The sequence below is a fragment of the Sciurus carolinensis genome (assembly GCF_902686445.1).
Source record: "Sciurus carolinensis chromosome 14 unlocalized genomic scaffold, mSciCar1.2 SUPER_4_x, whole genome shotgun sequence".
Lineage (NCBI taxonomy): Eukaryota > Metazoa > Chordata > Mammalia > Rodentia > Sciuridae > Sciurus > Sciurus carolinensis.
The window spans coordinates 3,969,228-4,113,406 of NW_025920103.1; the positions used below are offsets into that span (position 1 = coordinate 3,969,228).

General features: G+C 38.3%; 2 pseudogenes; both read right to left on the reverse strand.

Annotated features, from left to right (window-relative positions):
• Positions 1 to 49,857: 49,857 nt before the first annotated feature.
• Positions 49,858 to 102,224, reverse strand: LOC124973079 (ankyrin repeat, SAM and basic leucine zipper domain-containing protein 1-like; annotated as a pseudogene).
• LOC124973053 (3-oxoacyl-[acyl-carrier-protein] reductase-like) lies at positions 83,212 to 83,908 on the reverse strand (annotated as a pseudogene).
• Positions 102,225 to 144,179: the final 41,955 nt, after the last annotated feature.

Consider the following 144,179-nt stretch of genomic DNA (forward strand, 5'->3'; position numbering starts at 1 on the left):
CACACTTGTACATACACATGCACACATATACACACACATATAGATTTCATTTTTAAGTCCTTATTCATCAGCACTGTTGCAAGGAAACTACATCCAGCCAACCTGACATTTTTATTTATTTATTTATTTTGTCAAGAGCTGAGGCTCAGTTCCAGACAGAGAGAACAGTCACCAGAGGCATGTTCAATGGGGGAAGCCCATGTGAGGAGAACTGGACATTCTGGTCACACCGTCACTTCAGTGCTAACTCAGATTCTCTGTGGGTCTGAAACCTCAAATGCTCTGTGTGGTGCTTGGTGACACTGTTGTTGTTAGTGCTGACTTAGAAGTGTGTTTCTACAAAATGTGAGTGCAGAGTGTCAGCACACTCTCCCCAGTGTCAAGGGGAGAAAGGCTTTGCTCTGCTCCTCAGTGAGTACTAAAGAACACCTGTCTAGCCTGCCTCCAGGCTGATCCTGCTGCAACCCACGTGCCAGGCACCCTCTGGCCTGCAGTGTGCATGTATCTGAGCTCCAGAATGGTCCAGTGCCTGAACACCAGCAGTGCCCACCCTAGGAATCCTGCCTGGGCTGCCAGTTGGGCAGGGCTTAACAAACTGAAAGTCACCGTCGCTTGTTTATGAATTCATGTTCAAGCCATATGCATGATCCTAAGTGTAATAGGCAGATTATCACATGGAACTGTGGAAGAGAAGACCCAACTTGACCAGCCATAGCTATGGATTTTAAACCTGGACTGCTCCTTCGAGGTGGTGACAACAGGTAAAAAGCAGTCACGCCATGGCCCAGCTTTCCACATGAATATGTTGAGATCCTTGCAGCTGGTACTTGTCCAGAGCAAACTGGTCATCAGCCCTTTGTCCCATGCCATGGTGTCCCCCAGTGCTATAGGTTCTTGATGATGTGTGCTCAGGGCCTGGGATTCCAGTGTGGAATTCATTGCTATCTAAACCTCACAGGAAGTGAAACATTGGCATGGCTGACCCTTCAGGGAGGTGAACACCAGCGTGCTGGACTGAGCTGACACATAGTAGCTCAGGCAGCATGACCCACCAGTTCTACTGCCTGTGCTGTGGGGGCTGTGCTCGCTCTTGCCTTCCACATAACACAGCAAGGGATGCAGAGGGAAGTCGCGGTGTTTCCACTAGTTGCTTGTGGTGCCAGCCCCAGGTGGAGTAGCAGACTTGATGCTTCATTCTATAAACAGAGCCAAGGACTCTTTGAAAACTGCCCATATTGTTCAAAGGATAGGAGGTCAGTAGCTACAGAATCCTAGCCTGGTTGCTACCATTTTCTGAAAAGGTTTGGAGCTTGGGTGAGTAGTGTTTTCAAAATCAAGCATGCCTGCATGGAACTCCAGTGCTTACAGAATCTTACTCATCTCAACAGTGTGACCCTGGGCAAGTCAGTGCCCCACTGAGACTCAGTTCCTGCTTTATGAACCATGGGAGTGAGCCAGTTGAGCTCCATTCTGCCTGGAAACTCTACCACCAGTAATTCCAGTTAAAACAAGCATGGGTGGCTGCTCTGAAAGCAGTGGGCCCCGTGTGCTGCCCAGGACCATCCCCTTCTGCTTCTCACCTGATGCCCGAGGACTTCCACTTCAGTTCTTATGACCACGTGACTGTGCTCCGTGCACTTCCCACAACAGTTCTCCCAAGATGGAGAACTCTGGATTTTCAAGACATCCTGCAGAGCCTGTTGCAAGGCGAGTGCACAGCTGAGGTCAACCTGGTCATGCTCTGGGCTTCCTGATGGCACCTCCAGGCAGCCCCAGCCCCACAGCTGCTTTCCTTCTTCTGATTTTCTTCACACAGGTTCATTTTCAGAACCCACCTGCTCCCCAAGGTAAGGTGATGTTGCTGCTATCCCATGGCCCTTGCCATTTTGAGGTCTTCAGTTTGGACCCTCTCCCACCTAGTCAACTGTGAATGGAAGACTTATCTACAGCCTTTCTGCCAGTTCTGGGCCTCAGTCAAAGGGGTCTCCTTCCCTGATGCTCAGAGCTCAGGAGAACATGCCCAGCCCTGGGCACTGCCTCAGAGATTCTGAACTGGGAGACCAGAGGATAGGGCCCAAGAATCTGCACTTCTCAAAAGCTGGTGTGGCTAGTCCCAGATGACAGCAGAATGTCTCCATGTCCCCAAGAAGAGAGGGAACCTCCAAAGAAGGGAGCCCCTGCCAATTGGCTGCTGTGCCCCCCACACCCTGCCTTGCTACAGGCAGGTTCATTCTGTCAGAACATCTCTGAGGCACTACTGGGTGGGTCAGGATGAGGAGGTGAAGTGAGCCATCCTGTGTTCCCATCCACACTACACACTTGTTCCCCAGAGGTGTGGTGTGCCCTCCTGTCAGGTCACATGGAGGCAGCACCTCCACGCTGAAGACACACTTTCCCTGCTGAGGTGACCTCCTGTATTGTGACAGAACACATCTGGCCTCATGCACCCCTCAGGCCACATCACTGCTCACTGACCAATGAATCCTCTATGCAGGGGCACGCCCACCACTGGAGTGTGAAACCTCAAGGTAAGAGCAAGCATGTGGCTGAGTCCCGCCATCAGACCTGGAGTCCCTGACAGACCCCTCAGCATCTAGGACCTGTCCAGCCCAACAGGAAAATCACTTTTCAGGAAGATGTAAGAGAAACAAGAACTTTTTTCCTCCTCCTCCAGGAAGAATTTGCAGAAACAACAGAAAGTTCTCTGATAATTTATGTTTGGTCAGACTTTTGTTTTTGGTGCCCAGCATGAGACCCTGGGCTGCAGAGCAGGAGCTCTACCCGCAAGCTGCACCCTGGCCCTGTCGAAATTTGTGTAAAAGCATATAGTTCTAGGAGATTTGAGAATAAACAAACTTTCTAAGTCATGTGCAAGGTGGCACCCAGACTCTAGAGTGGTTGTGGATTAGAGTACACATCCAAGCATGCTCCACCAGGGTAGAGTACATGACCTGGGGATCTTCAAATGGTGCCTCTAGATGCAGACTATGTCCACCCACAGACACACAGTCAAAGACCAAGGGACTGGGCACGTTTTAAAGGCCAGTCACCTGGTGCTGCCCCAAACCTAGGCATTACATGTGGCTTGGATTTTGGAAAAATAAACAGCAAGCAGTTTATATTTTCCTTGAAATGAAAAATTTCCCTGAAGTTTATGTTTTTTCCTCCAGGAAATTAAGAATGGGCACATAGAAAGCACACACACACACACACATGCACACACTTCTCTTTATCCTCTGAGCAATGCACAGCTGCTCCTGTGAAGATTGTGTTGGAGTTCAGGTATTAAACCCCTGGCATTTTCCTGAGAGCCCTGACAGCTGGGCTCCCCTGTGAAAAGTGGGCCTTAGCCTTGCTGTTGAGTTTGAGCTTGGCATTCAGCTTGCTTCACTGTGTACCTCACTGGCTCCACAGCAACTGTCTTAAAGAGCAGCTGCTCTTCAGGAAGCTCCTGGGTTGACCTAAAGGTGAGTGTTCACAGTATTCACCTGCTTCATGTGGCTCTTCAGACCTGAGGGAGGAAGGAAGAAAGGAGGAAAGAAGAAGAGGATAGAAAGATGTGCTGTGCTCCCACTGCCTGTTGTAGCTTCTCATTTCTCTTTGCCTTGCCCTCTGTGGGAGCAGGGGTCCCACAGCCTCCCAGCCAGGTGGGGCTGAAGGCTGCAGGTGTGGTGTGGAGCTGCAGTTGTGCCCTGTGCATACCCCCTGGCTGGGGCCACATGGTGTGACCCAAGCAGGACTGTGCCCTTCCACAGGGAGTGCTGGCCTCAGCTCCCAGGACTGCCTGGTACCTTGTTAGGATGCCGAGTTTCACATTCATAATGCTCCTTCTTCAGTGTGAGAGCATTTGTTTCCTTTAAAAACTTATTCTCTTTCTTCAATTCTTGTAATTCTTCATTTCAGTTTTCACTTTCCTTTGGAAGGAAAGAGCAAGAACATCAGAACATAATCAAAGTCCACAGGGACCCTGTACCTGGACTGTGAGTGGCAGAGAGAGGAGTCCCCCTCCTCTAATCACACAAGAGAATCTGTAGTATTGTCTCTCTGAGCTTCATTTGAACAGCATCCTCTGAGGTGAGGACAAGGTTAGGACTGAAGATAGTTTTTCTTTATCAAGACTTAATGCGACTTCTTAGAAGTGTGGTGGCCCCTGAAAAAGACACCAAAATCCCCAATCTTCACTGTTCTTGGTCAGATAAGTGGGTCTGCAGAATAATTCAGTTCCCATTACTAGGTGATGGACAAGGGACTCAGTGAAAACATTTGCAAATTCTACAAAAAAGAACTGCAACAAAACAATATCTAGTAACTCAGAGCTCCATCCTGAACTAAGGTGTAGGAGAGAGAAGAAAAAGCAAGTGAATTTAGGCAAATAGGACCCTTGGTACCCATCACTACTCAGAGCATCTATTTCCATTGTTGGTTTAAGAGGCAGAGATCAAGAAGTCTGACTGCCACCACAAGTCACATACAGATCATCACCTGGGAGCCCAGTGTTAGAAAAAACTGAAAATTCACTCCTCAGATGTTAATGGACTGTGGACTCAAGCGATGACTCCCACTTCTTAATTTTCCACAGTAGGTAGTAAACCTACTATGAAGGAAATTGGATTCTTGCTGAGAATAAATAAACACTGCACAATATGGGTATCTCAGGATGAGAAAATAGCTAATAAAATGTGTCAAATTGCATAATTTTAGTCATTAGTGTTTCCCAATGCAATTCTTGTTTAAGAAGTCTACTTAGGTAATTCATTTTCTTTAAAAGGGGTAATATTTCTACTTGCTTTTGTTTAAATAGAATGGGATGTGCCATTTTCACTTGGAAAATGAGCCAATCATTTTCAAATTTAGCACAATTTAAGAGAAAATTATTTTAACTAGAAAATGATCCAAACTGCAGAGGGTTGCTAAGGTTCCTGCTCAGGTGTCATTGGCAAAGGAATCCACTGTGAAAGGGCAGAGAGAGAGCTGCCAGCCTGCTTCATGAGGCACTGTGTCAGACAGCCTAAGCAAGGCAGGTAAACTGGACAGGACTTGATGTCTGTGCCTGGTTTAAAACATGGCCAGGGCAGCGTGGGATCAGTGGTGAGTTCCCTGCAATGTTGTCACCACTCTGTTTTCTTACTATACCTAAAAAGAGAGGCCTTAGAGATTAAGGTTCTCTTCTCTTCCCCTGCTGTACCCTTGCAGTTCATCCAGTAACTGTAAGTAAAACCAGGAAGAAACAGAATTTGCTCTAGAGGAAATGCCCTCCCAACTGATGGTGGCATCCTGCTCTGGAGGGACCCAGGGGGCCTCAGAGTCCCAGCCTGGTGAGATGGCTTGGTGCAGGGCTTGGGGCACAGGGCTCCAGACAAGCCATCTCTCCTCTTGTCTCTGCTCACATCTATCTTTCTTTCTTTTCTTGTGGTGCTGGGAATGGAACTCATGCCTCCCCCAGGTTGGGTCCCTGGCCAGCACTCTACCACTGAGCTGCACTCTGGCCCTAGCCTTGTCATCATTAGCATGGCAAAAGCTTGGGCCAAGAATGTTCAAGGAGATAATGAGGGTGATGTGCTTTTATTAAAAATGTATTTTTATGGCTGCAAGAGTAGTGCCCATTTGCAAAACTGAGAAGCAACTCCACAACTACAAGGCATTGCCTTAGTATTCTTCTTATAGTCAGGAAGAGGAGCTCTACACAAGGAGAAAGGCAAAGGGAACCAACTCCACCTGGGTGGACCACGTGCAAAGTTGTGAGCACAACAGGGCCAGTTCTCTGCCGCCAAGCTCAGTCCACTACAGCTGCCTGTGCTTGGGACACCGGGCAAGCAGCCTTGTACTCTTTGCTTGTGCCTCATGTGCTGCCTTGGAGATGCACAACCCCGCCCCACAGGCCGCAGTGCTGCAGTGCTTGGTCCACCCGACTGCAGTCCCAGCAGGGACCCAACTCTTCCTGCTGCAGGTCCTGGGCAGCGCTACCTGCACTCTGGCTCCGCAGCCTCTCGCACTTCAGAGCGACCAGGGCGCCCTCCACTATGCTCAGCTTGGTCCTCAGCTCCGCCACCTGCAGAATGGAACTGGGCAGACAGTTGCAGACCCCTCTCCTGCACCCACACCCAGCACCTGTGCCCAGACTGTGCTCCTGGGGACTTCATACCACTCTCCTGCACATCGGTCAGCACACAGCAGGATGTCTGGATTTTAAAAGGAACTAGGCCAACCCAAAAAGCACAGGCCTGACACCTGCAGCCTCCCGCTCTTCCCTCCTTCCTCCTGCTTCAGAGGGCATGACGCCTGACCACATGCAGGGGAAGTGGATGCCCTCCAGGCCGCAGGTCTCCAGATGCACCTTGCTTGCTGTGGAAGAGGCAGCCATGCCCACACCAGAGCCTTCAACCTGTTGGCCATCTTCAGACTTCAGGGCAACACCAGGTCCATTGGGAGAACCTAGATATGGATGCGTCTTCCCAGGGGGGATCATACCCATTGCTAGCACATTCAGCACTCCTGCAAGTGGTTGAGGGCAGCAGTTTATACGTTCTCTCTGAGATCAAGATCTCTAAAGTTTGGAGGCCCAGGCTCCTCCAAAAGTGGGCTTAGCAAGGTGTCATACCACTGCCGGGTGTCATGGGAGCATTACCTTGCACCTTCTAAATTTAACAGCATTACCTATCAAAAGGGGGAAGAAACTAGCAATGTGGTTGTATTACTCACTTGTGGTTGGGTTTCCTTAATTCTGAATTATTTAGGGGATTTACTTTCCATTTTTTCTTTCAGGAGATAGAGTGCTTTCAAATTACACATTGATTTTAAGAAGATTTTTTCTCCAAAAATTTGCTTTCTTGCCAAAGCCAAAGCTGCTTAGAGGGAACGGGCAGGGCCTGTTTGTCTCCCTATCTAAAGAACTAGAGGCTGCTCTTGCAGGAAACAGTGGGGACTTTATATTGTCCCTAATGGACCCCGCAGCCTGTAGGTGCATTTATGGCTGCTAGTGACCACGCTGGAAGGCAGGACAGATAAGCACACTCTGGGGACAGCAGTGGAGGCTGTTTGTAGCACATTTTTTAATGCTGCACAAGGTAATCCACCAGCAGGGCTCATTCCTCTTCAGTACCAAGAGGCCAGTGATGCACCCATGCCCTCAGCCCATCCCCTCTACTCCTGCTCCCACTATTGGCCTTCTGCAGATCCTTCTGCAACTGCAATCCTGAGCTTCCACATGGCTACCCAGGCAGATCAAAGAAACCTGAATAGAGAAAGGTGCTTACCTTTCTTTCATAAAGTTCTTTCATGCTTCTAATTTGCTGGTCCCAATGCTGATTAACTTCCAGGAGCTGAAATTATTAAAATCTGGTGAATCAACAAGGGATTTTTGCCCATTTGGAAATCTGGGCAACCTAGAATCCCTTTTTGAGGCTGCTGAGAGAGGAAAGCCAGGATTAAAGATAGTAACTCCTTCCAGCAAGTTCTGGGTGGGCTTGAAAAATCTGCTGACTCACTCTCACCTGTTCATAACTGGTTCACATATGAAAATCTTTAAATCTGGGTGTATCTTAACCAGACAGCTAAGTAATATATTAGCTGGCTTCAACTTCCTTATTGTGTGACTGTTAACCTTTGTTTAATTCAATCAGAATCTGGTAAAAAATTGTAATGTTGATGGCTTTTTGTAAGATTTACTAATGTGTGAAGGGTCTTTTCACATTTTTCTATGTGTATACACTGATTATTATAGTGAATTATTTCTGTAGTTTTAAAAAGTTTATATCAAATTCTACCCTATTAACTGACAATTTGTTTGCAATATTATGCTTTAAAGCATTGACACATTATTGGGATATATACTCATTGAATGGAATCTATTACAGTTCCAAAAATATAGATTTTTCAAGGAATAAATTTTGCTATAAGACAATATTTAGAAATGCTTTATGCTTCAAACACTTTGAAGTTTTTAAAGCTACATGTTAATTAAGAGACAACACTATGACCTGTGTTTTAGTTTCCTTGCAGAAAAATTTGCAGTTTCTTACATTAAAAGAAATTCCAGCACTTATCAATATAAGAAGATAGTCACATGGAGTTTGTGGAGGAAGTATGCTGAAAAATAGGATTGTAAATGCCAAGTAAGTTTGTGACCTTGTCATTTGTTCATTTGGCATTTCATAAATACTGAAAAAACAGTGTTTTCTTTCAATATAATTCAATTCAGTATCAGAGAGATGAATACTGTCACTTAGAAAAAATAAGACACAATGCTTATTCACAGCACTGATCCATGACACATGGCTTTAACCAATACTTCTAAGTTACTTCTTTTCTCTGTTTCTATAATCACCTTATCTTTTGTTCAAGAGGATGTGTCACATTCTTTCTTCTTGATGATTGAGAACACTTGGAAGAAAAAAAGGATTGAGGTAAAACAATTTGCAAAAGAAACAGGAGATGGAATCTTAGGGTGGTTTTGATTTGCATTTCTCTTATTACTAGAGATGTTGAACATTTTTCCATATGTTTGTTGATTGCTTGTATATCTTCTTCTGTGAAGTATCTATTCATTTCCTTAGCCCATTTGTTGATTGGATTATTTGCATTCTTGGTGTAGAGTTTTTTGAGTTCTTCATAGATTCTGGAGATTAGTGCTCTATCTGCAGTATGATTGGCAAAGATTTTCTCCCACTCTGTAGGCTCTTTCTTCACATTGCTGATAGTTTCCTTTGCTCAGAGAAAGATTTTTAGTTTGAATCTATCCCAGTTATTGATTCTTGCTTTTATTTCTTGTGCTATGGGAGTCCTGTTGAGGAACTCTGGTCCTAAGCTGACATGTTGAAGATCTGGACCTACTTTTTCTTCTGTAAGATGCAAGGTCTCTGGTCTGATACTGAGGTCCTTAATCCATTTTGAGTTTAGTTTCGTGCATGGTGAGAGATATGGGTTTAGTTTCATTCTGTTGCATATGGATTTCCAATTCTCCCAGCACCATTTGTTGAAGAGGCTATCTTTTCTCCATTGCATATTTTTGGCCCCTTTGTCTAGTAAGAGAAAATTGTATTTATTTGGGTTTGTGTCCGGTCCTCTATTCTGTACCATTGATCTACCTTTCTATTTTGGTACCAATACCATGCCGTTTTTGTTACTATTGCTTTGTAGTAGAGTTGAGGATCTGGTATTGCTATACCCCCTGCTTTGCTCTTTCTGCTAAGGATTGCTTTAGCTATTCTGTGTTTCTTATTCTTCCAGATGAATTTTATAATTGCTTGCTCTATTTCTGTAAGGTACGTCATTGGGATTTTAATTGGAATTGCATTGAATCTGTATAGCACTTTAGGTAGTATGGCCATTTTGACAATATTAATTCTTCCTATCCAAGAACATGGGAGAACTTTCCATCTTCTAAGGTTTTCTTTAATTTCTTTCTTTAGTGTTCTGTAGTTCTCATTGCAGAGGTCTTTCACCTCTTTTGTGAGATTGATTCCCAAGTATTTTATTTTTTTTGATGCTATTGTGAATGGGGTAGTTTTCCTAATTTCTCTTTCTGAAGATTCATCACTTATGTATAAAAATGCCTTAGATTTATGTGCATTGATCTTATATCCCACTACTTTACTGAATTCACTTATGAGTTCTAAAAGTGTTCTGGTGGAATTTCCTTGTTCCTCTAAGTATATAATCATATCAACAGCAAATAGGGATAGTTTGAGTTCTTCTTTTCCTATTCATATCCCTTTAATTTCTTTGGTCTGTCTAATTGCTCTGGCTAGAGTTTCAAGGATGATATTGAATAGAAGTGGTGAAAGAGGGCATTCCTGCCTTGTTCCAGTTTTTAGGGGGAATGCTTTCAGTTTTTCACCATTTAGAATGATATTAGCCATGGGCTTAGCATAGATGGCCTCACTCCTTGGCCTATACCCAAAGGACTTAAAATCAGCATACTACAGAGATACAGCCACATCAATGTTCATTGCTGCTCAATTCACAATAGCCAGATTGTGGAACCAACCTAGATGTCCTTCAATTGATGAATGGATAAAGAAACTGTGGTATATATATACAATGGAATATTACTCAGTCATAAAGAATGATAAATTTATGGCATTTGCAGGCAAATGGATGAAATTGGAGAATATCATGCTAAGTGAGATAAGCCAATCTCAAAAAACCAAAGGACGAATGATATTGCTGATAAGTGGATGATGACACATAATGGGGGGTGGGAGGGGTTAGTTTTAAGGTTAGAGTTAGGGTTAGGGAGGGGGGCAAGAATGGAGGAAGGATGGACTGTATAGAGGGAAAAGAGGGGTGGGAGGGGTGGGGGGAAGGGAAAAAATAACAGAATGAATCAAACAACATTACCCTATGTAAATTTATGATTACACAAATGGTATGCCTTTACACCATGTACAAACAGAGAAACAACATGTATCCCATTTGTTTACAATAAAAAAAAGAAACAGGAGAAATGATGTCCTTCACAAACACCATGCATTTAGCCAACTCTTACATTGTGATTTATAAAAACATTTGATTCTGGAGCTGGAGAGGTGGCTCGGTGGTAGAATGTGTGATGAGCATCCACAGGGCCCTGGGTTGGATTCCCAGACCCACAAACAGAAACAAAAACCCTGGTCCATCATTCCTTCATGGTGACTTGTCACTGCACAACTTCATATTATAAATGAGACCCCTTTATAAGAATTAGTCACCAAGATAATCCTAACAAATCAAAAATATATCTATATAATGAACAAATCAGAAGTTAGAACTTCTTGAATTTAAATTTTAATCCCTTTCCAAAAAATTATAGAAAGGCCTATAGAAATTGTATCAGTTCCTAGATACATTTTAGACATTTGTGTAGTAAACATTTCTAAAGAGTCATTTTCACAGTAGTGTCCATGAACACATTACCCGCAAATTCTAAAGAGAGACTCTGGCAAAAGTCAGAGGATGACAGAATCACCAAGAATGAAGACCAATGTGTGCCACTAAATCATAGCAAACCACAGGAAATCAACCCTAGTGACTGTGGACTCCAGCATGTCAGAGGGGGGTGTGGACAGAGATTGTCTGGCACTATGTAATGTTAAACAGCTCTTGGAATAAAGTCTTTAGAGTACAAATTATTGGCTCAATGGAAATGTTTATCATCTTTCTTTTTGGCTATTTTTGTCAAATATGTGAATATTCATTTAAAGAAAGCATAGAAGTTCTAGAAGAGCTGCCTGCCATCAAACTAAACTGTCACTTGCTTAAAGGACCTCTTCTGTGTTGTACCAAGTGTCATAGGAAATAGAAACAGCTGCATTCAGTCCCTTATGAGTGTTAATCTGGACCATGGAACTGTTCAGGGATATGCATGAACAATTAAGAATATTTTCAACACAGGTTAGTCTTTGACAGAAGTGTTTAGAGGAAACAGCTCTTCTGTAATCATCATGGGAATTCAAGGTCTCTTTCCTTAGAAATGATTTATAAAACTGCATTTCTCTATCTTTATTTATTATGTCTTGTATTTTAGGGTCTGAGGGTAGTACACCTGTATAGCTGCTTCTCTTTATTTTATCAACTTTATACTCATGTTGTGACTAAGACCACACTTTAACAGTGACTTCTGTGTAAACTCAGAATGGTTCTCTTGCTATTAACCTCAAGAAGCTTGTTTGGCTGATCACTAAGAGGGATGTGGAAATCCAGGTGACAAGAATCTTGGTTCCTGTGAATGACCTTCTCCTTTTGGGTAAGACTTCTAAGAAACGAGATTAGAACTGAATTACAATGAAGCATTTTGAATTTGACTGGGAGCCAGCCATACCTGGTGTGTACTGAGCTGAACACCCAGTGGCACAGTGAGACTGGGCTCTAGACCACAGGAGCACACCTGGGTCCCCCAGCTTGCTGAACACAGAGATCCCTAAACACTGGATGGAGACTTTGAAATGGCATCTCCACGTCTAACCAGTCATCCTGGGCTCCTAACAATGCATTATCCTGGCAATCCTAGCTTATGCTGGAAATGTCAGTCTGGGGTCCTCAGAAAGCCCTCCTTCTATTCATGAGTTAGACAAAACTCTGTAACCATAAAACATTGCCTTCTGGGAGTGCTGATGTGGGAAGCTCGGCAGTGGGCTGGTTGGTTTCCATAAATAATTTTCTGTGGAAAAAATTATAAAGCACTTTGATTTTGATTTCATCAATAAGATTCAGATACTATATCTTCAAAAGAGTCTATTTGAAGCAGAAGTCACTGAGGATGGTGTCTTGTCAGCCACAGTTGTATCTGAAGGACTTTCTCTGGATATTAGTCCTGTGTATCAAAATAGAGTAAAGTCAACCAAATGCAGAGGGTTGGGGAAGTTTTTACTAGTATTTGCTTTGCTTTTCAGTTGATAAAAAGGCATCTGATATTGCAGTAAGTGCAAAGATTTCTAATGCCTGAGTTCTAGTACAGAAAAATGTTCCCATACATAATTCCCTGTATTTTCTACAAAGCATGATCCATATTCACAGTGTCTGGGCATTTCTTTCTCTACCACAATACCCATGCCAACTTTGTGATATTTAAATTATGATGCTACCTACTTATATTTCTAAATGGAACATGTGGTGCAGTTTCTCATTATACCTTGGTTATCTTTTAAAGAAATTAAGAAAGCACTTCATTCATTCATTTGTTCCTTCACCCACGTGGCCTGTCCATTCCTAGAAGTGTGTTCTTACCTCTGCTTGCTCCACAGAACTGTGTACAGCACTCATTCCAGATGTGCCCTGAGCAGAATGTGCCATGAAAGCTGTTTTCTTGGGAGTCTTGAGAAGCAGAATGAAGAGGAGAAAAAGTTTCTTATGGTGCATGTAGGGCAAGACCAAATATGCAAAATTGGAAAAACACACACCACCACTAACTCGTGATAGAAAAATTACAATAATTATTTTTCATTAGAAACAGAGATGACACATATAAACACACACACATAGACCCAACACACACAGAAATACATATACACACAGAAACAGGCATACACAGACACAAACACATGGATGGACTTGGACACAAACACATAGACATCCAGACACACATAAACACACACAGACCCAACACACACAGACATACAGACACAAACACATGGACAACAACATATGGACACACAGACACAAAGACATACACACATACATAGACAGAATACGCACAGATAAACATATGGAGAGAGACACACACAGACACACTGACATACACACACATACACACATAGACCCAACACAGTCACACAGATAAACACACAGAGAAAGACACACACACGGGCCCACACAGACTAAACACAGAGACCACATGGACCCACAAGCACACAGAGGACCCACATGGACACACAAGCACACAGAGGAGTGTATAAATTTCCAGGTTCCCTTCCACCTTTTTCTCTATGGGGTTCACAGGGCACTTTGCTGCAGGGAACTGTCACTTGCTTGGGCACCTCAGGTCCCTCACTTGCCCTCCACTAGGTGGTGGACTCTGAGCACAAACCCACACTTGCACATCACCATTAGTCTGCTGCAAGGTAACAGCCAGCAGGTTCCTGCAAGCTCTGCATGGCTCATGAAATGCTCTGGGGAACCTCGAGCCTGGCTAGGTGCAGGGGGCTCTCCACAGACCTGCCAGGGGTGATGACCCCGGATGCCCTCCGATTGCCCCGCCCCCACAGGTTCTCCCTGCCTCAGGAGAGCCCCAGTTGAAAGCTCAGAGAAACAGGTTCCCCAGTCCAAGACTGTTCTGAGACCCCTCACTTCCCAAGTGACTAGAACATTACATAGAGGAAGAAAATCAACCAACAGAAACACAAAGGACAGGAAGAAGGGGCAACAGCCTCCCTTCTGCAGCTTCACCTGAGTGCACTCTGCTATTGGTGACCTCTGACCTGGGTGAGTCAAGCCAGGGGCCTGGGGCTCAGCCTCCACCCTGCCATGGGGCAGTGGGGTATCCTACTCCAGGACTGCTCTCCATGACCACACAGGTAAGAGCTTAGGGACAGCAAGTTGACCTTGCCATGGATCACTACCCAAATCACATGACAAAAGGAAGTGACTGGCCAAAATTGATATATCAATCACTGGTTGGCACAGAGTGCATCCCACCCTAAGCAGAGGCCCCGCATCCAGTGAATATATGCAGGGGTGCAAGGAGCACAAAACCATGTTCACCAACACACACACGTTAAATACACACACGTGTCCATATGCACATGTGTTTATGTGTACACATACAGCATTTCATACACCCATGCATACAGATGTGTACTGTGTGTACATGTGTGTGTGTACATACATGCATGAATGGAAAGCTGGCCTGCAATGAAAGTCAGAGGGTAAGTGGAAACCCAAGCCCTCAGAGCCCCAGGAAGCCCCCTCAGTCCTTCATGGCACTAGCGGGTGCTGCGCTGGGCCTCCAAGGAGGTGGGTCTCTAATGGCTGCACTGTGGGACCCGTCACTGCAGGGTGACCTAGCCAAGAGCCAAGATGGCAGAGCTAAGGCCAAGGGTTCTGAGGTGCCCATGTAACTGGGCAAGTTGACTGGCATCTGAGGATGGTTTTCAGGAAGTTACTAGAAGCTCAGTTTCCTGATTAAATAACTCTGGACAGCACCCTTGGGAGGATGCTGAGTCCCCCTGAGCCAAGGAGACTTGTGACCTAAGGGGCTTGTCAATACCAGCAGGCCTGAGATGCACAGTGCACATGAGATAGGAGAGATCAGCAAGAATATCCAGTCAATAGATTCTGGCAAAAGTTATACTGTGGCAATGAAAATGTCTGCCAAGCAGTCTACCTGGCACTCAGGTGGACCACACCCAACTCCAGAGCCCCCTGCATTTGCCTACTGTCCTCTCTGTGGGATGCTTCACACTCCTCCTTCTCCAGCTGGCTGAAGGCTTTTTCCCGATTTCCCTCCAAACCTGTCTTCCCCATAAGATTTAGTAACTTTCATTTTCTAGAACACAAATCTCAAACTTACCTTTCAGGTCTCATTTTATATCAAAGCCTGTAGTCCATTTATCTGCACACTCTGCAGGCTCTATGAAAACATATCCAGAAAGAACAGCCACCATGGCCTTAAGAGCCCCACATGTCCCAGTTTGCTGACTGTGGGACCTTTCAACTCTCGTTCAGAGTAAGGGCTTTACTGTTGGCTTCCTGGTTTCATGCAACAGGAGCATTTGTAGGAGCACATACTCCAGTGACTGATGTCTAGTTGTGTCAAATTATGACCTCGTGGCTTGCCAGTTATGTGACCTGGGAGGATACTGTCCTCTCTGGATGGCCACCAAGTCTCCTTTTCCAGCTGAACCTTGCAGTACCTCAGGGCTTTCCTGCCCAGCCACTAACAATGCAGGGTGAGGCTTTCAAATGTCCTTTCGTGTCCCTCCTGTGCTCAGACCTATGGGTGCCTTCCCGTCTCACCTGGAGTGAAGGCAGTCTTCCCAGTGATCAAGGAACTCACACTGTCTGGCCCAAGTCTATCTCACCCCATCCAACCTCCTTCCCATGGCTCACTCCACTTCACATCCCAGCTGCACTGCTGGCCTTGAGCTTGGTCTCCTACCCAGAAAGCTATGCCCAGGTATCCACCCATCTCATCCCCTTGCCTTCAGTGTGGACCTTGCCTGGATGTCCTGTGGAAACTGTTCCCCACCTCAGGGCTGTGCCCCCCTGTCCTCGTTATTTCCCCAGTGCTGCAAATGACAGACCACAGACTTCTCTGTTCCTGTTCTCCCACTACTTGTTCTCCCACCACTGACATGTGAACACCACCATGACAGCTCTGTGTGCCTACTGTGCCTTGCTGCTCAGGTCCACACAGGACTGGGACACACCAAACCCTCCCACCCTACAGGAGTGCCAGCATGATGTCCGAGGAAGACAGCTGCTCTCAAGTTTTTATTTTGATGAATAATAGTTAATTTAGGTTTCAAAGGAGGAAAAGTGAAAAGAGAAACTAGATAAGTCTTTCCCACAATATGGTTACAGCAAAGCATGCTGCCTTCCTGTAGTCTGCCAGCTTCCCTGGTGGTCCTGAGGTGTGCCAAGGTCACATCACTCCCAGGGACTGAAAGCACTTCCTCTAGGTCTGGGAGATGGGAGGACCATCCATGTGAGGCTTTGCATCCACCTGAAGTCCTCTCTTAGCTTGTATCCAGATTTATTCAAGGCTGATATCTGGGGTTGCCTTGAAGTTAAAACACAAAAGTAGAAACAAAGAAAGAGGGGAAGGAGGGAGGGAGGGAAGAAGGAAGGAAAGAAGAGGGAGAGAGGGAGAGGGAGAGAGAGAGAGAAGCAGGGCTGGCTGCAGCGCTGAGTTGCACAGCAGAGGGGTGTCCTCTGGTGACCTCAGAGGCAGACCCATAGCTGGCACGTCCTGGGTTGATGTCATCCTGAGACTCCCTTCAAGAGAAAAGGATAACATGTATGAATGGAAATTAGCTCTAGGAGCAGATATTTGCTCAGGGAGACCGAGTCCCTCCAGCACCACAGCAAAATTCCCTGTGTGATTCATGCAGTCTTGCCACGAGCACACATTATTTGAGAAAGTGAGTCATTTTTAAGCTGAAGAATAAACTAACGCTTATGCCAGATATACTCTGTAATGACCACCAGGCATGGTTTCTGACTGGAGGACCATCAGGGGGCCCAAAATTTCAGGGGAACCTTTATGGCATGTTTCTAGAAAGTGGTCCACCAAATTCCTAGCTCAAGCTTAGTCTTGAATTTCATTTGCTTAAACAAAGTGCCATAGATACATATCTTCAAATGAGGAAATTCTACCACCTTTGAATTTCAAGTAAAGTAAAATGAAGCAATAACTATAAGACAAACCAGGACAGGAGTGGTGCTGACTGAGTAGGCCCGGGTGCTGCCTCCAGGAATGCCTGCTCATGAGGATCCCTCCTCACTGTCCTGCACCACCTGGAGGGGCCTCAGCCAGGACTCTATAGCAGCAGGATGTGGTCATAGGAAAGCCCTGCACTGGCACTGCATCCTCAGCCCTACAGGAAGGGTGTGACTGCTGTGAAGGGTGGGGATTCCCAGGAGTTCCTCCTCATGAGCAGGCGGCCCTAAGAGGAGAAAGGAGAGACTTCTTACCATTGGAGGGCATGCATTTCTGTGACTCAGCATGGCCTCTGCAGGAACCTCTTTTGGATCAGGAGAAGCATTTCTCTCAATCAGATCCCAAATTTTATTGTCCTGTTCCATGCTCTTGCACCTGCCCCAGGGACATGGGAATGCCACATGTGACAAAGATCATTAAGAACTTTCAAGGTCATGTGAGTTCATGAATGCCATGGAGGTGGTGCCTTGTGTGATCCTTCTCCAGGGTTTAGGAGAAGCGAATCTGGGCTTAGGAAATTCACAAACAGAGGCGCACTCAAAGGGTGAGAGCCTGGCAGAGCTGGGGTCACAGGATCTGAGCACAGCCTGCCTTGTAAGCGTTTCTGAACACCTACGACTGACTTGAGAACAATTCCTAGGCAATTGCCTGCTGCCAAATAGAAGCATAGTGGCATGACCCAGGAGCACCTGGGAGCTGCCTGCAGGAAGACCTAGTCCCACTGCCTCAACCAGTGAGAGCAGAGGGGAGGTGCAGAGGCACAGGACCTCACTGAGATACAAGTCACACCTCTGACTCCAGTTCATTTCCTTTCCTTCCATACTAGGTGGGAGTGAGCAGAAGCCTTCTCATTCAGAGCACAACCAATAACAATGCCTCAGTCCTGTAGGTTTCACTTACACATGTTGTTACCTGCCTAGCTATTTTTCTGTGAAGGTGACCCTCTTGGATGGCAGCATGTTCCTGCAGGATTATTTCTCATTCTCTCTCAAAACATGCTTGGAGATGGAAGTCTGATGGGTGGCATGGCTGCTTGACTGTGGGAGGCTCTGCGGCCAGGCCATCCATGCTATTGGCCTCTCTTCTCCTTAAGCTCCTGGGTCACACATAAGCATCTGGCCCCAGCGAGGTCCTCTCCCATGAGCAGAGGGAGCCAGGAATGAATCAGGAGAGAAGTGGGCAGACTGGGAGGCCCAGGGAGTCTCTGCAAAGTCCAGTTCATGATCAGCCCTTTGAGGCATGGCTGTTCCCCACCCTCCAGCTCTGTGGAGCACCTCAGATCTTTATATGAATTATCTTTGTCTCTTTCGTAATAAAGCTAGTTTTGCTTGATTTTATTTGTAATTAAAAAAATTTCTAAATAATGTCACTTTCCCCTCACATGTGCGCTCATTGTCTCTTGCAAGCTGTGAGATACCTGTGCCCCACATCCTGAATTTCGTCCTGCCACAAATCTCTGGCTTCTGGTTCTACCGTCCATCTCCTGTGGCTCGAATGCTCCATATGCACAGCGTGGGGCTTGGGTCAGCACATGAGCTTTCCCACACCCCTTTGAGGAGGGTCCTGAAATCCCTGGAGTAAGCACCCATTTCGTCCAGATTAATTGAATTCTGAAGTCCACAGAACTGGACTAGAGTGGATGTCAGGCCTTGAGGCAGCTTGTTGGTTGCTTCTGAACCAGACTTCCCTGCCAAGGGGTCATGATGCTCCTGGTACCTCCCACCTCTGTGGGGAACTGTGGGGGTTTCCGGGACCCCCAGCCTTGGGCATGGTCAAGATGGCGCCTGACGCTGAGCCAAAAGCGGCCAGCTATACAGTAAACAACCAGCGAATTCCAATGATTGGCTAGTTAACGATGTGACTAGAGCATGCTCCCCTCGTGTACCCATCCTGTGCCTGCAGCTGTCCGCGTTTATCTCGTGTACTCTCCCCTGATTGGTTGAAGTGTATATAAGCCTGGTGGGCAGAAGCTGAGGGGGCAGAAGCTGAGGGGGGAACGAAACGGAACGGAGCGGAAGAGGCGGCGGCGGCGGCGGCGGCGGCAGCAGCAGCAGCAGCAGCAGCGGCTGGAGCTGAGCTGGAAGCAGGGAGTACGCGGGAGTGGAAGAAGCTGGGAAAAGGGAAGCTGGGAGTGCGCAGAAGCTAGGGGTAAGAGAAGTGTAGGAAAGGAACTGTGCACAATAAACTTCCAAAGCTTCAGACATTTGTCGTGTCTCTCTCTGCGGCCAGAGGGGACCCGATAACTGGTGCCGAAACCCGGGAGGATGAAGGCCTTATAAAAGAAAACAAGGTAAGATATTTGAAAGAATTTTTTTTGTATACAAGTTGAACCGGTTATAAAAAAGTTAAAGGGTGTCAGGATGCGCCATTGGCGGTCCTGGGGACACGCGGAGTGCGGTCCGGTTGAAAGGTATCAGGAGTCCTGACGCGTAGAACGCGGGTTGAAAGGTATTGGGGTCCTGACGCGTGGAACGCGGGTTGAAGGGTACCGGGATCCTAACGCGTAGAACGCAGGTCGGGGGGGTATCGGGACACGCCATCAGCGGTCCTGGCGCGTGGAACGCGGTCTAATTAAAGTGAAAGTAGAAACACGTTTGAAGCGGTCCAATTAGGTAGTACGTGAAAAGCCGCTATAAAAATTTTAATGCGCACTTGATAGTTTTCCCTTCAGCAATCTCGTTGCTCCTGGCAGCTAGGCCACTGTTTGTTATTGTAACTACCATAACTAAAGCTATTCAAATTAGTAACAATAGGGTCTGAATGCAGCAACCCCTCAGGGAACTATTAAAAAACAATGGGACGCCATTGAGGAAAAAAAAAACAGCAAAGTAAAAAAAGCTGCTCAGTGTGCCACAAGGGGGATCTTCATGAACAGGATCTAATAGTAACAGAAAAGAACGCTTAAAGAGAATAAAGTGAGGAAAAATTGAGTGGTGGTGACCTAGAAAATAATTGCTCAAAAAATCTAAGAACAAGGGAAAAAAGGGAACTAAGTCTAACACAAAGAACCCCCAAAAGGAATAACCAAGTGGTAGTGAAAACTTAAGAACAAGGGAAAAAGGTAGGAGAAACCTAAGCCTAATAAAAAGAGCTTCAAGATTTGTAGAACCTGCCCGTATTTGAGGAGCAAATGGAGATACCATCAACCATTAGAAAACTTTAAAGAGGCAGTTAAGACTATTTGGAGACAGGTATGCAGAGCAGTGTTATCTGGAGAACAATGGCTAATTGGGGAAGCTCAGTGGCAAGAAATAGCTGTTGAAACTGCTTGCAGAAACACAGTGGCAAGGTTTCCCGATAGAAATGTTAATAGGAGAAGACCAATACGCTTCAATAGATGCACAAAATCAGCAGCAAGGAGATAATGCCCTAACAAAAGATAAGAGATAACTATAGTAAAATCTGTTACACCTTATGCCCCAGGGCTATGTCCAAGATGCAGAAGAGGAAGTCATTGGAATAGTGCTTGTCAGCCTATTAGAGATAGGGAGGATAATTTCCTAGGGTCGAATCCTGAACTTCAAAAAAACGGGAGACAGGGCCCTCCCCGGGGCCCGCAACAAATATACGGGGTAATTCAACAAGTTCTCCGACGGTGGTATCCTCCCACAGAGAAGGGGAGCGCAGGGCCACCTCAGGAAGTGCCGGATTGGACATCTGTGCCACCTCCAGACTCATACTAACCCCAGATATGGGGGTGCAGATGATTGATACTGATTGGCATGAAAAAATCCCACAGAACAGTGTAGGACTATTACTAGGTAGAGGTTCCTCAACACTAAAAGGACTTATAGTACACCCAGGGGTTATTGATCCTGATTTCACTGGACAAATAAAAGCCTTGGTCTCTTCACCAAAAGGAATTATGGTCATCTCTCCAGGGGATCGCATTGCACAAATGCTTATATTGCCCAGTCGACATTCCTTGTGGCCCAGTGAAAATACAAATAAAAGACAAGGAGGTTTTGGATCAACAGGAACCACTTTAATAAACCTTACTATGGATATGGAACAGAGGCCCCTCCTAAAATTAAAAGTGGGAAATATGGAATTTACAGGTCTATTAGATACGGGAGCAGACAAAAGCATTATTAGCACAATGGTCTGGCCAAAGCACTGGCCATTGATCACAGCAGCTCAGAGCTTGAGAAGCTTAGGAGTAGCAGAGAGCCCCAATCAAAGTGCTTCCTCATTATCGTGGAAAGATACAGAGGGACACACAGGAATATTTCAGCCATATGTCTGTAATGTTCCTATTAGCCTATGGAGACGAGACGTCCTGCAGCAAATGGATATGAAACTCACCACTGACCAGATTTACCAAGGGACTCCTGTAAGAAATATGTTACAAAATATGAACTATGATGATAAAAAAGGATTAGGAAGACATAGCCAAGGATCTACCCAACCACTGCTTTTACTTCCACCAAAAAATGATTCTCATGGATTGGGTTTTTCCTAGGGGCCACTGATAAACCATCAATCCCTATAATATGGAAAGATGATAAGCCTCGCTGGATTCCACAGTGGCCCCTAACAAAAGAAAAGCTAGAGGCAGCTCATAAGTTAGTACAAGAGCAGGTACAAGCAGGTCATTTACAACATTCTACCTCTCCTTGGAATACTCCAATATTCTTAACAAAGAAAAAATCAGGAAAATGGAGGTTATTACATGATTTAAGAGCCATAAACGAACAAATGTACCCTACGGGACCAGTCCAATGTGGACTCCCTCTTGTTACTGCACTACCAAAAAATTGGCCTACTATTATTCTGGATTTAAAAGATTGCTTTTTCTCTATACCCTTACACAAAATGATTGTTGGAGATTTGCCTTTACTTTGCCCTCTCTTAATCACACTCAGCCTGACCAGAGATTCGAATGGACTGTGTTGCCTCAAGGTATGGCTAACAGTCCTACTATATGTCAAATATATGTAGATAAAGCGTTAACAACTACTAGACAAAAGTTTAAGAGATTGTTGATTTATCATTATATGGACGACATACTTATTTGCCATCCAGAAAAAGAAGTTTTGTTAGAAGCATTACAATTTATAACTCAAGCATTAGAAAAAAGAGGACTAACGATAGCCCCTGAAAAATTACAATTAGAGGAGATCCAAGAATATCTGGGTACAAGGCTCACTGCTACTACAGTCAGACCAATAAGGTTGACCATCAGGACAGATCAATTGAATACCTTGAACGATTTTCAGAAACTCTTAGGTGACATTAACTGGATCAGATCCTATTTAAAATTATCCACAGGGGAATTAAAACCTTTATTCGATATATTAAAAGGTAATCCTGACTTGAATTCCCCTAGGAAACTTACTCCCGAAGCACGGATATCCTTACAACTAGTAGAGAATAGACTTCAGCAGTGTTATGTTGATCGTTGTGATCCTACTCAACCATTAAGTTTAATCATAATCTCAGAGAAGCATACCCCTTTTGGCATAGTTTGGCAAGGAGGACCTCTGCAAAGTATAAATCTCCCTAGCTCTCTGGCTAAAACATTGCAATCATATCCCCAAGCTATTGCTCAGGTAATATTCAAGGGAATAGAATCTTGCATTACTGTTTTTGGAATCCATCCGTCTATTATTATAACTCCTTATTCCACTCAGCAAATTAAATGGCTAATTAATAATGATGATGATTGGTCAGTATTATATTGTTCCACTTCAGCTCAGTTTGATAACCATTATCCCCAACATCCCTGGATTCAATTCTGTAAAAATACTCCCATAGTTTTTCCAAAAGTGACTAGTGTCCAGCCTCTTAAAGACTGTGTAACCATTTTTACTGATGGCTCCAAAAATGGAGTAGGTGCAGTACTTATCGGTAAACAACTTCACACCATAATAGTTCCACCCAACTCCGCACAGGTTACTGAACTTGCAGCTGTAATATTAGCCTTTAAATTAGCAGATAATCAGCCATTCAATCTTCTATCTGATAGCTTATATATCGTTAACGCTTTACAGGTTCTTGAAACGGTACCCCATATTTCTTCCATGTCCACGGTAGCTTCTTACTTTACTACGCTACAAAACCTTATCCTACAGCGTAAACATCTATTCTATGTAGGACATATTAGAGCTCATTCTAATTTACCAGGACCTTTGGCCAATGCTAATGACTTGGTAGATATGGCCACCAAATCAATTTTTGTTTTTTCCATGGAGGAACAAGCAAAACTCTTTCATGAAAAATTTCATGTAAATTCCACTACTTTGAGCAGAAAATTTCCTATATCTAAATGTATGGCTCGACAAATAGTAAAAAATTGTCAACATTGTGCTCCTTTAATCCCAGTACAATCCTTTGGAGTTAACCCTAGGGGACTGCTGCCTGGTCATATTTGGCAGATGGATGTAACCCATATTTCTGAATTTGGTACTGTTAAGTATGTACATGTGTCAGTAGACACTGCTTCAGGGGTCATTATGGCTTCTGCTCATTCTGGAGAAAAGGTAAAAGATGTCATTCAACATTGCCTACAAGCATTTGCTGGCTGGGGCATACCTAAAGTTATTAAAACAGATAATGGTCCTGCTTATACTTCCAAAAGCTTCCGGTTGTTTTTACAAACATTTAACATCCAATCAGTCACTGGCATCCCCTATAATCCTCATTGTGGGCATTGTGGAAAGAGCACATCTTACTTTAAAAAATTGTCTAAATAAACAAAAAGGGGGAATAGGAGCCTCCTACAAGTCTCCTAAAGATAAACTTAATTTAGTTCTTTTCATTCTAAATTTCTTAACTCTGGATAGGGACGGCCATTCTGCAGCTGATCGACATTATAATCCCCATAATACTCCTCAAGTATGGGCAAAATGGAAAGATATCCTGACAGGTTGTTGGAAAGGACCGGATCCAGTCCTTCGTTGGGTCCGAGGGTCTGTTTGTATTTTCCCACAGGATCAACAGACTCCAGTCTGGATTCCAGAAAGGCTAATCAGAGTTTTACAGCATGCAAGTGATGCTGCTCCTCCTCGCAATGGCGAGCCTGAGCCTTCCTTCAAAAACTAAGACGGAAAGGCAAACCTGGAACCTATGGGCCATTGTTAGCCTGGCCATATTTTTCATTTCTAACTAACACATTTTTTATCCTTCCTTTTCTTGCTTTTCACCAATTTCTCTACAAGTCTGTCAATTCTACTGATGATTTTTCAGGTCGTGCTGTTTTTGGTGACAAGGATATTTCTAGCCTTTCTTTGCTTTAACAGGAGGAATTTCTGCACTTTGCCGTTGGAATCATACTACAAATCAGACCCAGAGTAGAGCAACTTGTTCTGCTGACCCTAGCTGTGATAGTGCTTTTCCTCCTACGTCAGCTTGTGTATTTCCTCCCTTTTATGTTTCTACCAACTAACATTTCTAATAATACCTCTTAACTGTTCACTAACTGTGTGCTATCTCTCACAATACTGGAATGGTTCTTTTGCCACCCGTGCAATTTGCACATTTCTATCTTCCTACCAGTCCTAGCTTCTGTTGCAGATATAGAATTGCCAGTGCTATTATCAAGAAGCAGGAGAGGCTTTGACATTGCAACAGCCGTGATCATTGTCATCACAGTCCTTGCAGTAGCAGCATTGACACAACCATAACGACGATCATTTGGCCGAGAATGCAGCTGCAGCCTTACAGACCATAGAGACTCTATCAGAGAATGGACTCATTATAAGAACAAGTGGATACCTTGCAAGAACTTTTGGGACTGGGATGCATTTATTCCCTGAGAGCTGCTTTGTGTTACCCGTATTGTAACTCCATTGGGATGTATATTGTTTCTGTATTTAATATGGCTATATGGTTTTTCTTCTGTTTATAGATTTGTCAAACAGCGGGCAAGCTCAGGAGCTATGGTGGTACTCCTCTGCCTTGGCCTTCTTCTCTTCATTCGTTTTGGCATGCATCTACGAGCTAGCCGATAGAAAGATCAGATTATCTTTCATCAGGCCATGACCGCCCTAAAGGCCGACAGCCCCCCATTAGTATGGCTCTTGATGCTGGATCGGTAGTCAAAGACGGGTAATGAAGGAGGTGGCTGTGTACCAACCTAAGACAGGAGCTGCAGCATGCTCTGCAGGCTCTGATGACGGGTAAGGACATATGCTGACCACTCAGCCTAAGACAGACATGGTCCCGAGCCTTAGTTTAATATTAAAGAAGGGGGATCTGTGGGGGTTTCCGGGACCCCCAGCCTTGGGCATGGTCAAGATGGCGCCTGACGCTGAGCCAAAAGCGGCCAGCTATACAGTAAACAACCAGCGAATTCCAATGATTGGCTAGTTAACGATGTGACTAGAGCATGCTCCCCTCGTGTACCCATCCTGTGCCTGCAGCTGTCCGCGTTTATCTCATGTACTCTCCCCTGATTGGTTGAAGTGTATATAAGCCTGGTGGGCAGAAGCTGAGGGGGCAGAAGCTGAGGGGGGAACGAAACGGAACGGAGCGGAAGAGGCGGCGGCGGCGGTGGCGGCGGCAGCAGCAGCAGCAGCAGCAGCAGCGGCTGGAGCTGAGCTGGAAGCAGGGAGTACGCGGGAGTGGAAGAAGCTGGGAAAAGGGAAGCTGGGAGTGCGCAGAAGCTAGGGGTAAGAGAAGTGTAGGAAAGGAACTGTGCACAATAAACTTCCAAAGCTTCAGACATTTGTCGTGTCTCTCTCTGCGGCCAGAGGGGACCTGATAGGGAACATGTTATGGAGCCCCTTCAGGCCCTGGAGGGATCATTTTGAGATGATTTGTTGTTATCGCCAAGTCCAAATGCCCTGGGTCCCTGCCTCTCTGTGATCCCACCTCTCCTCCAGCTGGGTTTGCCCATCATGGTTCAGGGGAGGTGTCACCTTTCCCCCGCCGTGCTCAGCCTCTGCTGCTGCCTCTGAAGGACTTGCCCCAGTCCTGCCGATCCTGGCTCAAATGTCCCTTTGTCAGGAAAGCCCTGCTGAGCACCTGAAATGGCATCCTGAGCCATGCCACAACTGTCCCTCAATTCCATTTTGCTTTCTTCATAGAAGTTATTGTTTTAATTTCCCATTTACTTTTCACCTCAGAGCTGGGCCCTGCCCCTCTGTGTCTAATGTGGTTCAGCAGGTGTCCCTCAGACCCACCAGTAAGAGGCCCTCAGGAGAGGTTCTATCTTGGGCTTGGCACAGTGCGAGGCTCTGGGTGGTGACCACTGAGTCCCTGACCATGACCACTACAGGAAGAGGAACAGGGATAGTGAGGAGAAAGAGCCCCATATGTGGTTATGGTATGGGGTGTGGAAAGCAGTCTCAGTGTCGACCCATGGTGGGAATGGGACCTTGGGTTCAGGAAGTTCTCTGGGGACCAAAAGGGTGGAAGGCAGGAGGGCATGGCCCAGGGCTCAAGCCTGCACTGCTCTCCTGCCTCATGGCACTGCCATGGCCAGCATTATTGTCACCTGAAGGCTGAGCTGCATTTGCATTTCATCCTCTGAAAGCAGCTTGGTGATGCAGCAGAAGGCCATTCTCCCTCAGTGCTCAGTGTGGGACATGGAATAGGTCCTCTATTGACTTGTTTTACCCAATGAGTGACACCTGAGGGGTCAGGAAGACTAGGGACAGCCCACTCCGCACCAGCCAGGTGCACAGCCTGATGATAGAGATAACTGCTCTTTGACCAAGAGCTCCACCCAGCTCCAAACACTCTCCCAGAGACTTGGGGAAGAAGGGGCCAAATGTCTGGCATACTGCTGGATAGTGGGTTGAGGTGCTTTGACAATGAAACTTTAAAGAAAGTAGTTTCCCTGAATTTACATATGGTTATCAACTGCCTTTTCACTTGACTCACATCAGAACTAACAAGCTACCTGGTAAGCCCAAGGGGCAGCCAGGGAGTCCTGGGAAGGAGGGCAGAGGTCTCCAGGTGCACAGATAGCCCTCCCACTTGAGTTTATCCACAGGTGGACACTAGAGATGTCTCCAAAAGATTGTCCACAATGCTGCATGCCTTCGAATGCCATTGCTACTGGGGTCATCCAAGTGTTATTTAGTGACTTAATTCTACCTAGATAGGGTTAACCTGTAGAATCCCATCTGGTCAAAAAGATAATCACATTGCTGAGGAAACAATCACATTCAACAGAAAAGTTTGCCACATCTTGGCGCAGCTTGCAGACTTGCAATACATCCTGAGTCCAGATGAGGAGGAAGGAGGCTCCCCTGGCAAAGATGCAGGTGAAGCCAGGTGGGGCCACTGATGGCCATGCTCCCTCTGCCCCTGCCAGAGCCACAGTTATGCTTTGATCTTATGTCCTAAGCCATGATTTTTTAAAAGAGGCAGAACAGAGTGTATTTTCAAATATGAAACAAGAAAAATTTGAATTTCTCTAATGGAAATATTTACAGATGCTCAAAGACCAGGGATTGCAACCAACTCCTGTGGCCCAGAACTAAAAGTATTGTCTAAAAGAGTAGTGGAAGTTTTGTTGATATGATTTTTACTCCAAGTATGCTTCTGGCTAGTTCAGGGAGAAACAAATAGCTTGATGAGGAAATTGTGTGTGTGTGTCTAGATGAGTGAGTTCTGAGGTTTTAAGTACATTAGTAATTAGAAACATTAATGGCCACGGCCTGGGAAGGGAGAAGAAAGAGGGGTCTCTCAGAGAATTATTTAACTGCATTGCCCCCAAGCAATAAGATGTGTTTACTTCATTTTACGTGGTTTGGTAATTTAAATGAGTGTTTGAAAGTTGTATTTGCATGTCTGATGGGAGACCCAGAGGCTGGGCGGAGAGGCCTAGGGAGCATGGACTCTACTGCCCTCTGCCCACCTTCTTGGCTGCTTATTTTCTCTGTGTCTGTGACATGCCAGGTCCCTGTACTGATGCTGCATGCACAAGCAAAAGCCCCAGGAGGACGGTGGGGACAGAGGAACCAGAAGCTGCAGGGGTCTTAGGTTCCTCTACAGTTGGAAATACTGCGCTGACTCAGTGCTGCCTCTAAGTGGCACTCTGTATTCAGTTCAGGAGGAAAGAGTTCTGATCCTTAAGAATTTCGTTTTGAATTCTGAGTTCAGGAGGGTAGAGGTGCCCTAGGTGGGAGGAAGGCAAGGAGAGGATAATTACAGATAATTTATTTATTTAAAAACTTTTAATAAGTAGATTTTGTTTTCTTCTTTAAAAATATAGAATGCTTCACAAATTTGTGCTTTTCTCCTTGTGCAGAGACTATGCTAAGCTAATGATTAGTTAATTTAGTTGTTCTAACTTTAGTAAATATGCTGCTGAAGAGAGAACAATTACTATTATTATTTATTCTTTAGTAAAGGTCTTAAAAATATGCAATCATTGCCTGGTACATTGGCACATGACTGTAACCCCAGGGAATTGGGAGGCTGAGGCAGAAAGATCACAAGTTCAAGATTAACCTCAGCAACTTAGCAAAGCCCTTAGAGAGACCCTGTCTAAAAGTAAAAAAAAAAAAAAAAAAGGGCTGGGGATGTAGCTCAGTGGTAAAATGACCCTGGGTTCAATCCTTCTTACCAAAATGAAAAAAAAATTACAATAGTTGAACTTTTTTATAGCAGACTTACAACTAATAGCTTTGCTCCCCTGGGTGCCATGGAAATGGTTCAGAAGTGGTTCTCAATGCAGAGTGACTGCACAGAAGAGTAGCTGGTCATTACTGAGTCAGCATGCTTTGCACCTGCTGTAGCCAAATAAACGCTGTCAGGAAAAATGACTTGCACCATCTCAATGGATGGCGAACTGGGACCATACCATTAGGGACTAGACAAGACATCAAGGTGCCAAATGACTCCATCAAAGGCTGTGCTGATCCACATCAACTCTCTTGCTGTGCCACATGGATGTGAAATAAATGAGCCTGTAGTATTTTTGTGCCAGAATTAGGACATATGCAAGGAACTGATCAAACATGAGATAGTTTCATCATGAAAATGGACAATGAAAATAATTCATTGTAATTCATTAAATAAGATACAAATATTTAATCTATACTTATAAAAAGTTTAAACACAAAGGGAAGAAAGGAAAAGTATTTCTTTATGTTGGGATGCTTGGAGTAAATGTAGAAGAAATCGTGAAACTAGAAAAATCACTACTCAGCAACCATCATAGCAATGATTCAAAGAAGAAATGGAGAGTAAAATTTGTGACTGAAATTTGAATGAGATTTGGGATATTTACACAACTTCATAGTACTACACCCAAATCTTCCATGAATAGTAAAGGAAATACTAAAGACAATACTAAAGAATTACTTTAAATTGGCAGACACCACCTTGATAAATGACCAAGGTCAGAATCACCTGCCTGAGAAAAATCCTAACTGTAACCCTGTGGTAGTATGTGTCAAAACCCTAAGCTCCACAGCTGCAGCCTTTCTGCTCAAATGCAAGACTTGACTCCAATACTGAGGAAGCACCAGCCAGCCCAAAACAAGCTGACAGTCCAGAGGGGCAGGCCTGTGACCTTCTGAAGTGTCAGCTCATGAGGTCAGACAGACTCAGGGATGTTCCAGACTGCAGGACACTGAAAATCCTAACAGTGGATGTATGATCCTGGGCTGGAATGAAAGACATTCACAGGATATGGGACTGGGACCTGGGTTGCACTGACAAGTCTATGTTCATCCCTGATGTTGATGGTTATCTTGTGGCTGGATTGAGGACACTCTTTTTTTGTAGAAAAAACACACATAATAATCCCATAGTAACCTATGTCCAAACGACTGAAGAAAAGTCTCCTTGAACACTTTTTAAAAATTTCTGGTAAGTATGAATTTATTTTAAAAGTGAAAGTAACAGTATTTTCTTAAAAAATACTAAACTTGAAAAATGAGGTCTGAGTTGATACTCAGATTGTCTTACACTCAATGTAGGAATCATTTTACAAACAAAGCAAAATCAATATTTCGTTATGATTATGTCGAGGATGCCGGATATTCCCTGGATTTGTGAAGTTGTTGTGAGAGAAGCTACTAAGATGATTTAGTGACTTTTTCCCTAAAAACACGGTGTGACCAAATTATTTCAGTGTGAATTATATGAGTTGTTTACACTGAATATGGTCTTTTATATAACTAGGTTTGTGAGATTTATCAATATATTTACATAAACAAAACTGACATTATCACAGAGGAAAAATTATGTTGTCACTCATCCTCAATATGCTTAAGGTTTTCCATATGTATAGTCAATATCCTTCTAGGAAGTTTGTACCAGTTTCAACTAAGCAGTGTGAGCTGCATAAGACAGGCTGTGTACATTTTCTAGCATACTTTCTAAAAATCCGCTTTCTCTCAATAAAAAGGAAGCATGTAGCCAGGCACAGTAACACATGACTATAATCCCAGTTACTCTAGAGTCTGAAGCAGAAGGATCACAAGTTCAGTTTGGGATTCTTATCCAAACCCTGTCTCGAAATAAAACATAAAAAGGGTTGAGGATATGTTTCCTTGGTAGAACAAAGCTTCGTTTAATCCAGAGGGCCGCCAAAATGCAGGGGGAGTGGTGGTAACTGGAATAAGAAATCATCTCATTGTTCTTATATTAGTCTTATCAGCAGTTCCTACTCAATTTTTTTCCCTCATTGTAAAAAATTTCTTGCACATATAATACACTACATCAAGAAAAGCACTTGCATATAAAATACACTACATCAAGAAATTTGCTACTCTCAGTGAGGACCAGATATCTACGGCCAGGCAAGTGCTGCTGCCCTGGAGTAAGCAGCATCTAAACACAATCAGGATCCTTTGATTTTCCTTGTGTTCATTTTCAGAAACGTTTTGATTTTAGAAAGTCTCAGATAATGACATGGCTTCCTTTTTTTCTAGTGGGGTGGGCAGAAGCAAATCAGAAAAGAATGTCCTCAAACTCTCACCACCATGTATGCGCACCAGTCTCCTTCTATGTTCCTACACTCTGCCTTCTCCTATACTGCTACAGATGCACTTTACATGCTTCTAAAAAGGTTGATCCTCCCAATGTGTCTATCAGACTGTGTGCCCTGTCACCTACTAATGTCCCTGGTTCCTGCTATGTTCCCCTCTCTACTGGATTTTTCCATTCACATCAAAACATACTTTAATATTTCCCATTTTAACAAAGTAAACTCTCATGGTTCCACTTTCTACACCACCCTCACTGCTATCTGTATCAGAAGTCTTCTGAAAGATGGCCCATAGGATCTTTCCGCAGTTCTATTCTTGCTGTTCTCCTGGCACCCCATTCCAATCAAGTTTATGTTCCCTCCACTGCACCGAGCCAGCTCTCCTCAGTCATGGCCTTCCAATTACTATATCTTAGTTCTCATCTTAGAAATAAATAAGCATCTTAATAGCCTTACCCAAACATGCTTTTCCCACAGGCTGCCCCATTTCAGTGATGGCAACCATTCTACCAGTCAGTGAAACTATGGTATTACCATTGCTGCTTTGGTTTTTATAGTCTACATCTAATGGTCACAAATCCCATCAGCTATATATTCAAAATATGCCCCACACCTCACCAGTTCTCACCAGCTCTACAGCTACCACACTTGGTCTAATTTCTTCTCTGACTACTCTAATAGTGTCTCAGCTATTCTTGTTTCAACCTCCCCCTCTCCTACTCCCTGCCACCACACACATATACAATCTATTCACAGGACAGAAGCCAGTGCAATTCTTTACAACCACAAGTCAGATCATATCATTGAATGCTCAAAATACTCCTGTGGTACTCCAGCTCACTTAAAAGCCAAGATGACAATATTTTACAAATCTCTACAGAGTCTTGTCCTAGACCTGATCTAATTCTCTCTCCCTTGCTCATGGCACTTGAGTGATGGTGGCCTCCCTACTTTTTAATTTTTTTTCATTTATTTTAATTGGTTGTACATGACAGTGGAATGCATTTGACACATTAACACCTTCATACCTTGGAGCCCTTGCACACATTGTTCCTCATACAAACAATAATCTTCCCCAAATACCCACAAGATTCATTCTGTCCCTCAGATCAATAACCTCATGTGTAATATTAGCAAAATGTTACCCTACTATGCCATTTAAGCTTGCAAATTCATATTTTTTTCTTTTTTCCTAAACAGTTATGTCCAAAAGTTCAGCAAGATAGTCATTCATGCAAAGTGGGGGTTGGGGGTGACAATCCTGTGCATCGTGTCATGAAGTAAGGAGGCCAGCAGCACAGGGAGCACTGGCAAGGAAACTGAAACAGATGTTGGATTCTAAACAGGCAAATGCAGCAGATAGAGAAGAGCTCAGACTTCCGGGAGAATAAGGCTGACAGCAGAAACAGAACAGTGATTCATTCAGATGGGATTCCTCTAATGTGTAAATATGTTAAGGGTAATGGCAGCCAAACTTCTCACTGTAGGAAAGGGGGGTCACAAATATGGAAAGTAAAAACTAGAATGACATTGTGGTGCTGGATTGGAATGGGATGCTACAACTCTTAACTCATGCTTTTGGTATATATAATTATAAAAATGGATATGTATTGGAATAGGCATGTATTCATACACATTACTGTTATGGGGTGCAACTTAAGAACAGACTGATCACCACTGAGAATTCCAAATTTGAGAGTCTTTATTAAGCTGGCCAACTGACTGTCTCACACAATGCCCCCCCAAAAATGTCTATTGGGATAACAGCCCCGACCACAGGGTTGTAGGGGTTCTTATACCAAAAATTACATTAATCCTAAGTGTCTGTTGCTATGATTTGAAATTACACATTAACATCATGAGATCATAGAAAGAGGGAGAAGTGGGTCAAAATGACCCTTACCTAGGTACAAACTAAAAAATGGTTACTAACATCCACACAATCACTGTTCACATGGTATATTGTTTAGGAGCAATAGGAATCAAAAGAGAGCAATTCTTTACTACATAGGAGTTGCCATTGTATATTATTAAACATGTCACACCAAGTAACTAATGATGGGCACAAAGGTGGGGTGCTCCCATGGGAGAAGCTTATTTCCTACATAACATGGATTCTCAGAGCAAAATGGAGTCTGTTTAGTCATTTCCCTTATAGTCTGGCCTATAACATTCTCATGGAGTCAGATCTGTTAGCCCATCACAGTTACCCCAGCTCCATCCACCAGGAAGATATGGAAACACATGTGGAATCTCATTTTGTGTAACTTATATTAATATATCATTGAAAAATGAAATCATAGCTTCATATAAAGAGGTACCTTTTATTTGAGTTGTTAATGTTTATATGAAGCTCATATTGTGTATAAAATTATTACGTCAGCCTGAAATTCATTTGTCCAATATAACATTTCATTTTTGTTTGTACACATTTTGTCTGATTTGTCCAATATGATATTTCATTGTACACATTTTATCTCTCTCTGATTAAATAATTTCCTAAATCAGCTTGAATTTGTCATCTCTGTTTGTAACTGAGGGTAACAACCAAATTGCTTTCGACTAATTTACATAGCAAGCATAGTAGAATTTTTATTCTAAAGTATCAAGTATATACATTCACTCAATAAATGCTAAACTATTTAACAATGAAAATTACTTATATGATCTTATGCATTTGGATTTAAATCTCATTATATGTTAAAATAACAAAAAAAAAGTAATTGTTAAATTTGCTGCTCTTTTCTTATTTTCAGTTCACCTGATAACTTATCCCTAGTCTCATACTGAATCTGGTTTTATAAAACTAATTCCAGTTGTGACTAATTTGTTTCACTCTAAAGTTAGCTGGTAAAATGTTTCCAATTCCCAAGCATTTTCCTGACATGCCAAAGGCAGCAAAAGCAGGAAAGCTTACATTGATTATGAAGTAATTAAGGAGGTTCAGCCAGTACCTCAGAAGCAACATCCCAGAGGTCCAAGACAATGTTATTTCAGCTCTGTCTAGGTTTTACACTAGAGTATAAACATTTTTAAAGTAGTGGCTAAGTGTAAAGAGGAATGAGATCAACTTAATTTATATATGCAGATTTTTTTTTAAGTTTCCAAGACCCACTAAACCAAAAACTACTGTTGTCAGTCATGCTAGGTTAATAAGAATGATACTCTAACTGTGATTCCTAGATGGTCAGCAGGGGATGGCCCACAAGACCTGAGCTCTACGTTCTAAGTTAGGAAGAAGGGCAAATTACAAGGTACACATTAACTCTCAAAATTTTATCCAGAAGTGACATATTGCCACTTACATTTTATAAACCAATATAAGATAAATAGCCCCATCTAATTTCAAAGGTACATGAAAATGCAATTCTAACTTGTACCCAAAATGGAGTGAACTGCAATGATTTGGTGAACATTAATGATGACTACTATAACATACCCTACATTTCACAAATATCCCTCTCAGTTTTCCTCCACAAGCAACATATACTACCACCTTCCCACAGGGATAATCCTATAGTCATGGCTTTGAAACTCAAAGTTCAGGACCTTTGGATGATAGGAGTGGTATGGTCATAACCTGGATGTGATCTTTAAAAGATCTAAGGGTTTAGTAGCCACAAATGTGAATTATCTGTCCCACAAACCCAATTTACAAGTGAAGCAGAATAGGATCACCCAAATAAATACATTCCAAAAGTGAAAAAATGGAAGACATAATGTAGAAGATGCTGGCAATGAATAAAATCTGCAAAGCAGATCACCTCTTACATGAGGTAAAAAGTTATTGTTGATTAGGCCCTCATTTTACTTCCTGAGAGTAACACTCTCCCATTTTTATTCATGGTCCCTGGCTCTACCTTCTAGAATAGACTTCCTTCCCATAGTTTCTTCAGTCACATATAAATTCAGCACCCAAGATGCACACAACCTTCTTGAAAATTCTGAGTTACTTTCTTCTGACCTTATATGGCATTCTTTCAAGACTTAGTGAATTATCAGTGATTTTTACTCCAGGCTAATTGTTTTTCAGTACTACTTTGTTAAAAACAGCAAAAAATTTAATCCATTGATTGCAATTATTTCCGTGTGACAATAGCCATAGCCATAGTTAATTTCTAGACATACTTTGATTTCTCATTTATTTTATCTGTTTTGCTTTCATGCCACAATGCCACATCTTCTCCGATATAATCATGTATCTATGAGCCCATCAATACAAGTAGATAACCACTTTAGTCTTTTTCCTGATCTGCACTGTTCAATTAAAAGTATTTACTGAATTTTCCCTTAAGGAATTCACAAGTTTTTGCAATTACTATAATGAGCAAATACTTAATTTCATACTTATCCTGTGGTTGAATTTTAATAGGCTTGTCATTTTGTGTTTACTAGCTGAGATTGTGAATCAGTTATCTTGAGATTGCAAATCAGTCATCTTGTCCAATCCTACAGGTTTCTGAATTTCAGGGACTTACTCTATTCCTTTTAAATCCCTTCTTTTAAGTAGACCAACTCTTCTCTGAGCATGCCTCTATCATGTAATACCTTGTCAAGTGCAATCAATAGAAGCTATCTTACATCTCTAATACTTTGCTTAAAACTGCTTCCCTAAGAGTTACAAATTCATTTGGTTCATGATTTTCTTCTAAATCACTGCAATCACTGCATGCAAGATTTCTCAAATTTTACCACAACAATACACAGATTGTTATACTTCTAACCTCCAATAAGCATTTTACCAGGCTATCATCAAGTTTCTACATCAATACCACACAGTTTAGATTTCTATATTATGACAGCCATACTTTGGTAATAATTTTATAGGAAATACTCAATTATGCTTTGGTAACAACTATGCAGTGTCTTAGAGCAACAGTGGTATATTTCTCAGATATGCTACACAGCAGCTATGAATAAGCTTGGATAGAGGACAGGGAGTGATGTCTGCCCAAATTGTCCTCACTCAGAAACCCCAGACAGGAAAGCCCACTTGCATTTTTCCAAGTTCAAATATCATTTTCTGATTCAAGTCACCTCAAAGCACAAAACAGTACACTCCTTCCTGTGTCTAGAAATATTCAGGGGATAAAACTTACTACTCTCTCAAATAAATTTACTGTACAAGGATGTAAGTGATACATCATTTGGATACCTCCAACTTCATACCAACTCATTAGCCAGGGCTAATTCTGCTTTACAGGACTCTCCCTTCTTATTCAACATATCTCCTTTTTCAAGTTGATGCTTTCTCTTATAAACATTTATAAGATAGGAGCAAATCCTTAGTCTGTGATAGCTTCTAAATAACACCTATTTGTATAAGATTACAATGTGACCTCAGAAAAGTATTGGCTACTTAATCAAAATAATTCTGAAAAGTTAAGAACAAAGTAGGAGGACTCACATACTGATCTCCAAATTATTTCAAACCAATGACGTGTAAATGACATGTAAATCAAGACATTTAGTATTGCAACAAAGATTGACATACAGATCAGTGGAATAAAATTGAATGTAGAAGTAAACTCAACATCATTGGGGTAATGGATTTTCAACAAGACTGCCAAGATCACTCAGTGGTCTTGGCAACAAATGTGCTGGGACAACTAGATGACAACACAGAGAAGAATGAAGTTGGACCCTATGTATCAACTTTATGTATGTACGTGACAACTTTAAACCTAAAGCCCCAAAGACCTAACCATGGAAACCCTTGCTTTAGCAATATGGTTCTTTCACTAAGCAGGAAATTCTCCCCAACCTGGCTATTTCTTCTATCACCTGGGTCAGCTTCATCCCACCCAGTCTTCAGCCTAAGGGGTTTTCCCTCTCTGCCAGTACATGAAATTCAAGGAAGTCATTCATACTCATGGGTACCAGGGATCCCCTCATCCTCCAGTGATCACAAAGCCTGACTCCCATGCCCCTGCTTGTTCTTTCTGTTCCTAGGTTCTGTTCCTATGTGCCCTGCAGGGCATGCTGTGTTATCCTTTAGGTCTCTAAATGTAGTTAATACTTCTATTATATTTTACTACCTAATGTCAGGTATCACATATTTATTCATCTCATAATATTCAGGGTAAGAGATCCCTAGCCCAACAACAGGATAAATAAGAGCAATCAAAATATCCTTACCTCAAGATAGATACTAAAATTAACTCAAAATGAATCTGAAACCTAAATGTAAGAGATGAAACAATAAAAATTAACAAACAAGCAGACAAAAAACCCAAAGGGGGTAAACATCTATGACCTTGGACTTGGCAAAGAATTCCTAGATATGACACCAGAGTCATGAACAATGAAAGAAAAAATACAAATTGAATTTCTTCAAGGTTACGATCTTTTGTGCTTCAAAGCAAACCACCAAAAAGTGAAAATACACCTCCCACAATGGAAGAAAATATTTGTATATCTGATAATGAACTCATAGTTTAGTCAACTTTTTGTTGCTGTGACTGAAAGACCCAACCAGAACAATTTTAGAGGATGAAAATTTTATTAGAGCACTCACAGTTTCAGAGGTCTTAGTCCATAGAAAGCTGGCTCCATTCCTCAGAGCTCAAGATGAGGCAGAACATCAAAGAGTATGACCGAGGGAAGCAGCTCATATGATGATAAGGAAGCAGAGAGAGACTCCACTCTTCAGATACAAAATATATAACCCAGAGACATGCCCCAAAGAATCATTTCCTACAGCCACACCCCACCTGCCTCCAGTTACCACTCAGTTAATCCAATCAGGGATTAATTCATTGACTGGGTAAAGACTCTCTCCTCTGAATCTTCTTGCATTGTCTCACATGTGAGCTTTTGGGGGACACCTCACAGCCAAACCATAACAACTTACATCGAAAATACACAAAAATTTCTCAGAAATTAAAAATGAAAAGACAACCCAATCAAAAATGAAGAGATGATCTGAAGAGACATTTCTCTAAGGAAGATATACACATGGACATAAAACTAGAGAAATCAGAAATCAATTGTCCCTTAGTATCTGGAACACCCAGGAATAACCAACATCCATGAATGCTCAGCTGCCTTACAAATACAAATGCAAAGTGATGAAGTATTTCCACATAATCTATGCACATCCTCTTGTGTACTTTAAATCATCTCTAGATTACTCAGAATACCTTCTTCAATGTAAATTCTACATATTGTTTTAATGTATTGTTCAGGGAATGATGACAAGGAAAAATGTCTGTATATGTTCACCAAAGTACAATTTTTTCCCAAATACATTTTCCAGTACTTGGTTGAATCTAAACATATCCAAAACACACAGACATAGAGAGCCAACTGTACTCTCACTGCTGGTAGGAATGTAAAATGGTAGAGCCACCTTTGTAAACAGATTGACAATTCATCCAAAGTTTAAACATAAAGTTACTTTATGACCCAGCAGTTCTACTTCTAGATACATACTGAGGGAAGTGAAAATGTATACCAACACAAAAATATGTAGCCAAAGGATGGAAACAATACAAATGTCCATCAATGGATCAATGCATAGCAAAATAGGGTACACTCATACAATGAAATATTAGTTGGACAGAAACAGAAATAAAGTACTACCACATGATACAGTTTAGATCAATCTCAAAAATATAGTAGATAAAAAGAGTTGATAACAGAAATTTATGCATTAATATGATTTCATCCATACAAAAGATTAGAACAGGCAATCTACAGGTACAGAAAGTAAGTCAGTGGTCGCTAAGGGCTACAGAGTTAAAGAGAGTATGACTGAGAGGTACAGGGTACAGATTTTTTTTGAGGTAATAATGTTTTAAAGTTGACTATGGTGATGACTGAACATATTCTGATGGACTGACAGATCTGGCTCCATGAGAATGTTATAGGCCAGACTATAAGGGAAATAACTAACAGACTCCATTTTGCTCTGAGACTCCATGTTATGTAGGAAATAAGCTTCTCCCATGGGAACACCACCTCTGTACCCATCATCAGTTACTTAATGTGACATGCTTAACAATACAAAATGACAATTCCTATGTAAAGAAAAATTGCTCTCTTTTGATTCCTATTGCTCCTAAACAATTTACCATGTGAACAGTGACTATGTGGATGTTAGTAACCATTTTTTAGTTTGTACCTAGGTAAGGGTCATTTTGACCCACTTCTTCCTCTGTTGATGATCTCATAATGTTAGTTTGTAATTTTGAATCATAGCAACAGACACTTATGATTGATGTGATTTTTGGTATAAAAAACCCTACAAACCTATGGTCGGGGCTGTTCTCCCAATAGCAATTTTTTGGGGCATTGTGTGAGACAGTCAGTCAGTCGGCTTAATAAAGACTCTCAAATTTGGAATTCTCAGTGGTGATCAGTCTGTTCTTAAGTTGCGCCCCATAACAATATCTATAAATACAAAAAACACCATTGAGTCCTACCCAAGTGGATGAATTGTATGACATGGAAAGCAAATCTCAGTGAAGCTGTCTAAAAACTACAGTGACTATTACTAAGATAAGGATCAAAGTATATTTAAGAAAATTGACATGAATGCACAGACGACTGCTCTGTAATAGATTGTTTTCCCTTTGTTTTGTTTTGTGCTAGGGATTGAACCCAGCTGCACTTTACCATTGAGCTACATCACAGTCCTTTTTGGTTTTTATTTTAAGACAGAGTCTTGCTAAATTTCTGGGACTGGCTCTGAACTTGAGATCCTCCTGCCTCATCCTCCCGAGCTGCTGGGATTATAGGCATGTGCCACCATGCCCCACTGATCTGTAATAGATAAGATAAATTAACAAATTTGGGTTTTAATTCTTGCTTTAAGAAAATTATATAAAAATATTTCTATGTCCTATAAAAATATTTCTTTGTACTAGTATCCAAAGAAATTAGAGTTAGATGATCCACTGACCAAATAAATATGACCTTGTAATTTTTATGTGATAAAAAAGAGAAAAAAGGGATTTTTTTTCAAAATTTAAGATTGGAATTAACAAATTTGCTCCTATTCCTTATCACAACTACTTCTAGGTCTTTGAAACTGGCATCCTCCTTTTAATTTTACTGCCTCTTTACAAAACTTAAGCAGAACTTCCAGAAATTATACATTTTTAAGCTTAGGACAACATACTATCTCCTGAACCTCCTAGGGTATCTTACTGTCAATTACCACAAATTTTGCTGAGTCTGGTAACATATTATTTTCATTTACTTGCCTCTTTGAGGGAAAAAAACAGAAACAAAAAACAAAAGCCTTTTTATCTCCAAAGTAATTATTTGGATTTGAAATCTGCAACACTTCTGCTACCACTTTCCATCAAAAATCCTTTCTGCTTCTTCCTCTCTTCCTCCCATTCTCTCTGGATATCAAGTCACTTTAGAACACTGATTTGTAGGTAAGAAGCTTGTTTAGTAGGCAGGAAGTCAAAGTGAAGAGAGATGGATAGTCTTGGGGAAGTTTGCACAGGCAACAGTGAAATCTGAAGTATTCTCCTTGTCCTTCACCTGTCAGCTCTCATTGATGGAAAGAGCTCTCCCTCTGAGTCTAATGGACTAATAGCACTAGATTCCTGGACTTTGGCCTCCCTTTTCTATGTTCTATGCTATCATCTTCTGTTAATTAATTTTCATCTAGATATAAGTAATGAAATTTTGAACTTGTAAATTTTCCATTTACTCTGATATATTAGGTTTAAATTTAATTATGTTACAACTATTTACTTTCTAATATGATTAATTTATGCCCTGAGGCCCCTACTTACTGTCTTCCTTCTCTTGTTTTCCACTCGTTCTTCAACCCACAGCACAGAAAATGCTATTGCCCTGGTTTGTATGTCGCAAGGTTCAGCAGTTATTTTGCAATTTTTTTCTTATTGAACCTTTCAGCAGCAATAGCACAATTATCTACCATCAATGACTGTACCAGTGAATCAATGAATCAATGAATGAATGCTATTTGGAGAGCACACCCTAGTAATTGACAGACTTAAAAATTCTTAAATTCATCCCCAAATTTGCTGAGTTCAGAGAAAGTAATTTCTATGGGTAACTAATTTGCATTCATTACCTTTATGTTGTTCAGAATTGTGGTCTCAAAGTCACTGATCTTACGTGTGACTACCCCCACACACCCATGTATCTACACTGACTAGAACCAAGAAGGCTTTCGTTGCTAAGGGGATAGTTTAAAAATAGATTCTGTTTTCCTTTGGACCTGATTTATTTTCTGGATCTCCTAACCATCCACTTTTATGATTTTCATACTGATTTTATATGTTCATTTTTTATGTTTTAGTATCTTAAGCCACTGCAATTTATTTTACGATGGTCTAATGCATGGCTTGTCAAACCATTTTATCACCATCCTGGACACATGGCTAGGGTGTTAGCAATAGTTATCATTTGTGGTATTCACTAAATATTTCACCTCATCATCTTACAGACATATGGTTTATTGCTCTTCTCATTTTGACTAAAGGGCATGGCCATTTGACTTCCATTGGCTAATGAGATAAAGGGGAGTGGCAGATGTCATTATTGGATAGATTCTTTAGGAGTCAAATTTCCTTCCACTGCTGCAGTGTTTGCATAGAACTAATTACTATAATTGACCTAACCATAGAATGTTCTCTATCCCTAAGGAGAGGAAATTTTATAACATGCAAAGATTTTATGATCCAGAGATGACTATGTGTTTCCATTCTTTCTCTTTCTGAATGGTAGCACTTATTTGGGTTATCTTGTCCCTATTTTACCATTATGTGTATTGAGTATGTGAAATATAGACAGATTGTCCTATAATTTTTAAGTCTTTGGATCAAAAGAAGCTGAACTGAGACCTAATTTAAATTCTGTTTGTTTGTTTAATTTACAGTACTGGAGATCAAATCCAAGACCTCTACCATGCTAGGCAAATGCTCTACCACTAAGCTACATACCTAGCTCTCTAATTAGAAATTATAACATATCACTCTCTGCATTTGTATAAACCATTATGCATGACCCAGGAATTGAACTCAAATTTGAAGTTAATTCAATAGCTACACACAAATTAGGAGGTGATCACTTTTCTTGAGATGATAATGAAGCAACCCAGAAAGTGTTTTTGGAAATAAGATAGCCATCTGACTCTGGAGCAGTGACTATATGATAATTAGAGGTTCCCTGATGACCTGGTTTGGAAATGTTCTGTAAGTGAGAATAAACTTAAGTTTGTGAACATAATGAAATTTTGCTGTTGCTTTTTACCATAACATAACCTAGCTTATCTTGACTACTATGACCAAAATAAATATTCCACTCTCCCTTGGAATTAGCTTTGGATTTGTGAATGAATTATTGTGAATGAATTACTTTCAGACATAGCCTATAAAACCTCACATGTATGATCTTCCTTTCTTTTTACCCAGTTACCAAATGAACACAGAGAACTCTAAGGTTTTCTTAAAGGTAGAATGATAAAACCAAAAGATATATTAGTTCCTGCTAATTAGGAACTCTTTTTTTGGCCTTCAATATATTTTTTAGGTTTAACCATGGAGATTTGCAATTACTATGGATTTAATGTCTATGTTCCTCCAAATGTTATATGTTGAAACCCTAACTACCATGTGATGAAATTTGAGATAAAACATTTCAAAAGTAATGTGTGTAAGATGAAATCAAGAAGATCAAGTTTTAATGATGGGATTACTGTCCTTTTAAGAGGGGACACCAGAGAGCACTCCTTTGCATGCACATGTGCTCTTGCAAGTGCTTGTGTTTTTGCTCACTTGCTTTCTCTCTTTGCCATGTGATAGCACGGAGAAGGCAGCCATCTACAATCCAGGAAGAGACCCCCTTCACCAGAAATCACATCATCCATGTACCTTGATCTTGGACTTCCAATCTTGAGAAGAGTGTGAAAATAAATTTCTGTTGTTTAAACCACCTAGTCTATGGTAATTTTTATGGCAGTTCAAGTTAAGAGAGGGATTTGTCTCTTAACAATTAGTATTTCCCTAATAAATATGTATTGTGTGAGTTATTTTTAAAATAGCACTTCAATTGTATTTTCCATTTCTAATTCACCTTGTACAATTATGGCAGATTAATCCCCATAAAGTGAATCTCTAATTATGTTCATCATAAATATTCTTCTTCAATTATCACATAAAATCCATTCCTGCTTTCTCTTCCTTTCCTGGACTGTCCTCAACATATATCTCCAGTCTTACCTCTTATTATAAGTTTATATACCTTATACTATAAATCATATACTTTGTATACCTCATATTCTTTTTACTACTAGTAAAACAAAAACATATGTGGACCATGAAGCAATCAGCATAGTAATGATTAAAGAACTGAATTGAGCTCCTCCTATTCCCTACTCCTACCCAGCTCACACAAACACCTATCTCTCTAACTAGCTTTCTTCTGCAAACATAAATCACCAGGATATAATGAAATATGTAGTAAAGAGAAAGAACTGCATTTCCTTCTCTATTGAGCTGGCACTTTTGCACGGTAGTTAAGTGAGTACTTCATAAAGTACTTTTTGAAAAGAGACTTGAACAAAATAATACATAATCATCCCGACTCAGAATTTCTCTATTAGTTGTGAAATGTTTAGAAAGGTACTTTTTGTATAAACCCAAGCTGCCATAGGTGTATTTTGATGTGATCAAATAAGGAGAATGTCTTTTTTTATTTTCATTATTTTATATGATTATAAAATTTTTACAGCTGTGACTTCCAAAAAATATATATAAGTGGCAGCTGAGAGACAATGTGACAAAGTGCCTGAACAATAAATAATATTTATACACCCATGAAAACAGAAATGGTCATTTTATTGAAAAGTGGTCAGTCTGATAAATTAGTCTTTGATCCTATGTCAGCAATGTCAAGGCTAAAGTGCTCAGAAAGATCTTAGAAAGGAATCAAACTACTCTTACCGTCCATCAGCACCTCTCTTTGCTCCTTTGAAGATCTCCTGTGCCTTCCTAAAATTTTCGATTCTTTAGTCTTTCATAGTTGAAATAGAAAAACTCCTGAAAGACACAAATTACTGAAACTGATTTAAGAAGAACTCAAGAATTGAACAGACATAAAAAGTAATGACAATGATCAGTAACCATAAACGTCACAAAGGAAAGCCCAAACCCAGATGTCTAACTGGCAAAGTCTTCCAAATATTTAAACAGGAACTAATTTCTATCCTTCACAAACTAACCCACAAAACAGGAAGAAACATGTCTCAATGTATTCTATGAGGTATTTCCCAGGTACCAATGCTAGATAAAGATATCATGAAAGCTACAGACCAATATTTTTATGAATATCAATGGAAAAAATCCTCAATAAAATAGTTATGCATTGCTTAATGATAGGGAAAATTTTTAAGAGATGCACTGTTGGGCAATTTTGTCACTGTACAAACATAGAGTATATTTACACAAACTAAGACTGTCAAGGCATTATGAAGCAGTCTAATCTTATGGGAGCATTGTCATGCATGCAGTTAGTTATTGACTGGGATGCTGGTATGAGGTGCTTGACAGTACTTGCAAATCATATACATAAATATTATCCAGATGCATATCCAGAAATCATATTCAGATATAATATCCAGATGGATTAAACACATGACAAGTGAAGTTATTCCAGGAATCCAAGAACAGTAACACACTATATCAAGAGAAAACAGGACAAAATTACGTGGTGTGAACAGATACAGAACAGCATATGGCAAAATTCAACACACATTCCTGTTAAAAAAACTCAACAGACTAGAAAGAGAGGGAACTTCCTCAACCTTATTAAACACATTTATGAAAAATCCACAGTTAGCATCATACTTGATGGTGAAAGATTGAATGCTTTCCCTCTAAGATCAGGGACAAGATAAGAATGTCTGCTCTTGCTACTTGTATGTAGTATTGGACTGGAGGTTCTAGGCCAGGACAATTGGATAAGGAAATAGAATGAGAACCATGAAGTTTGGAAAAGAAGAAGTAAAATTTTACATCTACTTGTTGAGAATATGAGATTCCAATGGGAAATCGTAAGACATCTGCTAAAACTCTACTTAAAAGAATAAACTCAGTAGGGTCACAGGAGTCAACGTATATATGAAAAAGAGATTGTATTTTGATAGAGTAGCAACCAACTGAAAATGAAATTAAAAATTAACACATAAAAATATGCTTGGGAATACACCTAACAAAAGAAGAGCAAACTATATACTCTGAAAACTATAGAACACTGTGTGAGAATTTAAAGAACATCCAAAAGACGTACGATCACATATCAATGATTTCATTGATGTGAAATGTACAGAATAGGCAAACCTGTACAGAAAGAAAGTGGACTAGTGGTTCCCCAGGGCTGGGTGCCTTGGAGTGGTAGGTAAGAGGTAAATGGTGAGGTGCTTATTTTTGCAGTAATAAAAACGTCCTAAAACTGGTTTTGGTTATAGCTAGAAAACAAATATATCAAAAGTCATAAATTTTGCCCTCTAATTGGCTGAAAAATCTCAGGAAAGTTATTTAGAAAAAAATAATTAACAATATAAAATAACTCCTGTCAGAATGGCAATTATCAAGAATATAAGTAACAATACATGTTGACAAGGATATGGGAAAAAAGATTCATTTACATGTTGCTGGTGGGACTGCAAATTGGTGCAACCACTATGGAAAGCAGTGTGGGGATTCCTTAGAAAACTTAGAATGGAACCAACATTTGAACCAGTTATTCCACTACTCAGTTTATACCCAAAGGACTTAAAATCAGTATATAACAGTGATGCAGTCACATCAATGTTTACAGCAGCTCAATTGACAACAGTCAAGTTATGGAAGTAACCCTGGTGCACATCAACAGATGAATGGATAAAGGAAATGTGTTATATAGACACACAATGGAATATTACTGAGTCATAAAGAAGGATGAAATTATGGTATTTGCTGGTAAATGGAAGGAACTGGAGAATATCATGTTAAATGAAATAAACCAATCCCCAAAACCCAAAGGCTTAAATGTTCTCTCTGCTTTGTGGATGCTAACCCACACTAAGGGAGAGCGGGGAGGGAAAGAACAGAAGTACATTGAATTACACAAAGTGGAATAAAGGTAAGGGAGCACAGAGGGGAATAGGAAAGACAGTAGAATTAATCAGACATAACTTTCTTATCCTTGCATATGAATACATGACCAGGGTAACTCCACAACATGTACAACCATAAGAATAGAATCCTAAATAGAATAAGTTATACTCCATGTATGTACAATATGTCAAAATACACTCTACTGTCATGTATGTCTAAAGAGAATCAAACATGTATATGATCAATTGTAAAGAATTTGCTATTTTTTAGTATTAAAATCCTTAAGTTCTTATAATGAATTACTTATTCATATTTTATAACTTGCATTTGCTGTGTATCAATGATGTTATGAGCTTGCTCATGTCAAACTTTTCTAATTGTATATTTAGTATCCTAAGCAAAACACCTAGGGAAATTATCCTTGCTAATAGATCTTAAATTGTTTTATATTCCTCTTTAAAACATATTTTGTATTTTCTTTTCAATAATATCTATATTTTAGAGAATGATCGAACTATCCCATACACAAGTATGACTATACCATAGTAAATTTCAAATTTACATACATCCATATTAGAATAATTAAAAAATAATAATAGGGGAAAGATAAGTAAATATTAAGGAAAGGAAGGGGGAGGGGTGGGAAAGGGAAAGTAACCTGGAGTAAATTATATTCTATGCTTGTATGATTGTGTAGAAATGAACCCCAATATTGCATCTATAATAAAATGATAAAAAAGAAAAATAAGACCTACATTTCAAAACTTGTTTTCAAATTTAGGTTGTTGTGCAGGTATTTGAAGCTTCATTTTTTTCCTACTTCATTTTCTGCTTTTATTGGTGCATTATAGTTGCACCTAATAGTTGGAATTATTTTTACATGGTCGTACACGCAGGAATTTCATTTACTCTACTTAAGACCTTAGTGACCCCTTTTCTCCTCCCTCCTCCCTATTCCTCTTTTCTACTCTACATATCTCCATAACTCATTTTGTTAATACACTCAGTTTTTAAAAAAACCCTTTGTCTTAGAATTTTAGATATTTTATGTATTGCTGAATTTTTATGCAAATACCAAAGTAACCTCTAGCAAAACTGAGATGTAGGATATTTCTGGCATTCTTGCTTTCTATCCTAGTTAATGTCTACCTTAAAGACATCTGTATTTTGATGTCTACCTCCATGAATAAGATTGATATATTTTGACCCTATATAGGTGGAGTATTCATATAGTACAAAATTTTCTTTGGCTTTTAAAATATATCATAAAATTCAACAGTTTTTATATGTAGACACTTTGCTCTTTTTTATCTCTATGCAGTTTTCCGTTGTTATAGGTTGTTATTTAATCAGTCTATTGCTGAAGAATGTTTTGCTGATTCGAAATTTTGGGCTACTGAGAAGCTTACTATGAACACTCTTGTTCATGTTTTTTTTTGTGGGTGTGTGCAACTCATTTTTCTAGGCATATGTTTAGGAGTAGTACTGCTGGATCATCAGGAAAATGTGTAAAACTTAGTGGATACCACCAGTTTTCCAAGATAGCTTTCACTAATTTACAGTTTAACTATCAATGTGTGAGTTTTATTCTATAGTTATACTACTTTATCTCCTTGAGTTTTACTTTTCTCTGTGATTAATGCTGGCAACCACCTGTTGGACTGAATTAGGCCCGTAAGTTTGAGTTTGTTGGCCTTTTTCTAACATCATTTGCCCACTCTTCAGTCTTCCCCAGTTCTCCTTGTCTCCCATCCTATGAATGTCAGTGCCCTCAAACTCAGTTCTTGGCCTACATCATTCCCTTGGTATCTAATTCAGATGTATTTTTGAAGTTATAAATTTCTAATTTTTATATTCTGCTCTCTCCTGAATTTCTAATATATTTGCTATTTATTCAGATCTTTTCCTTCTCCAACCTTGTAATTGCTCTGCCTTTGTCTCAGAGACTTCCTTATCTCAGTATGTTATCTCAGTATGTGGCAATATTATCCTTCTGGTTATTTAAGCCAAAAAAGTTATCTTAGGCTATTGGTTTTTGCTTGTAAGTAAATCCTATCGGTTCTTTAAAAGCCTGTATTGGGCACAGCTGATTCCACTGTTTGCATTGCTAACTCACTGCAGCAGCCTCTGAGAGTCCCACAGCTTCCACATTTATGCCTAGCCTATTTTAAAGTAGCAGTCGAAGAGGTGCTTTTAAAATATACATCAGATCTGTTCTCTATTCAAAAATGTGCCAGTGGCTTTTAAGTTCACTTAATTTAAAGCTAAAAGGTTCCTCTTGTTTCGGAGTTAGTATTTGCTTTAGTCACTCACTGATTGTAGCTCTTTGGGGTTCCTTGCAGTTTCTGGAGCATTTCAGCATTATAGTGATATTTTTGCCTGTTTGTGTTCTTGAATGGATTTATCCAGATGTCTACATGGTTTGCCCTGTAATCTTTTTGTCAATGTTCCTTTATTTATTTATTTACTGACTTACTTATCTGTGGTGCTGAGAAACCCAGTGCCTCACACATCAGGCAAGCACTCCACCACTGAGCTACAACCCCAGCCCTTGCTCTGTAACCTTTTCTCACAAAAGACCTAAAGTTTGTGAGGTCATTCCTCACTGCTCTCTAAAATACTACCTTCATCCTGCACTTTCCTGTTTCACCTTGTATAATTTTTATTAAAAGTATTTATGGTATCTTATGCTTTGTAGTTTATTTCTATTAAAATGTAAGTTCTACATTAAGGATAGGGGTCATTGATTTCCTAAAATGGGGGGCACATGGGAAGTGGTCAGTATTTGAATGAATGAGTGAATGAATGCTGGAAAGAGCATGGTATTTGAATTGAAACAATATAAATTAAACAAACTCCCAGCTGGTATTTTTAGTGATGTGAATTTCAACAATTTACTTCAATAGTGTCTCTAAGACACAATTTCTGTAAAATAGAATTTATTCCTCATGACACTATCCTATGATGTAAATAAAATGTTTATGAAGGGCTTATCACAGACATTCAGATATTGACCTGTCCATCTATCCCTTTCCCAAGAAAAATCCAATAGTTTTTTACAATATGATCAGTTTACTTTTGAGCAGTACATATTCCACAATTTCAAAGTTACAGAAAAAAAGAGTTTAAAATCATCATGAATTTTTTCAAGAATTCTTTCTCTTTGCTTGATGTTTACTTCTCAAGTAATTTTAGATATCTGCGTCTGCTTTAAGTATGTAAGATTTAAATACCATTTTGCCTGCTAAATTGGGACTGTTCTTTCATTCACTTCATTTTTTAAATCTGAATATCAATAATTTGATTATGATAAACTAAACCTTATTTTAGATGTGAGAAAATATTTGCCAAATTCCACTTTCAGAATATCCCTCAGAATGTTATACCTATTTTCGGTTATATTTCAGAAATACTTTACATGGAAAATACTAAGGTACTTTGTGTTTTTCACACTATTCTGATTTTCTGCTTTTGTACTTTACATTTGGAATATTTTTCCTATGTACTTAATCCACAATTAAAAACTTTTACTCCCTACCTTCAACCTTTGCATTTTCTGAAATGTTTTCAAAATCAATAATATCCTAAAAATATAACTTAAAAAATGCAGCAAGAAAGTCTATTTTGTAGTAATAGAAGGAGTAAATAAGGACGAAAGTAAAGCTATTGACTTATGAACTCTTTACAAAGTCTCTAAGATTATCTATGACAATCGAACACACTTTAAAATAAAAGAATATTAGATAAAACTTTTATTTTGATTGTGATTTACTTGTGTGTTCAAACTAAATTATTAGGTATAATTTACTGCTTGATCAAAATTAACAGAACATAATAAACTATATTGACAACTCAAATTGAAAAATCACTTTCTAAAGAAAAATTCTCTCCTTTGTATTTATCATAATTCTCGTATGGAGTATAGGCAAAGAATGAAGTGATGTTGTACCACAGATGGTTATTAAAAGCAATAAGGGTATAATTTGAATAAAATGTACATAATTTTAAAACAAATATTAGGGTTATTTTCTCTGAAATGTTAATTTGCAAATGAAAAAAATCACCCCAAATCCACATATTGTAATAGCTTTCCTCTTCAAAATTCTACTCTTCCATGTAGATACTTCTTCCATTAATGGTATACGAGTTGGATCCTTTGCCCGTTCATTTTGCAGCTAATATTTAGAATGGAAAAAAACAGTTAATATACAAAAAACTGAATATAAGACATCTTTTAAGATCTGAAAATTACGGGCCATATTAAATCACTTGATACAGAGGGAGGCAACTCAAGATTCTAATGAAGATTTAAAATGAACACATCTTGATATACAGTTCTTCACCATCATCCCATTAATGTAAATTATTAGTTTTACATTAAAAATACATACTTTCATAGATTATCACATTTTAAACTGCTGTTTTTAAGTCCTGAGATAAAGTTTCTTTAATTATAACATAAATTTTGTATTTTACCTGTAAGGAACAATAACTGATACCTATTTCTTTTCATATAAAGTATCAACTAATGTCTTAAAAAAGAGTGAACCATTCTTGTAACAAATCTACAATAGAAGAAACTGAACATAAATTGGAAGAAAAGATGCTTATGCTAGAAATGAAATACTTTATTTAAATATAATTGCAGAAACACATGTCAACAAAAACTGAAATGGTCCTTTTACAAATAATGTGTGAAAGAAGCCTCAGTCAGTGTGGAGGTGGGGAAATAGCGAGACAGGGAGGGAGGCAAAGAGGAATGAGGGCACAAAGGAGAGATAAAGGAAAGGAGAAATGGCTGCTGTGTGGGTCAGCAGGAAGAGAATAAGCAGAAACCAAAAGATCCTGAAGACAAAAAGAATAAGGCAGATTTAAAAAGTAATATTTATTAGGAACATCCTGTGTGGAAGTAGTGATACAAATACTTTCAAATCACCAGAAGTAATAACTTCTGAATTCTACAGTGTAAATATTTAACTTAAAAAACCTGCAAAATTAATTTTAAACTTATAGCAGAAAAACAAACTGTAATGCTAATCTCATAAAGACTGTCATCTTGGTGTTACTTCTAAAAGGCTTCACTCAGCAAGATTCCTTTTTGAGGGCTGGGGAGATAGCTCAGATGGTAGAGTGCTTGCCTTGTAAGCACATGACCCTGGGTTCAATCCTCAGCACACAAAAAAAATTCCTTTTTGACACTGATGCTCCATTTACTGAATTCTGAGACGATTATTCCTTTTTTTAACCAATTACTTAGAATGACCCTTTCTTACAGGAGCTGTCACTGTGCTGGTTTGAAAGAGAGTGATGTGGTGTTAAAGTCTAGCCTTGACCTCCCCCACCCTCTCTGTTACCTCCACAGATTTACTGTGATAACTTATGTTTCCATTTTTCTTTAAATCTTCTTCAGTTATTATTGGTAAACTTTGAAATATTATAAATTTAACAAGCATAATAATATATTCCAAACCTGGAAGCCATAACAATTCCTAAGTTAAATCCCATTATAATTACTACTTGAAAACTAATCAAAAGAAAAAATTTCAATAGTTTGCTCAAAAATTGAGATTTTCCTGCCCAAAGAACTGTATCTGACAATATTATAAACTAATAAATGTGTTTTCAAGGCTAGTCCTTATACAGAAATCTATAAATTCTAGATATACAAGGTCACTGTAAAAGAAGGCCTTCTATGTAGCTAAAGAAAGATAAAAATTCTCTTGCCAGGTGCAGTGGTGCACACCTATAATTCCAGCAGCTTGGAGGCTGAGGCAAGAGAATCGAGAGTTCAAAGCCAGCCTCAGCAATGGTGGGGCTCTAAGGAACTCAGTGAGGCCCTGTCTCTAAATAAAATACAAAATAGGGCTGGGGATGTTGTTCAATGCTCCAGTGCCCCTGAGTTCAATATCCAGTACCAAAAAAAGATGATAATTCTCTTTACAGATACACATTATCAAAATAAAAGTTATGATACCTGATTGCATTATCTATGTTTCAAAGTCAGTAAGTCTCTAAATCAATGTTTCTTAATTTCCTTCATTTCAGAATACTCTGGTTCTCTCCCCAATTTTATCTCAAGGGCTCCATATGCTTTCTCCAATTATCCATCCCATCTTTCTAACTTTGAACTGGAGAAACCAAATTAATAACCAACCTTGAGGAAAGTATGTCTTAGGGAATTCCCTACATTTAGAGCTGATGCTTTTAGAAGAGGTTGTGGCTCGGTGGTTGAGTGCTCACTTGGGACACATGAGGTCCTGGGTTTGATCCTCAGTACCACATAAAAATAAATCAATAAAATAATGGTATTGGGTCCATCTACAACTGAAAAAATATTTTTAAAAAGCTAATGCTTTGTAGGAAATTTCTGTACACAAATCCTTTCAGATTTTCCTTGCATCCCCCTGAAAAATATCACATCAAGCTAAAATAAATTCTTCTAGATAAGTTAGAGATAAATAGAGCAGTAATTTTTGTCCTCAGTCAGTTCAGGCTCTATCTAGCTTATGCAGAAGAGAGGCCTGACATACAGTAGGCAGTCCTATGTTAGGTGAATGAATAAAGTCAGAACACAACGTCTAAGATGCCTCTTTCACTGACAAGGAGTTACTTTATCAAAGAATTTTAAAATTTATTGCTCATTTCCCCATTTACAATATAATTTCCCCAATATTACTTTGTAGAATTTGCTTCACAACTTTTTTATTCTCACTTTAAAGACTCCTTCTGATTAAATATTATGTTATAGTCAGAATGACAAATTACCTGGGACATGTATAAAGTTTATTTTGAGGAAAATACCTTTTTCGATAAAATATTAGTGAGCACTTTGAATTACAGGATGAAGTTGTAAAATTTAATAACCTAATTTTCACATAATATACATCACAAAATCTTTATAGAAATAAATTTTTTCATTAGATATACATGAAGAAATCAGAAGTGAGTTCCTTAGATGCCTCTAAATGTTTTCCTCTACTCTCTTCTCCTTCAACAATGGTTCCTATTTCAGCAGTTTAGATCTTGGTATGGTCAATTTTCTTTAAATCAACTGTCCATAAAACAAAATATACACTTCTATGTGAATACCAAAGCAGAACCAAAAAGCACCACACTCTTTAGAAAACACAAGTTAAATTACAAATTAATATAGAGTCTGGAAAAATACAAGGAATATTTCATCCACAATTGTATAACAGAGATATATTTCATTTTGGCCTTTCACAACTACATAGCTACACATAAATAATGTATAAAAAGAAATTCCTAGCTTTAACAATCTAATAATTTGACCTTCATTAATTTTTTAACTGGTTGAACATCATTTTCTCTGTTTTGGTGCAGAGGATTGAACCAAGAGTCTTGTACATGTACATGGACTCTACAGCCCTAAGCTACCTACCTGGTCCCTGGCTGTGCACATTATAACAAACAAGTATACCATAATTTATCAAATTATTTTCCCAGTATATGACACTTATTGTACAAAAAATTTTGGAATTAACTCCTAATGAAGACAGAAATTATTTTGTCCTTGGCACATCTTGCAAGAATGTTTTTGAAAGGTGTGCCACCAGTTTCACTGAGAATATTAGCCTGGTGAACTCTAACGAGAAAGAGTATCACTGGGGTAACACCTTTTCCCTTGCTGACCAAAAACATGAAAAGGGTGTGCTTCTGTAGTATGCATTTCTTTAATGACCAGAAAAGCTTGTTTGCTGTGTGAATTCCTTACTTTGGACAATGTCCTTTCTCACTTCTCTCCATGTTCCACTCGCTGCTCTCATCAGAACTGCTCCATGTCTAGCATCTTTTGTTGTGAAACATTTTGCATAATTACCCTCCCGCCTTTTAATGTTAAACATATACCTTCTGAATAAAGTCTTTTAGTTTGCAAACTTCTTCACTCAGATCTTCAACATTACTAACAAGTTCTTCACAAACTGAAGTAAAATTCTGGGGAGAAGCCCATTCCAGGACTATCTGTTAATATTTTCAAAAGTCACATTTTAATTAATGTAAACAACTTTTTTCAACTTTATTTACATAATGGTCACACAAAATTTCTAAACACTAAATTATATAATTGAGAAGGTTTTTTTTTTCAGGATAAATCCTGACACCAAAATAAGTCAGTAATTTTATATATATTGTAATTGTATATAAATAATTCAGTAGTTTTGTATAAATAGTTGAATCAGCTTGCTAAATGTATTTCCTAAATCTAGGTACATATAACATGGAAATTAATATATGAATAAATGATTCCCATATTAATATTACATAGGAACATAGGAAATCAAATCCATTTAAAATTTTTGATTACAACAAACAGCTAAAACAACTGTGAATAACTAAAAAATAAGTATGTTTTTGCAGGTCACTTATTTTCTCACTAAAACTTCCATCACTAAAACAACTTCATATTGGTAATAGATTTTTAATAACATTGAACACACTGTTCTGTTTCAACTTTCATTTGGGTCTCCTGTCACTTTATATTTTAAACAATTAAATCCCCTTTAAGAACAAATGGGAAGTTCATTACAGGGACTGGTTTAACTTTTGGTCTTATTCATTTTCCTTTGCTTGTGGGTAAGAACACAGTATTTTTCAATTAATTGGTATGCAAAGGAATAATATTAAATTAATTTACTTAATTTGATATTATATTGAACTGATATTTTACCATATCAGTACTTTTTGAATTATCATGAACTTATCTGGAGTATTCTTCAGCGTTCAGACTTTTTTCACTTAATAATTTTGGTAGAATACCTTATGAGGATTTACAGGTAATTCAGTAATGATATTCTGTACAGCTGTTATTAAATGGCCACACTGTTTGTTTAATTTCAGAAGAAAGTTGAGGAACTCATCACCACTAAAGAAAGGAAACCAATAAGTAGAAATCACTTAAGATCAATTTACTTCCTTCTACTGGGTTAGATACAAAATTTAGTTATAAAATTAATAGATCCTTTAAAAATGCTTATAGATTAGGTAATATGTATTAGGAACTGAATTAGGCCTTGAACTATACCAATTAAAAAAGAGGAAAAATAAGTTTTAAATCTTAAGGATCTCATATTTCAAGATGAATGTGGACACACAACTATAACATTGTTACCTGAAGGGACATATGAAGAAGAAAGATAAATGAACCAATATTTGAATATCTCCTATATGAAGACACCACTAGTTTTTTACATATATTATTTCTTCCAATCTTCACCAACAACCACTAATGTTAAAACTAGTTTATAAGTGAGATCTATAACTGAGTTATTAAAGGATTTTAAACAAGAAAGAATAAAATCAGTCTTTTGTAGAAGAAAGTTTATTAGGAGAGGGATGTGGCTTAGAGGAACACAAAAATAAAAGTAGAGAAAATCATTGGAGACTAAGAGAAAGATGCATCGAAGAGATGATGAAGCTTAAACTAAGGATCTTACAGTCTCATTGGAAGGAGGAGGTTGAGTGATAGTTTAAGAACCTTCTCGGATAATAAATTCAAAAATCTCATGATAGATTGCAAGCAAAATAGGAATAATCTGGAATGATTCTGTTATTTGCTTTCCATTAAAATTGATGCCAAGCAGAGAACTGAATTTTGGGAAGGGTGGCAAGGAGAACAGGGGATGGAGAGAAAACACCATGGCATAATAATTAAGAGCACAGACTCTTGCATCAAGACTCAAGTTCAGTTTGGAATCAACTTCCACACTTCCACACTTACTAGCTTTATGATCCCACACAAGCCTAATCTTGAGCCAAATGTTTCTGTATCTATACAATGGTGACAACAGATCTTTCAGAAGGACTTCAGGAGACAATATAAAGCATTTTGTCTTCAAAACAGCTGGCATTCAAGCAGACTTAATTATGGTAATGACTGTAATTATTATGAGAGGCAGGTGACAACCACTAGTAAGCAGTAGATAATGCAGGTCTTACAAGGATATTTATTCTGAGGTCTACAGACTCGTGAGTTTACATACAATTCAGAGGTTCAGTGAGTTCCATGGGAAAAAATTACATTTTTATTTTTACTAACCTTTAACTGGAATTCAGCCTTTCCTGTGATCATAATAACAAATCACAAGAATAATTAGAAATGTCTGTGATTTGGTCAACATTAGAAATCAAAATTATGGTCATAAAGATCACAGAGAAAAAGGGCATGCTGTGAAGAGAGGCGAATTGATCAAGGTGGAATAAAAAAGACATTAAAGGAAAAGTAGCTTCAGAAGTAGAAGAAAATAAGGAGTTAAAAGTTATTATGAATTACAATACAGGAGATGTTTCAAGACAAAAAGTTTAAGCACATTAAATAAGGTAACTACCGATTTTGGCTAAGAAAAGATGCCATTGACTACATTAGTTTCAGTAACACAAACTAATTTACAGTGAAAAGTACCAAGAAACACAACTCAATAATTAAGTAAACAAAGGATGTGAACAGCTAACTCAGAGAAAAAGAAACGAAAACTGAAATGATAATAAATATAAGAATACAAAATGCTATATTCTAGCAAAATGACAAGAATTAAGTAGATTATTAACATCAAGAGTTGACAAGTTCATGAGCTAATCTTAGTGGAGAAGGCTTTAATAGTATCTACTAAAATAAAAATGTACACAAAATCTACTACAGAACCAAATGATACTTTTAAATCCAAACAAATTCTTAGATGTAGAATTATTTCATTGTAGAGCATATAAAGTTTCTTTTACACCATTTCTAGGAGGATAGGTTATCAAAAGCAAGCAAGGTGAGTAAAATTAATAGGAAATTTTAAGACCCCTTACAAGCAAGTATATAACATTTTAATTTAAGAAAAGTCTTATCTGTTAGCTTGAAAAAATTAGGTTGGAAATCTTGTTTATAAAATATAAACTTTATGAACATAATATGTGTTTATATATATATATATATATATGTCACTGACAATGAAAAAGAACTTACAGTTGCTTTTGATAAGCAGAGTGATAATAAAAAAATTATACTACTTAGGAAAAGAAAGTATTTATAAAAGTATTTTCAAAATACATGTAATTTTTTATTCCATTTCCTTTCTGATCTTTACTATAGAAAGGACAGAACTTAACGAATGTAAGACATTTTTGCTACCCAAGCAATAGCACTAATTAATTGTATTTTTGTTTCCATGTGATATTTATATATACTTATAACAGATTTTAGTGCTCTTTAAATATGTAAATTCTGTTTATTACCAATTAAAATAATAACTACTCAACAAATAATTCATTAATGTGAAATATATTTCATGAAATCAAGGAAATTATGATCCATTCAGAATTGCCACTGGAAATATCAAATGATATCAGTTATGTAATTCTAGTAGATGATTCACAGGTATACATGTGGAATATTAATTTATCAGCTCTTATTCTAAAAACAGGAAGGGACTCAGTAAGGAATTCTGGTCAAATATGCAAATATTATTAGCAAAATCACAGTTTTAATCAATATAAAGAAAATATATACCTTTCTTTTGACATTATTTTCAGAGCCACTGAGTACAGACAGTCAAATCATACAAAACAAACTCTTCAGAGTACCATTTTTATCATATACATGTGAATGGTGCCTCCCCATCAAAACCACACATTATATAACCTGCAGAACTTTGTATGACAGCCCTAATAATTTTGCACCTATTTATTCAAAATAAGCAAATACGACACAGGTACGGTTTATTTAATCAAATTAGCTGTGTTTGTGTGTGTTTGTGTGTGTGTGTGTGTGTGTTTTAACTAAGCTAACTATAACCAGGCCCATCCTTGTCAGAGGATTATACCTTAGGTCCCGATAACATAAGGCTTGGTCATGTGACTTGCTTTGTCAAATAAAATATGATTGAAGTCACTCTGTGACTTTTGAACACAAGCTTAAAAAGTCACCAACTGGCCTACTGGCTGTGCTGCTTGACTAGTGTATTTCTTTTTTTCCTTTGCCATAGAAAGAGCTTATCACAGACTGGGACTGTTCCTTTTGCCTGTTCTCATCTAACAATGTGGAGAGCTACCGCAGCTGATCAAAAATAGCCAAGAAATAAACTTCACTGTTAGAACTGATAGAGATTTAAAAATTATTTGTTATAACACAATGTAGTAGACTAATATAATACTCCATTTTAAAATGGAAGTCAAGCATTAAGATAAAACATAAAATCTATAATAAAAGCATTATATTTAGGTACTATGTAGTCATTATAGAATATCTGAAAATAATTCAAGCATCACAGTTTTATCATTCCAAAATAACTGGTATTAATAACTAAAATAATGAAAATATTCTACTGTAATATTTTTTCTTTTTTTATTATTATTGTAAACAAATGGGATACATGTTGTTTCTCTGTACATGGCGTAAAGGCATACCATTTGTGTAATCATAAATTTACATAGGGTAATGTTGTTTGATTCATTCTGTTATTTTTTCCCCTTCCCTCCCACCCCTCCCACCCCTCTTTTCCCTCTTCCTTCTTCCATTCTTGCCCCCCTTCCTAACCCTAACTCTAACCCTAACACTAACCCCTCCCACCCCCCATTATGTGTCATCATCCACTTATTAGCGATATCATTCGTCCATTGGTTTTTTGAGATTGGCTTATCTCACTTAGCATGATATTCTCCAGTTTCATCCATTTGCCTGCAAATGCCATAAATTTATGATTCTTTATGGCTGAGTAATATTCCATTGTATATATATACCACATTTTCTTTATCCATTCACCCTAAGATTCCATCTCACCCCAATTAGAATGTAATATTTTCTTATAGTACACATTTTATTCCAGTATTTTTGTTATGAATGTACACAAATGACATTATACTTCACATGTTATTTTACATTGTACTTTTTATGCTTATTCTGAGTATGTTTCCATGACACCAAGTATCAAAATAATCTTGATGAAAAAAAATTATACTGATGTAATCTAATTCAACCATTTTATTGGATGTTACATACTTAGTTTTAATATTTTTATTTTTTCTAATTAGTATACATGACAGTACAATGCATTTTGACATATCATACATAAATGGAGTATAACTTCTCATTCTTTCTCGTTGTATACGATGTAGAATTTTACTGGATGTGTAATCATGTATACAAATAGGGTTTAATGTCTAATTCATTCTATTATCCTTCCTAACCCTGTACTACCTCCCCACCCTTCACTCCTTAGGATGTTTATAAACAATAGAGGTGAATAATACATTACATGCAACATTTTGTATCTATGTAGATTTTTCTTTTTTGAGAAAGACCAGTTTCTCCATAATCATAACTGTGAGAAACTTGACACATTCTAGTAGATTTCAGGTAGCTCAGAGCTAAGAGAAAATATCTGGGCAGAAATTGATAAAAATTTTAGACATTCATTTAAACATTCATTTAAACATTCATTGTTTCTGTTCAAAATATCTCAAAGTTGCTGTGGAATGTAAACTTTTAAAAACTGACCTTTTTATTCTACAAATCTACTAAAGTAGGAAAAAAGTAAATGAAATAAGCATGTATACTCTTGGAACAGAAATTATTGTAAAAATTTTTACACATACAAGAAAAGCATCTTAAAATAAATCAATAGCTAAATTGTTAAAGTTACTTTACCAAGAGATTATCATCAATCAATTCAACTTTTCCTGCTCTTAGACTTAATGACAAATTTTTTCTTTTAAAAATGACATTGAACAAATGGGAAGTAGGTTTTCATAACAGCATGCAAAACAAGTCTTTGATTTAATAATAAGGTCAAATTCCTGGAATATATGTCTGCTAGTTTTATTTTTTTTTAATTCAGCAGTTTTAATAAGTGACCCATTCAGAATTCTGCACATTCTATAATTCTATTAAATCCCACAAAGAAACTTCACACTGGCAACCCTGACAGCATACAAATAATATCAAAAATTTAGTTTGCGGAGGTTTTCAAGATGGCAGACTAGAGGGCGGCTGCATTTCACGTTGCTCCAGGACGCAGGATTCAAAAGAAGAGATAGTGAGAGGCTTGGGACCAACTCAAAGCCGCCGGGTGAGTCTCTCCCTTTGGGGAGGCGTCCCAGATGGGGCAGTAGCCCCAGAATGCAGGGAACTTTGTGAAGTAGAGTTGCTCGGTGAGACCCCCCACCCCCCACTGGGGCAGTAAACACGGACAACTGGGATCATCGTAGAGGAGGCGACTCAACACAGCGCTTGGACTCGGAGCAACCACTGGGGCTCTGGGCGGCGGCCTGAGGAGTAGCTGCGTGGAGAGCTGTTTGGTCTCAGAACGACCGCTCCTGAACACCGGGAGGTTGCCCGGAGGAAGAGGAGGAGCGCGGTGGGTTGCTTGACCTAGGAGTGACTGCATCAGAGCCACAGGCAGTTGCCAGAGGAGGAGCTGTGTGGCGAGCTGTTTGAACTCAGAACAACCGCTCCAGAACACCGGTGGCCTGCCTGGAGGAGGATCGCGGTGGGTCGCTTGGTCTAGGAGTGACTGCATCAGAGCCACAGGCAGGTGCCAGAGGAGGAGATGAGTGGTGAGTTGATTGGACTAAAAGTGACCGCTCCTGAACACCGGTGGTCTGCCTGGAGGAGGAGCGCGGTGGGTCACTTGGTCTCGGAGCCACCACTGCTGAACACCCGGGGGGCTACCCCGAGGAGGAGGACGAGTAACAGGGCGGGTTACTTGGACTCGGAGTGACTGCCTAGGACTATGGGAGGTTGGCGGGAGGAGGAGACTCGAAGTGAGTTGCTTGGACTCCTAGTGACTGCGTCGGAAACCGGGCCGCTGTCCGGAGGAGGAGGTGTGTGGCGGGTCTCTGGGTATCGGAGCTATTGTACGGGGCTCCAGGTGGCAGCTCAAAGGAGGGGCCGCATAGCCAGGCGATTAGGTGCAGAGCAGGGTCCCAGGAACTAGGTGGCTTCTTGCTGAAAGATCCGCACAGAGACATGCCTGGGGGCGGAGCGAAGTTTCCAGGACTGTGGGCAGATTCTCTGGGAGAGGCAGCCTAAGGAGACTCACCTGCTAAGGGTGAGGCTCCCAGGCCCAGGAGGTAGGTCCGGGCCCCTGGGAACGTTGCAGAGGAAGACAGCCCAGCCCAGGCGGTAGTTGTAGATTGAGGGGAACCTCTAGGAGGGCAACTGACCTGCGAGACGTCCCCACCGAGTGAGTCTTCGCTGCCGGGGGATGTTTTCCCACAGGGATGGTAAAATCAGAGACACAGGAACAAACAGGCCTTGCCTCAGCCCGCAGCCTAGTTCCCCATTGGATGACCATTGGTCAACAAGTGGAGGCACCTCTGCACACTAGCAGGGAATATACGCCACCTGAGGGTCACCACCCGTAGAGAGGCAGCTTCTTCGTGGAGCTCCGCATTATCAACTTCCGCCAAGACTTCAGACTACTGAAGGATAAGAGGGGATATACTAGCAATCTTCAGGGACATTATAAGTCAATAGAGGAAATCTGCAATATCTTAATGACCCACTGATTCCTGAACATTATGAGAAAAAAAGGGAAGAAAATGCCCCAAACAAATCTGGATGTTACATCAATAAAATCCAACGACAGCATGGCAGAAGAAATGACAGAAAGGGAGTTCAGAATGTACATAATTAAAATGATTAGGGAAGCAAACGATGAGATGAAACAGCAAATGCAGGCATTGAATGATCGCACCAATCGACAGTTAACAGAGCAAATTCAGGAAGCAAAAGATCATTTCAATAAAGAGTTAGAGATATTGAAAAGAAACCAAACAGAAATCCTTGAAATGAAGGAAACAATAAACCAAATTAAGAACTCCATAGAAAGCATAACCAATAGGATAGAACACCTGGAAGACAGAACTCCAGATATTGAAGACAAAATATTTAACCTCGAAAACAAAGTTGAACAAACAGAGAAGATGGTAAGAAATCATGAACAGAATCTCCAAGAACTACGGGATATCATGAAAATGTCAAATTTGAGAATTATTGGGATTGAGGAACGTTTAGAGAAACAAACCAAAGGAATGAACAATCTATTCAATGAAATAATATCAGAAAATTTCCCAAATCTGAAGAATGAAATGGAAAATGAAGTTCAAGAGGCTTATAGGACTCCAAATACACAAAATTACAACAGACCCACACCAAGGCACATTATAATGAAAATACCGAACATACAAAATAAAGACGGAATTTTAAAGGCTGTGAGAGAAAAGAGCCAAATTACATTCAGGGGGAAACCAATACGGATATCAGCAGATTTTTCAATCCACACCCTAAAAGCTAGAAGGGCCTGGAACAACATTTTTCAAGCTCTGAAAGAAAATGGATGCCAACCAAGAATCTTATACCCAGCAAAGCTTACCTTCAATTTTGACGATGAAATAAAATCATTCCATGATAAACAAAAGCTAAAAGATTTACAAAAAGAAAGCCAGCATTACAGAACATTCTCAGCAAAATATTTCATGAGGAAGAGATAAAAAACAAAGAAGCAAATCAGCAAATTATCCTAAAGGAACAGTCAAATAAAGGAGGAACCAAGATGTGTCTAAAATTTTAAATATGAACCAAATGACCAGGAATACAAATCATATCTCAATAATAACCCTGAATGTTAATGGCCTGAATTCATCAATCAAAAGACATAGACTGGTGGATTGGATTAAAAAGAAAGATCCAACAATATGTTGCCTACAAGAGACTCACCTCATAGAAAGAGATACCCATAGACTAAAGGTGAAAGGATGGGAAAAAACATACCATGCACATGGACTTAGCAAAAAAGCTGGAGTATCCATCCTCATTTCAGATAATGTGGACTTCAAGCTTATGTTCGACAGAAGGGATAAAGAAGGACATTTCATACTGCTTAAAGGAAGCATAAATCAGCAAGATATAACAATCATAAACATCTATGCCCCGAACAGTGTTTCATCCATGTATGTTAAACAAATCCTTCTCAATTTTAGAAACCAAATAGACCATAACACAATAATACTAGGTGATTTTAACATGCCTCTCTCACCACTGGACCGATCTTCCAAACTAAAATTGAACCAAGAAACCATAGATCTCAATAACACAATCAGTAATTTAGACATAACAGACATTTATAGAATATACCATCCAACCAAGAGCGAATACACTTTCTTCTCAGCAGCACATGGATCCTTCTCTAAAATAGACCATATATTATGTCGCAAAGCTAATGTCCGCAAATACAAGAAGATAGAGACACTACTTTGTATTCTATCAGATCATAATGGATTGAAGTTAGAAATAAATGAACGAGTAAAAAACAGAAACTACTCCAACACCTGGAGATTAAACAATATGTTATTATATGATGAATGGATAACAGAAGATATTAGGAAGGAAATTAAAAAATTCTTCGAGGTAAACGAGAACAAAGAATCATCATATCAAAATCTCTGGGACAGTATGAAAGCAGTACTTAGAGGAAGATTTATTTCTAGGAGCGCATTTAATAAAAGAAGTAAAAGTCAAAAAATAAATGACCTAACACTACAGCTCAAAGCCCTAGAAAAAGAAGAACAGACCAACACCAAAAGTAGTAGAAGACAGGAAATAGTTAAACTCAGAGCTGAAATCAATGAAATTGAAACAAAAGAAACAATACAAAAAATTGACAAAATAAATAGTTGGTTCTTCGAAAAAACGAACGAAATTGATAAACCTTTAGCCACACTAACAAAGAAAGAGGAGAGAAAACCCAAATCACTAAAATTTGGAATGAACAAGGAAATATCACAACAGACACGACATAAATACAAAACATAATTAGAAGCTATTTTGAAAATCTATACTCCAACAAAATAGAAAATTTCGAAGACATCAACAGGTTTCTAGAGACATATGAATTGCCTAAACTGAATGAGGAGGACATACACAATTTAAATAGACCAATTTCAAGTAATGAAATAGAAGAAGTCATCAAAAGCCTACCAACAAAGAAAAGCCCAGGACCAGATGGGTTCTCAGCCGAGTTCTACAAAACCTTTAAAGAAGAGCTCATTCCAATATTTCTCAAATTATTCCATGAAATAGAAGAGGAGGGAACCCTCCCAAACTCATTCTATGAAGCCAATATTACCCTGATACTTAAACCCGACACAGACACATCGAGGAAAGAAAATTTCAGACCAATATCCTTAATGAACATCGACGCAAAAATTCTCAACAAAATTTTACCAAATTGCATACAAAAACATATTAAAAAGATAGTGCACCATGATCAAGTGGGTTTCATCCTAGGGATGCAAGGTTGGTTCAACATCAGGAAATCAATAAATGTAACTCATCATATCAATAGACTTAAAGTCAAGAATCACATGATTATTTCGATAGATGCAGAAAAAGCATTTGATAAAATACAGCACCCCTTCATGCTCAAAACACTAGAAAAAATAGGAATAGTGGGAACATTCCTTAATATTGTAAAGGCCATCTACGCTAAGCCCATGGATAATATCATTCTAAATGGTGAAAAACTGAAAACATTCCCCCTAAAAACTGGAACAAGGCAGGGATGCCCTCTTTCACCTCTTCTATTCAATATCGTCCTTGAAACTCTAGCCAGAGCAATTAGACAGACCAAAGAAATTAAAGGGATACGAATAGGAAAAGAAGAACTCAAACTATCCCTATTTGCTGACAATATGATTGTATACTTAGAGGAACCAGGAAATTCCACCAGAAAACTTTTAGATATCATAAGTGAATTCAGTAAAGTAGCAGGATATAACATCAATGCACATAAATCTAAGGCATTTTTATACATAAGCAATGAATCTTCAGAAAGAGAAATTAGGAAAACTACCCCATTCACAATAGCATCGAAAAAAATAAAATACTTGGGAATCAATCTCACAAAAGAGGTGAAAGACCTCTACAATGAGAACTACAGAACACTAAAGAAAGAAATCAAAGAAAACCTTAGAAGATGGAAAGATCTCCCATGTTCCTGGATAGGAAGAATTAATATTGTCAAAATGGCCATACTACCAAAAGTGCTATACAGATTCAATGCAAGTCCAATTAAAATCCCAATGATGTACCTTACAGAAATAGAGCAAGAAATTATGAAATTCATCTGGAAGAATAAAAAACCCAGAATAGCTAAAGCAATCCTTGGCAGAAAGAGTGAAGCAGGGGGTATCGCAATACCAGATCTTCAACTCTACTACAAAGCAATAGTAACAAAAATGGCATGGTATTGGTATCAAAATAGAAAGGTGGACCAATGGTACAGAATAGAGGACACGGACACAAACCCAAATAAATACAATTTTCTCATACTAGACAAAGGGGCCAAAAATATGCAATGGAGAAAAGATAGCCTCTTCAACAAATGGTGCTGGGAGAATTGGAAATCCATATGCAACAGAACAAACTAAACCCATATCTCTCACCATGCACCAAACTCAACTCAAAATGGATTAAGGATCTCGGAATCAGACCAGAGACCTTGCATCTTATAGAAGAAAAAGTAGGTCCAGAGCTTCAACATGTCAGCTTAAGACCAGACTTCCTCAACAGGACTCCCATAGCACAAGAAATAAAAGCAAGAATTAATAACTGGGATAGATTCAAACTAAAAAGTTTTCTCTCAGCAAAGGAAACTATCAGCAATGTGAAGAAAGAGCCTACAGAGTGGGAGAAAATCTTTGCCAATCATACTTCAGATAGAGCACTAATCTCCAGAATCTATAAAGAACTCAAAAAACTCTACACCAAGAATGCAAATAATCCAATCGACAAATGGGCTAAGGAAATGAATAGACACTTCACAGAAGAAGATCTACAAGCCATCAACAAACATATGGAAAAATGTTCAACATCTCTAGTAATAAGAGAAATGCAAATCAAAACCACCCTAAGATTCCATCTCACCCCAATTAGAATGGCGATTATCAAGAATACAAGCAACAACAGGTGTTGGCGAGGATATGGGGAGAAATGTACACTCATACATTTTTGGTGGGGCTGCAAATTAGTGCAGCCACTCTGGAAAGCAGTATGGAGACTCCTTAGAAAACTTGGAATGGAACCACCATTTGACCCAACTATCCCACTCCTTGGCCTATACCCAAAGGACTTAAAATCAGCATATTACAGAGATACAGCCACATCAATGTTCATAGCTTCTCAGTTCACAATAGCCAGATTGTGGAACCAACCTAGATGTCCTTCAATTGATGAATGGAATATTACTCAGCCATAAAGAATGATAAAATTATGGCATTTGCAGGCAAATGGATGAAACTGGAGAATATCATGCTAAGTGAGATAAGCCAATCTCAAAAAACCAAAGGAAGAATGATATCACTAATAAGTGGATGATGACACATAATGGGGGGTGGGAGGGGTTAGTGTTGGGGTTGGAGTTGGGTTTAGGGAATGGGGCAGGAATAGAGGAAGGAAGGACTGTATAGACGGAGGGAAGGGTTGGGTGGGGTAGGGCAGAAGGAAAAAAAAATGGCAGAATAAATCAAACAACATTACCCTATGTAAATTTATGATTACACAAATGGTATGCCTTTACGCCATGTACAGGCAGAGAAACAACATGTATCCCAACTGGTTACAATAAAAAAAAATTTAATTTGCAAATCAGTTTGTAGAACTTGGCATACTTTTTCACAGAAATAATAATAAAAAATGCAAACAAAATGAACAAATATATTCAAAGTTCATTGATTTTTTAGTCTTCTCAAATGATATTCTTCACAATGTATTTAAAAGAAGGGGAAATGCCTGTAAGGTAAACTTCATAATAAAGTTTTAAAGAAATCTGGTAAAATACATTATTCCTTGGAAGATTTCTCTAAATTTTAAAATGGTATGGAAATCAATTTGTTTATAATAGTTACAATGTTAACTTTAGAAAAGCTGCCCTAGTGATGATACTATTACATTTTTGAGTATTATATTTTATTGAATACTGCAATTCACTGGCTATTTATTCAATAAAATTTGTCTGTACAGTTATATCCCTGGCAATGAAGAATAACACTAACATATACATCAAGTTCTTCTGGTCATTCTGATGTGACCAGGTATGGAATCACTACTGTAAATCATGGTTACTAATTCCCCATATGTTTTCAAAGACCATATGTAGGAACCACATATCCACTGACATTTCTGGTACTTTAACCTTAAATATACAATCCTCATTTATAACATTATTTCTGGGGAGAAAAGAAAAACAGAATATGTTGAAATAAAAAATAGTACTTGGCAGTGGAAAAATGTTACTATTTTAAAGAATCAAATGAAATTCTTCAAATACATTTAAGAGATGAGAAAATGTCATAATAATTATGTTTCTAATTTTTTATTTGTTCTAATTAGTTGTATATGACAGTAGAATGCATTTATACATTTTGATAGCTCATATATAAATGGAGTGTAATTTCTCATCTTTCTGATTATACATATTGTAGGATCACATCAGCCATGTAGTTATATATGTACATGAGGTAATAATGTCTGTTTCACTCTATTATCCTTTCTACCTCCATACTCCTTCCCCTCCCCATCCCTTCAATACCCTCTACATAATATACAGAAAATTAATTCTTCCCTATCACCCCCAACATTGTGAATTAGCATCTGCATATCAGAGAAAATTTTTTGCTATCAGTTTTTTGGGTTTGGCTTATTTTGTTAACATCATATTCTCTAACTCCATCCATTTACCAGCAAATGCCAGATTTTCATTCTTCTTTAAAGCCAAGTAATATTCCATTCTAGGTATGTTGGTTCCATAGTTTAGCTATGGTGAATTGAGATGCTATAAACACTGATGTGACTGTGTCACTGTAGTACGCTGATTTTTCAGTCCTTTGGGTATAAACCAAGAAGTGGAATAATTGAGTCAAATGATGGTCCCATTCCAAGTTTCTAGGAATCTCTATACTGCTTTCCATAGTGGTTGCACAATTTTGCATTCTCAACTGCAATGCATGAGTATATCTTTATCCTCACATCCTCAGCAGTTATTCTTGATAAATGCCATTCTGACTTAAGTGAAATGAAATCTTAGAGGAGTTTTGATTTTCATTAATCTAACTGCTAGAGATTTTCAACATTTTTTCATATGTCTGTTGATCGACTGTTGTATCTTCTTCTGTGAAGTGTCTGTTCAGTTTCTTAGCCCATTTATTGATTGGGTTATTTGTTTTTTTAGTGTTAAGTTTTTAAAAATTCTTTGTACATCCTAGAGATTAATGCTTTATCTGAGGTACATGTGATAGATTTTCTCCCACTCTGTAGGCTCTCTCTTCACATTTATTGATTATTTTCCTGAGAAGAATCTTTTTAGTTTGAGTCCATCCCACATATTGATTCTTGATTTAGCTTCTTGTACTTTAGGAGTCTTTTTAAGGAAGTCAGATCCAGGCTGTCATGGTGAAGATTTGGGTCTAATTTTTTCTCCTAGTAGGTACAGGGTCTAGACTTGATTCTACAGCCTAAGTCTGTGATCCACTTTGAGTTGAGTTTCATGCCTGGTGTGAGATAATTTCATTTTGTTACATGTGACTTTCCAGTTTTCCAGCACCATTTGTTGAATAGGCTATCTTTTCTCCAGTGAATGTTTTTTGCACCTTTGTCTAGTATGAGATGCCTGTATTTATGTGTGTTTTTTTCCTCTTCTATTCTGTATCATTTACATTTCTATTTTGGTGCCAATACCATGCTGATTTTATTACTACACCTCTGTAGTGTAGTTTGAGTTCTGGTATTATGATGCCTCCTGATTTCTTTGGCTATTCTGGGTCTCTTATTTTTTCAAATGAATAACATGATTGCCTTTTCTAGTGCTATGAAGACTGTCATGTGAATTTTAGTAGAAAATGCATTAAATGTGTATAACATTTTTGGTACTATGGCCATTTTGACAATATTAATTCTGACTGTATAGGAGCATGGGGGATCTTTCCATCTTCTAAGGGTGTCTTCAAATTCTTTCTTTAGTGTTCCGTAGTTTTTATTGTAGAGATCTTTCAACTCTTGTTAGCTTGATTCCCAAGTATTTTTTTTTGAGGTGATTGTGAATATTAGAAACAATACTACCCTGGTATTGAAGGTAAGATTAGAGGACTCTGAGAAGGCAGAAAAATGAGAATCTTTATAGGAAACTCATAGGACTTTATGTAGGTTTGTGGTAGGGACAGATGGTTCTGGAGATTGAACTTGGGGCTTTCTACAAGCTAGGCAAGCACTCTACAGTGGAGTTATATAGTATATCCCCAGTTTTTTTTTTTAATTTTAGTTTAGGTCATGGTCTCACAAAGTTACCTACATTGGCACACAACCTGTTATCCACCTATCTCAGTCTCCCAGCAGTTGGGATTTACAGATTTGTATAATCATGCCTAGCTACTGACAGACACTTCTAAGTGTTCTAGAGGTAAAAATCTGTATTTTTTCCTCTGCACAGACATTATATCTAAATTTGGTATCTATAATAATGGTTATTATTTATTTTTTTAGTACTGAAGATTGAATCCAGGGTAGTTCTCCTGAGTTACATCCTGAGTTACATCCCAACACCTTTCTATTTTGAGACAGGGTTTCCCTAACTTGCTTAGTGCCTCACCAAATTTAGGAGGTTAGCCTTAAATTTGTGTTCTTCCTGCATTAGCCTATGGGTCACCAGGATAATAATGGTTACTTTTTGAGTCAAATGAAACCAAAAGGGAGAAGGGGATGAGAATTTTCTAATTATTAAAAGAACAAACAGGAAAAAATGAGGAGAGGCATACATAATTAAGACTCTGTTACCATGTACAATGAGAAGCAGAAAATGAGGGAAAACATAGTTGGTAAGAAAACTTCAAATAGTGAAGAAAGATATGATTAAAAAGAAAATCTCTAAAAAAAATCTCATAGTTTAATTATCAGGTAGTATTGCTAAGCAGGAGAAGCTCACAATTACTTGGTAGAAGAAAAACAATTTTTATGAGTAATTCAGGATTCCAAAATCAAAGTGTTTTACTATAGGAAATGTCTACATACAAAATTTTTTTTACAAAAATTACTAAATATACAATCATAATTTAAAGCAAAAGAAGTCTTAGGGGTTTTCTTTTTTTTAAAATTTTTTCTACTTAGTTATATCTAACAGTAGAATGCATTTATATATTTTGATACATCACACATAAATTAAGTATAATTTCTCATTCATCTGATTGTAAATATTGTAGGATCATGTGATATATATATATGCATACATACATGATGGATTTTCTATTCTATATTAAATCCTTTCATAAGCAAATACCCTCCAGATGTAAGTATTATGTACAATAAAATTATTACCTTATTTATTCTTGATATCATATTTCTATTAATTTGTTCTAACAGTGCTAGCTTTTCATGGTTAGGCATGTGACACTGTGAAGATAAAATTAGCAATCCACTAAAACTTTGGTGATTCTTCAGGTGCATTTAGTTATATCTAACCCATTCTGTAGTAATACAATTAATTTTGAATTTTTCATTTATTCCTACTAAATATGATCCTATTAAGTCTGGGGGGATTTGCTTCAACCTGCCAACAGACCATAGAAGAATCTGTTAACAATGTCAATTGACAGAAAAAGCATTGATAAAATTCAACAAACATTCATGAAAAAAAATTTTAGAACAAGACGAACAGAGCTGAATATTCTGTCTCATAATAGTCTCTACAAAAATTACTATATAGCTAACATCATGGTTGGTAATAAAAATAATGGAGTGATTTTCCCTTAAGATGAGAAGAAGACAAGAATGCCATTATTCACCTCTCTTATTCAGCAAAATACTGAAAGTTCTGTCCACTGTAATAAAGCAAGAAAAAGAAATAAAAGGCACAAAGATTGGAAAGAAAGAAATTATAAGATTTCTCTGCAGATCACACTATTTCTGTAGAAAATACAAAAGAACCTAGAAAAAAACCCTCCTAGATCTAGTGAGTTTGGCAAAGCTGAAATATTCACAATCAGAGGTTAGAAATAAATTCCATGTAGAAACAAATAAAAAAGTCAATACCACTAAGAATGCTCTAAAGATAATGAAAGGCTTAAGTTCTATATATAGTTAGATTTATGCAATAAAAATTACAAAATGATGATTAAAAGAAAACCTTGAACTTGTAGTGATATCTATGTTCATGGATTTACTAGACTTAACATAGTTAAGATGTCAACTTTGTGTAGGATTAGTGCTATTACTATAAAAATCTCAGAAAAGTTTTTGTAGACATAGAATAGCTTAATTTAAAATATACATGAAAAGAAAAATGATCCAGGATAGCCAAGAAAGAATAAAATGATAGGAATAATTTTTCCTGATATTAAGTCTGTTCATATACAGTTAGATTAATCATGACAACATGGTAAAAATTGAACATTGCTAACTGGAAAATCTGAAATCTGAATCAAATTTCTGAGCACTTTGGATTTTGGATTAGGGAAGCTCAACAGGTAGCATCTATGCAAATATTCCTAAATCCTCAAAATATCTGTAATATTTCTGATCCCAAGCATTTCAGATAAGGGTAGTCAATGTATACTTACAGAGGAACAGACAACTGAAGGACCTGGAATAGAGAACTCAGAAGACTCTACACAAATATGTCCAATTAACTTTTAACAAATAATGAAAACCAATTCTACAGAAGGAATAACCTTTTTAATAAACAGTGCTAAAACAATTGGACATCCAGAGCCCCCAAATGAACTTCAGCCTGTACCATACAGTCACAAAAATGAACTGAAAATGTACCATGGACTTAAAAAAACACTAAGAATATAATTTTTTTAAACTTGACACTAGAAGTAGGATCTATAAGAGGGAAATACTAGCCCTGAAGATTAAAAGTTTTGCTCTATGCAAGACCCCATTAAGATGAAAATTAAAATTACAGACTAAAAAAAATTAGCACAAATCCAACAGAAGACTTGAATTTAGACAACTTCCCAATATCAATGTTAAAAATCAATACATACAAAATAAAATGGGCAAGAGACAGAGACATTTCACCAGAAAGGATATACAGATAGCAAATAAAATATGAAAAGATATTCAACAATTTTATCCTTTAGGTAAATGCAAATAAAATCACAATGGTCCATCACTACGCACTTGTAGAAATGACTAAAAATAATTAGTGCTTAAACCAAATGCTGATGAGTATGCAGAGAAACTGGATCACTAATATATAGTTGGATGAACATAAGACAATACTGACATTTTGGAAAAAAGGGGACTAGTTAATAAAAACAAAACAACTACAGTGTAGCTCCCATGCAACCTTTAAAATGCTCTCCTGAACATTTTTACCAAGAGAAATGAAAACTTACTTTAGAAAAGAATCTTATTCACAGCAGTTTAATTTGGAATAATCAGATTTTAAAATCTACTTAAATGTCCATCAATGGGTAAATGATTAAAATATGGTTAAAACATACCATGGAATACTACTCATCCACAAAAAGGAATAAAGTGTTGTACTGATACATGCAACTACATTGACTGAATTTAACAATGATTGCAAAGTCAATTTCTAGAAGATGTTTACTGCATGATTCTATTTATATAACATTCATGAAATAATATTATAAGGATGAAGAACAAATTACCATTTGCTAGGGATTAAAATGGGAAAGGGATGAGTATGGCTATAATGGGGTTGGATGAGCAAGCCAGTGGTACATGACTATTGAAAGTGTTGAGAGTGGTTAAATGAAACTATACATGATATAATTACATAGACTTAAATATACACAAACAAATGCATGCATAACTGTTAAAATACAAATAGACTGTCAGGTTTGGATATTATACTACAGTTATGTAAGATAGGAACACTGGGTCAAACTGCATGAAGGATGCATGGGACCTCCCTTTTTTTAATCTCTGAAATATGTGAATCTACAATTATTTTAAAATAGAAAGTTAAAAAAACATTCACTTCTCTATAAGTTATTAATAAAATGAAATAGACTGGATTATTAGTGCTTAACAACTTTATATTACTAGAAATAAAATTTATATCTTGATAACAAAATATCTCACATGATAAAGACTGAAAATATAGCTAAGAGCATATGAGAAATGCTTTCTTATTAACTTAAGAGAAAATATTACTACTATAATTTTTTTCTATTTGACATCTAAAATAATTTAAAGAGTGTAAGAACTATACTTGGAAAAGTATGGTCTCTCTTATATAGTGTGATTTTACAAGATGCAATAAAAAATAAGGCATTAATGTTTCAACATGAGTTAAGATGGTGCACTGGTTTGCTTTTTAGTAAAATAACTATAAAAATTTACTTTACAAAGGGTATTCAATTTCTGAACAGAGAATATTTCAAAATTTCTTTCCTTGAGAAAATAATGTTATAAAATCAAATGACACAGACATTATCAAAATTAAACTAAACAAGAATAGTTGATTCTACATAATGTTAATATAAATTGATAAGTTAACTTTACCTCACTTCCAACTTTGCCACTTCAGGTAACTCTCCAAAATTTATCTCTTCTACCTCCAGTTCTTTAACAGCAGCCAGAATTTTCTGCTGATCTTTATTGGTAATCCCAAACTAAGTAGAAATAATTTTAAGGTGTAGTTAAGATAATTATACTGGAATAATTTAATCTTCAAAATCATTAAAGAGATTTTCTGCTGAAATCTGCATCTTGAAAAACAGACTTATTAGAAAATAATATAATAAAATATATGGTTTGCTTATAAGTGTGACTCATGAAGCTGTTTACATTATTAAAATATTTTTGCAATGTATAATAGTTGTGATAGAATCTCAAACCCAATTACTAGATTTTAATACATAATAGTCAAAACAACAGAGTACAAGTTGATATAGTATGCTTATTTCAATTTTCGTAATAATCAAAATTAGTGATTCTAATAATAATTTCAGGTTTCAATCAAAATTAGTGGTTATAATAATTTCAAGTTTCTAATGTATTCAGGTAACAAATTTCATTGCTTTTTTACATAGTCTATTTATCAAAGTATCTCTAATATTTCTCACACTACTTTTTAATTGTTAATAATATTAGATGTCAAAATCATGACTTTTTATTTTTTCTTTTTAGATATACATAAAAGTAGACTATATTTTGACATATTGTACATACATGGAGCATAACTTATCCTAATTAGGATCCCATCCTTGTGGTTCTATATGATTTGGATTCCATTAGTTGTATATTCATATGTGAACAAAATAATATCTTGATATTTTTGAGAAAATTACAATAGTGGTACTATTTCTAAGACACATACCTATATCCACATACATTTAAAAAAAACACCTTTTATTTCTAAGAAGTCTGTTTTGCAAATCTATTTCACATTTAGAAATGAAGTACTGGTTTTAACGGAGATATCATGAACACCTAAAGCTATTAAGGTGTTCATGATACAAAACCACAACTTTATGTTTTTAAATGCTTTTCAAGTAACTTAATACTATAATCAGATTTTTGAGTTTTTCATAATCATATTTAATCAAGAATGTAATAAAATATCAATCAGTTTGTAACCCTAGGATTGCTGAAATAGAAAATAAAAGGAGGTCCAATTTAAAAAAATTAGTACATTTAGAGTTTTTGAAAATGATACTAACCTTTACAAATTCATATTTTTTCATGGTCAAAAGGTGTCTTAAAGTTATATCCCTTTCCTGTAGAAAATGTAAAAAAAAAAAAAAACCTATTGCCTTTCAATATAAATAGTACAAAGGGAAATAGTTAAGTGTACATAAGATAGTGAACTGCTTAACAACTTCCAACTTTCCAGAGGGGATAGATTTGTAGATAGAGAACTACACTACTGGATAGATAATATATACTAACCTCAAAAAGTAAAAATAAAGCTAGATTTCCAGATCCAAATAACATAATTACTTTCAAATTACTTTACAATTTTGCTTACATGACATGAAAACATTTCTATAAAATCGAATAGAAATTATATTTATGCTGATTACTCCAAATAGAAAAATACTTTCAAAATTTTGAAATAGTTTCAAAATTGTACAATAAAACCCAACTCTAGTTGGGCATGGTGGCATATGCCTCTAATCCCAGCAGCTCAGGACACTGAAGCATGAAGAGTTCAAAGCCAACCTCAGCAAAAGTGAGTTGCTAAGCAACTCAGTGAAACCCTGTCTCTAAATAAAATACAAAATAGTGCTGGGGATGTGGCTCAGTGGTTGAGTGTCCCTGGGTTCAATCCCTGGTGCCACCACAAAAAAACCCAACTCTAAAACACCTGAACCAAATGTGCATACTCCTAAGGGGGATCTGTTTTAAGTACTAATGTATTGCTTCAGTACCCTCATAATTCTCATCTACTCAAATCCACAATGTATGCTTAAAGTACCTATGTAATGCTTGGCATATGGGTCTAATTTAATATTCAAGACAACCTTACATTAGGTATTATTTTCTTTAAAGGGAAAAAAACATATAAGTAACATATTCTGGTCAAAAATCAGAGGAAGAATCTTATGTTTGTTTGGTTTAAAATCATGCTTCTATACAAGAATTCAATTCTTGTATATACAAGAATATACAATTCTATATACAAATCTATATACAAGAATATATAATTCTATATACAATTCTATTTACATGAACATACAATCCTATACAAGAAGATCAGCATCTGCATAAACAAATGGTTTTATTTACTGAGGCAATGGATTGTTGGCAAAAGTTAAATTCAAATAGTTTATACTTTATGTAAATACAATAATAAAATTTGGGGATATTTATTACAAGTTTCAGATGGGATGTATTACAAATTATGCAGAAAAGGTACAGCATTCATTCATAGGCATCTTTATGAATTAAAATTTAATGTTATGTTATCCAACAAATAAACATATACAAATCTCACCTTTAGTAAGTCTGTCACATGTTCCAGTCCAAGACCATGTAAAAATATTTCCAGATCTCCAAATGCTGTGTATGAACTATACATATTTATAGCAATGTCAATTTCAGAACAGACTATCAATTTACAAATAGTAAATATATACTTATATTTCAAAGAAAAATAAGAATAGTAAGAATGAATTCATATAGAATATATTTATAAATGTACACTCCAGATTTGATGCTGTATCAAGGATTGAGTAAGTGTTAATTCTTTTCTCATCCATCTGGGTTGGAACTGAATCCAGGACTTTGTAAATGCTAAGGAAATCACTGAGCGATCCTCTCAACTCAAAGCAGGCTTTCCTAAGCAATGATATAAGAGGAAATGGATGATGGCAAACTGTAGCTCATCTTTTCTAAGAATGAAAATATTCAATAACATAAGTTCCTTGTAAAATATCTGCATGTAAAAATCTCTTTAATTGTGATAAGTAAGAATTAATGAACAACTTTACATGGGGTAGAGAATGGTTTATAATTGTATCCTGAACAATAGTGTTCAGAAAAAATATTTTTATTTTTAGCTTAAACAATGAGTAATGTGCTTAAAATACTCAGAAAACAAAGGATAATACAGTTTGAATACTAATGCAGATGCTGAATCCCTTAAAATACATTTTACTGATATATTACTAAATTTACATTTAAAGTCAAAGTTGTTATGATTAATATTGGTACAAATAAATAAAACCCTCTAAAATTATGGACACCAATGCACCTAAAACCCAGACATTTCTAAGTGATATTTAAAAATGCTTGTCAAAGTATAAAATATCATATATCTTAAATACATCATTATATTTAGAATAAGTAGTAAAAGCATGCATTTTTAACTTATTTACAGGAATTCTTTTGAACTAAAATATGTTACCCAAATATGTGATCTTTTCCTTTATCAAAATCTGTTGTCAATTGTTTACAAATAGCCTCTTCTTTAGTTAGCACTTGAAGCTTTCCTTCCAATGGATTTAAAGTCAAAGAAAGAAAGTTGAAGATCTGAAAAGTTTCAGAAATTATCAAAATATAGTTAATATTTTATATACTGTTAAGTGCATTTTAAAAATAACATGATTATTTTTCAACTGAAAAATAAAATTTTAGCAAGGCATAAGGACAGAACTTTCATGACCTGTTACCCTGAGAATGACTTTTATAAACTCAAGTAAATTCTTCCTTGACATAAAACAAGCAGAAGAGTATAACTAATTCAAAAGAGCAAAATTAGACAGAGTAGCATTTTTAGTAATATATGATACAAAACTAAAATGACATTTTGATAAATGACTCAAATATCAAGTTTAAGGTAGTAACTGAAATATGCTGGTAAGAGAGAAGGAAGAAATAAACTTGCTTAAATGTATACAAATCTCAACTATACACCTCAATGCAATATGGTAAAATTTGTTAGTTTTACAATCTAACTTCTTACAAAGTCAAGGCTATGTCATGTAATCATTCAAAATATAACATCAAATTTTATTATAAGAAATAATTTATGATTCAATATAACCTTGATCATAAATTTATTATATCAAATTCAGTGTCATCTACCCAAAATTTAATAATGTAGTAAACTAATTTTTTAGTTTCCAAATGTTCAAAGGTTAGAAGAATTAATGCAAAAAATTGTTTTTTTTTTGTTCTAGGGATTGAACCCATGGGTGCCTAACCACTAAGTCACATCCCCAGTACTTTTTTATATTTTTTTAGAGACAAGGTCTCTCTGAATTCCTAAGTGCCTTGCTAATCTCCTGGGGATGGCTTTCAACTGGATATTCTCCTGCCTCAGCCTCTGGAGCTGCTGGGATTATAGGTATGCACCACCTCGCCCAGATTTATTTTTGAAATTTTACAAGACTTTAGTGATTAGTCTCTATTCTAGAATAATTTTGGAAATGTATATATTATTTGGAAAATGGGGTTAGGCCAAAGGGGCTGTTTAATCTTCTATAGTGTGTGGGACAGTCCTCTAAAGAATAGGAAACCCAAAATGACAGCCAACCAGTCTGTGTCTCATCATACCCCTCATTCCCTCAGCATAAATACCTGTGAGAATAAAAATTTGCAGCTTGATCAGAATTCCTGTCTTGCTGTCACTCCCTGTGTCTCTTGTCCCTTCATTCCTTCTCTCTTAGGTTTGCCGTCCTGCGTTGGTGTCCCGTGGGTCGGGACAAATGAGATTATAGATCACATTCTAAAGAACAAAAACACATAAACGTAGATACAAGTGTACAACAAACATGAATGATTCAAATAAAGGAAAAATTTAAAACTCCACTGAGTGAAACAAAAGATTAATAAGCAGACGTCATTTCTTGACAGCATTAAAGAAGACATTCTTAAAAATCAACGTTAATTTTTAAAATTAAACACATCTTATTCAGAATGTTGAAGAAATTGTTTTAATTTGATGAATGGTTTAAAAAATTCTAGAAGAAAAATTGATGAAAAAAGACTAGATAAATTTTGGAAAATAAATTTGATTTTTTAAGATGTTAAGCAGAGAATAATATGCTGAAGCCTTGCCCTCCCAAAGTAAATTTTAGATATAAAAACAAAAAAGACAATTACCTATATAATGGAAAAGGAGTAACTGATGAAAGAAACAGATGGGAACTGTGGCAATATATAAAACTACTAGGCAAAGTGAAGGCTACGGACTTGTGTCTTCTGTGCTTGGAGGACCTATATAGTAATAGTCTGAAATGTACACATACAGCAATAAATCACTAAAATCTACATAAGGTAAGCATCATGGAATGAAACAGTGACAATAAACTCTACAAAATGATTCACTTAGACTAAATAGAATAATAGAATCTAAAAGAACTTTATTGCTCTGAGTAATAAAAGAGGGATTTGCCTTCACAAAATAACAAACAGGAAGTACAAAACAAGTACAGTGAATTATGAAAACTAGTGTTGACTACTAAAACTAAGTATAATGTGCAAAGTTGCAGATGGGACTCAGCTGAAGAGTGAATTAATGAACTAGAAGCTAGATGTGAAGAAAATTGCCTAGAATACCACACAAAGGGTAATACTTGGAAAATATAAAGGAACAGGTAAAAGACATGAAGAATCTTTCCAAGAACTCTAACATCTATCTAATAAGAGTGCCAGAAAAAGAAAATGGAAGTTATGCTATACTTGAATCAATAATGGGCAAGAATATTCCCAAACAGAAGACATAAAACCTTAGGGTTAAAAGATTTCATGTACTCATGGCAAAATTTATACACAAATAGTTAGCATATGTATTTTGATTAAAAATTAAAATAAGCACACATCACACTGAACTCAAAATATCAAGAATAAAGCAAAATTCCTAAGAGTTTCTTACTGAAAAGACAGTTTACCTGTAAAGTATTTCTATACAGAAATTTCCATCTAACATATTTTACAATATAGGAGCTATATGTGGAAGAAGGCAAATTGTCTGAGAAATAAACTTGGGATCTGTAATTATGTGTTTATTCATTCTGTCATTCAAGAGTAGGGGCAAAATGAGGACATTTGCATACCCTTGGGAATGTGAAACCTTCATCTTGAGCCGAGGCACAACTGACATTTTGAATGAAATTCTCCTATGTGTTGAAGGATACTAAGAGCACAGAAAGTCAATAATGTTTAATAGAAGCATAGAGTCACCAGATTTTCTTTATTTTTTTGACTTATAATACTATTACTCTGAATTTATTAGTATATCCTATTCATATTTTGCATGGATCTTCAATATAATCTCAGATAAAATAATGTTCTGCTTCAAAAAAAGCATTAAACAATTATTTTAGAATGCAATATTTAAAACATTTTGAAAAATGATAAATAAAAACAACATGAACCAAGTGACATTAAAATACTGCATTATTCTTGAAACTCTAGCCAAAGCAATTAGACAGACCAAAGAAATTAAAGGTATACGAATAGGAAAAGAAGAACTCAAACTATCCCTATTTGCTGATGATATGATTGTATACTTAGAGGAACCAGGAAATTCCACCAGAAAACTTTTAGATCTCATAAGTGAATTCAGTAAAGTAGCGGGATATAAGATCAATGCACATAAATCTAAGGCATTCTTATACATAAGCGATGAATCTTCAGAAAGAGAAATTAGGAAAACTACCCCATTCACAATAGCTTCGAAAAAAATAAAATATTTGGGAATCAATCTCACAAAAGAGGTGAAAGACCTCTACAATGAGAACTACAGAACACTAAAGAAAGAAATTAAAGAAAACCTTAGAAGATGGAAAGATCTCCCATGTTCTTGAATAGGAAGAATTAATATTGTCAAAATGGCCATACTACCAAAAGTGCAGATTCAATGCAAGTCCAATTAAAATCCCAATGATGTACCTTACAGAAATAGAGCAAGCAATTATGAAATTCATCTGGAAGAATAAAAAACCCAGAATAGCTAAAGCAATCCTTGGCAGAAAGAGTGAAGCAGGGGGTATCGCAATACCAGATCTTCAACACTACTACAAAGCAATAGTAACAAAAACGGCATAGTATTGGTACCAAAATAGGTGGATCAATGGTACAGAATAGAGGACACGGACACAAACCCAAATAAATACAATTTTCTCATACTAGACAAAGGGGCCAAAAATATGCAATGGAGAAAAGATAGCCTCTTCAACAAATGGTGCTGGGAGAATTGGAAATCCATATGCAACAGAATGAAACTAAACCCATATCTCTCACCATGCACCGAAACTAAACTCAAAATGGATTAAGGATCTCGGAATCAGACCAGAGACCTTGCATCTTATAGAAGAAAAAGAAGGTCCAGAGCTTCAACATGTCGGCTTAGGACCAGACTTCCTCAACAGGACTCCCATAGCACAAGAAATAAAAGCAAGAATTAATAACTGGGATAGATTCAAACTAAAAATCTTTCTCTCAGCAAAAGAAACTATCAGCAATGCAAAGAAAGAGCCTAAAGAGTGGGAGAAAATCTTTGCCACTCATTCTTCACATAGAGCGCTAATCTCCAGAATCTATAAAGAACTTAAATAACTCTACACCAAGAATGCAAATAATCCAATTGACAAATGGGCTAAGGAAATGAATAGATACTTCACAGAAGAAGATGTACAAGCAATCAACAAACATATGGAAAAATATTCAACATCTCTAGTAATAAGAGAAATGCAAATCAAAACCACCCTAAGATTCCATCTCACCCCAATTAGAATTGCGATTATCAAGAATACAAGCAACAACAGGTGTTGGCGAGGATGTGGGGAGAAAGGTACACTCATACATTGCTGGTGGGGCTGCAAATTAGTGCAGCCACTCTGGAAAGCAGTGTGGAGATTCCTTAGAAAACTTGGAATGGAACCACCATTTGACCGAGCTATCCCACTCCTTGGCCTATACCCAAAGGACTTAAAATCAGCATATTACAGAGATACAGCCACACCAATGTTCATAGCTGCTCAGTTCACAATAGCCAGAGTGTGGAACCAACCTAGATGTCCTTCAATTGATGAATGGATAAAGAAACTGTGGTATATATATACAATGGAATATTACTCAGCCATAAAGAATGATAAAATTATGGCATTTGCAGGCAAATGGATGAAACTGGAGAATATCATGCTAAGTGAGATAAGCCAATCTCAAAAAACCAATGGACGAATGATATCACTAATAAGTGGATGATGACACATAATTGGGGGTGGGAGGGTTTAGGGTTAGTGTTAGAGTTAGGGTTAGGGAGGGGGGCAAGAATGGAGGAAGGAAGGACTGTATATAGGTAAAAGAGGGGTGAGAGGGGTTGGGGGGAAGTGGAAAAAATAACAGAATGAATCAAACAACATTACCCTATGTAAATTTATGATTACACAAATGGTATGCCTTTACGCCATGTACAAACAGAGAAACAACATGTATCTCATTTGTTTACAATAATAAAAAAAATACTGCTTATTCCCCACAAGAGTTCAATGCAAAAAAAAAGTTACCCAATATTTTACATTCAGTTCATATTTTTATCTTTATGTCCAAGCAAACATTCTCTTTTAAGACTATTGCTTTGTTTCTTACAAAAACATTTAACTCATTGCTATTGCATATATAATTAAAATGTTTTATGATTACTTTCTAAAATTTTAGTATAAGAATCATTATATTCACAATAAAAAATGCTCTTAATATTGTTTCCTGAACTTTTTTTTAATGTTTCAAGTGTACTTTATTTCTTCAATATGCCATATTTAATAGATACACAGTGCTTTTACTTGGCATCAATAATAAGTTCGTTTTGAAATTCAGTATTACATCAGCTGGCACGTTTACTGATCTCTCCATTCCTTTGGGGTGACTCTGGCCAACAGGGGACATGTTCCATTCTATTTCAACTTGTGTTACTATGTATGTCCATAATAGCAATACAGAAAGTGGTCCCACTAGCTAATACCACATTACCATATTTGTCATGGAAATCAGGTGCACGTTTTGGGTAGCTCTGCCTTGCCATTGTTTGCTGAATGCTTCCAACTTGGAGACGACTTAGTGCATTTTTGGACACATGCAGCAACTGAAGCTGCTGGTTTGGTACAAATTTGTTCCAGGTACCCTTGCAAAAGCCTAAACTGTTTTTAAGTAACTCACAATACTGAGTTCTTGTAGGTAAAAAAAAAAAAACAAAAAAAAAAACACTCCCTAAGTTCATGAGATCCATGCAGCTCATTACTGTATCAGATATTAAAACCTTAAGGACTAATCCTCATTACCTTTGGGAATGTCTACAAAATGAACCACTTGCACCATATTTAAATTTGCAGGTTATTTCGCCTAGCTGGTCAATCAAGAATAATACTGCTTTAAGAAATCAACTCTAATTTCATGCCTTTGTCTAACTGATACTCTTTTTTCCAACCTGTATAAAAAAATGATTGCCTAAGCACAGCAAAACAATATATGTTTAACTTTAACATGGTTGCTAAAGTGCTGACAACTAATCAATGAAATACTTATTTTAGCAACTGCCCCAAAAGTTAACTTCTAGAAAATTCAGCCTGATACAATGAAATCATTCATCACAATTAGACAATATAATTTTTTCCATTTCTGAGGCAAAACATAAATGAATATGTGTTTATGTCCCTCACAAAATGTCTACATACTAAAATTGATATCGTTTATAAGGTAAGAAAGACAGATCATACATACCCTTTAGATAAGCCAATTGGTCACACATTGTTCTTTTCAGTCATTTATATAAAGAAAGAAATCAACATTGGTAGCATCAATAGGTTTGATTAGCAATTGTCACCCAGGTAGTAGGACTGTTTTATCAATAACCAAGTACACCCCTGACTCTAATCACCATTATAACTGAAGAATATCTAAACTATATCGTAAGTTGTAATCCTCCCTCCACTACTAGCACATGTCCTGTAATATATGGTGATTCTAAAAGAAACACAATTGCATGTGTTACCTCAATAGTTTCTCCAAACCTTCCAAGAGGATTGCTTTTCTTCTTTCAAGTCTTTCATCATATCTGTATGAACAAATCCTGGTGCAACTACATTCACTCTGATTTTCTTTCTTGCTACCTCTTTAGCAAGGGCACATAAAAATCCAACTAATCCTCCTTTACTGGCACTATACACAGACTGGCCAGAATTGCCTTTTAAACCAATAATACTTCCTACATTAACAATAGACCCTCCCTGTTGAATCATAGTCCTCATGGCAGATTTACATGTGAGCATGGAACCCAAGAGGTTAGTATTAAGTTGAGATATCATATCCTCAGTTTTTGTTCTTACTAAACACCAGCTGTTAACACCAGCTGCATTTACCAAGAAATTTACTTGACCTAAATGTTTCTCCATCTCTTCAAATGTATTTTGAACATCATGTTCTTTAGTAATATCACAGCTAAATGCTAAATGATTTCCGCCGAGGTCACCTGCGGTGGCTCTGACCATTTCCAGATTTCTGGAGATGACCGCCAGTCGATAGCCTTTCTGGGCCATTAACTGGGCCACTGCCCTGCCAATACCCCGGGAACCTCCAAAAATAGCACACACTTTGTTCATCTTGGGCCCCTGAGTCGAAAACTTGACTGGGACCAGTGGCCCTCTCCAGGGAACCTTGGGCTTTTTAAAATAATAATAATAATAATAATAATAATAATAATAATAATAATAATAATAAACAAAGCCAAACCGCAGCGTATAACCCCAGCAAACCCTTGCTTCAGCTGACAGACTTGCAATTTAAGAAGCTAAGCCAGATTTTCAAAATGTAGTGAAAAGTAAACCAAAAACTGAAAAGAATTTTGTCAAGAATACCAGTCATTATGCTTATGCGAATGTAGTGGATTTATCACCTAGGAAACAGACTGAGATTTGGTCTTAAACAAACAAACAAAAAGTAGCTAAATCCCATTTATTAGAAATGGTTGAATAAAAAGAGTGTGAACTTCATAACTTTGTAAGTAAATGTAAACCAAAAGAAAGGGATGTCAATATCAAACATTACTAGTGTTAAGTGAAGTAAAACAAATAAAAGGAAATTTGTGATAGGACAAAAATAAAAATTAATGAGTATATAATAAGCTAAAAATTGTTTATGTTAGGAGCAAGCAGAACCAAATTGTAGTAGTTTTAAAGAGAATGAGAATTCATTCGTTATATTGAATCTTAAGAAAAAGATGAAAATTAGTGTTTAAAGTATCAGGAGCACAACTAGTTACCATGTTACTTGAGTAGGTCAGATAATATAATTTTTTTAAACTTTCCTGAGGAGGTAATAAAATTGCAACTTCATTAAACTGACAAGTAGGAAATACTAGAAGAATTGCTCTTTTTCCTTTCAAAAATGTCATGCAACATTATTGATGGTTTCACTTAAATAGTATTAAAAAGTCAATAATTTTAGATAGAGTGGCATAGGATTTTGCTGTTCCGTTTTATAAATTCATCTTTTCTCAGTAGTCATAAACCAGTGCAACAGTGTTTCCCTGAAAAGGGAAAAACTTGGCATTTTCAAAGAGAATTAACTGAAGTGGGCAAGAAAAAAAGCATGGAAAAGAGCTATGAGGCTCTTGAAATAATACAGGTCAGGGAGAGTGGGTATGGTTTGGACTATTGTCCTGCCTGACAAGGTGAGAAGAGGTGCTCAGCTGCAGATATATTGTGAAGGTAGGGCTCTTAGGACCTCCTAATGATTTTTTTATGGAGTGATAGGGAAGATCATGAACTAGCCTATGCCTGAGGCTTAGTGAAACAGGAAAGCTTTGAGAGATGTATGTTTGGGCTTTGTGAGGGGAACATGGAATGGAGGAGAGATACCAAGAGGTCTCATTTACATGTAGTAAAGAATTAGAATAAGTAGTTGATCCATAATTTTTCTGTTGCATGTACTTTTTGTTTTCTTAAGTTATTCAGAAAATTCTATCTTCACTCTATAAAAATTGTCTATCTTAATAAAACCACTAGGTAGGGGATATTCAAGATAAAGGAGGGAATGTTTAATGTAGCATATAATTTCAAATAAGGCAATCAAAATATACTAGGAAATAGGAAAAAAACAGATAAATGTGTGAATTTTTTGTGTTTTAGACATTGGCATGAAGTTATCAGATTCAGAATATACCTAAAACTAATAAGCCTTATTGAGACACATTTTCATTTATAGGTTTTTAAGTACTATGAATAACCAAGATAAGCTCTCTTATATCAACTTGCATAATAGTTCTGAACTTATTAAATTTTTTTGTTCTCTCTAAGTTATCTGTTTCTAAATCAGATATTGGTTATGATTAATGAAGATTGGTCCCAGAATGTCAGACCCCCTTTAAAAATAGACCGTGTTAAATTCAGCCCAAGTGGAACTTATTGAATAATCTAGTGTTCTTTGGAATAGAATTAAGCTGACTAACACCCAGGAGTAAAGGGTCTGAATCTCTAGTTTTGCGAAATGATAAACTAAAGAAAAACTATTGTTCTCTCCCAGAAAGTACTTTTAGAATAAATTATTTGATCGCTTTCTTGATTAGAGTAAACCTTCAAGTCAGAATAAAATTATTATAGTCTTAAATAGAATCATAATGTGACACATTAAGAAATAAACTTTACATTTTTCAGCAATCTACCAAATAAAATGTAATAAGCATTTAGAATTAGCAAATCCAGTGAAGGAGGAGCCTTATTTGCATCATCATCACTATATCCCCTGCATAAGCATAATGCAGTTTACCTGATGATTTCCTAGATGAATGTATAAATTGTTAAAACATTAAAAATCATAGTTTAGTAATTTTTATATATTTCTTAACTAGAGGGTGCTGTGTTCGCATTCAGGGCTTCAAGTGTCATCTCATATTTTTGCTGGAAAATTAGACTTAAATCACCTGACTTATTAAATGCTTTTATATATTTTTTTTGCTTTCAAAACAATACTGATAGTATTATGCATACTTAAGTTCATGAAATTGAGCAGTCATTAATGGCAGCCCTAACGCTAATTCTCCTTTTCTCCTCCTCACAGGAGACTGATGACTCCCATTATGTACGCTGCATGGGATGGCCACCCTCAGGTGGTTGCTCTCCTGGTTGCACGTGGAGCAGAAGTGAATGCCCAGGATGAGAATGGTTATGCTGTAAGAAATATTTCTACAACATTTCTTTTTAATTTTTGCTTTTAACTTTATTATTACCATTAATCTATGACAATAGATGTTTAGTTGTTTTTATTACAAAAAGATTTCTAAGAAGTAATAGGTAGAGAAAATGTTGAACATTTTTTCATGTATCTGTTAATTGCTTGGAGATCTTCTGTGAAGTGTCTGCTCATTTCCTTAGTCCTTTCATTGATTGGGTTATTTGTATTCTTGGTGTAAAGTTTTTTGAGTTCTTTGAATAGAGGAAGGATGCATTGTATAGAGGAAAAAGAGGGGTGTGGGGTAGGAAAAATAACAGACTGGGACAAACATCATTATCCTATGTACATGTATGATTACACAAATGGTGCGAATCTACTCTGTGTACAACCAGAGAAACAACAGTTGAACCCCTTTTGTGTACAATGAATCAAAACAAATAAAAAAAGAAAATAAGTTAGTATTGAAAGTCAATACTGTAAATCTACCAAGCTGCTCTAGTGACATTTGCAACCAAATTTATATTATAAGAAAGCAAGCAACATTTTTCCCAAGGCATCTTCTGTTTCTTAAAACCGGCAATAACATTCAACAAGGTAACAAGCAAACAGTTATTAGGTCAAAACCTTGGGCATCAGTTAATATGTGCTATCTTATCAATGATAATAAAACAGCTATTGAAATTAAAATGTCATAACATTTTACAAACCCCTAATCTCATGACTGATCGATCTGAAAATAACAAACTCCTATGCTAGAAAAATTGCCTTCTAAATGTAATGAAATCTTTTCTTTTTTTAAGACACAAAAAGGTTTCAGTGAGCTTGAAAACCCTCACAAAAACCAAATGTTAATTACAAACAATATTTCCAGCCTTATTATTACTCTTAACAAGAATGCCAACTCCATTCATGATGTGTTTACACTATGTTGTGTACTCAATAATCTAATACAGGCCTTCTTGATTTTAACTTATAATACCATTTTTATTGCATTATCAATATAAAAAGAAAATAAGAAATAGTAAGTTCACACCACATAATAAATGCCAAGTCCCAAATAACTTAATCAAGACCACTGTGTATTCAGGTCTAAATATAATTAAGCTAAATTAAGTGAAAACATTTTTCTGTGCAATACTTCCCTATCCAGTTTGTGGATTGTTAAATACTCAACTACCTACAACAATTTACAAATATTTAAATTTGAATATTTACAAATACTCAAGTTTATAAAATATTCCACTATCTACTATAATTTACAGAAAAAGACAGTAAAAACAAAATACTTAGATATAGGAAATTTGACACAAATATGTGTTTTGCAACAATTAGAAAAGTCATGCTGTTTAACACCTTTTTGGTGTAAACTCCTAAATATAGGTAAAAATGATGGGAAATATAAGTACATTCTACTGGCAGATGCTGACTGGATTATTATAAAAATCCTTATGACATTTCTGTTACATTCAAAGGCACTTACATATTTGATCACAGTTTCTGTTCTGTACAAATAATTTCTACCCCTGAGTTATAAGAATTATTTAGATAATATTTAAAAATAGTTAACATGGGGCTTGTTATACAGAACATATTCAACTAAATTTTAATTTAAAAACAAAAAAACCCCTCAAAGAAAAATTCTAAAGCCAAAATAAATAAACCAGTATATTGCCATATTCATTTGACACAGTATACTGTGCTAAGTATCTTCTGTAGAAAGATCTAAGAGAAACAAAAGATATGATTTGTGTCCTAGAGAGTTATACTTAAAAATAGATTTTGAGTTGCCAGCTCTTTACTATTAGTCCCAAAGGAGGAAAAATGAAAATAATAAAAGAAAATACAATTAAAAGAACAAGCTAGATTCCTATGTACTAATTATAGAAAGTCTATCAGGAAATACTAAATTAATGTTATTTCCAAAGAGATTTTAAATAAAATGTGAAAAAATAAAAATCCATGGAAAACAAATAACAGACCTGAAATAGACAAAATAATTATAAACAAATAATTAAAAAATGTCCAAAATACTGAATTTTATTTCTATTAATAAATAAAGTTAGAACAAAATTCAGACCAAAATTTTAAAGCATATAAAAGAGCTGAATGAAAACTAATTTCAATTTGTTAAAAACCATAGAAATAAGATACCAAGGAAGCAAAATCTAGATAGCAAAAACCAGAGATGTAAAGTGTGCATTCACATTTGTTTTTTCCCTGACAGCATGTACCAGTTCAGGTGGGAAAATGAGCCACAGCTGATTTTGGTGGCCTATAAATCATTGGGAACAAAACTGAAAGCCCTGGGCCTATACAAGGTAGAGAGCTTGATAAGCCATACTTAAGACAAATTCAGCTGAAACTCAAAGGGCTATATCTTCAGGGTAAGGATAAATCAGAAATAACCCAGCTCTTCATGTTGTATACTCCAAAATGGCAGAGAACCACAATCCCTAATGTAAGTTTACATGAGTCATGGACCCACAGTACTCAAAGCATGTTTTTAAAATATATAAAATTCTCTCTAATGGAACCACTCATAATTAGTCCTCTATTCAGATTTCAAACCTAATGACTTGCACCTAGGCATGAATGAGAAGCATCATACCCATTACTAACAGAAATACACTTACAGAAATTGGAAATGCTCCATCTAGATGTTTATCATATTAAAGAAAAATTGGGGGGTTACTAGGTAATTGAATGAAGGGAACTCCACCGCTGAGCCTCATCCCCGTCCTAGTTTGTATTTTATTTAGAGACAGGGTCTCACTGAGTTGCTTAGTACTTTGCAATTGCTGAGGCTGGCTTTGAAGTGATCCTCCTGCCTCAGCCTACTGAGCTGCTGGGATTACAGATGCGTACCACCCAGTCTAGCTAAAGAAATTTTAAACTAAAGCTTAAAAATGTTTTCAGAGAATAATGAGTTATAAAGTGATACCAAAATTTTAACAAGTTCTAGAAATTAATATAATAACTCAAATTATTGATTCAATTGGTGAACTTAATAACAAATTAGGTGTGAGTTACAAAACTAAATGAATTATTCAAAACTGTTCTAACTGAATAAAATGTATTTCATGTATTTAAGTTATACACAATTTTGAAAACTATTACAGAATTTTCTCAGTACCATTTCAGAAAGATTGATAATTAATTAAGTATAGGAAATTAAACAGCTTCCTCTTAATTAATTTTAATTTTTCTAATTGTTCTATTTACTGGCTTTTAGTACAAATGGAACCAAATGATTTGAATCAAGTAATTCATTTTCACTGTAAAATCTACAAACTCCTAGAATTGTTCTTTTGTTCCAAATACAAGTAAATCCTTTTCTTTTATTTCCCCCATTTAATCTACAAACTAAGAACCTGTCTTTTGAATTTTTTCCACAGAATGAGTAGCTTCCATGCTACTTTTACATATCAGAACTGAAACTTCAGTTCCTAGTTTAGAGATTGACCACTAAGATTGCTATTACATTCACTTTATGAGAAAAGACTATGGATCTCATTTTAGTTTAAAAATGTTAGTGTTCAATGTCTTTTGCAACAAGTAAGTATGTGGCCATGCAGATATCATGAAAACTACAAGCTGTATGGCAAACTCTTCCCTTGTGCTATTTTTCTTGAAAGGTTACTTTTCTCAGCAGAAAAGCTGCTCAACAGAAGGGAATATCAACAGAATGAAAGGAAACTCATCTAAAGATGTGTTTGTCTCCCTGATATCTGAATAGTGGTTTCCTAATGCATCTTTTGGCACATTTTACATGAAACTTAGTAAAAATATAATTTGTCTATATAATTCCCCCAATTTCACTGTATTCTTGAGCCCTGAGGTTTTTTTTCCCCTTTCACATTGATGTAAGTTATCCCTACCCCACTGTATATTCACTTAATGCTATCCGCATAAAATATGCAGGTTAAAAATCACTATTTGCCATGAGGTATTTTCTTTTCAGTACTATGAATAAAACACAATTCAGTAACTGTATTGTTTCAAGTTTTGAACATTAAAGAAGACAAAGTAGCTGAAAGTTTATTTCTGAAGTTATTTCTCATATCTGTTAATTAAATAGACTGCTTTCTTTAATGATGCTGTAAAATTATGTATTTTATTTGATTACACACCAGTCTAAATCTTGTGCTGCTTCAAATTCACTAGCTTTTCTTGGCTTTTCAGCTTTAAAATTGCCTTACAGTATGATTGCTTTATAGATTTTATCATTAGATACTAATCGTGTTATTTTAATTCAAATGAAATCTTTTTCCAGATATATCCTGTGTATATGAAAGATGCCATATACTTCTTGAGAGGAAAAATAGTCTAATACCTATGTTAATGGCTTGCTTAACTTCACATTCAGAATTTAGAAGATGGTAAGTGAGTGAAACGGTAAAGACTTGACGACCTATAATATCTTGGAGAAGTAGTATAAGAAATTTTAAAAACTGAGGTACATCAATTAAAACTAATTTTCCATTGAACCCAGAGAGGCATGTCTTATCTTATGCTACTTCAAAATAAATAAATCAAAATCACAACACATCTGGAAGTGTAATTCAGTTAGTGTCCTGAAGTACATGCCCCGATTTTAAGGTGTACTGGATTCAAATGTTATACCTCATTAGGGATATCATAAATGACAGAATTAAAATTCCTGTGAATTGATGGGCTAAAAATATGTAGATAGAATTTTTCCAGTTATTTTTAATCTTTATTTGTTTAAATATTGATTGTCTACCATATAAGTCTTGGCCTTTTTCATACTAAATTGGGATTTCTCAACTTCGTCATTTTGGGTTTCCTATTCTTTAGAGGACTGTCCCACACACTATAGAAGATTAAACAGCCCCTTTGGCCTAACCCACTAAATGCTAAAAATGTCTTAAAGGTGTGACAATCAAAAATCCTTTTAGATGTTGCCAAATGGCCCCTGGGCAGCAGAACAGACCACCCTTGAAATCATTCCAGTTAGAACAAAATCATTTTCATCTGGAAATTGTCTAAAGACATATAAAGTATTCATTTTTATTATTATAGATATTTCAGCAGATTCAAGATACATTTGTTGTTTGTTTCCTATGTATAATTAATTGCTAAAGTCTTAGACAAATAGAAACCTTTGAATATGTTCTCATAATATTTGTGTAAAACTTGTTACACAGAGAAAGTACTTAATAGGTTTTACTTCTATAGTTCGATCATCATATTCTTTTGAGTATATTCACAGAAAATCTTTGTTTGATGTACTCTTTTCCTTTTCTGTCCAAATGTCTATAATATTCCTCTTAAAAGTAAAAGTTGAAAGGTCAATTTCTCTTGGTACTTATATATAATTGGAACTAGGAACTTATGACCTAATTTCATCCATCAAGTATTTGGCCAAGTAACCAAACATTGTTTATGATTTTTAAAAATTCATATTATGAACTGTTTAACAGGATGACAAAAGTATCTTCAACATGTTTAACCAACAGTTAAGACTCCTACCTACAAGTTACATTTGGATCAGCGTTTCTTGAAAGCAGCAGCTCTACACACTTCAAGATCTGTTCTTCAGAGCCACAAGCAGAACACACAGTCATCAAAACAGTCTGCTTAACTACAATAACCAAGCAAGAAAAAAATCCTTGTACTTTAGAAAGTGTATCTATGTCGGGGTCTTTAGCCCCCTTGCTCTTCTCGACCAGCAGAAAGGGAAGGGGGCACTCCACAACAAGGCCAGACTGGGAAAGATAGGGCCAACTGACCACCTGCATACAGCCGTCCAGGTGGAGGACATTCAGACCCGTCAGGGAGACCAGTCACAGCAGGAACTCGTTTACTGAGGAAGTCACACAGTTTTTATGTAGGATGAAGACTAGCAAGCATGAGCTGATCACATTCACGGAACTGTTGTTAAGCAATCTCTGACGGTGGTCCAATTTATCGTCATTAACATTTTTTAAATTATTTTACTGTAAACAAATGGGATACATGTTGTTTCTCTGTTTGTACATGGCATAAAGGCATACCATTTGTGTAATCATAAATTTACATAGGGTAATGCTGTTTGATTCATTTTGTTATTTTTTCCCTTCCCCCCCACACCTCCCACCCCTCTTTTACCTCTATAGTCCTTCCTTTCTCCATTTTTGCCCCCCTCCCTAACCCTAACTCTAACCCTAACCCTAAACCCTCCCACCCCCAATTATGTGTCATCATCCACTTATTAGCGATATCATTCATCCTTTGTTTTTTTGAGATTGGCTTATCTCACTTAGCATGATATTCTCCAATTACATCCATTTGCCTGTAAATGCCATAATTTTATCATTCCTTATGGCTGAGTAATATTCCATTGTATATATATACCACAGTTTCTTTATCCATTCATCAATTGAAGGACATCTAGGTTGGTTCCACAATCTGGCTATTGTGAACTGAGCAGCTATGAACATTCATGTGGCTGTATCTCTGTAATATGCTGATTTTAAGTCCTTTGGGTATAGGCCAAGGAGTGGGATAGCTCGGTCAAATGGTGGTTCCATTCCAAGTTTTCTAAGGAGTCTCCACACTGCTTTCCAGAGTGGCTGCAATAATTTGCAGCCCCACCAGCAATGTATGAGTGTACCTTTCTCGCTACATCCTCGCCAACACCTGTTGTTACTTGTATTCTAGATAATCGCCAAGAATTGGGGTGAGATGGAATCTTAGGGTTGTTTTGATTTGCATTTCTCTTATTACTAGAGAAGTTGAACATTTTTCCATATGTTTGTCGATTGCTTGTAGATCTTCTTCTGTGAAGTGTCTATTCATTTCCTTACCCCTTTGTTGATTGGATTATTTGCATTCTTGGTGTAGAGTTATTTGAGTTCTTTATAGATTCTGGAGATTAGCGCTCTATGTGAAGAATGAGTGGCAAAGATTTTCTCCCACTCTTTAGGCTCTTTCTTTGCATTGCTGATAGTTTCTTTTGCTGAGAGAAAGATTTTTAGTTTGAATCTATCCCAGTTATTAATTCTTGCTTTTATTTCTTGTGCTATGGGAGTCCTGTTGAGGAAGTCTGGTCCTAAGCCGACATGTTGAAGCTCTGGACCTTCTTTTTCTTCTATAAGATGCAAGGTCTCTGGTCTGATTCCGAGATCCTTAATCCATTTTGAGTTTAGTTTCGTGCATGGTGAGAGATATGGGTTTAGTTTCATTCTGTTGCATATGGATTTCCAATTCTCCCAGCACCATTTGTTGAAGAGGCTATCTTTTCTCCATTGCATATTTTTGGCCCCTTTGTCTAGTATGAGAAAATTGTATTTATTTGGGTTTGTGTCCGTGTCCTCTATTCTGTACCATTGGTCCACCTTTCTATTTTGGTACCAATACCATGCCGTTTTTGTTACTATTGCTTTGTAGTAGTGTTGAAGATCTGGTATTGCGATACCCCCTGCTTCACTCTTTCTGCCAAGGATTGCTTTAGCTATTCTGGGTTTTTTATTCTTCCAGATGAATTTCATAATTGCTTGCTCTATTTCTGTAAGGTACATCATTGGGATTTTAATTGGACTTGCATTGAATCTGCACTTTTGGTAGTATGGCCATTTTGACAATATTAATTCTTCCTATCCAAGAACATGGGAGAACTTTCAATCTTCTCAGGTTTTCTTTAATTTCTTTCTTTAGTGTTCTGTAGTTCTCACTGTAGAGGTCTTTCACCTCTTTTGTGAGATTGACTCCCAAGTATTTTATTTTTTTCGATGCTATTGTGAATGGGGTAGTTTTCCTAATTTCTCTTCCTGAAGATTCATCACTTATGTATAAAATGTCTTAGATTTATGTGCATTGATTTTATATCCCACTACTTTACTGAATTCACTTATGAGATCTAAAAGTTTTCTGGTGGAATTTCCTGGTTCCTCCAAGTATACAATCATATCCATCAGCAAACAGGGATAGTTTGAGTTCTTCTTTTCCTATTTGTATCCCTTTAATTTCTTTGGTCTGTCTAATTGCTCTGGCTAGAGTTTCAAGGATGATATTGAAAAGAAGTGGTGAAAGAGGGCATCCCTGCCTTGTTCCAGTTTTTAGGGGGAATGCTTTCAGTTTTTAACCGTTTAGAATGATATTAGCCATGGGCTTAGCATAGATGGCTTTTACAATGTTAAGGAATGTTCCCACTATTCCTATTTTTTCTAGTGTTTTGAGCATGAAGGGGTGCTGTATTTTATCAAATGCTTTTTCTGCATCTATCAAAATCATGTGATTCTTGACTTTAAGTCTATTGATATGGTGAATTACATTTATTGATTTTCTGATGTTGAACCAACCTTGCATCCCTGGGATGAAACCCACTTGATCATGGTGCACTATCTTTTTAATATGTTTTTCTATGCGATTTGCTAAAATTTTGTTGAGAATTTTTACGTCGATGTTCATTAAGGATATTGGTCTGAAATTTTCTTTCCTCGATGTGTCTCTGTCTGGTTTAGGTATCAGGGTAATATTGGCTTCATAGAATTGAGTTTGGGAGGGTTCCCTCCTCTTCTATTTCATGGAATACTTTGAGAAGTATTGGAATGAGCTCTTCTTTAAAGGTTTTGTAGAACTCGGCTGAGAACCCATCTGGTCCTGGACTTTTCTTTATTGGTAGGCTTTTGATGACTTCTTCTATTTCATTACTTGAAATTGGTCTATTTAAATTGTGTATGTACTCCTCGTTCAGTTTAGGCAATTCATATGTCTCTAGAAACCTGTTGATGTCTTCGAAATTTTCTATTTTGTTTGAGTATAGGTTTTCAAAATAGCTTCTAATTATGTTTTGTATTTCACTCGTGTCTGTTGTGATATTTCCTTGTTCATTCCGAATTTTAGTGATTTGGGTTTTCTCTTATCTTCTCTTTGTTAGTGTGGCTAAAGGTTTATCAATTTTGTTTATTTTTTTGAACAACCAACTATTTATTTTGTCAATTTTTTGTATTGTTTCTTTTGTTTCAATTTCATTGATTTCAGCTCTGAATTTATTTCCTGTCTTCTACTGCTTTTGGTGTTGGTCTGTTCTTCTTTTTCTAGGGCTTTGAGCTGTAGTGTTAGGTTGTTTATTTGTTGAGTTTTACTTCTTTTATTAAAGGCGCTCCATGAAATAAATTTTCCTCTAAGTACTGCTTTCATACTGTCCCAGAGATTTTGATATGATGTTTCTTTGTTCTCATTTGCCTCTAAGAATTTTTTAATTTCCTTCCTAATATCTTCTGTTATCCATTCATCATATAATAGCATATTGTTTAATCTCCAGGTGTTGGAGTAGTTTCTGTTTTTTATTCTTTCATTTATTTCTAACTTTAATCCATTATGATCTGATAGAATACAAGGTAGTGTCTCTATCTTCTTATATTTGCTGACATTAGATTTGTGGCATAATATATGGTCTATTTTAGAGAAGGATCCATGTGCTGCTGAGAAGAAAGTGTATTTGCTCTTGGTTGGATGGTATATTCCATAAATGTCTGTTAAGTCTAAATTATTGATTGTGTTATTGTGATCTATGGTTTCTTTGTTCAATTTTTGTTTGGAAGATATGTCCATGGGTGAGAGAGGCATGTTCAAATCACCTAGTATTATTGTGTTATGGTCCATTTGGTTTCGAAAATTGAGAAGGATTTGTTTGACATACATGGATGCGCCACTGTTTGGGGCATAGATGTTTATGATTGTTATATCTTGCCGATTTGTCCTTCCCTTAAGCAGTATGAAATGTCCTTCTTTATCCCTTCTGACTAACTTTGGCCTGAAGTCCACATTATCTGAAATGAGGATGGATACTCCAGCTTTTTTGCTGAGTCCATGTGCATGGTATGTTTTTCCCCATCCCTTCACCTTTAGTCTATGGGTATCTCTTTCTATGAGGTGAGTCTCTTGTAGGCAACATATTGTTGGATCTTTCTTTTTAATCCAATCCACCAGTCTCTGTCTTTTGATTGATGAATTCAGGCCATTAACATTCAGGGTTATTATTGAGATATGATTTGTATTCCCGGTCATTTGGTTCATTTTTTAAATTTTATTTATTTATTTATTTTTTTGACACAACTTGGTTCCTCCTTTATTTGACAGTTCCTTTAGGATAATTCCTCCCTTTGCTGATTTGCTTCTTTGTGTTTTATCTCTTCCTCATGGAATATTTTGCTGAGAATATTCTGTAATGCTGGCTTTCCTTTTGTAAATTCTTTTAGCTTTTGTTTATCATGGAATGATTTTATTTCATCATCAAATGTGAAGGTAAGTTTTGCTGGGTATAAGATTCTTGGTTGACATTCATTTTCTTTCAGAGCTTGAAAAATGTTGTTCCAGGCCCTTCTAGCTTTTAGGGTGTGGATTGAAAAATCTGCTGATATCCGTATTGGTTTCCCCCTGAATGTAATTTGGTCCTTTTCTCTCACAGCCTTCAAAATTCTGTCCTTATTTTGTATGTTCGGTATTTTCATTATAATGTGCCTTGGTGCGGGTCTGTTGTAATTTTGTGTATTTGGAGTCCTATAAGCCTCTTGAACTTGATTTTCCATTTCATTCTTCAGATTTGGGAAATTTTCTGACATTATTTCATTGAATAGATTGTTCATTCCTTTGGTTTGTTTTTCTAAGTCTTCCTCAATCCCAATAATTCTCAAATTTGGACTTTTCATGATATCCCATAGTTCTTGGAGATTCTGTTCATGATTTCTTACCATCTTCTCTGTTTATTCAACTTTGCTTTCAAGGTTAAATATTTTGTCTTCAATATCTGAGGTTCTGTCTTCCAGGTGTTCTATCCTATTGGTTGTGCTTTCTATGGAGTTCTTAATTTGGTTTATTGTTTCCTTCATTTCAAGGATTTCTGTTTGTTTTTTTTTTCAATATCTCTAACTCTTTATTGAAATGATCTTTTGCTTCCTGTATTTGCTCTTTTAACTGTCGATTGGTGCTATCACTCAATGCCTGCATTTGTTCTTTCATCTCATCATTCAATACCTGCATTTACTCTTTCATCTCATCGTTTGCTTCCCTAATCATTTTAATTATGTACATTCTGAACTCCCTTCCTGTAATTTCTTCTGCCATGCTGTCGTTGGATTTTATTGATGTAACATGTAGATTTGTTTGGGGCATTTTCTTCCCTTGTTTTCTCATATTGTTCAGGAATCAGTGGGTCATTAAGATATTGCAGATTTCCTCTATTGACTTATAATGTCCCTGAAGATTGCTAGTATATCCCCTCTTATCCTTCAGTAGCCTGCAGTCTTGGAGGAAGTTGATAATGCGGTGCTCCACAAGGAAGCTGCCTCTCTAGGGATGGTGCCCCTCAGGTGGAGTATATTCCCTGCTAGTGGGCAGAGGTGCCTCCACTTGTTGACCAATGGTCAACCAAAGGGAAACTAGGCTGCGGGCTGAGGCATGGCCTGTTTGTTCCTGTGTCTCTGGTTTTACCGACCTTGTGGGAAAACCTCACCCGGCGGGGAAGACTCGCCCGGGGGGAGGTCTCGCAGGTCAGTTGTCCTCCTAGAGGGTCCCCTCAATCTACAATTACCGCCTGGGCTGGGCTGTCTTCCTCTGCCACCTTCCCAGGGGCCCGGACCTACCTCCTGGGCCTGGGAGCCTCACCCTTCGCAGACGAGTCTCCTTAGGCTGCCCCTCCTCAGAGAATCTGCCCGCATTCCTGGAAACTTCGCTCTGCCCCTAGGCGTGTCTTGGTGTGGCTCTTCCAACAAGAAGCCAGTCCTGGGATCCTGCTCTGCACCTAATCGCCTGGCTATGCGGCCCCTCCTCTGGGCCACCACCCGGAGCCCCTTACAATAGCTCCGAGACCCAGAAACCCACCACACACCTCCTCCCCCGGACTGCCACCCGGTTTCCGACGCAGTCAGTAGGAGTTCAAGCCGCTCACTTTGAGTCTCCTCCTCCCGCCAACCTCCCGTAGCCCTAGGCAGTCACTCTGAGTCCAAGTGACCCACCCTGTTCCTCCTCCTCCTTGGGGTATCCCCCCGGGTGTTCAGGAGGGGCCCAACCATATCAAAAGTTGGAATGCACACTAATGCCTGTCAACACAAAAACAAGGTTTAAAAAGTCCCACCATCAAAAACAAAACAACAATAAAAACACTCACTACAGTGTGTGTAACATTTATACCCATAGAGACATACAAAATATAGTTTATTCTATAAGAGGTTTTCTTGGTAATAATGGTCTTAGAAAAATAGTAATATTGTGACTGATGAACTTGCTAACTTAAGTTTCACTATATGTGCTATGTTCTGAGACTTGATCTGACTTTGTCAATATAAATATAAAATAGTTTATAGTATAATAGGATTTTCTATGCCACTTCTTTCTCTTAGGGGTGTTGGGATAGAATGCAGAGAGGGAATATGTCTTTTAAATTAGCATATTCACTTGGGCCATATCTAAGATTGCAAATACCACATATTTCCATAAGATATCCTAACTTTCTCTTCAACACCAAACTTACCCATGGGTGACCAGATAAAACATGAAGCTAAAAAGATAGGTTTAGGTTAGATTATGAAAGCCCTGTTATGAAATACAAACTATACTTTGTGATCCAGGATTAACATCATTCTATCTGCATTATAAAGACAACACAGATATATCACTGCTGAGAATGGGGCAGGATGCAGGGAGTCCAATTTATGAACATCGAACTAAGGGCAGGGAAAAAACAGAGAGAGAGAGAGAAAGAGAGACAGAGAGAGAGAGAGGAGAGGGAGAGAAAGGAGGATGGGAGGGAGAGAAGGTGGCAGAGGAAGACAGAGGGCATAAGCAGGGTGGGGCAGGGGTGTGTATAACAAAAGGACATTCAAAGGTAGGATCATCTGAATTTAACATTAGTTTGACAAGGAGTGAAAAAAAGAAGAAATCAAAAATGCCTATCAGATTGTACCTTAGAAAAATGAATAATAAGTAGTGAGCTAGAATTCTCTTCACAGATAACATATCAGGACTTAGGTGCAAGAAAAAGTTTCAGAGTGATACAGGGATAGATAGTAACTAGGAAAAGAACCAGTTGACCTTAAAATCCTTAATAACGTAATGGTAAAAATCCTTAAAATTTTGATTTTCCCTAATAATATTGATAAATTTGGTTATATACAAAAAGACTGAACTGTTTTAGGACTGAGGAAGAGCATAAAAGATGTAATAGAAGGCTAAAGATACACTAAGGCAATGAATCCAATCCATTACATTTAGGTAAAACCTTGACTATAAGGAGATAGAGATATATCATAAAAATATAAAGATATTCATAGGAATGATACTCAACAACTGTAGGAAAGTGATCAATTCTGTGTGGGGGGGTTTCTATACCTTCCTTGAATATGTAAAATACTTCATAAAGAACTAAAAATATTAGTATAAAGCAAAACAACAAACACTTGAGACACCTTCAAACTTAAAAATGGCTGTTACTTTTCATTTTTTTTTCCAAATACCAGGCATTTAACCATTTAACCACTGAGACACATTCCCGGGCCTTTTTTATATTGTCTCACTGAATTGCTTAGGGCCTTACTACGTATCTGAGGATGGCTTTGAACTCATGATCCTCCAGCTTCTACTCCAGAGCCCCTGGGATTACAGAATTGTGCACCCTCACCTGGGACAATTTCATTTTTTAATTAAAGGTTTTGACTGGTGTAGAAATATGTTTCAAAAACAAAAATGGTTTTGAAAGGCAAAATAATAGAAACAGTTTTTAAAGACTTAAATGAGCACATGTAGAACAAAATACCCCAAAACACCAGTAAGGGTGTGTGAGTGGGGACATAAAGGTAACATATCTTTCCACTTTACACCTATGTATTTGTTATTTTTTTTAATGACCTTTCAATATTTTGTAATTAAAATCAAATTTCAAAAGGTTGACTAAATACTTAGCAGTAGGCTCTTTCAAAAGACTCAAAAACCCATATATGCTAACAATTATATCAAGTTCTAATTCTCCAAGGGCCTCCATCACCCTCATTGAATCTCATCCCACTATTCCTGGGACAAATTTTCTTTTCTAAAACAAATTTCTGCCTATTCTTTCCCAGCCAACACTACTAACATTATACATGCATTCATATTAGTTATTCTGGCCTCTTCTCCTTATTCAAATTTCATTCAGTTTCATTCTTCAAGTAAAAACACAAGTTCTACCACCTGACCACCAAGTCCAACATCTTTTTCATTTGCTAATAACAACAAACATTTGTATATTGTTTATATGTTCTACATCCTTTAATTTACACATCATCTCATTTCAATTCTCTCTCTCCCCAACAACCCTTTTATATAAATGCATACGCATTTTACAAGGGAGGAAATTGAAGATTAGGAATGTTTGTACCTGAGTCAAGATTATAAAGTCATTAAGTGGCAGAATTAGTAATAAAAGACTGATCCAATTTGTTTCCAAAAGATTTTACTTTCTACCAAACAATATATCATGTCTAACACAGAAGAAAATCATTTTGCTATATACAATCTCATCTATTTTGTGTGACTGTTTTGTAGCTATAACTAGATGGTAAATATCTGTTATATTGTTGCATAATTTCAATCATTACAGTGAACAATTTACATTTGCATATGAAGGTAATTTAAAAAAATATTTAATAAACAGAAAAGCAAAATGGAGCCCAGGAAAGAATTGTGATGTTTTACATAAACAAAGAGAGGCTCCAAAAGTTTAAGTAATTTTCCTAAGAAACTACACTGAATAGGCAATAAAGCTGGAACAAATATTCAAGGCATTTTTTAATAATATCTAAGCTCAGGCCTCATCCCACCAAAAGCAAAAATACAGGACAGAAAAAAATAAAAAAGACAACATATACAACTAGAAACAATTCTTGAGAATATAAACTACAGTAAAGTAAATGCTGAAAAAGAAAACTCAGAGTGGGGTAGGATTAGTCTGAATAGCCCTCTTGAATGATTTGTGAGAACCTATGTAAGTTAATTAGCATGGCACTCAAAGTGAAGGCAAAAAAATTAAGGCAGGCAGAACTCAAAATCAACTAAGATATTTAGAACGAGGGATATATCAACATTGATTGCATTTTCATTAGAAAAGCAGCACGAGCCTCTTGAAACAAGGAGTGCTTGTGAACTTAGAAGACAAGTGTTCAGTTGACTTTACCCCTAACACTCACCAGAATGCAGGAGCTCCTCCACTAAGGAAGTATCTCCAGTGGTCAATGCCTTCTTAAACGTTTCATTCTTTTCTTCTGTAGGCAACGGACTTGTTAATTTCTAAAGAAAGGCAGAAAGTTAACTGCGTGTTAATCGTGTTTCAATTCCCAGGTCGGGAAACAGTGGCATCTGATGAGGACACAGTTGTCAGGGTCTGGTCCACAGACACAGCTTGTGCAGTGTCCATACCTAAAAGGAGGGGTAAGGACAGGTCCAAACCTAAGCAAGGAGCTGCCTGAGAGCCAAAGCAGTGCACCCACCCGTCAAAACCACATCTGGGGAACGGAAGGAAAAAGGATGGGTTTGCTTCATTCCAAAGGGCGGAACTTAGAAACGCTGGTGCAAAGGGAAACACCCAAAGGAGGTAAGAAGTTTCTGGGTGGGGCCTTGCCTTCAAAAACCATACACACAAGGGCCCGGCCCTACCTGGGAGGCCTGGTCCAGGTACCCGATCTGCCAGTCGTCATCCTCGCTATTGCTACTCTCCTCTCCGCCAACCACCGCCACGCGCCGGAGAGGGCCAACAGCAGTGTCCGCCGCCATGCGCGCCCAGCTGCTCTCCCCGCGCCTGCGCAGTGTGCGTAGGTGGTGCTTGTGCGCAATGCGCATGCGCAGGACTGGCACCAAGCAGTGGTGCGGGAAGGCGCATGGTGAGAATGCTGGGACCTAGGCCTCCGCGCTGGCGCTTGGCTTCGTGCTTGCCCACTTCTCCGGCTCCTACTAATCCAACGGAGAGCTTGACGGGTGGCAAGCCGGCATGTCCTCCAGGCTGACAGTCTCCTGACCGGAACTTTTAGTCCCTTTCATGTACTCTCCCGCCTTCCTTATAGATTATTTGGCGATCTATTTTTTGTGGCAGGAATGACCGGTTGTGGCAGGAGTTGAGAAGACCAGGCTCTCCTGGCCATCCACTGTCCCCTCCATCACCCGTGGCCAGTCCTGCTGCTAACTGTGTGTCCCAGGGAAAGGACTCACGCTGATGGAGCACCACGCATGCTTAAGATGTCCTCAGACAGTGCGAACCAAGAGGAGCCAGGAAGAGGACCCTCAAGGAATTCTTTACACTTAAGGTGATGTCAGCATTAGACACTTTTAGACCATTGGGAATCTTGCCTGCTGTGAAATATAGATGTCCCAGAGGAAAACTCAGCCAAGAACTGGGGGTGCAGGGAGCAGTGGGTCCAAGGAGCAACAAAGACTGCACAGATTTAAACAACTAGACAGGAAGTAAATGATTCAATCCCCAGGAGAAAGCAGCCCAAGGTCAAACACACTTTGAAATGTCTGTCTCCGTGATGGAATGTTGATAGCACCTTATATTTGCCTCTATAAAAAAGTTGATTCATCAAAGAACAGAGCACATTTGTATACCAAGATTATTTAAAAGGGAAATAGCCATGCACCATTCTTTAAAAAGTGCTAAGCAGTACAATTTTTCCTTGAAGATTCTTGGTTACTTATTTACTTCAGAGACTTTCAAAGGTAAGTACTTTTAAGTAAGTTATTTTGGGGTCACTTTTGTCTTTCTCACTGCATTCATTCAGTGCATGTTATGGATCTCCAGGTATAGTTAGACCCAGCTAGGTTTGATAAGACAACATTAAAAACAAACCAAATTACCTCATGGAGCTCATATTTTTTTAAATTTATTTTTATTGTAAACAAATGACATACATCTTATTTCTCTGTTTGTCCATGAAGTACAGGCATACCATTTGTGTAATCATACATTTACCTTTTGTAATAGTTTTTGATTCATTCTTTTATTTTTTGGAGCTCATATTTTAATGAGAAAAATTATGCAAATAAATGAGACTTTCAGATAGAAAGGGCACTAAAGGAAATAAACTAGTGTTGCTCAGTTTTTGAAATCAAATCACTTAGGTTATTTCCTGTGGAATCATTAGTTGTAGCTGTGAGCCCCTCAGCAATTTACTTAGCTTCTATCTCTGTACCAGTTAACTTTTCTGTAAAATGGAGATGCCAATAGTGTTCAACAAAAAGAGTTGTTGTGAGGATTAAATTTAACTAATGGACTTGAAATAGGGCACATCTCAATGTGAGGTAAATAAATCTTAACTATTATTATTGTAAGTTTAGTTAAGGTACTTAAAGCCTGAACAGGGTCCCAAATGACAAAAAGTTGTTAGTCATAAAACATGGGAGAGAAAAGCTTGACTGACAGTGGAGATATCTAGGCAAGGCTGTGAGGCAGGAAAAAATTGAGACCCATGTCTAGAACCATGGTGGATAAATGAGACCCCAAAAGGGCAAAGTTTAAGGATGTACTCACTAACAAATGCAATGAGGGCCCCCTTAAATCTCAGTCACCTTTATCTGTAGATTCAACCAATCAAAGACAGAAATTTTAAATTTCAAAAATTGCTTCTGTGCTTAATATTTATAATCTTTACTCCTTGTCATTATTCCCCCCAAAATATGATATTGCACTTATTTATATGGTAGTGTTATTGTACTAGGTATTATAAGTAATTTAGAGAAGATATAAAGTATATGGGAGGGTGCTCATTGGTTTTATGCAAACAGTCTACCATTGCTTTTTTATAAAGGAATTGAGCATACACAAATTTTGGATCCAGGAAGTCCTGGAATGTATTCTCCTTATATACCAAGGGACAGCTACAATACTTAGAGCTAAAACTCATGTAGCATTTCCAATGGCTAGAGACTATTCCAAGCATTGTATATATACTAACCTTGTATCAGTTAGGAATACTTTTAGCTGCAAATGACAATATGCAATAACATTCACTTATATGGTTTATTTTTTGTGTCAAAGTAGTTTGATAGCTTGTATTAGTTTAGTTCACAATAATTTCTCACTGCATCTCCTCCATCCTCTTTGCCTTGTCCTTGTAGTTGCAAGACGTCTCAATCTCACGTCACGTTTTGTGTTAAAGATAAGAAAAAGGAAGAAAAGATGGTCCCAGCTACATCTCTCCCCTTTTATCAGGTAAACAAAACCTTTCTTATAAACTTCAATAGTTGTGTGTGTTGGTCTCCTTTGCTGGCATTGTTACCTGGCACCCAAGTAGTGACAGGGGTTGGGAAATCAGTCATCACACTTTTTGAGCTTTTATAGTGGAATAGGTTGAGAAAGGGTCTTGGATTTGACAACCAACAGTGACTGCCATGAGGCCATGCAATCCTTTTGAAAAGCCTATCAGATGGGTACTTTTTTCACCATTTTACAAATGATAAACTAAGAAAGATAAATTTAAAAATTCGATCAAATTCACAAAACTAAATAGTATAGAGTTGGAAATCAACTCATGTGTCTGCTTCCAGAATCTACCTTGTTCTTAGCCAGTCTTCTACAATGTGGAAAAAAATCCATTGACATAACATTGTACCTTCTTCTATGAGTGATCATACATATTGTTTCTTAATATTCTCATCAATGTTTATTATAATAGACAATATATTACCTGAGGGTAAAATCAAATAAAAGTATTCTATTACTCTTATGATTTTTAAAGCAATAAGCCATTTAACTGACTCAAATTTGTAAAATCACTCTTTCCATGAATTTTAAGAATTTTCATACCTCATTTCTGATATTTTCTCATAAATCCTATGAGAACTAGAGAGGTAGATGTGATTGCATTTGATAATTGGGAATACTAGGTCAAGGTTGTGTCAAAGAGATCTGGGGTTTCAATTCAGATTTACACAGAGGCAGGCCATTCTTACTTGATTAGATATATGCCAGGATAGAGATAGATAGATTCTCATTTTCATGAGAATGATTTTTATAAATTCATTCTTAGTTGGTACATAAAACATAAAAATTTAACCTGTGAATGTGAAACCATGTAATTTTTAATACACATGCATATTGTATAATGTTTAAATCGGGTTAAAAATGTCTATCTCCTCATATCCCTGTGATTTCTTTATGGTGGAATCTTTAAAAATCCTTTCTTCTAGGCTTTTGAAATGTACAGTACATTATTGTGATCTATAATCACCCTACTATTCAGTGTAGTGTACCAGAATTTCTTACTGCTATCTAACTGTAATACCCATTGATCAAGCTCTTCTCATTGACACCACCTCCCCAGCATATGGTAAAAACCATTTTACTCTCAATTTCTATGAGATCAATTTTTTTAGGTTCCATGTATGAATGAGATTATGCAGTGTTTGTTTTTCTGTACCCAACTTATATTGTGTTGTTATTGCCTGAAAGAAATCCAAACATTACTGATATAATTCATGTCAAGTATTTTGAATATTCAAATGAATCTTTTGTTTCTTGTAATAAAATAAATTTTAAATTTTCACATTATAATAGGCAACATTTATTTTTTGTATCTACAATGTTTTGTAAATACACAATGTTAAGATAATTTTTTTCTGTCTCATTGAATTCTCGTGTATAGCATAATATCAAATAACTCTGGAACTCTCATTTTTCAATGTTCCAAGGATGTGGAAGATATCAATTTAACTCTAGCAAATGGATTTAACCTGTTATTACTGCGAGGGAATGTTCATAAGATAAGTTTTTTTGGAGTTGTGAGCTACTGGCGATTGAATCTAGGGGCACTTAAACACTGAGCTACATCTGCAGCCCTTTTTTGTATCTTATTTAGAGACAGGGAATCTCTGAGTTGCTTAGGGCTTGCTAAGTTGCGGAGGCTGGCTTTGAACTTGTGATCCATTTGTGTTTCATTCCCTGATAGATCTTAATACCCTTGAGTAGTGCTTCAGGAATTTGACTAAATTGATTTCATTCACAAATGTCTCTTCTGAGCCTGTACCTGTTCTCTTAAGCTAGTCAAACATGTAGCATTAATATGAATGAGGAAGCAGTAGTTCCTAAGGAACTAGTGCTGTTCTCTTTTAGCTCACTCTCACCATTGCCCCTCCTTACTATTACTGGACTTGGGTCTTGTGCATCAGCTACATTTCTCACACACTGGCTCAATCACCACATATCTCATACCCTCTTAAATAAGTTCCGTCAGGTACCTTATGGACTACACTTTTTTTTTTTTCGTCTCATTCTGTTACTTATGTTAAGTGATGGGACTTCTGCCAATAATTCTCCACTTTTGAGACCAGACTACTGCTCCCATGGGAATTATGGTACTTATCCAACCACTTGGGCTTGGTCACTGAAGTTCATCCCTGTGTTTCTAGAGACTTTATCAATTGCATAAATCTCTAAAGTGGGCAAGAATGTCTTTATTGTGTAATAGCTTGCTGGCCAGGGTCTACCATTTATTTCTTTACTTGTGAAACTGCCAAGAATTATGTCTTATTGAAAGAAAACATACCATACTTTTTATCATTCCTGCCTTCTAGTCCACTTAGGATAGTTTAAAGCAGCTACTGATTGAACTCTTTATCATCATCAACTCAAGTGCTATATATGCATTATTACTTTTTATACACTTGAAAGAACTTTAAGGAGTGAGGGTAATTCTCAGTTTTATAGATAAGTCACCCAAAAGCAAACAGCTTAAATATTTGCGAAGTGTCTCATAACTAATAGCTACGGGGTGGGATTCAAACCAGAACAATGGAACCGTGTAGTAGATTTTGATGTGCAACTAGCTCCATTTTATTCTGCTGGCAGTTCCAGCCTCTAGCTGACATGATTATGGGGTGATAACTCAGAGAATTGCTCTATTCTGAGACTATGATTCCTCCTGTTCCTCCCAATGGTCTTACCAATGACTGAATGACAGGGAGTTGCAAAGGGATGACCACTTGTCTTAGATGGAGATGATTCTGTGGTGCAATTTGTGCTCAAGGGCATTCCTTTGGGATCAAAATAAAACCAATATCTAACTGAGCAACTTACTTGTTTCTGCTGACCTGTCCTACTTCTTCCACTTATCTTTTTTTTTGGACAAAAAATCATCTCAGGTTTTCCTATGGAATATGACCTATATAGATTCCCAATTTCATTTTTTAACCACTTCAATACATTGCCTTCTTTTTTTATTGAACCAAGGTTTACTCTATTCCCTCTTTACTTACGCTACATTTCCTCAATTGTTCATGTCAATGAACAGTATGATAAAGTGAATCCTAATAATGACTGCATCTCATGATCAGCTTCATTTGACCTTATGCTACTCTTTTCACTGAGAGATTTTTAAAGTTGAGCATGGATAAATTTTTGTAATCAATGATGGAATGTGCTGCTCCAAGGATATTCAGTTAAAATTTAATAATATATTCCTCTGAAAATAATTAGGTTTAATATTCAGCATTTTTGACAATAAAATTATATCACTAGAAAAAATTCAAATACTTTTTGGTTCCAAGCAATACTATATATTTTCTCTATTACAGAGTACTAAGAGTCTTGCCTCTAGCATATAGTATTTGTTAAGCAAATTGCTTGTACATTCAGAATTTTAAAAAGTATATAGAAATAAGAATATAATATAGAATGCCTGGCCAGGAATTGGAAACACCAAAATTAAGAAACAAAGTGATCTGCTGAGGTGATGTTCACAAAGGATTTAATTTTTTCAAGCACATATCAATATATTACCTTGAATGAAAATGGTACACCTTATCATGACAAATAACTTCTGTGTAATTGATCCACAAAGCATTCTGGTGGAGGTCTTTATTCACTGCAGATTGTACATTTTTATTTCAAAATCAGGGAAGCAGGTAGAATTTATAATGAATGGAGTAATTGTTGAATATTTAAGCACACATAATCTATTTGGGAATAAAGAGTACGATTTAGATAATGGAAAATCATGTCAACTAATGAACTGGAGTTGAAGAAATGATAAAGACCTATCTGTAAAAAGAGGAACAAGTAGATGTAACTTACTGACATTAGCAAAAATACTTTTGATGAAGTTTCCCTTTCCTCTGCTTTGCCCCACCAACCCCACATGCAACCCCAAACACATGTGCATGTATGTGCATACAACACACACACACACACACACACACATGCACACAAGAAGCAATACCTTAGAAAGATAACCTAACTACAGCTTAGGGAAAAAAGTTTTGTTTTATTGAGGAATTGACTTATAAACAAATAAAACAGAGTTGGGACAGTTACTTATTAAAAAGAAGGTTGTACTTGACTCCCACAGCAAAAAGTACTGATATGAACCAGAATTTTTATAGACTATGTACTTACATTAGATCTCTGAGTTTTCAATCATATTATACAAATGATTTTTGTCTATGAAAAAAATTAACCAAAAGGTTTTTAATGTCTGAAATGCTGTTAGTGAGAACTGAGAGTTGAACTTTGGTATAGCTAAGCATAAAATAGATTATATGACTACAAAGAATCCAAAAATAATGGCTTACATTTAAATTATTTTAAATTTTTTGTGGTAAAAATACATAACATGAAATTTTACATTTTAACTCTTTTAGGGACATTAAGTACATTTCAGTGACATTGAGTACCTTCACAATGTTGTGCCATCATCCCCATCATGAATTTCCAAAAATTTTTCAGTTTTCCAAATAGAAACTTTGTATCCATTTAACAATATCACCCCACTCCTCTGCCTGCCAGCTCCTGGTAACCTTTATTCTTGCCTATTCTAATTACCTCCTGAAAGTAAAATTATAAAACAGTTGTCCTTTTGTATCTGACTTATTTCATTTAGTAAAGTTTTATAGGTTAATTCATGTTATAGCATGTATTGGAACTTCATTCCTTGTCATGGTTGAATAATATTTTATTATATGTAATTGTAAAAAAAAGAAAGTGTATACCATCAGACATGTACTATGCTATTTGGTGGGCAATATCATGTAATCCTCATAGAAACAAATATAGGAGATGATATTATATCCAGTTTATAGTTTAAAACACTGAGGCCTAGAAAGTTTAAGTTCCATGCTTGAGTAGTATAATTGGAATTTGAACTAGGTCTGTCTTTAGTGTCCACTTGTTTAGGCAGCACAGTATAATTTCACATTGGTGGTCATATCCTCTCTTGAAACACTAATATAGTTTTGATGTCTGAACTTGAGGAAATACACAAAACTAGAATAGAAGGTGCAGATAATGGCATCTTAGAGTAAACCAGAATTGAAGGATTTTGCTGCTGTCGTGTCATCAATAAATATTTTTTTCTTTTGGATAAATGAAAGTAGAAAGGGACAGAGATTGGATTTATATCTTGAAGGCTATGTTTAGGATAAAATCATATTTGACAAATCTTGGTATATGAAATATAGAGATCTTCCCATAAAAATTTTCATTCAGAAAACTATGGGGAAAGGAATTGTTATATTTTTCTAAAAGTAGAGATCATATGGAGTTAAAATAGAGAGTTGTAAATAGGAGTTTATTCATGTATTTTATTAAGAGACAAATAATCATGTTATGGGAGTTCAACCCTGAAAGTTTAGTTGCCAAGGCTAACAGGCAACTAGACTGTCCATTTCATGAGCTATAGCCACACCTTTAAATTCAGATAAACTGGCATAAAAGTTACCTATTACAGTTTGCACCACAAAAGGCCATCAATCTGCACTTTCACACTTCTAGTGAAAGGAAGAACCCATGATCTCTGTTGTTATTGGGTAATATAGTCATCCAATCTTGTGTTGAGACTAGTTCTTCCTCCATTCTCTTTTCAGTCTAGTGTCTTATGTCTTTCACAAGACTGTGCAGACAAGTCAAATGTTTTCAACCCTATGATAACCTTTCAAATATTTGACGACAACACCATGTTATTACCAACCTTCTTTCTCTCTGCTCAAGAAGATTAGCAGCCAGGACTTGAGAGACCAAGATGCTAGAGAAGTTAAGCCCAAATTATGCACCTGAAGATACTTGCAGATTTCCAACAGGCTACAAGCACTTTATAGAGGAAAAGATTGATCATGTGTACTTCATTAAAATGAAGAACGTTTTTACATCATCAATACCACTAATAAAGTGAAAATTCAACCCACAGAGGGAAAGAAGATATTTGTAGTATATTTTATCTGATAAAGGACTTATATTTATAATATGTGAAAAATTCCTAACTCAATGAATAAAAAAAAACCATGACAGAAAATGAGAAGATTAACTGAACAAGTGCTTTGTAAATAAACATACTTGGTGCCCAATAAACATAAAAATGTACTTAAAATCATTAATCATCACAAAATACAATTTAAATCTATGAGATACTATTACCTACCACAATGACTAAAACTAAGCAGGGCATAAGCTTTGATAATTCTAAGTATTATATTGGATGTGGAACAACTAGAACTCCCATATGTTCTTGGTAAAATGTAAATTATGAACTGAGACTAACACTTTTGAAAAGTGTAACAATATTTAATAAAACTCAGCATGTGCAAATTTCATGCCCAAGATTTTTTACTTCTAGATAATACCTAAAAAATGCAAAAACTGAACAACCCAAATATTGACTGAGTAGAATGGATGAATGTATCCATTATTTTATATATATATATATATATATATATATATATATATACACACAATGGATTATTATGTCGAAACAAAATGACTACTTTTACATACACCAACATGGATGGATTTCACAAAAGTAAATTAAGCAAAAGAAACCAGACAATAAAGAGTTCATACTGTGATTCCACTTACATGAAATATAAAAGCCAGCAAAACAAATCTGTGGTCTTAGAAATCAGAATAGTTCTTTTGGGGTAAGTTAATGACCAAAAAGTGACAGAAGTAAGGTTTCTGATTTGCTGGTATACTCAATTTCTTACTCTGGTGATTGTTACTTCGGCGTATTCAACCTGCAAAAGTTCATCTATAGGAACTAGGCAATTTTCTATATGTATAGTATGTTGCAAAAGTGAACTTTAGCTGGACTTGAAAGTTTACTTTTTGGAAGGTAATATATATGCAAAAAAGTAATATATAGTATGTAAAATATTACACTCTTATAATCCCAGTGGTTTGAGAGGTTGAGCCAGGAGATTGCAAGTTCAAGTTTAGCCTCAGCAGTTTAGCAAGGCCCTAAGCAATTTGAGACCCTGACTTAAAATAAAATATAAAAAGGGCTGGGAATGTGGCTCAGTGGGTAAGGTACACTTGGGTTAAATCCCTGGTATCAAAAAAAGTGAACTTTAAAATAAAAAATAATTCCCACAATTAGGTTTAAAAATTTCAGTTACTTCAATATGTTGCATTACCATGCTGTGCAATTAATAAGTCTGTATGTTAATAATAAACACAATATAAAGATATTGAAACTTATGCTGCACTCAACAATTTGAATTTTCTAGTAAGAGACTGAAAATATCAAGAGACTATCATTTTTTCATCCTCTTCCTTTAAAATAGAATTCTAGCTCAGCCATTTTGACAATAAGAGTTGGGCAGTAAATGAGCCAATTAATGATTCTAATTTACATTATTCTGGGGCTTTATGATATATGCAAAGTGCTCAATGTAGATTTGACACATGTGTAGCACTCAAGATACTTTTTAAATTATTTTTTAACTTGCATTGCAGTATAGATTCATTTTGAGTTTGTTAATGACTTAAACATCAAAGTCTCTTTCAAAACTGAATCTCATGCTTGTACAAATTTTGAAACTGTGTAGTAATTCCTGCTTTATTTTATTGTGGTAGAATTTGATCCATATCTAACAGGATCTTTATGGATTGTGATTGATTTTTATTTTAATCATTTGTGAAAATGTTCAGGGAGGACACAAACTAGAACCTTATAGACCATCTTTACTAACTTCTTTTTTGATTCACAGTCATCTGGTAGTTAGATCCTTCTAGATGGTAATTCAATCAATTATGAATACTAATAATGGGACTCACATTTGGGCCATGTTTATTTTGTCACTAAGGATGTGAAAATAAAAATGACATAAAATATCTCTCATTATAACATTTTTAGATGCTGTATCCTTATTTTAACTTGGTCATTTGAGTAAATAGCAAAATATTTCCAAATCCCATTTTTAAAAATCCAATACTAACTCACAACCAGTATGCTTCATGTTTTAATGTTATGTCTAATATGAATGGTGTTATGATGCAATGGTAAGTTAATGTGGTCTAAGGAAAAAAATTTTACAACACTAAATACATCTTTTTCAGAAACGTGCTTTCACAATATGCTGCATCTAAAGCTTCTTTACTTTTCACTTTTTTTTGCCAGCAGGTGGCAGAAAATGAAGAGACATCAAATAAAAGGCTTCTTTTCTGGTTTTGATTTAAAAACTTCTCTGAAACATTTACAAAGTAGTTATTTTGTTTTGTCTTTAATGATTTTGAAAAAAAATGACCTAAGTATAAATTTTAATTTCTCACATATACATTTTGCTTAATTACTGAATCTCCCAAAAAATTAGCACTTGAACCTTTTTCTTTCCTTTTTTATTTTGCCATTCTGGGGATTAAACCCAGGGCTTTGTATATACTATGTTATCACTTTACCACTTATTTATATTGCCACACCTTGTACTTTTTAAGTTTATAAGTAATTGATTACATTTTTAGAAATCAGACTATTTTTATATTTTGAAGTGATGTTTAAAATATCACATTTTATTTGAGGTAATGTCCATTTACTATACACCTTTCTTTTATATTTTCTAGGTCAATTATGGTTAGGTTTATGTGAATATTTTCTATATACTTTTTTTTGTGCAAGGGACTGAACCCAGAGGCTCTTGTCCACTGATTCACATACTTGTTCTTTATGTTTATTTTTTTATTTTGAAACAGGGTCTCACTAAGTTGTTGAGTGCCTCATTAAATTGCTGAGGCTCACTTTGAACTTGTGATCTTTATGCTTCAGCCTCCTGAGCTGGGATTACAGGCATGCACCACCATGTCCAGCCCATATATATATTTTAATATAGCCATATGCTCATCTATTTTGTCATGGAAAATTATTAAGTATGTTTGAGGTTTTATTAATCAAGTAATGTGTCTTTTGTTTAATCAATAATAAATTGTCCTTTCAAAACACTAGATAGTATAGTATGATAAACTCTGAAATTCAACAGTTCAGGTCAGTTTGCATATAATCCATGTGAAATCAAAAGTAGAGCGGCAACTTGGATCTTGACTTTTCTTCTTGAATAATGCCATTGTTGTAGAAATAGAGAAGGGAGAAACAGAATAGTATCCATAACTATAAAGATTGATCACCCTACCATTTTCTCCAAGTACTAGAAATTCCTTCTTTCCTCTTGTTACTGAGAACCTCATCTTTAGGAATCCTTTGTTTTATTTTTAAGGCCATGAAAGGGTACTTATGGTATTAAGAACACTGTCAGTACATAGTGTGTCACAAGTATTAGTTATTATTTTAAAGACATGTACTTTTTTTAGTCCACTTTGTGGGGTTACTGGGGATTGAACCCTGGTTGCTTCACACCCTCATCCATTTTAAATCCGATTTTGAGGCAAGGTCTCAGTAAGTGCCCTAGGCTGGCCTCAGACTTTCTCTCTTGCTGCCTCAGGCTCCCACATCACTGAGATAAGAGGCATGAGCCGCCACACCTGGCTAGTTTAGTCCATTAACCTGGAGGAATATATAAAGTTGAAAAAATGGATTCTTCAACAAAAGGAAAACAAAAAAACCATCTCAGTCTGGGAAGTGGTAATTCTCTTTTATTGTTCCTTTTTTATTGTTATGTTTCATACATAACATTAGGATTCATTTTGATATAATTTAAAAAGCATGGAATACAATTTGCTCAAAATCAGTCCCTAGTATTTCCCATTCCCTTTCCTCTGCTTCACTGATCTTTCTGCTATTTACTTTTAGATTTTTTTTTTGTTAGCATCTTGTGAATATAGATGATGTCGAGATTCACTGTGGTATGCTCATATATATACATAGGAAATTGATGTTTGATTCATTCCTCTGTTCTTCTCTTATCTCATCCCTTCTCCCTCCCCCTCATCCTTTTCATCTAGTGGACAAATCTTTCTTCTATTTTATGGAATCCCTTCACTCTCTTTTCCCTTTCTATTTTTTTCCTCTTTATTTTGAACTATCTTCCACATATCAGAGAAAACATCTGATCTTTGGCTTTCTGTGTCTGACTTCACTTAGCGTGATAGTCTCCATTTCCATCCATTTACTAGCAAAGGTCATCATTTCATTCTTTTTATGGCTATGTAATACTCCATTGTGTATATAGACCACATTTTCTTTATCCATTCTTCTGTTTAAATGCATGTAGGTTGGATCCATAGCTTGTCTATTGTGAATTGTGCTACTATAAACATCAATGTGGCTGTTTCACTATAGTATGCTGATTTTAGATCTTTTGGATACATTGCAAGGCATGGAATTTCTGGATCATATGGTGTGAAAAGTCCATACTAGAGTGGTTGCACTAATTTTCAGTCTCACCAACAAGGTATGCATTACTTATTTAACCCTTCTCCTCCCCAATCTGATCTCCTGCAACCACTGATCATTTTACTTTTTATATGAAGTTAGACCTTTTCCAGAATACAAATAATCAATTCATACAGTTTGTAGACTTTTCACACTGTTTTTTTTGGTTGTTGTTGTTGGCAATACGTATTTGAGATTCATCCTGCCTTTTTGTGGCTTGACAGTCCATTCCTTTTTATTGCTAAGTTGGTATTCAGTCACATAGATGTAGCAGTGTGTTTATTCGTGAACTGATTGAAGTGCATCTTGTTTACATCCCATGTTGGCAATTAGGAATAAGATATTCTAAACATTTTCATTTAGATTTTTGAGTGAACATAAAGTTTTCAAATCAGTTGGGTAAATACCTAGGAGTATGGTGCTAGATTGAATGAGTATGACTCTATTTAGATTTGTAAGAAACTGTAAAACTGTATTTCAAAGTGGCTGTACCATTTTGTATTCTCATCAGCAACCTTTGCCAGCAACTGGTATTAAGGAATGTTTTTCTTGGGGTGGGACAGGAGCTCAGCTTTTCTAAAAAATGAGTAAAGGTATCTCTTTGTTGTTGCAATTTCAATTCCCTAATGAGAAGTGATGAAGAATATCTTTTCATATGCTTATTTGCCATATGTATATCTCCTTTGAGGTAGTGTCTGTTCAGATGTTTTGTTTGCTTTTAATCGGGCTTTTTTTTATTGTTGAATTTTTTCCCTTGTTTTAAAAGAAAGTAAATAAACAAAAAATAAAAGTAATTCACAAAATAAACATTTAAAAATCCTAAAGCTTTCTACCATGCCTATTTAATTACTTTTGTAAAATTCAATCAGAAGTCAGTTCAGCATTCAGTGAATCATTAATGTGAGCATGTGAAATTTGAAACACACACACACAATTGCAGAATTTGTTGAGCACTTACGTATATGAGTCAACATGCTCAATTTTTTGCTTTTATATCAACTAAATTCTCATTACAACCCTATGTAATAGAAGCTCTTGTTTTCCTGTTTTACAACCGAGGAAACCTCAGTTCACACTCTGCAGAGGAGTTCTGAAGCCCTGTGCCATGTTGTTTGATAGACAATATATATGGGTATATAGATAGATTTTTTTGAGACAGGGTATCATTGCATTATTCAGGTTAACCAGGAGACAATATATTTTCAAATTGTTACAATTTACAAATTTGTTCAGGTTTGTATGAGAACACATTTAGTTGATGAAGTAGAGTTCTATATTTTTCTCAGATGTTTAAATCTAAATTTATTTTGCATATTTTTTTTATGTCTTCACTTTCCTGAAAACAAGCAAGATAGAATTTAAACTAATAGGCTGTTTTTTCCTCTGTAGTTTAGGCCAGATGAATAATTTCCAATAGTCATTTGCTTCTTTATTTGAAAGATAATGAACAAAATAAATTCCTAAACACAATTAGAATCATGACCAAACTGGGTCTTGAAAAACAGAATAGTGCAAATGCACACCCACTACAGAGGACTGATTTCTCTCTTTTTAAAAAATTTAAATTAATTTTAACTGATACATAAAAATAAACTACACACATTAATGAGGATCTATGTGATGAGTTCAGTACATGTATACATTGTGTAGTGTTTAAATCAGGGTAAACCCATCTATCTCCTCCAACAGTTGTCATTTCTTTGTGGTAAAAACATGCAAAAATCTTTCTTCAAGGTTTTTCAAACATAGGACATAGCTTGACTTGTTGCTTGTCCATCAAACTTGCTCAACCCTCCTCCTACAGACCCTTCCTCTCTGACCTCCCTTCTGCTCTCAACTTCTACGTGACCAGCTTTTAATATTCCACATAAAATCAAGTGAAATTTAGAGATTATAGACAGAAAAACACATTCCACAAAATCAATAACAATATTGAGTCCTCTGAGCCACAATTGTGACACCTCTGCATTCAGCTTGGTCTGTTCTTATATTTCTGTTTTCAGGGTAAAGGTCTCCTGTCTTTTCTGTTTTTCAAGCTATTGTAAAGGAATTTTTTACTTTCATTTTCTGTTGTTTGCTGCTGACATATAGAAACACCATTGCCTTTTCATGTACTGACTTTGTATTTAGACTTTCCAAATCCACTCATTAGTTCTTGAAGAAGTTTTGCAGATCCATCAGGATTTCTGCTTAAATAACCTGTCAGCCCTAATAGCAGTGGCTTTGCCTCTTTCCTTCCAGGTCACACATGTGCATTTTCTTTCTTTCTCCCTCATTACAGTACGTGAGAGGGAGTGGTGAGAATGCTCTCCAGGGTAGAGGCCCAGTGTTTTGTTTTCCATCATGAAGCATGCAGTGAGTTAGGAGTCCCTATCTGGCTTGCATCAAATCCACACGTCCCGTATCAAATCAAGGAAATGAATAAAATAGAAATGATTCTTTTCTTAGTGCACAGGAAGATGTCATTAGTTAAATTTGCATTTTGTCAAGTGCTTTAATTTTAGTGACACTGATTTTCAGATGATGAAGCAACCTTGCATTTCCTTTAGTGTATTGTGTATATTGTTGCATTTGTTTTACTTCTCTTTTATAAAAGGAATCTTATATCTATGTTCATGAAGAATTTTGTCTAATTTTATTTTCTAATAATGTTGTGTTATTTTCAGTTCAGAGCTTTTTCTTTCCTGCTGTAAGTGAGCTTTAGTGCTTCTTTCAGTGCAGTGTGTACACTTTCCAGTTGGTTGTGTGTGCTTCAGTGATGTTCTGGGTTGGAGGGTGTGTGTGTGTGTTTGTTTGTGTTGGACTTGAGTACATGCTGACAAAGTGGTCCTGCCATGTGCACACAACACCTTGTGCAGTGGTGTTGCCCCAAGTGTGGACCATGAGCTGTTTGTTCATATGTAACAAGGCAGGTCCAGAAATTGCACATGTTCAGGATGGCTCAGATGCTGTGACACTTGTGTAAGGAGACACACGTGGAACATGCATCATCCTGGGCAAGCTCAGTGAAACCAAGCAATGAATTGGACATTTAAAAAGAAAGGGACAAAGCTGGCCCCCCAACATATGGAGTTTGAGAAGCACCAGTGTGTGGAAATTCTGTTTTTTCCATGTCCCTGCTAAGGTTGGCAGTTTTTACTTCAGCTTTTCTGATGGATGTGCTATTGGATAGTACTGATGCCCCAGGGACTAAGGAAGTTGTACATCTTTTCCACCCTGAGCTGACAGTCTGAATATTCCTTTGCATGAAGTGCTTATCAAATATTTGCCCATTTTCAAAGTATGTGTTAAGTTGTCCTGAGAGATTTCACTCGGGCCCTTTCTAAACTGCCCCCAGTGCCCTGCTGCCAGCTCATTTCTACAAGGAAGACAGTGGATGAAATACAGGAGGGGGAACAAAACCCTGATTCCACAGTGAGATTCTGAGTTATGCATTTACATGGCATTCACAGACACCCAGAATATGCCAAGGATACCATGGCAGGGACACTACATTGAGTAAGATAGCAGCGTTCCTGGGAAAGGATCTGTGCTCTAGGGACACAGACAAGTAATAAACTGGTAATGTGGGATGGTGATAAATGCTGAGAAGAAAACAGACTAATGAGACAGGAACTGGGATGGCAGGCACTTCAGTCAGGGTCAAAGACAGTTTTCCTAAAACAATCATATTTAAACCTGAATCAGAAAAATGAGAAGAATTCTGCCCTGCAGCAGTCCCTGGAAAAAGCCTCCAAAAGTGAGGCAAAGGCCTGAGGCGGTAGTTGTTGGGCCTGAGTACTACAGAGCACACCCTCACTTTGGCCATAACTGATGTGTTAATTGGTCAGAGACTTGGGTAGGGGACACTGGCGATGCAGGGCTCCCTCCTGCACTTTCCATGTGGGTGTGCAGCTCATGCTTGGGTGGGTAGGTAGCTCACTGTGGAAAGGCTGAGCTCAGGTTAAGGGAGCTGCTTGGGCCAGGTGAGTGCAGATCAGGAAGTATCTGAAAATTCCCCCAATTTTCACCAGCAGCTCTCATGCATTGGATGAAGGACTTAGGAACAGGAAACTTCATCTCCCTGTCCTGGGCTGCAGAGAGCCATGGCACAGCAGGCTGTGGAAACACTTAGCCAGAGCACAAGCCCTGTGTGTCTTTCTCTCTCTTTCTTGCTAATTTCTAAGGGATTTCATTAAATCAGACTGAACCCAGCCTGTGCATGCCCAGATCAGGTCTTCCACTGAGCTACATCCTCAGTCCCTGATATAATGCTTAACACTTATTTTCTTTGTTTTTCTGTGTTATGCACAGTATGTGCTATGACTGGCCAACTCGGATCTGCGTGGCCACTGCACACTGGCAGTCACCCTTAGGCAGCTCATTTGCTCTCTTTGGGCCTTAGTTTCCTTGTCACAAAAGTGTGATAAAGTACTATTTTTGTGAGGAGTAACTGAAAGAATGTGGGTTATATCCTTGACAGAGGCATGGGTAGCAGTGCTGTGCTTAGCTGTGCTTTGAAAACTCTTGAGGTCACCAGAGGCCATAAAATGCTGGGAGTCCTGGGTTATATCCTATTGCATTCCTTAAAAAGTGCTCGGTGCCACTGAACTCAGTGATGACAGACATGGGAGGAGGAGAAAACTAGCCCATATTGTACCTTCAAGGTGCAATTAATGTGGACCCTCATTGAATCCTAATGAGCTTCTGTAAGAACAGAATTCATCATTATTTAACTGTTAAAGCAGGAGCCTAAACCTCTAAGGGGCTGAGGAGCCTGAGGGGACATGCAGGTCAGCTGGGAGCCAGGTCTGTCTGATCAGAGCCCCTGCTGAGATCCTGGGTCCCTGGAGGATAGGATCCTTACCTTACTTCTAAGTCTTTCCACTGAAGAAGGGGCTTGGTGTCATGGCTATCCTGGTAGAATATCCTATATGGCTGGAAGAACTGCCATGCTGCATGTCTGGACATTGAAGCTTCTTCCCAGGGTAGGGACTTCAGGACTGGTTAATGCCTGGCACCAGCCACCTGAGAGCAGGTGTGCATGCTGTCCACTGCCTGCTGCTTAGAGGGTCTTCCCAGGTCAGGGGAAAAATACTAAGATCTTGTATAAGCAAAATATTACTTCTATTAAGATCTTTCTGCACACTGAAATTTTCCAGCCACATGACACTGACCTTCCATTCCCACAGGTTCAGCACTTAGGGATCTGTTGTTATTTTAGTAGTTGCATAAAAGAATCTCAAAAACTTGTAGCTGAGATGAAAGTGTGTTTACAGCTGGTGCCTCCACACATTGGAACTCAACTGTTCATAAAGGACTTCGGGAGAGTCAGAAAGCAGAATGAAGGCCAGTGCTGCACAGAACTGGTACGGACAAGGTCCGTATAGCAAGGTCCAAATAGCATGGTCTTAAAAGTCCAGCAGTGGGGGCAGGGAGGCCAGTGACCCATGCCTGTAATTCCAGAGATTTGTGAGTTTCAGGCAGGAAGATCACCAGCATAAGCCAGCTTTGGCAACTCAGTGAGACTCAGTCTCAATAATTAAAAGAAAAGTTGGAGTGGTGGCAGATGCCTGTAATCCCAGCAACTTGGGAGGCTGAGAGAGGTCAAAGTCAGCCTAAGCAATTTAGTGAGGCCCTAACCAACTCAGTGAGACCCTGTCTCTGATAAAATATAAAAAATGGATGGGGATGTGGCTCGGTTGTTACTTGCCCCAGAGTTCAATCCCTTGTTTAGAAAAAAAAAAAAAAAAGCTGACTGGAGATGCACTTCGGTGGCGAAGTACCCTGGGTTCAGTTCTTAAGACCCAAAAGAAAAAGTTAGGCTTACAGGGTTGATTTCACTAAGTGGATCATTAGGGACATGACATTGAAACACATTTTTAGGTTGAGTTCTTCCATGTACAGTACTTTACAATCTGTTTCTAGATAACAATGTAGATTTTAATAATGATGATTATGATGATAATAACTGTTGTGCCCAAAGGCTCAAGACCCCACAAGGACCACCAGAGACCACGATCAATGCAAGCAGCAAAGAGTCATTTATTAGCAAGTTCGAACCTGGTCCTCTGCGTCCTTAACCAGTGACACTAAGATAGGCCCCGAGCCCTCGTTAGCAGGATTTTTATAATGAAAGGCAAGCAGTTTTACAGTGTTTTTTTAATTGGTTAACATTTGAACAGCTAAACATTAGTCCTTCTCTGGTTGGGTCCGGCCAATCTATTTGATTCTCATTGGGTCCTGCCAGAACTGAATGGTCCTAGTGGAAGAAGGGAGGAGGGAAGGGGTGAACTATGCAGGAGATGAGTCGGGGCTAAGCCCCGCTCCCGTCCTTGATGGATAAGGTCTCCAGGCAACTGCACATTCCTCAGACAAATATCTCTTAACAACCTTGGTAAGCACAGGGGCCCAGCAGTCCTGTTTGTCCTTGAGACAGTTAACAGCACAGATACCACCCTGCTTTCAACATCCCCCATTTCCAAGAACATTTAGAGAGCCAATCTTGGGTCTCTATTGTTCTAATTCTTGCTGCTTAATGGACTGATATTGGGCCTTTAGCACCATTAGCTGTACTGTATTTATTTTATCTTTAACAAAAGCAATTAACATTGATTATACAAGGTCCTACAGTTAAAGCTAGTAACAACAATATTAGGGGTCCCACTGTAGCGGACACCAGAGTAGTTAACCAAGGGGAAAAATTGAACCAGGATTCAAACCAGTTCTGACTAGCTTTCCATTCTTTTTTTCTGTTTGTTAGTCCTTCTGTGACTTTTGCCATGGATTCCCTCACTACTCCAGAATGATTAGCATAAAACCAACATTCTTCTCAAAGAGCTTCACATAGACCTCCTTGCGTACAGTCTTTAAAGCAGGTAAATTTGGTAATTAATGAGCTCCAGAGATCCTTGACATTTCATTCTTCCAGGGGCAGTCTCCAACATCCAAAGGCAGATGGCTTCATGGCTTCATTTCCTCAAATTGACCTGATTCCCTATTTCTACACTAACTACCTGTCCTTAATTCTGGCTTCATTCCCCCCATTAGCTTTAGGAACTCCCAACTGCTGTAAGGAAAAGAAAGGGGGCGTCGATCTTTCTGGCTGCTTCAAAGCTGAAAGGGGGCAGCGAGGGGCAAGCAGTTTGGAGTTCCTTATTTTTTTAAAAATCGGGTCAATCGAGGAGTCCAAGGTAGAAGTCTGGTTGGGGAAGAGGAGGTTGTAAACTCATCTGGGGGTGGGTGCTTTTATGATAGGAGAACAAAAAGACATGAGTACTGAAATGAGATTAGTACAAAGTAAATGTTGCAGCATCTGAAACATGCCACCGAGTATCATGAAAATGACAGAAGTCAATCTCTCTCCAGGAGGTGGAAGAACTGAGAAATTGTTCCCATAACTAGGCCTAGCAAAGGCTGGAGAGGACAAGGCCTTTATTTGGGGACTTTAGCATTGTCCAGGTTATCAGGAATGTAAACACAATATTTAACTCAATGTCATTGAGGTCCCCAGAAAATATAGTTAAGCTACTTAATGTCATCTGATTTTTGTAAAATATCCCTTTATTGGTATAACCTGTGTTTAGTAGAGATCTCTGTACTTATGTTACTTAGGGATAGATAATCATACTAGCAAACATAGATAAAGCCTACCTGTGACTGTAGGCCTTAAACTGACTAAAATCTTATGACTCTGGCAGTTTCCCTTGATAGTTATCAGGCACATTTGCCTAAGAATCTTTCTTTTGTAGCTTCCACTCTTTATTCTAATGGACTAACACAAGTGTACATCTTAAGTTACATTTAACTATTATTTCTTTTAAATGCCTAAGAATGGCTATATTTTGGTTTTAACTGTTTTGCTGGGTGTCCAAGACCAAGCTGGTCAAATTGACCTGGTTCCTGTCTTGTTAAAGAGTCAGCTGAGTTTCCACAGGGGCCACTCATAGAGAACTTAAGAGCAGCTTCTTAGCTCCTTTAGTGCCATTGGTTAGGCAGGGTCTTCTCGATGAGGTGGCTTTCCTTGAAAGCATTAGGGGTGTCTCCCTTTTTCCATGACCCTCCTCTGCAGCAGATGCACTGAGCAATTCTCATCCTCTAGTCTCAACAATCTCCTTGATCAGGAGGTTGTGTGACCCAGAGTTGCAGCGCTCCTTAGAGAAGTCCTCTTATTCCCTGGGTTCAGGCTGACTTTGAGGGCAAGATACTGTTTTTTTTTTTTTTTTTTTTGGCCTCTGTATTTAATTCCAATTTCTAAGTTTGATCTTAATCATCCAGCAAGCCAGTCTCACCAGTCATACAGTAAGAGTACTGGGCTTTAACTTTAATGTCCATAACTTTACAGTCATTTACCCTTTTATTAAAGTACTACCACATACCATCTGTTTTGAAGGTGATGGCCTATTATCACAAGTTACCTAGGTTGTATGTTCTGGAAGCAGCTACTTCTGCAAAATAGTAACAGGCAATAGTTTTACAAAATGAAATTAGCAAGAGTAAAAACATATTTAGCTTGTATAATAATTATCTTGAATTTTGGCTGAGTTCTACATTATATACCCTGTTTGAGATCACAGTAATCTTTACAACAAACATCAAACTTTTGAGCACAACTTTAAATGAGTTAAAGTCTGGCTTACTTTGGAGTCATTCTAACATGTAGCAGGGTGAGGCAGAGCCTTATCTCAGGTAAGGCAGGGCTCTTCACAAGTCTTAAGTAAAATGTTCTAATTCTAAAACTAATTTTTGCCCCTTTTGCCATGACCAGCATGACCAAATTTTCAAGTTCAGTGAGGGTCAAAGGAGTATTAGAAAATAAAGGTTTATAAACACAGATTTTGAAGATTAAGCTGAGATCAGATGGAGCTCTGTTCTCTGATGGAAATGCAGATCTAAAGAGTTATGTTAGCAACATTTATACATATCTTATTATTAAGTTAAAGACTATGTAAGCATTATTCTTTGTTTTCAGGAGAGTTACAGAGACTAGACCATCTACATAACTTTTTCCCACAACTGCAAAGTGCAATGTTAGGAACTCTGTGTAGCTCTCAAAGAAGTCCACTGTCCAAAGTTACTGTAAAGTGGGCAGGAACTAGAGAAGGGAACTGATGAAACACTGGTTATCTAGCAAAACAATTTCTTTCTGCCCAAGAGCTCTGTGCCTGAGATCAATGTAAGAGCTGATAGGACTCCTGTACAGAGCCTCCCCAGGGAGGCTACTGCCACAGCAGTTAAGCATCTTGTGCTCCTACACAGGAACACTCCCAGGCACCAGGCATGCTACAGTCATGAAGTCAGGGACCCCAATCTCAGTCATTGTTGTCCCATTTTTGCTAAAGTGCATTATACTCTTTCTTAAATGTCATTTTAACAAGTTTACATATATTGATTTCTGAGTCCATATGAACATTAGTTAACACAGTCTAACATTATATCCAAAATAGGAATCAATCAAAGAAAGGCTGAGAGAGCTTTTAACTTCTCTTTTGTGTAGCAAAATGCTTTCACCTTCTACAATATGAACCTTTAAACAAATCAGGCTGTCACTAACTCTTAGATATACATTTACATTTAAATTTTTATCTCAGTGAAATAAGTAACCAATTTTACATATACCTTACTGATAATATGTCCCATAATAGAACATTAAATGATAGAAATGAATCCCCAATAAAATGTACTCTTTAAGTTTAATATTACCAGTACAGACAAGTTTATTCTGGAGAATAGCAGCTTAACAAATTTCCTGCTTTAAAAACTTGTATACCTGGAAAATATGAATACATTTAATATACAAGGAGTGACCATTTCACAATTACCTTGACACTTTAATCTTACTAAATTCAGTTTTTAAAGAAAAATTTAGACTCTGTAACATAGTACAATACTCTTAACAGTTGTTTAACCATAATTGTATAAACCCCAATTTTTAAGACTAATTGTTTTAAAGAATAAAACTTAATAGACACAAAGTTAAGAGTAAATTAGTGTTTCTAAGAAATCCTTGTTACTTTACCATATAGATTAAACTTTGGCTTATATCAGAACATTAGTATTTCACCTTAGGAAAAACCTTAAATAGCTTTAGCTGTCTCACATACACACAGCCAACTTAGTTACACACAGACTTGTTGAAACTTGCCCTTTACTTACACACAGACTTCCTTAGCACTTACTTAGACCCTCATGTATTCCATCACACAGGCACTTTCTTACCCAGAAACATTTTCTTTTCCTTTTTATTAAATATATTTCCAAACCCAGAACCTTTTATTCTCTCTTTCCTATCTGTTGACCCCTTTTTGTTCACATTCTGAAACAACTCTAACTGAAACACAGTGAAAGGGGAGATGGTAACTCTAAATCCAAATCTAAGAGCTCCTTGGAGCTTTGCAGAACTGGAGGGGGAGCAGGGGGAAGTGGTAAGGGAGCAGATGGAACGCTCACCCTCCGAGTTGAGGTTTTATCTGTTAGAACATAACTCTTAATAACCTTGTTTTTAGTAATGACACAGAGCAATTTTAAACCCTTTTAATTTACCAACCTATGAAAACACCAATAATGTTTAAGTATGTTACCCCATGTAATTTAAGGAGTTAAAAGTACTTGATGTTATTTAACAATGAGCATTTTAGCTTTGCAAATTAATCAGATGTCACCAACAAACACATTTGAGTAATCCCATACATGTTAACTCTAATTCACTTATTCTGTAAAAACCAAGATATTAGACAAGTGTCCTGAACAGTATTTGTTGTCTTTTTCCTATTGAAGAAAAGTCCTAGAAACAATTGATATTAGACATTGTTTAACATCAACATTCCATTAGTTTGACCACCTAGAAACTTGCGAGTTATTTCTAAAGACATTTTACTTTTATTAGTTTACCCAATTTAAATTGAACCCTTTTAAATCACGTGAATAAAAGTATTTGGATCCATTTTTAAATTTTAATTTTAGGAGCACTCAGTTTTGATACAGACAAAACACGACATTAGCACGAAATACAAATAATACAAAATCAAAGGCCTTGTAACTTTATAGGTGAATCTCCATTGCAATGTAACAGATGTTCAAAAACTCTAGTTGAATAAAAATAGAACTGATCAAAAAGAAAAAAATCATTAAACTAGGTATGCAGGATCAAAATTATGAGCTCAAAAATACAGCATTAGAGAGAAACAAAACAAAACAAGAATCCTAGAGAATGAGTTAGTTCTGTGTAGCAGCCCAGAAGTTTAAAACGGACACCTTTTTTTTCTTTTTTTCTTATCTTCAGGTTACCCCCCTTTCCCGCTGAGACTGCTGCAGCCTACATTCCAATGCAGGCTTCAGCAAGGCCAGGCAGTGGGGAGGGAGGATCACCCAGGACTTGTTAACCCTTTTTCTTCCTGGTTGAGAAATCAGGTTAGGTTTGAATGCAGAAAATCACAAAACATTATTTCTTACTACTTTTGAGGAATGGAGCTGCTGAGTTCTCTGCCTAGGGGGATTGGAGTAAACAAATCTCTCAGGAACAAGGAGAAGGACTGTAAAGTACCCTGCAATGAGTATCCCTAAGCCTAAGATCGAATTAACACAATAAAGAATTTAATAGAAGGCAAGAGTAAAGACCATATAGTACAATACACAAACACAGACATGTAGCGCGCTAAATCAAAAATTGGCTAGCTGGTACTTTGTCAACAAAAACAAACAATTTCCAATCATATCAAAGAGTTGCCCAAGCGCAACACAATGCCCAAATGGGACAAAGAGTTAACCAGATGCGACAAGTCGCCCGAATGCAGCACAGAATCTACCCAGATGCAGCGCAAAACCTGCCCAGATGTGACAGTCACCAGATGCGACAAGTCACCAGAATGCAGCACAAAAGCTGCCCAGATGCAGTGCAAAATCTTCTCAGATGTGACAGAGTCACCAGATGCGACAAGTCACCAGAATGCAGAACAAAAGCTGCCCAGATGCAGCGCAAAATCTTCTCAGATGTGACAGAGTCACCAGATGCGACAAGTCGCCAGACGGGTCGAGGGGACGTCTCCCGAGACCCTGCTGGGGTCCTGTAGCACGTCTGCCAGGACTATGCCAGCCCAGAACCAGAACCTGCAGGCAATCCAGACCAGAAAACACACAGCAATGCCTTACTCTCCGGCCGAAGGTGTCACTTATGACTCTATGATCAGGTGTCTGGGTGGGCTTGGGGCATCCCGGACGAACCCCCATATGTTGTGCCCAAAGGCTCGAGACCCCACAAGGACCACCAGAGACCACGATCAATGCAAGCAGCAAAGAGTCATTTATTAGCAAGTTCGAACCTGGTCCTCTGCGTCCTTAACCAGTGACGCTAAGAGAGGCCCCGAGCCCTCGTTAGCAGGGTTTTTATAATGAAAGGCAAGCAGTTTTACAGTGTTTTTTTAATTGGTTAACATTTGAACAGCTAAACATTAGTCCTCCTCTGGTTGGGTCCGGCCAATCTATTTGATTCTCATTGGGTCCTGCCAGAACTGAACAGTCCTAGTGGAAGAAGGGAGGAGGGAAGGGGTGAACTATGCAGGAGATGAGTCGGGGCTAAGCCCCGCTCCTGTCCTTGATGGATAAGGTCTCCAGGCAACCGCACATTCCTCGGACAAATATCTCTTAACAACCTTGGTAAGCACAGGGGCCCAGCAGTCCTGTTTGTCCTTGAGACAGTTAGCAGCACAGATACCACCCTGCTCTCAACAATAACGTGTTTGCTAAACTCACCAGAGAGAAGACATTATCAAACACATAGATCAGTACTTAATGTGTGCCTGGCATGGAGCAGTCTCTGCAGAACACCCTTAGAGAGTCTTAAGGATTTTGCATCTAAAGAGCTTTACAAATAAATGTATAAAATAAAATATTTTAAGATCTATTACAAAAGGGCTTTTGCACACTTTGAGTTATATGGTACAGTATGGATTAGTTGCTTATACCAAAACTGGGACTTCTGTTTTGGAGGAATTATCCAGAGAACACAGGTTTAATAAATCAACACCAAAGTTCAGAATTTCAGAGTAATATGTCTTCAGAAAAAAGTCTTTCCTATAGCTAGAGGCATTTAAAAGAATTCCTGGTGTTAATGGGATTATTAAAAATCTACATTAGACCAGATACACATTTGATGATTTTGCAAAGTACTAGGATTTCTTTCAGTTTTCTTCTGCTGACACTTTCCCCCAAGGGTTGTACACCTTGTGATTCATTTTAGCTTGCAAATGAAGGAAGGCTTGGGTTTCCCAAGAGTGTGCATGTGCCAGAAAGGGCACTACTGGTTGTTTACCAGAGAATGTGTGTACTCTGGGTGTCTGCATTCATGCCTGTGTGAGGGGCAGGGAAGCTCAGGGGAAGGGGATGAGGGTTACAAAGTTGCAACTTAAAGGCACCTTTCTGCAGCTTATATAACAGACACCTGCAGCTCCAGAGCTCACATTTACTCCAAACTGCTGAGTGCTGAAGAGCAAGCTCACAGCCAGGAAGGCAAATCAGAGCCCAGCCAGCTCCAAGGTAAGGAAGTGGTAGGTGCCCAGGCAGCAGCCAGCTGAGAAAGGCAGAGGGCAGGCAGATCTCTTGCTCTTAAGCTAAGAGGGCTTGTTAGGAGGATCCTTTCTGATTGCTGAGATGGGTGCCTGAGGGTCTGGTTTCTCAAAGTGCAGGCTGCACATTGTTAACTCTGTGTTGCAAAGTTCCTCTGCTGATTCAGGGCTTCACCTCTCACCACAGAAAGTACAGGGCATTGGTTCAAGGCAATTTCCACGTGTATTTATTGAACTGAGGAATCTGGTGTTTATTTGCTGCTGTGGACACTTAAGCTCTGGTAGGCAGGGACTTTTGTGTGAATGCACACTATTCATTCTGCTTGCCCAGAGTTGGCATAGGGATTAGCTTGGCACCACTGTTAACTGTTTTGCCTCTGTTATATCAAGTGGAAACTAGTATTGGCTGCAAATCCATAATTCCAGAAAGAGGAACACTTTAAGAACCAACCTTAAGTGAACCATAAAGCTGGGTTGAGAATCTTCATGAATCCAGAATGTGTTTGAACTCAATGTTTGGGAGATTACCAGATCCTGTAGTATGGAAGCTATAAATGTTAATGTTAAGTGCAACTCTGCTCTTCTTATCTCTTGATTATATCTTTGCTAATTTATTTAAGTATTTATTATTCTCTTAGTGTTAAGTCTAACTGTAATTGGAAAAAAGAAAGCACCACAGAAAAGTCTAATATTTTATAATTTACATATGTTATTTGGGCAAAAGTAAATTTTATTCTATTTTGATAACATGTGGATTCCTGGGGTGGCTGAGGGTAATTACTGTGAGGTGAAGTCAGGAATTAATGGTTAGCCAAGACTTGTAAGTTCCAGGGAGATTGAGAAGTTGTAAATATCAGACTGGCTGTCTCCATCACTCTCCCTTTTTCCTTTCTCTCTTTCTCTCTCTCTCTCTCTCTCCTCTCTCTTGCCATTCATTTGCTCACAACAGGATTAATTAGTTTCTCAAAAGTGGGAGTGGGCTCTGTAAATGGTTTACAGCCCCTTCAAGGTATTTGGGGCAGTGACATCCCCTGAAACTTCAGCCTGAAGTCTCAGTGTGCAGCTGTTTTCTTTCCTTCTAAAAGAAAGATGCTGCTTTTGTATCCCTTTATTTATTCCAGGACAATGTGGAGATCAAAAAGACATGCCTAGCACAGGCAGTGGAGCCTGCAGTTTCTCATTTCTGTGCTTGCACTTTCTGTGGACTTGAAGGGATGAACTGCTAGTCTTCTTCCCTTGGGATCAGGAGCTCAACCCAGATGCAAAGGTTTTCTCTAAGATGGAGTTGCGCGTTGGAAACAATTTGCTCTTTTCCCACCTTCTCTGCCATAAACACCTAAATGTGTGCAAAACTGCTAAGCTTCAGTCACAACCTCCAGGAGCCTGGGTGCAGGAGGGGATGGCAAAGCCATGGAAATTGAGGAATGGCTACATATTGCTGCTCTTCTTCCCCCCACCCAAGGATAATGCATTACAGTTGTAATTTTTAAAATGTCCCAGAAAGTTTCAAGGCAGCAGCTTATGCTTAACTCCGTGACTTTGGAAGTGAGTTTATCCTATTTAACATCAAGTCCTTAGAGAGTGGAGAAGGTATTATGATTTCTAATCAGGCCCAGAACAAGTCCAGCATAGGCTTTCTGGATGAAAGAAAGAAAGAAAATACCCACACATAGCATCCTACTTAATCAGAACAGTGGCTTTTTTTTTTTTTTTTTCGCGATGGTTTTGGGCAGAGAATTCCTATTTTCAAGTCAACAGGAGGGAAGCTGGTTAACACTACTCCAACTTGAGGCTGGAGAGAAGTCACTTTATAAACTGCAAGAGGAGAAAACAAATGGTCTCAGAGATTCCAGATCTTTAGATTATTTTTCTTGGTGATCTTGTAGAACATGAATGGACTTTGGTGTCTGAAGGAATTTTCACTTTTAAACAAGGCAACCAGGGGGCATAGTTTTACTCTTACCAACAGGAATGATATTAAAATGTTGTGCAGTTGTATTACATGCATGCAGGTGTAATTTAGAATGAAACCAAAAACTTTATTATGTCTAGTATTTTTAAAGTCCACACATATGTAAAAAGGCTAGATATGCCTCCTGCAGAGCTGCAGGGCCTCTTTCATGTCCCTGCAGCAGTTGCTCCACACCCAACTATGGGGGCACCCCTCCATTCCTCAGTGTTGGCATGTCACCTCTGTCCTCTAAACTTCTTCTGCCCCACACTGTAACCTTACTCAAGATCTTCTAGTGGCTCCTCAACAGAATGGCCTGACCTGCCAGAACTCCTGCCCACCCTCCTCCCCAGGCCCACTCTCACCTCCCCGCTAGGCTGGGTGACTCTGCAGTACAGTATCCTCCTGGAGCCCCTGGATCACTACTCTTCCAAAAGCTTCCCATAAGTCACTAGAGTGAAAGACTCTCCCCTGCTGTAAGAGGTACCTGCTGCCTTGCTCATGCCTGGAGGATGGTGCTTGGCTTTGCATCTTCCTGACCTCAGTTCTTGGCAGCTGGAGATGGTCCTGGTTCCCTATCTCGACCTGCCCCAGAACAGCATCCTGCAGAGGCCCTATAGACTTCAGCTAGGTGAGGACTTAGAAGAGGCCCTTGGAAACCCAGTTCCAGTGCCAGCCAAGGTCACTGTGCTCAGGCAGGCATGAGGACTACTGATTCACCGAGTCAGGTCACTTTGCTTGTGTGGCCATAGGATGTTGGGACTAATGATGTGTTAATTAACTCAGGCTGACTCCTTACTTCCTGGTGGGTGAGCAGGATCAGGGCCTCAAAGGCGGTTTCAAGGGTTGGTGATGATGAATCGGACCACCCTTAGGGATTGGTGAACAACAGTTCCACGAACGTGATCAGCTCATGCTTGCCATGTAGTCCTATGGGACTCTTGCCTGTGTGAACACCCCATGCCTTGCTGACCTTTAAACTGATTGGTTCCTGCCTAGCCCCCACCCTACATAAAAGCTGTGTGACTTCCTCAATAAACGAGTTCCTGCTGTGACTGGTCTCCCTGATGCGTCTGATTGTCCTCCGCCCGGAGGACTGGGAGCGGGCGGTCAGCCGGCCCTACCTATCCCTTGTTGGGGAGTGTCCCCTTCCCTTGTTGCTGTTCAAGAAGAGCAAGGGGGCTTAAGACCCCGACAGACACTGCCAGACACTGGGACCATGGTTCTGCTGCAGGTTGTTGTCATGCAGGACTTCTGTAGCCAGGTCCCGGAGCCCAAGCCAGCTGGACCAGAGGGGCAGGCACTTTCCACCCCAGCACCATGGGCAAGGACATGCTGGTGATATTCATAGATTAGTGTGAGCGGGTCTTATGAGAATGGAAAATTTTAAGTACACAATGGCTCTCAGTTCTCACCAGCTGCAGAATATCCCCATCCCACTGAACACAGATTTCTGAACACAGATTTCTGGTCTCTGTGAGCCTGAGCTCTCCTGATTCTACTCGTTGGCACATGCTGCATGCTCACCTGGCCTGCCAGTCTCTGCAGTAAGAGAGACAGAGGTCAAATTCTAAAGGTTGGAATCTCATGGACACACCTGGCCAGTCGAAACTCAGTGTCTCCTTACATTCTCCCTCTCCTCAACCCAGGTTTTACAGGAGTTTTGAATTGTCTAACACATACCAAACATGGCTCTCCTGACTCTGTGACCCACTCCAACGTGGCCCTTGACCACCTGGTCTGTACACTTAGTTATTAAAGACTTGACTCACCCTCCTCATGCTGTCCTTGAGCACTGGAAGAATCTAGAAATGCCCTTAGCCACTGTGGTCAGGTCTGGAGGTGCAGTGGTGGAAGGGCCCAGCTCCTGTGCATCACTGCAGGGCCAACTTCAGGGTATAAGTCCTGCTCCAAGTCTCCAGTTGGATCTCAGCCTCCCTCACTTCCCCTCTCCCAACCTGCCTCCCATGCTCTCTGACTTGGGGTAAGAGAACTGACGTGTGCAGTCTAGCAGCCTATTTGGGCTGTTATAACTAAATGCCACAGACTGGGTGGCATAAGCATCAGAAATGCTTTCCCACCGTCCTAGAGGCTGAGAAGTCCAGGGTCTTCTGGCATGGCAGGTTTGACCCCACGCCTCCTGGTTGGCCTGCAGGTGGTCACCGGCTCTAGGTGTTCTCAATGTGGCTTCTGAGTCTCTCCTTCAACAGACAGTAATCCTTCTGCATCAGAGCCCTGCCCCCATGACTGCACTGAACCTTAATTACTTCCTCAGGTATTTAGATCTCTACTGTCAGGTCTGCCATGGTGGTGGGATATTGGGAGGTGAGCCACTTATTCCTCCTATCATTCATAATCCTTTATGCTGAGCTTCCTGCTTTGTGTCTGTCTCCTGTGGGGACCCTCCTGACACTGCAGTGAGGCAGGGACAAGCCAGTGAGTCCATCTGTGTCTAACGGGAGGCTTCCCTGCTTTGTCTACAAGGGACCCCACCACCTACCCTCTGGCTTTTCCTCACTTCGTCCTTTTCTGAGTCTCCTCTGCTTTCCCTGCCATGTCTCTGTTCCTGACCTACCCTTCACACAGTATCCTGGTGCAATTCCCAGGGAGGGGCCCCTCCTCCTGGACCAGAACTCCTTCTGTGTTTGGTGTGCAGGGTCACAGCCCGATGGCCTGCAGAGCTCACAGCCACGACTCTAGCATGGATCTCATTTCCTGGCCCACGAAGGAAGACACAGGAAAATGAACAGAGGCAGCTGCTCCTGCAGTTTAGTAGGCATGGTGATGATGAAAGCACATCACCTTGAGAGAGCTGCCTGTGGTTGCTTCATAGGTATGTGTGTGTGTGTGTGTGTGTGTGTGTGTGTGTGTGTGTGCTGAGTATGTGCAGTGAGCATGTCTGTGGTATGTGCTGTGTGTGACGTGCATGAATGTGGTGTGTGAAAAATGTGTATGCTGTGTGCATTTTGTGGTATGTACATGTGTTGTGTGCTTATGTGTGCATGGGTATGATGTGTACATAGTATATGCTATGTGTTGTGTGTGATATGTGGTACATACATGGTGATGTTTGTTTAGTGTGTGCCGCTTGCCACCGCTTCCGCTTACCAGTGACAAACAACACGTACACTTCAGAAGTTCATGAAGCAGCTTCCGCTTTATTCAGATGACACCCTCAAATATATAAGCAGTTTCATGCATAAGCAATTGTAACCAGATATGCCCATGTAATCCTATTAAAGATCAAGCGATCACGAGCTCAAGCATACGTGTAAGATATATCTGTCCATGCACTAGGCAGCTGAACTAATTATCATACAGCCAATGGTAAATGCTTCCTGTTTTTCTCAAGGTACATTCAGCACACCATTTGGCTCTCTGTTAGTCGCCATCTTTGGATGCATGTGGTGTAACCCTGGGTCCCGGGTCTCGCCTGCCACAAGTGTGTGTATGGCATGTATGTTTTTGTCATATATGGTATGTATTATGCAAATGTGGTGTTATGTGTGTTGTATGTGTACTATGTACATGGTGTAATATATATTTGTAGTGTGCTTTGTGTGTATTGTATGCATGTGGTATATGTGTAGTGCATAGTTTGCATGTAATGTGCTGCATATGTGTGGTGTGTATGGCGTATTGTGTGTTTTTGTGTCATATTTGGCACGTGTGTGGCATGTCATTTGTGTAGCTAGTGTTCTACATATTTGGTGGACAGTATGTTGAGTATGTATAGTATGAGTGGTGTGACTATTTGTCATATGTGATGTGCATAGTGTGTTTGTGGTGCATTGCACATATACACATGCAGTATGTGTATGATGTATTGCATAGTTGTGTGCATGGTGGGTGTGTTTGTATTATTTATGTTGTATGTGATATATTACATGTGTAGTGTGTGTGGTATATAATTGGTGTGTGGTGTATTGTATGTGGGTAGTATGTGCGATGTCTGTTTTTCTTGTATGCGGTATGTGCTATGTTATTTGTGTGGTATGCATGTGGCATGTCATATACATGTAGTGTGAATGGTATGAGTTTTGCATTATTCATGCTGTGTGTGGTGTGAGTTGTGTGTTGTTCCTGTTGTATGTGGTGTGAGTTGTGTGTGTTATGTCTGGAGGGTGAGAGACAACCAGGCGGCCTTGTTCCAGCCCAGCTCCCACTCTCTGGGGTCTGCCCAACTGGCCCTCAGCTCACACAATTCCCTCTGGCACCAGGGCCTGATGCCTCCTGGCAGGGCAGCAGGTGTGGTGTGCTGCCTCACTTCCTGTCCTTGCCTCCTTCCTCTGAAGCCTGTGATAAATAGACATGTCACTCTTGGAAATGTGTCTATAAACAATGTTTCCCTGGCCCAATGAAACATGCTGCATCCAGACTCCACCAAATGACAGTGGCCCCAGCTGCCTGCTGACAGAGTGGGAATGAGGCCATCATACTGGGCACAGTTTCCTGAAGGAAGGTTGGGTCTTACTTCTTGCCACCTGTCTCTGCTGGATGAGTGTGGCTCCTGCTATCCTCCCTGTTACTCATGGACACTCTCCCATTCCCCTCGGGTTTGCCTTGACTGGAGAAGTGACCTTGTACTGTGCTTGCTGGGCTCCCCGTCACTGCCTTCTGCCTCTGAGGATATTCATTTCTGCCTCCTTGCTGGGGGTGGTGTCTACACAGGGGTCATCACCTCCTGCCTGGTGGGGCTCATCTGAGCCACTCAGTCTTGGTTGGGGCTGGGCTAACACCTTCCCCCAATCCTGCCAGCCTTGGAGGCCACTGTCCCTTCCCCTGAGACTGGATCTGTGGGTGGCCTCCCTGTACTCCAGTGGTTCCAAAGGATCCAGCACCCTCACCAAGGTCTCCATGTGCATTCATTCTCTCTTCTTAGTGACTGGCATAAATTCTTTGCTGCTGACTGAACCCTGACATGAGGGATGACCTGCACAGGACTCCTGCAACAAGCAGGGCCAGCACAGGGCATGCTTCATTCCCACCTGTCACTGCTACTCTTCAGCACTTGGTGTTCTGTCTTTGTCCCTCTCTGCACTTCACTTCTAATGTGGCCCAAGTTCAGTTCTGTATCCTATGTGTCTCCTCCTAGCACAGGAGGAGGAGACATTCCCCAGCTGCTGGCAGGGTGAGGAACTCACAGATGCGGAATCTCAGTCAGGCCTCCAGTGTCCAGTTAGTAATTAGGTGTGGTTGCTGTAGCCTGCCTCAGCCTGGCTTTGTGGATTCCACATTTCTGCCTTGTTCAGGCTACACTTACACTGTGGACCCTGCACACGTGCCTTTCTGCTCAGAGACCATGTGCGGCAAAACACCCCATGCACAGGACCAGCCAGATCATTGCTTCCTTCATGACTGGCCTCGAAATCCAGTTCATCACTTAGATGCTGTGATAGTCATAACATGGGGTAGAGGTCATCACTCATTTTTTAGGGCAGAAACATACACTAAGGACCAGTGAGAGTGTTAGGTTTGTTCTTAGGCTTGGGGATCTCAGCAGAATTTGGCTCCAGTAGTGCTCCCCCTAGAAAAGCATGCTCTGTAGTCAAAGGGTTTAAGAAATGCTTATTGCATTGTGGGAAATTCCCAATGCATCCTGAGCATATTTCGGTCTCTGAGAAATCCTGGAGGCCCCTTTCCCTATAGCCAGGCATTCCTGACTGACAGCCAGTTCAGACTGCAGAACTAATGCTGAATGCCCAGGGTTTCCCAGCAAGGAGATTCAACAAAAGTGATTGTGGGGGCATTCATGTGCATCATGGCTGAGCATCTCAGGGTGGGTCCCACAGTCCACACTTCTTGGAATTCTCCAGGTGATTCTGGTCATCACTCCGGTTGGAATGTGTACTCAACAGCCACCAAGCCCAAGAGTCTACTGCTTCTCCCTTTTGTTCAATATCTGAGCTCCCTACAAGCAGGTAGAGTCAAGATGTCAGTGGTGGGGCAAATCTACCTCAGACCCACCCTGTGGGTGAGCATCGTGGGAACAGACCTCATACAGTAGCAGTGTTCTTCCAAGGCTGGGGAAGACAGCTGGTGGCAGGGGGACACCTCACAAAGGTGTCTTGAGTGGAGACTGTGAGTGTACAGGAAAGCACTGGCTCCAGAGCATCTTACCTGCACTGCTAAATAGGCAGTCCTTCCTTGGGGGAAAAAGGGGAAAAAGAATATCTTCTGTGGATGTTTATTTATATCCAGTTTGGGCAGTATCCAGGCAAATGTGTTTAGTGCAATAGCCACAGATCCCTAGAAATGCATTCAAGCTAACATGGAAAAACCAAGTCATCAGAGATGTCCACAATGCATGTGGAGACCCCTACCACCTCCTAAGGAGGAGCCTGAGGTCAGGGATTGGCACTGAACCACAGGTGCCTGCTATTGATGGGAGGCTATCAGCCCTGTGTCCACAACTCCATGATGGTGTGCAGTTCAGGAGGAGATGCAGTGCCTGGCACTTGACCAAGTAGGACAGAGGGGCCCTCAAAAAGCAGGGATGACTGAACTTTGTGGAACCTGGTCACCAGTGACCATCATCAACAATTTGCAATGTCCTGCAGACAGCAAGCCAGGCCTGGTCGTGTGCCACACACTCACTGCTATGTGGACAGAACCCAAGAACAAACCAGTGGATGGAGTCAGGTCTCCTAATCCTCAGCTCTGAACTCTGCACTGTCCTTTGCTGCCTTTATGGTCACTGCAGTGACAACACACACTGTGGCAGCAAAATGCCATTGATTGAAACTGCTGAAACGATTGGTCAGCAGATTCATTCAGGCACCCTTGCAGCAGTGAGAACCTGCCAACACCCTCTTCTCAGGACATGACTTGGTCTCTCTCTTCCCACTGTATCAAGTGGTTTCCTGAGTGGAGTCTGAAAGCTGGAATTGAATAGCATGTGGATTTTCTTTCCTTCATGTGGAAGAAAGAGAAGCATCTCTATGGGATTTGACTTATAAAGTAGAGTCAGGCTCACAGAGTGGAAAGAAGAAACAAAAAGCTACTGTGCTCTTGTTGCACAAAAGCAGGCACTCCTGGCACTTTGGCTCAAGCTTTGGGTGTTTTGGCAACTACAGCAACACCATGAGAGTGGCCCATGGAAATGGTTGGCTGGGAGGCCCCTGTCTGAAACCAAGACTGGCTGGTTCTTCTGCCCATAGACCATCTCCAGGAGAAGACAGTGGTCCAGGCAGATGCCATGTCAAGAAACCAGCGGACCCTCTGAGGCAGGTGGCACACTGCCCAGAGCAAACTCTGCACCATCGGAAACCCAGGTCCAACCTACATGGGAGTTTTCTTTTGTGTGCCCTCTTTTACGGTTCCAAGTTTAGGCATAAGTTTTTCAGCTTTCTTCTCCAGTTCAAGAGAAGCTACTCCTGGTCAATACAGATTCATTTTGCAGGGCTCTTCAAAGCCAGAAGTCATCCAAAGGCCAAATAAGATTGCATGTCAGCAGTGTATCTGCTTAACTGGTGTTTGCTTAATGTGGAGGGAAAATGAGAAAGTAGGCCTAAGACAGAGTCCAACATCCCTAATTTCGACTTTGAGGTCCATTTCCCCTGTCCTTTCTTTCTGAATGCTAGATTTGTTCGTTAGAGATTACCCTTAGGTTGCAAAGTGAAAATTCATCCTTTCCCTGACAGCCCATGGAGACAATATGGATTGCCTCTCAGATAGAAAGCTATTCTTAGAATAGTCAATGGTCTCTGAAGGTTGCAAACTCCAACCTGTGAAGCTCTTTTGGTGCTAGATTTCCAAATGTCTGAACCGGCTTCTGTTTTTTTTTTGTTGTTGTTGTTTGTTTTGTTTTGTTTTGTTTGTTCTTTTGATGTTTTTTGGAGTGGGCAGCAGCTGCAAGCAGAGGTTGTTGTGTTGCAGTCTGTTGAGGAGACAACACTCTCTGGTGTGTTTCTAATTTCAAAGTGCTGCTCTGCTTTAGAAGACAGGCATTTCTTCACTGGGCTATTCTCTATGTCCAGAGCCTACTATCAGTGACTTAATCTAGAAAATGCCCAGAGACTTGCATATGCAGAGAATGTTTTGCATGTCTATCTTTCATTCAATCATATTTTGAAAGTGGACCCCTAGGAAAGAGTCTTCTGCACCCCTAAACTCCAGGGACTAGCATGGTGCTGGCAGAACAGAAAGCCTGATGGAGGTTCATTAACTTAGTGTGCCAGTGAGTGCATGCAGAAGGTGGCTAATCTTTCTGGTAAATTTTTCCTCAGTTAGAAAAGCAGAGGGAGGGACCCATTTGATTTTTAATTCAGCTCCAAAAAATTGGCCACGCCTGAGAAGTTGAGGATGGCCTAGTCAGTTCTGGGCTCAGGATGAATTGTGATTTTACTCCATCTCTGCATGTCCCTAGCAACAGTGTGGACCACACACCACTGATGGAGTAGTCCTTCCTACCAGCCCAGATCTGTGTGCCCAGGCCTTTTGTAGCCCAGACTTTCATTACCCACTACACTGAGATGGACTTTGAAGCTGACGGTCTGGCCCTGGAAGCAAGTTCTGCCAGTCTCAGAAAACTGGCTTCCTCCACTCTCCTGGGTGGGCTGGTCAACAGCTGATAAGGCTTGGAAATCAGACTCACCTAGATTCAAGTCTTGCTCTTGACAAATGACAGCCCCTCTGAGCCTCTATATCTCCTCTGGAACATGGATTTTGTTCTATTGTTCATCTTGAAGAGTGCTCTCAGAACTCATGGAAACAGATTCATGGCAGGCTTGACCCCAACCACTGTACACTTATTCCCAGGCCCTGCATCCCTGCCTCCTCCCCATCTGCTTTATTTTCCAGTCTTGCTCTAATATTGGACATTTTAGTAAAAGCGCACCTGGGAAGAAGTATGAGATGGTTTTTGATATGTAGGCAAGTGAGTTCCCCAGGTCCACCCCAACCCCCAACTGGAGGATGGTCACAAATGAATGGATTGGTTAGCTCACCATCACCATCGGCAAACTCCACAGATTCAGCTTTGTGTGGGTGTAGCTCACTACATTGCACTCTTCTTGGTCATCTCAAAGAATTCCTGTGTCATCGCTCTGTTCATGTGGATTTTCCATCTACACCTTAGGAATGAGCAGCCCACAGCTGCTCAGGCACCGGGCTGTGTGACTGTGGTGCTCCTTCTCCATGGCATCTGCAGGCAGGCTCCTCTGAGGCATTCCTGTTCACCATGGTCCCAAGGCACCTTCTGACATATGACCATCCAAGGGTGTTGGTGATGGCAATACCACCAGGTGTGCTAGGTGAGTGACTTACAGGCACCAGGACCCCATCCCCTGCTCTGGACATCACTGCAATCAGGGGATTGGTCCCCTGGTCATCCTCAGATGCCAACCCTTTGACAGGCCAACTTAGAGTAACATCCTCTACTTTATTGTTAAATCTTTGACAGTTACATACTCTACACTATTAGTTTCTATCAAAATGGAAATTCTGTCCAAAATGGGGGCTTGAATTCCAAAATTCAGAAATAGCAGAAACCCTGGTTGCTCTGTTTGTTGATATTCACTCTTTTCTCCATCCTCCTGGTCTTGGTGCTCTCAATTCTCCTACAGCCTTGAGCTTGTGCCCTTGTTCACATTGGAATCCCTACTTCCACCTCTCCTCAAGCCATTCCCTGAATTAGGTGGCTTCAGCAATACAGGACCCTGCGGGCTTCAGACCTTGAGATGCAGCACATCAAAGATGAGTGTGTCCACCAGCCCTCACCATGTGCCCCTCTCTCCTCTGGAGCCCTGTTTCTGTTTACCTTCACAACCTGCTTCTGGGACTTCACTAGTGCTTGCCTGTTTCCAAAAGTCCCCTCCACAAGCCTGAAAGCTGCTGCATCTGGAAACCAATGCCGTTCCAGAAAAGTCCTTGCATCCAGTTCCCCACTCATCACCATTCCATGGCCTTTGGCCTTGAAGACCTGGTCTCTGGAGGATGCTGTACTAACCCATGACCTCTGACATCCACAGGCTCCCCTGTCTCTGCCACCACCATCAGCACACTTGCCAAGACCCAGACAGGTAGGTAGAACTCATCCTGGAACTGCTTAAAACTTCCAGGGTTTTGTTCATTACTCACCAAGAGAGGACCAAACCTCACCCAGGGTGTCACTGCTCTCCTCATCTAAAACCCAAAGGAGCTAAAACACCTCCTTATCCCACAGAGGTGGGAGAAGTTGTTGACCTGATCTGAGAATGAGCAAGACGTCCAAACCAGAACACAGAAGGTCACTGGAGACTGGTGTTTCCCGCTCCCACAGTGTCAAGCCTTGCTCAATTTGTTTTCCTTTCTAAGATACTGAAACAATTTTCAGTTGATGCGTAAACAAATTAGAACACAAAAAACAGAAAGGCTGTGTGCAAGCAACTGAGATGACTGCAGCTGCATTTGGGAAGATTCCTTGGTAAGGAGGACAGGTTGGTAGTTTGGGGAGGGTGAAGCAGGATTCCTTAGGTTAACCAGACAACTTGATTAGCACACAGGCAGCTGATCAGCAATCTGGGCAGGCAGACCTTTGCTCTCCCTTCTCCTTTGAATGAATACTCCTTGAAACAATATGCCCTGGAGTCATCTTTTGTCAGGAAGGACTGATTTTGTCTAGTGAGCCAACCAGGAGACTGAATCAAGTGCTGCTTTGTAAGGAGGAAATGACACGATCCTTTGGCAGGTGAATCAGATTTCCTCCTGGGGCTCTTTCTGTTTGATCAATTTACATGTGTCCCACAGGAAACTGTGCTGGAAGAAAGTGGAGCCATTCTGGGCTCACTAAGGAAAGCAACTTTTATTAGTTTCTGGGTTAAGAAAAACAAGGAGTGCACAGGCTGCCATACAGATACTAAGTAGAAGGAGCTGTTTATGGGACAATAACATTTCCCATGTCTGGCATGTTATTTATTTTACCATTTTCTTGAAGCTCCAACACAATTGTTTCCTGGAATCCATGTGACTTTAGCATTCTGGGTACAAATATGCTTTGTTTTATAAGGAATGAATTCATGCAGCTTTGCAAAGCCACTGATCAGAAGTTGAAATGTTTACCAGGAAGAGCAGAAATATTGCAGAAATATTACAAAGAAGGAGGAAGGCTGCACATACCCTTTCTAACTTATGCAATTGGTATTTAAAGTGATGTAATTTTAAAAATATTGGGAAGTTTTGCAATGACCCATGTTGCCACAGTTGGTATTCATGAATATTTGGTCTCTGGTATCATTGCCAAATCTTTTGACTCAGTCATTCTGAGACCCATGCCATCAAAATCATGGTTTCCACTAAGAGGCCAGTGGGACTCCAATTTTTCTGATAACTTCCACTTCATTTGTCCATTCACACTTTCACTCAACTGGTATGACCTGCTCAGTTGTGGCAGAGCAAGTATAGACACTGGTGCCTTTACAGTGGTACATGCTAACAAATCAAGTGTCCAAATACAACAGGTCAACAAAAAACTATTGGCACTATTTGTTCCAAAAAACCGAAACTGCATAGGAATTGCTGAGGACCTGGAGCAGATCATCTCTCTGTATACTCTGCAGGCTGTGTCTGTATTCTCCACTGCTGCCATCCTGGGTTGGCCACTCTGTCTCTCACCAGTGCTGGTCAACAGCTTCTTGACACCCTCTGGAGCTCTTTGCAACTGTTATCCACCCAGTAGCCAGAGGGACTCTTGTCACACGGCTCCCTGTCCCCAGTCCCAGTCTGGTGGTGTTGCCCATCACACTTGGTCCCTCTGACTCTGACCCTATTTTACTCCCTATCCACTGTATTATCCTTGGAGAATGCCAACATTATTCTTACCTCTGGAGTTTTGACATATATATGTCCACCCCTCATCTCTTCCAAGTGACCTTCTTTGACCATCCAGGCTTATGTTGCTGCCTCCCAGTCCCCCTGTGGTGATTGAATCACACCAGCTGGCATGACTGCTATTATAGAAATCATCATTGATTTATTGTGCACCCATCTTTGCTTTGCTTATTTTCTGCCCTTTTTATTCTGTTCACATCTTTATCTCAACAAAGAAAAGTGATAGTTTGTAACTTCTTTGAGACTAGGTCTAAGCTTTGAGATTAGGTCATAAAAGTGAGGAAGTCATAGTTTTCTTGTTCATGATAGGAGCACAGATTGTCTTGAGTCACTAGCATTGGGGAAATCCAGCTGTCTGCTTGTTGTAAAGATGCTCAAGGAGTCCTGTGGAAAGGCCCATGTAGTGAGGGATTGAGGCCTCTGATGAAAACTTCTGAATGAATGAGTATCTTACATTTAAACAGCACTCAGCCTTGTAAAGGATTTATATATTTGCCAAAAGAGAATGCATTGCACTTTGGAATCACTTCTCACCCAAGGACACCATATTGCTGTAGGTTTCCTTCCCACACACTACATCACTGTACAGAGGCATGTGTGCATCATTTGTGTCCTGACAATATACCCAGGTGAAGACCACAGGCACATCTTTGAATGACACAATACTATATATCAGCACACTTTTCCAAGTCCTCAGCCCTAGTCACAAGAAAATATTTAGGGAGTTTTCTCATCTGTGTGTGTAGCTATCTTACAAAAGATGTAGCATCATTGTACTCTTATGTGGTGGGACAAAAAAACCTATCACCTAACAATACTGCTGTTATAATAACGTATTCATTAATAAAGTAGCACCATAAAGTTCTAGTCCACAGATTTAGAATAATTCTTGTTGGTAGGAATAATAATATGACTAATAAATACTCCAATGATATTACAATCTTGTATGAAAATCAAATAGCAACAATGTGTTGTTCAACTGAATGACACATAAATACAGTGTAGACTGGGAGAAGAAAGGAGAAAATGTAGTTCTGGTTTGTAGTATGAGGGTGCACCTCACTTTGGAAAGCAGAGATAATGAGGTCATCCAAATGAATATTATTTTCCCATGACTGAGGCAGCATCGTTTGTCCACCAACAAACAAGCAGTGTTCCACATCAGTGGAGCTGCAGCACCCACAATGGCCAGTGAATAACCCTCATCTGAGAAGCGAGCAATGAAGTAGGGGAGACACTGATTATGAAGCAATTATACTTTTACATTTGACCTAATATCAAAACCCAACAATGTCATTCTCCTATTATTTTAATTATATATAGATTAAAAGCATGTTTACAAGAATCCCCAGAGATCCTTCCCACAAGTCTAAGTATGACCTGTCTGTCTTCACTTGAACACTGCAACTTCCCAAACCATTACAAGTAAATAATTAGGTTCACTAAGAATGACCAAGTTACATGACCAGATTTGCATTTTAAAAGTAATCTCTTAGAAAATGCAAGGGTCAGTTCTTAAGAAAGGGTCAAAGGGGAGATGACAGAGTGACAGAGGGTAATTGTGATTAGGCACAAATCAATAAGATACAGAATAATAAAACAATAGAGAAAAGGCAGATAGGAAGGAAGAGAGGAAGGAAGAAAAGAAGGAAGGAGAAACAGAGGAACAGAACTTGGTATGAATTTTCTGAACAGAGGGTAAAAAGAGAAATTTAATTTTCAGGTTATCGTAACTTTGCATCCAAAGCCCTAGGAAAAAAAAGAACAAATCAACACCAAAAGTAGCAGAAGGCAAAAAATATTTAAAATCAGAGTTAAATTAAGAAAATTGAAAAAAAAATTTTTCAAAAAA